This window comes from Myxine glutinosa, chromosome 6 (assembly GCF_964187855.1).
Source record: "Myxine glutinosa chromosome 6, kmMyxGlut1.1, whole genome shotgun sequence".
In the NCBI taxonomy this organism is placed as follows: Eukaryota; Metazoa; Chordata; class Myxini; order Myxiniformes; family Myxinidae; genus Myxine; species Myxine glutinosa.
The window spans coordinates 120,767,699-120,897,900 of record NC_136266.1 but is presented as its reverse complement, the minus strand read 5'-3'; the positions used below and the strand labels follow the sequence as shown (position 1 = coordinate 120,897,900).

At 46.2% G+C, this 130,202-nt stretch overlaps 1 protein-coding gene and 1 long non-coding RNA gene across 2 annotated transcripts; one reads left to right on the top strand and one right to left on the bottom strand.

Annotated features, from left to right (window-relative positions):
• Nucleotides 1-11,394: 11,394 nt before the first annotated feature.
• On the bottom strand, nt 11,395-61,843 carry LOC137418839 (tumor necrosis factor receptor superfamily member 16-like). Its single transcript, XM_078780416.1, has 4 exons — nt 61,251-61,843; nt 53,630-53,765; nt 43,140-43,496; nt 11,395-12,193 (listed from the first exon to the last, which is right to left on the bottom strand). Exons 1-4 carry the CDS (start codon nt 61,308-61,310, stop codon nt 11,889-11,891), a joined length of 858 nt encoding a protein of 285 aa, XP_078636542.1. The 5' UTR covers nt 61,311-61,843; the 3' UTR covers nt 11,395-11,888.
• LOC144892648 (uncharacterized) lies at nt 36,332-37,207 on the top strand. Its single transcript, XR_013623853.1, has 2 exons — nt 36,332-36,741; nt 36,906-37,207. It is a non-coding gene; the product is annotated as an uncharacterized LOC144892648 (long non-coding RNA).
• Nucleotides 61,844-130,202: the final 68,359 nt, after the last annotated feature.

The following is a 130,202-nucleotide window of genomic DNA, read 5'->3' as shown; positions in this document are numbered from 1 at the left end:
GGGACAAAGCTGACTCACACGGGGATTGATGGCTAGGAAAGGCAAGGTAGCGATGGCTCCAGGTGCACCTGGGCTCGGGGCAGGATCAACACGGTTCGGTCCAGAGATGCGGGGAGGTTGCACAGCGCTCGAAGTGGCGTCTTTTCGTCTCAAGCTGGGGGCGCATCTTACGTCACGTCCGCTACGTGGCCGCGTATATCCGGCGGGGAGTGACACGCCCTTGGCTCGCTAGCGCCGCCCCAGATGGAATCGGTCCGCCCTTCTGATTGGGTGCGGGGGGTTACCAGGCTCCGCCCTTGAGGAGGAGCTGACAGCCAGCCCCTCCGTGGTAACCCCGTGGAGCGCGTGGTCAATGGCGCTAATCGAGCCGGTGTGAGGACGCATCCTCCCCCGCGCCGCCGCCATCTCCTCTGTTGTTGTTGTAATTGTTGGGGAAGAAGATGGAAGGAGGTATGGGAAAGGTCCTAAACTCACTACTGATGCCATATAATCACATTCTGGTGCAACGAAGAGTCATAATTAATGGAGACGAGGCCTTAACTGACATAGACTAAGAATAACTAGGAAGATGTCCGAAAGTTGTCTACGTGTGGTGCGGTGGACCTGGGCACGACATTTAATGGGGGAATAAGGGGAAGGTCGGCTCTACTGATTGTTATTTACATGCAATGGGACTAGGGAATGGGGGATTGGGGAAAGTTGGGGAGTATTGGAGAAAATAGGGGAATATTTACAAGCGGATATGGAGGCCAAATTCCATATTCGCAACATTGCACCCTTCTCTACCCTCGGGGCGTCCCGACCCGATAAATTTTTACCTAGTTTAGTGTGGCACTCAGATGTAGTCCCTCTACTATTAACTCTACCCTGAGTGCGACAGTTTTACAGATGTTCACAAATGAGTAAATATGTCCCCCTGCGACGTTGCACCCTTCTCCTCACAGAAACACACCCACAGGATAACCGAATTGCGGAAAGAATTCGCAAACTAAACATACAGCCGGTAGGGAGCATTATTTACAACTACGCTGCTATTTACACTACGATCCAGGACCTGTCTTTGGAGGAACACATGCAGATGTTATGCATAGAGAGAGCGCGCTTGCTAGCATCGATACACCAACCCACGAGTGCTCTGTGGCCGACGGCCTTTAATAACGTGCAGAGCACCCTTCCCCTGCATCAAAAGCACCACCCCACCACCAATCGGTGCAGTCACCATTGTTCATTGGAATAAAAATAAATTCGACAACCCCTAACCCTGCAGGTGTCTCTTGCTCTTCTTGTGGTGCACTTGGTGTTAACTAAAAGTGGTTCACCTGTATGGCATAGGTGCCACGTTGACCCATAGGTCCTTCCCCGGGTGGTGCTTGGCCGCAAACGAACTGCGGTCCATTGTGGGTGGCCACAAACATTGCGGTCCATATGGTGTATCGATCCCGGCAGCAAACAGCGAAAGTGCAGGCCCACAACTGCGCAGCCAGCACCTCTCTCTCCTCTCTCTCTACCCCAAAGCCAGATCCTCGGAGGTGGGAGACAAAAGAAGCAGACAAGTGAGTAAGGTGGTAAGGGCGCTAAAGTGCACGCAATGTAAGGTGATGCACACTGGGGGCACATGGGAACCAGGTGAGACAGGTACGTTCCTATCGTACGCCCCCCCCCCCCCCCCACCAGGTAACCTACATGGCCCCTCCCTTACCCCTTACTGTATCCACAAAACACAACACTACCCATAAACATCCACTTTACAAATCAACAAACATCCCTACTGTCTTCCCCGTTCCTCCCATATACCAAATTCGTCTTCTCTCCCTCCTAACCAATCAAATTTGCCATTTTCAACTCTCATCAAAATTTGCCATTTTCAACTGAACATCAAAATTTGCCATCACCAATTCATCATCAGTCCCTCCTAGGGAGGGAGAGATGGAATCACCCCAATGTCTCATCCACGTCGTGATGCGTCTCACAAATCCTCACAACAATTCTTACTTCCTGCAACACAAAACAAAGAAAACACAGGTGTGGAGTCATCATCATCACCACAGGTAAGTGGCTGCGTATGGTGCGACAGGTTCATCAATCCTAACTATTTCCTAAATGACTTTAACAACTTTACACTACCCGGGGTCTTTCTCCGGCCAAACCATTGGCCCTCTTACACTATTGGGTTCTAAAAACCAATTCCCATTGGCCAAACTGTGGTGCTCTTCAATTTGGGGTCTCACTCCCCCGATTCATCTCCCGGTGCCCTCGCACAATTTCTGGGCTGCGGCGTGTACCTCTCCCAGTGGGTCTACCCACCTGCACACCTCCACCACTGCAGTTGCCTCCGAGCTTACCTGCTCCTTACCCTAACCTAACTACCAGGGGAAGGCCCTCTGGCACTCTCCCCACTCGGTGCCCTCTCTGGCACTGGGCTACCCGGGTCCATCCTCCGGATCCTCGGGCCCCATCCACAACTCTACCGGCTCCCAGAGCCCACCTGCGGCCTCACCTGGCCGACATCCTCACAGTGGTGGAGTGCCCAACCAACTACACGCACTAACAGGCTACACGCCCAGCCATTTCCACAACACTAATGCACCCATTCACAACACCATTCTGCAACCGCACCACAAGTGCCAATATCCAACCACAATTTACCTGTACCCTCTACCTAACACTTACACTACCCGCCCCGGGTACTCGTGAAAGGGGGTCCACTCTTCCCCCATCCACACCTTCGCACCATGCACACCACTCCGTACCACTTACTCCAACTCTCTCCACACACCTGTACTTGCACACCTGTGCTCTCACACTTGGTGCCACCTGCACCCTTCTCTCCCCAAGCGCATTCGCGCTGATCCACACACTCACTACTCATACACTGCTCCACACACCTGTCCAATTGCACACCTGTGCAATCACACCTGTTCCATCCTCACACACACGGCATCATCTCAGCTAACTACTCCCTTCTGAAACTTGCGCTTCCCAGTCGTCCCTTTAAACTATTGCGCTCCCACGTCATTATCATCCACACTAATCTACCTGCGTCCCCACTACAGGTATCAGTCACTAACTAACCTTAACGTTACCTAAGGTCATCTTCTCTAGATCCCTACACACAATATCCTAACCCACCCGGGCTAGTTTTCACTGCCATACACCCCATAAGCTATTGCTCCTTTGCCCCCCTCCTGTGAGGGATGGTGGATTTGCCATCCCACCACATCGGGGGTCTCTCACTACCAATTTTGCACATCAAATTTCAACAAATTAAAAATTTGCCAATCACTGCCCATCATCTGCCAATCACTACTGCCAATCCCTTGCCAATCATCAAATTTTGTTTTTCTCTAATTTTTGGGTCCAAAACACTAACCTCATCACCCAGTCGACTCACTAATACCTCTCGGTGCGCCAATTCCTGTCCAAAGCCCGGCTTCGTAAAGCCAAGCAATGGATGCTGGTTGTTTGGTACCAGCGGCTGGATACGTCCGGCACTCGGTGCAGGGAAGGAGGTTTACCCGGCCCGAGATCCCACGCCCCTTCTCGGCACGGAGCCATCCAATGTCCCGATCTCGACCTGCCGGAATGCCTCAACAAAAAGTGGTCGCCATGACGACTCTTTCTATCGGGCTGCCTGCTCCGCTTATTGGAGCACGGACGCGGCCGTTCAAAGCGAGGCCCAGCGTGGGTCGCGAACGGCGGTCCTTTCGAACCCGCCGTGGCTCGGATCCCCGCTGGTTCTCGCGGCACGCGAAACCCGGCACGCACCGAGGGCCCGCTTCGGCTAAAAGTCGACCTAACCTTTAACCTGTGTAACGTCGATGCTTCACCTGGACGCTTACACCCCGCAGCCCGTTCCTTGCTCACACATCCAGCCGTTTCCATGCTCCTCGTACCGTTCCTTACACACCCAGGCACACCCATTCCACTCACAGCCTTGGTCACACACCCGACCACCGAACACTTTGGCACACATTCGTTGGTAGCACACCTCACCAAAACACCTCTTCGCGCCCCCTCCTCGGTCACCTCCTCTGTGACAATCACAGGTGTGCTCTCATTCGCACACCCAACCACGTGCCTCACCACCAACTCCAGCGTGCATTCCCACTCACGCTCTACCATTCCAGGTGTGCATCCTTCCATCCCAGGTGTACATCCTCGCTCACCTGTCACAACTAACTCACGCTCCATGTCACTCTCACTACTTTCACCACCATTCTTGACAGCGCACTCACCCTTACTCTTGACAGCACACTCTTTCCCCATGCACCTGTCCGTCACACACCTTTCTCACGCACACTCTCCCGTTACACCCTCTGTAACACTCACCACATGTGGACACTCTTCCTTACTTCTGACAGCGCACTCTTTCCTCGTGCACCTGTCCGTCACACACCTTTCTCGCGCACACTCCTGCGCACACTCTCCCGTCACACCCTCTGCAACACTCACCACACCGCGCTTCCACGTGCTCCCTCGCACACACGCTACGACCGACTCACTCTCGCCAGCACACTCACTCCTTGGCACGCACTTTTTCCTCACACACCCCAGAGTCGGACTTTCTTGCACACCTCCTTTTTCGCACACCAGACCTGTCGCACACTTCACCCACGGCCTCTCACGAACACCCGGGTCTATCTCGACCCCCAAGCTCCTTAAATCCCCTGGCGCATCATACGCACGACCATATTGGTCACCACTTACACCGGGTCCTCTTCCTCTTCGCTTCTCCTCCATCACCTGCGAATCCCTCATTCGGTTAATGAGCACATCATCACGATCCAAACACAGACTTTGGACCAATTCTTTTATCTCCTCTTTTATCTCTTTCTTATCCCCTCTCCGTCGCTTCTTAATTTCGCTCATCCCTTCTTCCACTTCTTCTAATTTGTGCTTCACCTCTTTTATTCCCCGGTACGTCTCCTCAAGCTCGTCCTCCAAGGCTACCTTGACCGTTTCCATGTGCGTCCTCACCTGCCGGTCCTTCGTCTCCATTACCTCTACCACCTCGTCCAACCTCGTTGTCAGTCCCTCACGTACGATCTGACATTCCCTCTTCGTCGCTATCAAGTCGTCTTTTAGTTCTTTCTGTGTCACTTTTAACCCTCCTAATACCGCAGTGTTCCTTTGAACCTGCTCCGTTAGTTCTTTTTGTCCCTCCGTCAGCTGTTCCACCTCCTGCGTCAGGACCTCTATGCCCCCCTGTAACTTTACAGTCCCCTTTCTCACCTCCTTCTCCATGTGCTCCTTACAGTGCCTCACCTCCTCGCGCACTCCTCCGACCTCCTCACTCACTCCTCTTCTGATCTCCTCTCCCATCACTTGCATCTCCTGCCCAGATGCCACCCTCATCTGCTCCATTTCCTCCCTGTGAGCATCCAGTTTGGTTTCTACCCCCATTCTGACCCCCTCTATCTGCTGCCCCATTTGGTTAACTTCCCTTTCCGCTTGGTCCCTCATGTCCCTCAATTTGCCTTCCATACTGTTTTCTAACCCCTCTAACCCATTTTTCACTCCCTCTATTTGATTCTCCTGGGCAGCCATTCTATTTTCTACCCCCTCTAACCCATGTCTCACCTCTTTTATCCCATTGTCTAACCCCTCAAAATTTTTGTCTAACTTCTCAAAATTATTGTCTAACTTCTCACCAGTACCCTTCGCTGCGTCCCTCATTACCCCCAGTTGGCCCTCCAATCGCTCACTCCGAGCCCTCATTCGGTTCGTTATTTCTTCAATTTGGTTTCCCAATCGCTCACCCAATCGCTCAATTTGGCTCCCCATACTCATCTGTACAGCTGCCTGTAGCTGCGCAATGAGGGCCTGTATGTCAATCGGCTGCATGTTAAAGCCCGTTGATACAGCGGGCTCGGCTACCGCGCGCTCTTGCGAGGCGCCATTTTGCGTGCCTGCTACCCTCGCTGTTTCGCTCTCCTCATGTCCCTCATGTCCCTCAATTTGGTCCTGGACCGACCCTGCTTCACTCTCCGCTACCGGACCCCAGCCGTCTTGATCCGCCATAGCGCGACTTGCAAAATTCGAGTTTCGTAAAACAAATCCAAATTTTTTTTTTTTTTTTTTTTGTTATAATTTCGGCGAGCGCAGTAACCGCGGGACCGCGCTCCGGCTCGATTTTGTCGAGCGCAGTACGCGCTCCGAACCGATTTTCCCTCCCAAAATTTGGGCCTAACTAATTTAGTCCCGGGTCCGAATCTCACTCCTCGACACCAATTGTTACCGTACTAACACAATTGGTGTCCAAAATTTGGGCTAAATAAATTTAGTCCCAGGTTCGAATCCAACTCCTGACAACCAATTGTTACAGACACGACTTTGATGTTAAGGTGGGCCGAGCGGAATGGCCGTCGTGTCCGCACAAATTACCCGACTATACTCGACGTTGACGAAGTCGCGTTACGCTGGCTCAATAAGAAAAAGAAGACACCCGGCTGGGTTATAAAATGACGACACCAGGGATACGGTTCTCAAGACCTCCGGAGGAGATTATATTCGTTACGGAAGGTCAGATTACAGGGACGAGAGGTACAACATAGAAAGACAAGCACTTAGACACAATCTTATATTATTCCCAACAGACGACAGATAAACGGGACAAAGCTGACTCACACGGGGATTGATGGCTAGGAAAGGCAAGGTAGCGATGGCTCCAGGTGCACCTGGGCTCGGGGCAGGATCAACACGGTTCGGTCCAGAGATGCGGGGAGGTTGCACAGCGCTCGAAGTGGCGTCTTTTCGTCTCAAGCTGGGGGCGCATCTTACGTCACGTCCGCTACGTGGCCGCGTATATCCGGCGGGGAGTGACACGCCCTCGGCTCGCTAGCGCCGCCCCAGATGGAATCGGTCCGCCCTTCTGATTGGGTGCGGGGGGTTACCAGGCTCCGCCCTTGAGGAGGAGCTGACAGCCAGCCCCTCCGTGGTAACCCCGTGGAGCGCGTGGTCAATGGCGCTAATCGAGCCGGTGTGAGGACGCATCCTCCCCCGCGCCGCCGCCATCTCCTCTGTTGTTGTTGTAATTGTTGGGGAAGAAGATGGAAGGAGGTATGGGAAAGGTCCTAAACTCACTACTGATGCCATATAATCACATTCTGGTGCAACGAAGAGTCATAATTAATGGAGACGAGGCCTTAACTGACATAGACTAAGAATAACTAGGAAGATGTCCGAAAGTTGTCTACGTGTGGTGCGGTGGACCTGGGCACGACATTTAATGGGGGAATAAGGGGAAGGTCGGCTCTACTGATTGTTATTTACATGCAATGGGACTAGGGAATGGGGGATTGGGGAAAGTTGGGGAGTATTGGAGAAAATAGGGGAATATTTACAAGCGGATATGGAGGCCAAATTCCATATTCGCAACAATATATATATGGTTCAGCCCCTTTTTGCTACAATCTGTAGTGTTGTACAAACATGGCTGTGACCTGTTGGGGATGGGACATTTTTCCCTGCATTTTAGGGCACATGAGTTTCACTTGCCTATTGCCATGATAAACAAACAATAGTGCATACTCCCCCAAAATGAGTTCAACACAATCATGTGCATCACACCGAGAAAGATTCTGCAAGAAATCCTGCTCTAACCACATGTGCGGCTTTTCTTTGTAGAGATTGGAAAAAAAATACTTTGCAGAATAAATTGAGAACGATAAAATGGTATTTTGCTCAAGGACATACTTTGATAAAGTAAGGTCCCCAAAAGTATAATGGAGTTTTTTTAACAGAATAAGATAAAATTTGGTTGAAATACAAGGGTGTCCACAAATTACCATTCTGAAATTCAAACCATAATGAAAGCAAGACCGAAAGCCTCACAGCGGCATAGCCGGACTTGTAAAATATTATAAACCACAAACACGTATGATTAACTTTTCAAACAGTCGCTAATGCTGTTTATAACATTAAACAAAGAAAATTTCTTAAATTGGAGGAATCCCGACATCCATGAGGTATGTTTTACTTTCAGAACTGAGGGAAGATTTACTGTAACCTATGTACCCCACAGTGGTTGGGTTAATAACATGATATCAAAAAACTGAGGCGCTTCCTTACTTCTGCGGTTGTTAGTCCGTACACCGCTTATCATTGATTCATGAACCATACACCGCTTCAATCCATTAACTTTGTATTCACGACATTGGGATTAAAGTTTTATGGTCATATTTACTATATTATTATTATTACTATTACGAAAACGATACTACTGAAACGATACACTACTGACTACTGTATTAAGAAACCTGGGCTAAAATTGTCCGAAACGGTCCGAAGGTGAGGCATGAAGCCCAAGGCCTATACGTACCGTACCGTATTGTTGCAAGAGCCGTAACGTCTATGCTTTCGATATTTGATGGTCATTTTAAGAATCGGTTTGTTTGTGTTTCACACTGAATGAAAAATGTAAAGGTAGAGCATGGTGATTGTGATATATCACAGGTTCGACGATATGTTCGCCCTGAACAAAATTGGAATCAAAATGCCGGAGTGTGGAGACTGGATAGTCAGCCGCCATACCGCCATCATGACATCAGACGTAATCACATCACCCTGTCATGTGACCAGATCCTCAGCTGATTAGTATACATTTGAGGGGACATACATACAGACGGACAAACAAACACTGTTCGAGATGGCTTTGCATTATAGGCTACGCCGTAAAAGATAATGAAATGGGATACAACGACTTGGTTTGCCGGATGTGATCAGTTTCTCATCGTTTTATAGACTTTTCCGGTTTCCAGGCGTCCCCTGTAACAAGTGACGTCATATTTAATGCAAATGGCGTCCGCACAAGAAAAAGGGCAGTGTTGCCTGGGTTATAAAAACCGAATCAGCTACACAAACAGGTTCAACAAAGCTTCAGGATGACCTATGGAACGCAGTCACAGTCGAGTAAAACAATTCGTGAGTGACACAAAAGGTTTATGATGACTGGTAGCATCCTGCAGAGGAATGGGGGAGAGGGGATGGCAAGTTGCCAAGCACAAGTGGTGAGGATGTTGAACCTGTTCGTGAGTCCTTCTAGCACAGCCCTCACAAATCCAGTCGGATACAGATGATTATCTTGACAAATCTAGATGATAAACTTGGAGAAATATACGATTACACACAACAAACTGAATCGTTGTAACCAAATTCATGATCTTTTTAATTACCATTTTAATTTTGAAGTTGTAACCCTGTATCGAGTGTATCGGTAAGAGCTCATCCACTAGACTCAAACTGGAAAGTGGAAGGAAGGGGAGAGAGGATAAATCACACGTCACTCATTGGAATGCCCATAGTTTGACAGACAATGTTATCTAAATCCTCAGTCATTGTTCAGACAAAAAAAAAAAAAAAAAACTTTAAATTTTTTTTACTTTGCAGTTGATTCTTCCTTTCTGTTCCAAGAAAGGTTAAAATGTTTTGGTGTGAGGTGTAGATTTCAGGTACTTTGAAGAATGGCCAGTGAAACCCAGGGGCATTAATTAAGCTTGTTTTACCAATCAATCAACACTCAGTCAACTATTAACAACATTAAAAAAAACAAGTCATTCATTTGTCACAACATGATGCAGACATGCCAAGGAGCAGGACAGGTAAACTGAGGACGTTATTTTGTTGAACCATTTTGCCAAACCAAGATCGTTAACATAGTGAATAGGAAACCACCAAAAAGGATGCCGACCAATCCTTCGGACAACATCAGAATCTGACTGGAGCTCTGCTCATTATATATTAATAGAAGCAAAGGAGGATGGAGCAAGTGATGGCAGCACAGACAGCCTGATAGGACAAAGACAAGACACATATTGATTGGCCGCTCGGAAACACTCACACAAAGAAGTGAAAAGGTGAATCGAGAAATATGGAAAATGGTGAATTTCAGGAAACAGAACCACTGTGAAAATGTCAATAAAGATTGCTACTTCTGCTGCTATTGTTAATGGACAGTATTTTTTCATACCTTTCATTGCTTATTAATCTAAAAACCACAGGATTCCTGTCCACACCTTTATCGAAGTCTGGTCAAATCGCTCGACTGTCTTAAACCGGCAAAACCTCGTCTGTGCAATTCTCTTTGGTGAAGCGTTCAGCCTTGGGCAAGACAGGTTCGTGTCTTGTTTCTGTGACGAAATCTACTTTTGTTTGTGACATTGTTAGTTTTGGCCAAGGCCATTTGTTGCAAAACACTCGTGAAGTAGATGTTATTAAATACCTAAGATTCTCTTCTTGCCGGTGCAGCACCTGCCAGCTGGAATTGCATCATTTCCAGCAGCATGGCTGTGCCACTGAAGCAATCGACAATGCCTCCCATAGAGCAGGGAATTTGGAATTTGGTCATGATACCAGCACGGTTTTGAAAGATCATTGCATATTTTACATTAGCCGTTAAAAGCAAGTCGGTAGGACAATGGATGAAAAGAACAGGATGTCATTGAGGTATGTTAACTGACGGGGGAAGCAGGGAGAAGCTGAAATTTCAGGATACAACCTTTCGTTGGAGGAATCAAAAAGAGGGTTCGCCCTCTTTAGCTCCCACAAAGGGTTAATGCCCAAAATATCAGCTTCCCGCGGAAGTGAGCATACTTAAATAAACGTCGCATTGATTTCATTCATCGTACTACTTGTCTGCCGACGCAGACACTGGTCTTTACCAACAAGACTAGTTCCTCATTCTTTCAGATAGGCCACTCAACTCAATGTCCCTCTGAAGAGTGACATACTCATGTCATGTCAGTTTATAGTTAGGGCAGGAAGTAAACCCAGAATGGATAGCTCAAAGTGAAGTTTGCAACCTCCAAGCTATCCCATCACCTCCCACCACCCACTCCCGTCCTCCCCCCACACCAAGGCTGGAGCACGACTTACATGCAATTTTACAGAAGTAACAGTGATTTTTTGTGCCGAGACAAACAAGTTTATGTAATAACGATTTTCAGGCCCTTGACAATGGATTCGGACATTCAAAATTAGGGCTTCAGACCTTTTAATACCCCAGTGAAACTACGACTGAAATTTATAATAAATAAATAAAGCTTCTCTTTAACCATCATCAAATTAAAAAATTTCCTTTCTGACTTATTCCGATATGATTTTTAAAAACTTGCTCCAAAGATATTGAACCCGACACTGATTTTCTAATTATTTAGAAGGGACTATACACAACTTCATGTAATGCGATGTTCATGTAATGCAACTTCATGTAAGACGCAACTTCATGCAACTTATAGATCATCATGCAACATCAACTTCATGCAACAATGCAACTTCATGTAATACGATGTAAGCTGAAGAAGATGCTTTGTTCTGAAGATACACAACTTCAAGGATTTTATTAAATTTACAAAAGTCCTCAACAAATTGAGCAGCGTTGTGTTTTATACTGTACTTGATCATTACGTTTCTTTCTCTGTATCAAAGCTCAATAAAGAACGCTTTCCTCGATTTAAAATTTGGATTGTGATAGCAACTGAATTTGCAAATGAGCCTTGTGAGAACTTTGTGGGCATTTTGCCTTTTATCTGACGGAGTGCCTTTATTACATCGGGATGGGGAACAAATAAGAATGTTAAAGTGAAAAACAGAAAATGAATGAAGAATAATAAAAGAAAGGAAGAAAGAAGAATTATTAAGTGTGGGAGGAATAGGGAGAGAATGGAAATAAACTTGGGAATTGATAGCTCAGTAAAAGGAAAGGAAGGAGCAGGTGTGGATCGTTTGGATCCCTCCTTTCCCAAATATCCCTCTTCCCCTTCCAATAAGATTTCCCTTTTCTCCACTTTGAACTGAACTCTCCCTTTTTCCAATATACATTCTACCACAACCTCCCGTCCCCTCTTAATAACAGACACATGGTGTGGCCGGCCCACTGTCTAGTGTAATGCTTACCTTTTGAATACGATGTAAGCTACCAATCCAAGAACGACAGCCACCATGATGGAGCAGTATACGGGGATGATGTCGCGAGAGCTTTGGATTACATCTGGCGCATGGGTGGTTACGTTGGTACTATTGGTCACATAAATCATCGTGGATGTTGTTGCTTCAGGTACTGGTGGCATACTCTTTGGTTGCTCTGAAATGACATCTGAAAAAGGGAAGTCTGTTTCCTCCTCAATATCTGGATTGTCAGGATAGTCCATATGAATAAGTTCATCATCGGTGCTTCTGTGACTGAATCCCTCGGTTTCTGTGAAGATAGAAAAATTAAAGAGCAATTAAAAAAGATATACATTGAGCAGTAAAAAGTAAAATAGGCCATATGCATAATTTATAAGGAGGAATTAGCAAAATCTGGTTCTTCCATCCATTCTCGTCCTTCGCACTGTGCACGACTACTGGCTCTTCTGGCTCTTCAGCACTGCATAGGCTACTCATAAGCTGTTGTACAGTAAGTAGCGGAATCATAAAAATGGATATCTTCCTAAATTAGACAGAATCAATTAATGAAAGGCCAAGATGATCAAGCACACCCACATAATAATTATATATTCCCCCATTTCCACTTCCCAGTACATAGTACATAGGTACAGCATATGCCCCATCAGGTTATAATATATTATAAATTACTTTCAGAAAGTTGTTAAGAAAAATTATTGCTCTTTCTATTTGAATCAGTAAGAGAAGATATTTACCATGCTTTCACCAATCTTACAACTTCAAAAAGATTCTGACAAATAAATGTGAATATATTAATCAAACCTGAACCTGACCGATATTTAGAAGGTGTGGCAGGATGCCCATGGCAGAAGAGGTGTGGGCAGATGCCAACAAACATTCCAAACCCTCCCATCCCCACTGTATAACCTCAATCCTGGTATATGTTCCGCAACGTGAACTACCAGAAGGCTCTACAGCTATCGGTATGGCAGACAATTTCAAATCTCGGTGGTGGACCAGATGGTATAGCAGACAATTTCAAATCTCGGTGGTGGACCAGGTGGTATAGCAGACAATTTCAAATTTCGGTGGTGGACCAGATGGTATAGCAGACAATTTCAAATCTCGGTGGTGGACCAGGTGGTATAGCAGACAATTTCAAATTTCGGTGGTGGACCAGATGGTATAGCAGACAATTTCAAATCTCGGTGGTGGACCAGATGGTATAGCAGACAATTTCAAATCTCGATGGTGTAACTGATGGTATAGCGATTTCAAATCTCAGTGGTGGACCTGACGGTATAGTAGACAACTTAAAATCTCGGTGGTGCACTTGACAGTACAGCAGACAATTTCAAAAAACAGACTCAGTGGTGTGATGGATAGATTGTTCGCTCTGAGTCTGAGGGGTTGGAGGTTCAAACCCTGGCTGAGTCACACCAAAGACTTTAAAAATGGTACATGCTGCTTCCTTGTTTGGCACTCAGGATTTTAAAAAGGACAGAGCACAGACAAATAACAATAGGTTGCAAACACTAGCACAGACTTTGATGGGCCTAATGGCCTCTACCTGCATTAAAGTTCCTTGTAAAATAATTGGAATTTTTTCAGAATCATTGGAATCTCCCGCGATGACGCTATCTCCGAGGGCCTTTCACTTACTCACCGCAGGCAGGTTGGTGGTCTTTCCGTCTTCTACCGACTCCTCTCCGGCCTTGCTCCCCCAGCTCTCTCTGGGCTCTGTCCCCCAAATATTCCTACAGGTCGCACAAGATCTGCCTGCAACCCTATTATGGTTAAACTGCCAAAATCAAGGCTATCTGCTAACCTTCACTCCTTCATTCCTCTTTTCTCCCACCTCTGGAACAAACTCCCTCACTCTCTTCAATCCCACTCCTCCCTCCAGGTCTTTAAAACGGCTGTTCACCACCATCTCTTTTCTTCCCCAATCCAAAACCTTGATCTTTTCTACCCCCGCTAATTTCACCCCAAATCCACTTTTTTGAGGTGCCGACTTCTTTCCTGGAAGTCCTCGGTGTCCTTGCGTTTTATGCCTACCCTGCCTCCCCCCAGGCCCTCTCCCTCCCACACATCTCCCGATGTCCCTGCTCTCAAATGTTGTCTTTGTGTGCATCCTCCCCTTCTCTCCCCATATTGTCGACCGCTCCCCTTTTGATATACTTTGTTTGCTTGTTTGTTTGATTTGTTTGTTTGATAAATGTTAGCTCTTTCACGAGCCTCGACTCTGTATACAAAAAAAGAAAAGAAAAAAAAGAGGTTAAGAAATGAAAGGGGTTCAGTGGACGGAACAAAAGCACGATGTATGATATACACATATACAGGGGGCATCTTGCCTCACAATCTCACTCTATAAAATAGACTGTACCATTCTATTGACATCGGTAATTGAAATACAAAGAATCTACCTTTCTGGTTGCAACATTTTGCACAACATTAGTCCCAGATTCACTTGGCAAACGCAAAAGTTAAACTTCGACAAACATTAGCGTCTCCAATGTTTGCTTACCTGCAGATTTGGCAAACATGGTGGAAACCTTTTGCTACGTTCCATTGCCATTAATAGCGATGCCATAAGCAGTGATGGGCACTTGCATGGTAAGCTTGCAAAAGCCTTCAGGCCACAAACTATTCCTCTAACTTTCATTCTAATTAATAGTAATAAATAAGCTGGTAGAGCAAACCACAGGGATTTTGCAAGTCAGTAAATACAATGAGGGGGTTTTTTTTCGTATACAAAGTCGAGGCTCGTGGAAGAACAAGAACACAGAATGGATTAGGAAAAAAACCAGAAGAAAATGAACAGCAGAAAGAGAGGAGGGACACCAACAGCAGGGCAGAGGGACAAAATAGATGGACACGAACAAACAAGGGATGCGGATATGAATGAGAGGTAGGGGACGCTGTCGGGATGGATACAGAAGCAAACTCTCAGGAAGGGAAAACTGGAAATTTGCAAGGGGGGCTTTGGGAGTGAGGTGTTAACGAGGGGGGGCATAGGGGGAAAAGAGGTTGGGGACAGGAATACCTGGAGGTAAGAATGAGATTATAGAGAATATGAAAGTTGGTTCTACAGGTGGGAGAAAACAAGAGTAACGAAGGAGTTGAGGTGAGCAGTGATTCTGGATTTTGGGAGTTTCACCGGAAGGAGGTTCATGGTGGATTGCGTGCGCCCTACACATATCTGGGGCAGGGTGGGGGGCAAAGCTTGGAAAAGGCAGAGGGTATACAAGACGAGAAAGGAGGTGGTAGAAGACAGAGAGGCCACTGACCTATCTGGTGATGGCAAAGTGATGGTACGCTTGCGTCGCTCACAAGGTGGTTTGATATAAGGAAGGAAGCAAAGTGTCGCTCATAAAAGAAAATTAAAGAATTACAACACTTGGTTCATGTTTTCTTGACATTGTTTTTGCATAGGTCACATAAAAGTACATTTCCTCTCTTGGGATGCAGAAATGGATATTATCTCTTGTAAATCTGAGAAGTGTTCTTGCATTTCCAAATGTAGTGCTAACTACTAACAGTTGTTCACACAAGGCAAAGCACGTGTTGTGTCCGTGGGAGATGTGTGCTGCGAGGGAGGCAGTGCAGGCAGGCCATAGTTGAGTAACTAGTTTAACTCGTCAGACTAAATGAGTTCAAATTCAGTTCAAACAATGCCACGAGCACCGATCGGGATGCTTCTAACAACAGCTCCACGTCCGAATGTTACGGGGAAAGAAATTTACGAGTCAAACTTAAGATGGAATTAGTGAACCCTGGGAGGTGTATTGGAATTCACAAAACAGCACATCTCAGCTATAATCTGTCTGTTCAATAAGCTTAGGGATTCATTAATAATAGCCTTATGCCTATTCCAGAGACTCCTCAGGGAAAGAAATCTGCACCAAGTGAGCCTTGTGAGGTCTTTGTTTTAGGCAAAGGCTGCTCCCATTTGGTTTTACACAAAACCATTTGGAAACAATTGCTAAGCCACAGTTATTCTACAGTGTCAATATCCTCTTGCATGTGCAGCCATTTTAATGCTTGAAGAAACACTTCTTTGAAGCATGGGGAGCCGACAAGGAATGGGTAGTAGTGGGCCTCAAGTCTGCATACAAGGCCAGTTCTTTACTACAATACAATACAATACAATACATCCGAAAAATTTTGTGCAATGGCTGTAGCACCTTGTAGCACTGATAGGCCGTAGAGTTTGCCTTTCAAAATATTTGCTATTCAACATCGCCGTGGTAACAGCTGCCCAAGCGTTACAAAACAATCTTTGAAGAGCATGCCAAATTGCTTTGGCTGGATTTTCAAATGCATCTCAAAAGCTTCAAACCTTTCTTCTGCATTTGTTTCTCAAGGTTTGAGTGGCCTTCTAGTCCCATAGCTAAGCGGTAACCTTTATTCAACTAAACTTGCAGTGGGGTTGTAGTGAAGCATATACCCAAGCGGGCCTCAAATCTGCACCGTGGCATCAAAGGGCGCACTGGTAGAAAGATGCAATTCCCAATCAGCTGCAAGTTGTTTTTCTTGTTGTATGAAAGGCCCTTTACTTAAACCAAAACCCCAATAAATAAGTGTTGTGGATATCTGACTTTTGCCTTTTCATATGCCATTATCTTAGAAGTTATTGAGCCACTGAGATTTGGCAGGAAGGTCTGTAACTCTTTATGAGACTAAACTATGTAAACAAGAAAAAGCTGTTCCAGTACCATCTGTTTCTATTGAAAATGTGATTTTCTAGTTGCTGATCATTGGTTAAAAAAAAAATCATAGCATTTTTTTAAACAGGGGAAAACATGTTTGGTTTGCAAACCAAACTGAGGTCCACTGTTGACCATCAACAAGGATTGCCTGTTAGTCCAAATCATAAAATCTAATGCTGAAGAATGCTTTCTTGGTGTGCAATGAAACCTGCATGATGAGGTCTACACCTTTGCCTAAAACAGCAAATCACACAACAAGCCGGAGGATGGAAAGCAAACGCCCACCAACATCCCCAATCACACAACAAGCCGGAGGACAACTTGGACATACACTCCACCCCCTGTAACACTCCGTATATAATGCTTGGACATACACGCCTGACATCGCGTCAGCTTTTGATTGCTTCAATTTACCCATCCCAATTTGGGAATACAGGCCGGTGTCGTATGGATTATTTTCAAAATGGGCGCTTCAAATGACGCTTGAAGCAGTTGGGCCATGCCGCTCTCCTCTGGTCAGTTTTACCTTTACTATCCATATTTTCCTAACAACTGGATATTTTGGGAAAACATGCATACTCACACCATCTATGGTTTTATTGCTGCAACCGGCTATCGAGCCGGCATTCTGAGTACTTTTTCAGAGTTCGGAGCATATGTCGGACGCCCGTAAACACAAATCCTACAGCAAAAGTATCCTCAAGATGACGTGGCAGGTCACATGATACATGACGGAATCAAAGCTGCTGCTGCTTTTACACTGGGCATAAATCCCATGGCAATATGTGATTGGTTCATTTACATGGAATCCAATCAGGTGACATCAACCGATTCAGGCCTTGTTTTCAGGTGTTATTGTTTAAGAGGTAAATTGGCTGTTTTGACAAAAGCACTCTTGAAGTAGTAATTTTTGGTTTGGATTTACGAATTTATTCTGAAATAGCTTATGAGAACTATGAGTATTTAATAGTTCATTTTGCCCTCCCAAGCTTGCAATTGCCTTGAGCGCATGAAGAGTAAACCACAGGTCATGTGCAAATCAGATGAGGCAGACAACCTCCCTCAAAGGTGATTAGTAAGCTAGCTGAGTTTTACCTACACTCCAATATACAAGGTGCACGGTGGAGCCTCAAGGCCTGGCTCTACGGAATATCCACGAGGCATATACTGGCAAAGTGTATGTGGCAGACAGCAACTGAGGGCTTCTGGAAAGGCTAACCTGAGAGACTGTTACAGGCAAGATGCTGCAGCCCACTCCGTCACTTCCAAGTGGAGGTGGTTCGGACCGCATGGCATGTCACCATCTTTCTGCAGTGCATGTGCTGTATCTTACTATAATTCACCAAATGTCCGTCTGTCCGTTCGAACGGTACTGCAAAAACGGCTGAACCGATCGCAACGATATTTTGGGTGGGTATTCCTGGGACCCCTTGGAGTAAAATAGGCTATATTGTTTTTCCAATTTTTTCCCAATTTTCCAATTTTTCCAAACACGGTGGAATAATATTTACCGATATGAACAGTGATGTGGCTTTTATTGAAATTCTACAAATACTGTTTAGATTTTGATGAGAATTATGAACCTACCGCGAATGTGGAAGTGGACAGATTACGCAATGCACAGGTTTGATAATATCCCAATACAACCGTCATTCAATCGTAATGTTTAATCGTTAAACGTTAATCGTTTTGTTAAAGTATAAATTGTGGCGGGCCACGTGAAAAGGGGAAAAGGGAGCTTATGGGTGTTCCTTGGGTAAACTGACTTTTCATCGTTTTCTGACCACCCGTAAGCCCCCGTATTACGTGGCGTGCCACAATTGATGATTGGAATTGAGTGAATACAATTACGATTTTGAATTCGTAATTGTATTCACCCAACCGTACGGAACTTCACATCAGGATTTAAATATTTGTTTATGTCACGAATGTTGTTAAAAGTTTATTTTTTATATTAATGTCATTTAATTTGTGATTGGAGTTATGCTGTTTGGAATGAAAAAAGAGATATCGAGTTCAAGTGAATGACGGAATGCCGTGACGGTTTCTACTTTCTAAACGTGAATTCGCAGATCGCCATATGCAGATTCGCCATTGACTGGGTATGGAACACACGTACCTGTTTGTTTGCAAACGGGTACGTTTTTCGTGGAAGTCCTTCACGAACTTGCTGTCCATGTCTGACGTGCGACTGAAGGTGCTACAGGAATGTGGAATTTATTGGTTTCATGCTTTAGCATTTGCCGTTTCTGCATTGTCTGTTTGCTGCTGGCCTCCCACCCGTGCATAGCACGGGTACCTCACTAGTACTACAAAATGCCTTGCCAGTACACAAGAAACAATCGTACCACTATACCAGCAAGGCATTTTGCATTGAGGAACACGTTTACTGCAGGAAGGTGGTGCCGCACCTCTGCCTGGAAAAGAAGCACTTGGCTGAAGCTTCTTATCTGACTCTTCTTCTTCTTCTTATAGCGTCTTCTTGGCTGGGCACCACAGAGTCCTGACACAAACGCCATTGACCACATCTGGGAACGTATATCAGGAACTGTGGAAAGGCCATCCTCTGCCAAGCAATATGCAAGAATGAATGAATGAATGATCGTTTTAAGGCCATTTTCCCCGCTAGAGCAGGGGTTAGCCTTGCGGGCCCCATGACAATCATGGTTCCCTGTTTGAGGCAATGTTTTTATGGCCGGATGCCCTTCCTGACGCCAACCCTTAGTCGCCTCTTACGATGCGCAGGGATACGGTGTACCTATTCTAAACCGGGGTACACACCGGGATCATTCATCCCAGCAAGCTGGTACTCAATTTGCCGACCTCGGAAGGATGACAGGCTGAGTCAACCCTCCTGGCGTTAATTTAGCGATCGACCAAGCAATATGCAAGAGACGCAACAAAATTCACTCCACATTTGGCAAAGTGAATTATTTCCTGAAAGTCCCTGTGGTGTCCATCTTGTTTATCCATGTACCCCACCCCAGTCCTCCCCCTTCCACATATCTCCCACTGTCCCTGTTCTCTACTTTTGTTGTGCTTCCCTCTCTCTCCCCCTCTTGTCTCCTGCTCCCTTTATTGTATGTTTTATGTGTTCGCTCTTACACGAGCCTTGACTTAGTATACAAAAAAAACATTGTTTTTTTTTCCACTGTACACAAATTAAATGTTTCCTCAATATTCTTCTTCTTCAAGCCCACAAGTAATCCTAACTTATGTGGTCAGCCGAGGAGTAACGATTACGGCGCAAGTCTATCTGAAACCAGCTGGCCATGCCGGATGTTAAACTGTGGCAGGAATTTGCAATTTGTTCAGGGTGATGGCGATAACATGCCTACCAAAGACACCGTGGGATTTTTAACGTCCACCAACATCCCCAGTCCATCGACCTAACCTCCTTTGTATAGACGGCGCACACATTGATGGCTCGCCAGGGCTGCGTGTGAAACACAAGTTGAGTTTATATCCAGGTCAGAATTCAAACCCATGCGAGACAGGTCAAAGGTAAATATACACACCTCTAACCTATCATACCAGCCACTCAAATGTTTCCTCCATAACTCACAATAAATAGAACATTTGGTACTCAGGTTATTTTATAACACAATTGTAACTTTTATGGGACTTAACTGTATTTTGTATTTATCTTACTATAATTCACCAAATGTCCGTCCGTCCGTTCGAAGGTACGGCAAAAACGGCTGAATCGATCGCAACAATATTTTGGATGGGTATTCCTTGGACCCCTGGGAGTAAAATAGGCTATATTGTTTTTCCAATTTTTCCAATTTTCCAGTTTTTCCAAACGATGGAATAATATTTACCGATATGAACAGTGATGTGGCTTTTGTTGAAATATATTCGTATCAGGAGAGAGTAGATCGACTCCTGACGAACTCTTCCTATATAAACGTGCGGCTCCGAAGTAACATGGCAGCGTGTGCGAAGCGACTGAGAAACACGTGTAGCGGCCGCTTCCGTGTTACAGATTCGGCGCGCACTCTTCACACAGAAACGTGCGACTGAGAAAGAAGACGTGTAGCGGCCGCTTCCGTTTTGCAGAATTCAATCTTTTTTCAAAATGGGCGCCATGTACTGTTTAGATTTTGATGATTTGCGTGTGATATGATTCAACGGATGTTTATATGAATCGTTTACACATTTGGACAAGAACATTTTGGACAAGAACACACAAGAACATTTGGTACTCAGGTTATTTTATAACACAATTGTAACTTTTATGGGACTTAACTGTATTTTGTATTTATCTTACTATAATTCACCAAATGTCCGTCCGTCCGTTCGAAGGTGCGGCAAAAACGGCTGAACCGATCACAACAATATTTTGGGTGGGTATTCCTTGGACCCCTGGGAGTAATATAGGCTATATTGTTTTTCCAATTTTTCCAATTTTCCAGTTTTTCCAAACACGATGGAATAATATTTACCGATATGAACAGTGATGTGGCTTTTGTTGAAATTTATTCGTACCAGGAGAGAGTAGATTGACTCCTGACGAACTCTTCCTATATAAACGTGCGGCTCCGAAGTAACATGGCAGCATGTGCAAAGCGACTGAGAAACACGTGTAGCGGCCGCTTCCGTTTTGCAGAATTCAATCTTTTTTCAAAATGGGCGCCATGTACTGTTTAGATTTTGATGATTTGCGTATGATATGATTCAACGGATGTTTATATGAATCGTTTAAAATAAAAAAAGCCTTCTGATATTTTGCCTTTTCATTTGGGCTTCCCAATTGAAGCCCCGCCCTTAGGGCAGGTACCATTGCTTGCAATTGTAATCAAAACTGTGAATAAGTGTATTTTATTGGCAAACCAAACTTCTCTAAAAATCCTTCTTTTTTAAAAAATATATTTTTGATTTTTTTTTTTTAATAAAAAACGAAAGGCCTTATATATATATATATATATATATATATATATATATATATATATATATATATATATATATATATATATATATATATATACACATATATATATATATATATATATATATACACACACATATATATATTGTTATGAATTTGGTAATGCAACATCTAGAGCTAGGTAGATCTGAATAGGTAGGTATTCGGCTGTCGTGACAGGGACTCTACATGTAATAAGTTCTTGATGTTTAGGCGTTTGTCGGGGTAAGATGTATGATTGTGGATCTACCTGGAGGTCCGAGTGTTAAATAGGGAGGGATTAAAGGTAACGCCCCTGTGAGTATCACCTAGTAATCAAACCTTTGTCCTTTATGGCACTGCAAACCACATAAACATTAGTTAGGTCCTTAGCGCAACATTAAATAATCCCCTTTCCCTGACAAGGACTTCGTATTAAATTGACAGGAAACCAGGCCAAAAACACCGCCACAAGTGGCCGCCACCGTGTACACCTCCAAAGGCCTACAAACCTGGCCGGCACGTGTTATGCCAGGACCGCAGGGTCGCGTAACGGGGGAGATGTCAGGAGTCGCGGGAGGCTTTGATTGGCTGAGGAGTGCGCAATGTGACGTCATCGGCCACCAATATAGGCGACGGTCGGACGCCATTTCAAGACACGGACACACACGGCGAGGAGCGATCAAGTCAAGAGTTGAGTCCCAAGTCACACGGAGCTAGTTCGCCAGTTGAGTTGAGTTGAGTTCGTGGCAGGCACTGGGAGACGCAGGCAGGCACCAGAGAGTTGAGCGGTGGTGGAGAGTTGGAGAGGACACGCCATTCCAGTCGCAGTTCGAGTGCAGTTCGGGTTGTAGGGAGTCGCAGGAGACACACGAGAGCACACCCAGTTGGCACTGAGCAGTTCGTTGGCACTTGGCTGCCAGCACTCCCGCGTCGAGTCGAGTGGAGTTGAAAGGAGTCCTTCCTGTCCCTGGTCAAGTGGAGCCGCTGGCCTGCGTCGGACGCGTGGTGCTTGGAGCGAGGGGCCTCGTGGTGTGCGATCGGGCCGGAAGGAGCGGTGCTGGACACCAACAATACAAGACGACAAAGACAGATAAGCCCGATCTCCGCGTATATTTTGAACGACGGGACGTGTTATTTTCGTGATTAATCTCCCTCGTTTGTGTTTGCTGTCAGTCGTGTGGGGACGTCCCGATTTAGGTTTATTAGAATTATTAGATTTACCGGCGGGCTTTTTCACTGGCTTTACTTTTCCTAATAAACCCTTATATTACTTTTTGTACATAATATCTGAACGCAGTTTTCCTGGGTGTTTAATTTTAATAGATAAGGTTGCGGAGCCTTCGCTGCGCCCCGCCATTCCGCGCGTTGGTGTTGAACTTGAGTCCGCCATTGAGTGTTCGCCTCGGGAGTTAAAGTCTCGCAAATCGGTCATCCGTAACTGTGGTGTTAATCACGGTTACGCGACAAGTGGTGTCAGGCGTGGGATTTGAACCCGTCGGACAACTTTTTTTGTCCGCGGCGAGACATCGACACGGTCGGGCGTACATTGCGTCCGACGTTCGAACGCAAAATTTGTATAGGCGAGGCGGAGAAATTTAATAATCAATTGGGCATACGGAGCGCGATATCGCGTCTTCGTCAAATTTAAATTGTGTTTTTGGTATTAAAATAAATACGCGCGCGGGAAACAACCTTCCGAAAGGCGGATGTCGGAGGTCGACGAAATGGAGGTGCGCAGCGAGGCCTCCGTCAGCGTCGGGAGTGAGCCGGAAATGGGGGATAAGGAGGATAGCGTTGGAACTTTCCCCGCCGTGGGGACGGCCCCGATAGATCTCCAGACCATAGTAAATTTAATAAAAGACATGAGGGCTCAGAGTGAGCGATTGGGGAACCGGATGGATGCTCAGGGTGAGCGATTGGAGGAACAAGTGGGAGAAATGAAAAGTGGGTTGGAAAATAAAATTGAAGGGATGGAAAATAAAATGGAGTCCCAGGGGAAGGAATGGAGGAATGAAATAAAGGAAAGGAATGAACAATTGGAAGGAAAAATTGGGGAAATGGCACAGCAGCTGGGGGAACGAATTGATGGCATAGAAGGGAGAGTGCAAAACCAAATTACGGACAGACTGGGGAAATTTGAGGGTAAAGTAGAAACTCAAATGGGGGCTCAGGAGCCGGGAATGGCAAAATTGGGAATTGCACAGGGAATGGCAATTGAAGTAAATGGGGAGACCGCAGGTCCACAGGTGGATGGGGAATGTCCACAGGTGGATGGGGAATGTCCACAGGTGGATAGGGAATGTGTACAGGTAGAGGGGGAATGCCTGCAGGTAAACGTGGAGAGTCCACAGGTGAGCGGGGAAGGAAATTTGGAATGTGAGAGTTGTAATGGGGAATGTTTCCCACATTCTGGCCTGGTTGTTTATCGGGACCGTGTGGATGTCACAACACCCCAACCGGGGGATGAATTTGGAATTGTGCAGCACCAGGGCGGTGGTGCGGAGCAAGAGGGGGTAGAGTTTTTGGGGGTCCATGCGATAGAGCCGGACCGGGTATTTATTGGGGATATTGATCAAAGCCTGGCGGGGCCAGGAATGATTTCTAATGATGATGATGAGGATGATTTGATCCAGCGGCTGGAGACCTGTGACAGTCCCATGGAGGTAGAGCTTGTTCAGGCCCAAAGGAGTCTGGGGGAAGAGGTGAGTTGGTCCGAGGAGGTGGTTGGAATGACCGAGGGGACGCTCACTGTACACTGCTATTTGGAAACAGAGGCTCCAAAATTGGACAACCAGTTGGGGGAGTGTGTTGGCTCCGGGCTGGATTTGGATCTTGGAGGATCGGGAGATAGAGCTTCTGGAGATTTGGTCCCTGTAGGGAATTTGGATCAACTGCAGGGAGGGGCAGAACAACCGGTGGTAGAGGTTGTTCCCTGCAGCTGCGGTTTGGCAGTGGGAATGAAAATTTGTAAAATAAAATGTAAAATAAAATTACAATGGGAAATTGATTTGGAGCAGCCATGGTTGGGATTGGTCCCCGGGCTGCGGGATTTGGACATGGAGAGGTCATGGGTGATGGCCTCGGGCAAAAGCTGCCCCTTTCAAAATTTGGGTATGCCAGCCAGCTGGGGGGCTGTGATGGCGAGATTTGGACGTGGGGTCCAGCCTTGGGTGTCGAGGTACGACCTGGGTCCCACGGGGGGTCTGGTGGAGTGTGGCGTCCCTTGTCCGTCGGGGCGCCGTCCGAGCTGGTGGCTCGGGCCGGCAGGGTCACCGGACCCTGGTGGGGGTTAAGACCTCCAGGGAGGTCCGAGGTGGTTTCTCAAGCCTGGGATGGCAAATATTGAGGACCACTGGGGGGAGGTGTTGTGGGTCGCGCTTTGGTGGTGGCACCGCAGATGGCCAGCTTGGGCCTGATGTAGTGATCACCCGGGCATGCGACCTGACACCCTCTCCCTGAGACTTTGGGACAACTGGCATGTGATGACCTGCCATGCCGTGTTGGTCGATGGACGCGGGTCAAACCGAATGGACAGGGATGGAGATAGCCTGCCGGACAACCATTGGGGCATCTGTGGAACGTGATGGTGTGAGTGACCTTCCACAGATGCTCCGTTGTGATTTATGGACTCTCGGGTTGGGAAGAGAGCCATGGGGATGTGAATCGGGAGATGTGTAACGAGCCGAGCATATGGGCCATGCTCGGCTGGCATGTGTATGGCAAAGCATCCTTCTTTGGTGAGGTGAGTGAAATGTGACAAATGGTTGGCATGGGTAATCTGTGGGTTAGATGCAAATTTAAGGGTGGATTGTGAAATGCCATGGTGGACACTGTATAGTGACGCCATTATTGATCCAGGTGTGTAGACCAAAGTGTTGGAGGCTGTGATGAAATTAATAGGGTAGCAAGACACAGCTTTCAACTGGTTGCGGGGGCAACTGTGCTGATATTTGGGACGCGGGATGATGGGGATGTAGTTGTGTAGCCTGAGGGTCAACGTGGTGCTGTGCGTGTCCGAGGTGTGTGGACCATGTCTTCTGGGTGGGTCCCCTGGTGGAGCATGGCTGTTGACTGGACCTTGGTGTGGTCAAGTGTGGGTGAGCACTGGGGGGCTGCAGTTCTGTAGTCGGACTGGGGGATGATGGGGAGGTGCAGGGGACGTGGCTGTAGGGATGCCACGCACTGCGACCGTGCCCCCCAGGGCCGAGTGTGTTTTGGGGTCTTGTGGGTGGGGAAGGTGTGTGTGTCCGCAGGTACAGAGCAAGCTCTGAGGAGCGATGCCTGCGGGCCCCCCTCTGCGGCAATTACCCCTGGCAGCCGGTGGTAACTGGAAATTGGAGCTCGTCGGTGGAGGGTCTGGTTGGGCGCCGCGGGGTGAGGAAGTCCCCCGGTGACCCGTGTTGCTGCGCGAAAGCAGGAGGCAAAGGAGCCTGGTGTGTGTGGAGACCCTCACCGGCGAGGTAACGGCGGAAAGGGGCTGTTGGGCTGTCATGGGGCCAAGAGGTAAAGGGGGGGGGGGCAATGAACTTGTAAGTCGGTTGACTTGTTTTTGGGACTGCGGGCACCACAGCCTGATGCGCCCCCACCATCTTTTTGTGCGGTACCTCCCCGCTGCCTAGTTGAGGAATGCACACACACGTGAATGACATCAATGCCATGGTCCTGCAGGGGGGTGTATTGAAGAAGAACCTTATTGATTTTTGAAATGCCTTGATGACCTATGGAATGAGAATGAGTGGTTAAGGGGTCTGTGTTGCATGAATGTGGGCGAAATCCACCGAGCCGTGTCACTCACCTGTAACATCTGGACAGGGCCCGTGGAAATTTAGTGGGATGCATTGGGGATGGCCCCGCAGGTAAGGTTGTGTCTTGTGGCATCCACCGGGGGACGCGGTCTGTAGACCGGGGTATGTACAAAGGTTAGAGTTTTGAGTTTTGGAAAGATGGTTAAGTTTTGTGGTTAAGTTAGTGTTGTGTGTTGTTGTTTCCTCCCTCCACAGGAACAACGAAGAAGATGTACATACTTGCATGATGGTTAAGGGGTTCAGCATGTTAAGGAAGTGTAGGTAGGTAGTCCGACTCACTTCCCACAGCCCTTCCTGATTTATTTCATAGGTTAATTAAGTGTGTGACAGTAAGTGTTAAGGCTGGAATGGTAGCCCTGCGGTGAACCTTGCAGGAGCTACGGTTCCAGGGGGGGGGCTGTGTTATGAATTTGGTAATGCAACATCTAGAGCTAGGTAGATCTGAATAGGTAGGTATTCGGCTGTCGTGACAGGGACTCTACATGTAATAAGTTCTTGATGTTTAGGCGTTTGTCGGGGTAAGATGTATGATTGTGGATCTACCTGGAGGTCCGAGTGTTAAATAGGGAGGGATTAAAGGTAACGCCCCTGTGAGTATCACCTAGTAATCAAACCTTTGTCCTTTATGGCACTGCAAACCACATAAACATTAGTTAGGTCCTTAGCGCAACATTAAATAATCCCCTTTCCCTGACAAGGACTTCGTATTAAATTGACAGGAAACCAGGCCAAAAACACCGCCACAAGTGGCCGCCACCGTGTACACCTCCAAAGGCCTACAAACCTGGCCGGCACGTGTTATGCCAGGACCGCAGGGTCGCGTAACGGGGGAGATGTCAGGAGTCGCGGGAGGCTTTGATTGGCTGAGGAGTGCGCAATGTGACGTCATCGGCCACCAATATAGGCGACGGTCGGACGCCATTTCAAGACACGGACACACACGGCGAGGAGCGATCAAGTCAAGAGTTGAGTCCCAAGTCACACGGAGCTAGTTCGCCAGTTGAGTTGAGTTGAGTTCGTGGCAGGCACTGGGAGACGCAGGCAGGCACCAGAGAGTTGAGCGGTGGTGGAGAGTTGGAGAGGACACGCCATTCCAGTCGCAGTTCGAGTGCAGTTCGGGTTGTAGGGAGTCGCAGGAGACACACGAGAGCACACCCAGTTGGCACTGAGCAGTTCGTTGGCACTTGGCTGCCAGCACTCCCGCGTCGAGTCGAGTGGAGTTGAAAGGAGTCCTTCCTGTCCCTGGTCAAGTGGAGCCGCTGGCCTGCGTCGGACGCGTGGTGCTTGGAGCGAGGGGCCTCGTGGTGTGCGATCGGGCCGGAAGGAGCGGTGCTGGACACCAACAATACAAGACGACAAAGACAGATAAGCCCGATCTCCGCGTATATTTTGAACGACGGGACGTGTTATTTTCGTGATTAATCTCCCTCGTTTGTGTTTGCTGTCAGTCGTGTGGGGACGTCCCGATTTAGGTTTATTAGAATTATTAGATTTACCGGCGGGCTTTTTCACTGGCTTTACTTTTCCTAATAAACCCTTATATTACTTTTTGTACATAATATCTGAACGCAGTTTTCCTGGGTGTTTAATTTTAATAGATAAGGTTGCGGAGCCTTCGCTGCGCCCCGCCATTCCGCGCGTTGGTGTTGAACTTGAGTCCGCCATTGAGTGTTCGCCTCGGGAGTTAAAGTCTCGCAAATCGGTCATCCGTGTTACCCTACGGTGTTCACCAAGGGTAGGCACGCGACAATATATATATATATATATATATATATATATACATATATATATATATCCTTTTTTAATTAATTTTTTGATGAGCATAATAATTTAAAGAGAATCAGAAGTATTTTTTCTGAAAACTTTTTTCCCTGGTCAAAAACCTCGGATGTACGAGTTGCCTCTTATAAATAGAGCTGTTATTATCCCAATCATCTTTTCAAACTCAACCACTCGGTTTGAAAGACTTGCAGGTAGAAGTCACGTTAAGCGAGCCCTGCAGTGGAATATCGGCTTCAATGTGCAAGCAATTCTACGCAGCCTTCCTGGGTTGTAGCCGTTCTTAAGGTTGGGCTAATTGGCTGCACCACGTCTTCCCGCAGGCGGTGCTGGCCTGATCAAAGTAGTCAAAACATGGCTGGCAAACACAGCAGAACATCGCTCAAGTTCATAAGGCCAGTGCAGTATTGTATAGCTTGGCTGGAATGGTGTGTGCTTGTTGCGTAATTTAAGTGATCCGCCTCTTGAGGATTCGTGTAGATTGGCCTACTTTGCTTTTGTGGTCAAGAGCGGTTTCAACGAGTGTCACAGTGGTATAGGCAGGTCATTTTAACAACTTTGCTAAATGGTTCATCATGTGGTCCAGCAAATTGCAGTGCTTTACATTAATATTGTTCCTGATCTGATCTGTGTGGTAAAACGGAAGATACAGGTGGTGGACAAAAAATGGAAACACCAATGTAAAGTCACGTAATAGGGCGTTGGCCACCACGTGCGGGCAGTACGGCCTGTATGCTCCATGGCATAGAGTACACCAGCATCTGGAATTCTGCAGGGGGGATGTGGCACCATTCTTCCACGAGAAAGTCAATCAACTCACACCTGCTTGATGGAGATGGAAAACTCTGTCTCAGGCGTCGTTCCAGAATATCCCATAAATGCTCAATTGGGTTCAGATCTGGTGACTGAGAAGGCCATCATGACATATGGATAACATCAGTGTCATGCTCATCAAACCATTGGGCGAACCCACGTGCTCTGTGGATGGGGGCATTGTGGGGTATTTGTGGATGGGCTCCTGCAGCTATGCTTGCCATAATTATAGGCAACCAGGCCTGTGCAGCATTTTTATACATGCTCCTATGCATGCTGGGATGTTATTATTTTGTTATCAGAAACATTTTGTTTACTGCTAACTACCCAGTGTTAATTTTAGTAATACGCACACTTATTCACAAAAAAAAGATTGTTTCATTTTCCCAGGGATCAAACGTTACATCATTTGTTTTATTTTGGGGTCGGGGGGGGAGGGGGTTTCTCTATCTTTCACTGTCATACCGAACTGCTCCTGGACTCTGTGTGTTTTGCACCTGAGAAGGTGGAAAAGGCTCTTTCAATCCTTGACCATGACTCTGCCGAGAAAGATTTGCTCGACTCTTCCTGTTGGCAGATTCGCAATGGTCTTGTGTTCTGAGATTGCAATTCACGCTAAATTAACCCAGTGGACAGGAAGATCTTTTTGTCCCATACCCACCAAGCGGTGTGATGGTTGTTGTAGACAGCGTGAATATATAATTATTAATATTAATATTAATATTATATATATATATATATAAATATATTGATCCGTTAATATATTGTTGTGGATATGAGAATGTTTTTTTATTTTGTTGTTGTGGTAAAATGTTGTTGTAAAAGGTTGTAAAATATCACCCCTCCTCCCTCCGTTTGTGGTTGTATAAAGGTCAAAGGGCGTTTCCGTAGTTAGTCCATAAAACATACATGCAGGACACGATATATCCTTTCTTTTGACAGTTATATCCTTATTATGTGTATTAGCGTAAGGCTGTGTCTTCCATTAATTGAAATACTCCATTGCACCAGTGAAAGAGATAGATTCCCTTCCATTCCCCCCTTTCCGTCAATTGCAATTCGAAGTGCCTTCCGCATTTTGGTCGGTTTTTCCCTCCAATAACCGCCATTGACCACGAGGCTCGAGTCGGGGAAGGAAGGCGTGTCTCCACCTCGTCATAGAGGGGAGGAGTGAGCCCGCCCCACTCGACCAACCATGAGCCAGGGGTTCGGCTAGAGAGGGCGGAGGAAGAGCGATCGGGGAGGGTCGCAAAGGTTGAGGGGCGGGGGCCTATATAACCCAAGGCAGGGCGTGTCCAAAAAAGGAGATGCGTTTTTACAGAGGAGAGCACTGAGCAGAAGACAGAAAGGCCTGGAGTTGGACTTTGAGTTGGTCTGAGTTGGTTGGGAGTCGGTCGTCAAGTGCAGAGTGGTGAAGAGTCAGTCAGTAGAGGTGGTGGTCAAGTGGTTGCGTTGGTTGCGGTGAGGAGTCGGTGGTAAAGAGTGAGGGACCAAGAAAGAGAGAGAAAGAGTCCTGAAGCAAGAGAGGAAGTTGTTGGACTGGGTGGGACTAAGGAAGGAGAGAGAACCCGTCACACCAATCCCCCAAGCTCCGCGTTGGCTCCACCAAGCTCCGCGTTGGCTCCACCAAGCGTTCAGCTCCACCAAGCTCCGCGTTGGCTCCACCAAGCTCCGCGTTGGCTCCACCAAGCTCCGCGTTGGCTCCACCAAGCGTTCACCTCCAGCCATCCACCTCCTGCAATTCCCCGTGTGAGTCGTCTTTTGTTTGTTCTGTCCTGGGTTAATTAAGTCTGTATAAGCTAGTATTTTCCCTGTGTCACCTGCGTCTTATGTGCTTGTAAATAAACGTGACTGCTTTCTTTTTGCTTGTGTGTAAATAGTCAATAAATTCAGTCGTATTTCCAAACCTTTCTTTGCCTTCGTTTTCCTCTTTGCATTGCGTCGTTTTCGTCTTTTCCCTCATTGAGCAGCTAGGGTGCGATACGGCCAAAGTCTGGGTGAATCGGGTGAGTTTTGTTAGGTCGCGGTTTTAAACCACCGCTCGGTCTATAACATCCTAACCGCGATCTATAACAATTGGTGTCAGGAGTGGGATTCGGGGCCCGAACCAAATTTTTAAAACATCTAGAAAAAAAAATTTTGGTCAAAATTACGAGCTGCCGAAATTTGTTTTTTTTAAAGCAAAACCCGAATTCTGAAATCGCGCCATGGCTGTTCAAGGCGACGGGATGCCGGTGGGAGAGATAGACGGGGTAGAATCGACCCAGGACTTAGGAAAAAAAATGGTGGAGGAGAGTAAAGAAGGTGTGGTTGAGGGTGTATCAGGTGCACAAAATGGTGGCCTCGCGCACGTGGTTGAGGGGGCAGCTGCGGCCGCACCCTTTGTACTACCAACGGTGGTCCAAATGCAAGGCTTCATGGCGCAATTCGCCGAGATGCTGAGAATAAACGGGGAGAAATTGAGTAAGGAAATGGAGGCTCACAGTGAGCAAATTGAAGCAACAATAAACGGAATGAGGGCCGATAGGGAGGAAAGGGAGCAGAGGGACAGAGACCGCAAGTTGGGCGAAAGGGTCCCAGGGGTGCACAAGGAGGTAACGCGAGGCGAGAAGCGCCGGTTGGACGAAGCGGAGGAAAGCACGGGTACAATGACGGGGGTAGAGATCGCGACACGGGGTTTGGAAAAGCCGGCGACCGATGAGGTAGAGGGAATTTTATTAAAGCCAACGGTCGCCGAGGTTAATAAAGAAAAAGCAGTAGCGGGAATTAAAATTGAAGAGATGACGGAGGTAACCCGGGAATTGCAGGGAGAAATGGAATATGTACAAAGTCCCTGCTCACATCACGATGCTGTGCTTAACCCGAATGGAAGTTTGCAGGTTCGCGTGGAGAAAAGGATCCCCCAGGTGAGTCGTGCTGTATATTGTGCGGGTAGATTTTGTAAGAGGATGTTTAGCGACAAAAGAATTTTCGCGCGCTTGGGATCGAGGAAGCATCCGGGCGTTGGTGAAGGGTCCCGAGTGAGTGGAAATGGCACGCGTGGGAGGAAAAAGTGTGCGTCGGCGAGTGGGTGTGTTATAAAGTGTGGGAGTGAAACCGAGTGCGAGCGAGAATGCACGTCGGTGTGTACGGGGTGTGACACAGGGAGTGAGAGCAATGCGGAGTGCACGCCCATGGTGAGTGTTACGGAGGACGTAACGGATGAGAGGTGTGGACCGAAGTGTGCGCAAGAGGTGTGGTGTGTAACAGAGAGAGCGTTGGTGGAATGTACGGACGGCGTTGGAACGCCAGGTTTTGTGAGGGTGAAAGGGGTAGCGTATGCTTGTAAGCATGCAAGTGAAGCATCGATGGTAACCGGTTTAGTGGTTAGAGCGACGGATAGCCGATGCGAGCACTCGGTGCGAGGGGTGCTTGGTTGGGTGCGAGGCCCGGCGCCGATCGAAGCTGCGTCGTTTCTCTTCGAAGCGTCGTTGCCGATTCGGGCTTGGCCCCGCCCCGCACGGTCGAGTCCGGGCTTTGTCGGGCGAGGCGACCGGTCCGGTTCAAGGGCGAGTGGGAGGAGGCGGAACGGTGCCCCCTCGTGGGGACGGGATTCCGACCGGGGGAGATTGAGCCATCGGGCCCGGGACCGCAAGGTGCCGCGCCGAGATGGTGCGTGGAATCTCGGTCCAACCAAACCACCTCCCTTGAACCGAAAGCCGGACGGATTCAACCTGCAGGCGACCAAACCACCCGAATTCATTGCTCGGCTTTGCGAAACCGAGTTTAATGATGTCATGGCGCACCGAGAGGATGTAATAAGTAGACGGACGATGATGGTAGTGATTTGATACGAAATTTATAATAGTGGGTAGAATTGGCAGTAAATGGAAAATTTTTGAATTGGTTGGAATTTGGACGAGCAAAATTGATAGAGAGACCCCCGATGTGGTGGGATGGCAAATCCACCATCCCTCACAGGTGGGGGCAAATGCGCAATAGTTTATGGGGTGGCTATGACAACCGAGCCAGGGAGGGCTTGGATAATGATAGGGATCTAGCGAAGATGACATTAGGTGACGGTAAGGTTAGATAGTGACTGATACCTGTAGTGGGGACGCAGGTAGATTAGTGTGGATTATAATGACGTGGGAGCGCAATAGTTTAAAGGGACGACTGGGAAGCTCAAGTTTCAGAGGGGAGTAGTTAGCTGAGATGATGCCGTGTGTGTGAGGATTGAACAGGTGAGAATGGAACAGGTGTGATTGCACAGGTGTGCAACTGGACAGGTGGATGGAGCAGTGTATGAGTGAGTAGTGGTGATTGTGTTGTGTTGACCAACTGGTCCAGGAAGAGGAGGAGGGTGCAGGTGGCACCAGGTAGGATTGCACAGGTGTGCAACGACAGGTGAATGAAAGACAGGTGTATGGAATAAATGGTATGGAGTAGTGGAATGGATGGTCGTGGAGTGAGAATGGTGGAAATTGTGGAGTGGAGTGGATGGTGCAAAGGTGTGAATGGGGGAAGAGTGGACCCCCATCACGGATACCCGGGGCGGGTAGTGTAAGTGTTAGGTAGAGGGTACAGGTAAATTGTGGTTGGATATTGGCATCTGTGGTGCGGGTGACAGAATGGTATGTGGATGGGTGCGTTGGTGTTGTGGAAATGGCTGGGCGTGTAGCCTGTTAGTGTGTGTAGTTGGTTGGGCGCTCCACCACTGTGAGGATGTCGGCCAGGTGAGGCCGCAGGTGGGCTCTGGGAGCCGGTAGTAGTTGTTGTGGATGGGGCCCGAGGATCGGGAGGACGGACCCGGGTAGCCCAGTGCCAGAGGGCACCGAGTGGGGTGACAGAGCCAGGAGGGGCCTGCCCCAGTTAGATAGGTTAGGGTGAGGAGCTAGGTAAGCTCGGGTGGCAACTGCAGTGGTGGAGGTGTGCAGGTGGGTAGACCCACTGGGAGAGGTACACGCCACAGCCCAGAAATTGTGCGAGGGCACCGGGAGATGAATCGGGGGAGTGAGACCCCAAATTGAAAAGCACCACAGTTTGGCCAATGGGAATTGGTTTTTAGAACCCATAGTGTAAGAGGGCCAATGGTTTGGCCGGAGAAAGACCCCGGGTAGTGTAAAGTGTGTTAAAGTCATTTAGAAAATAGTTAGGATGAAGGATCTCCTCGCACCATCTGCATCCACTCACCTGGGGTGACAGGTACTCCACACCATGCCATGTTTAATTATTTTTACTGTGCAAATGTTTGGAATGTGAGACGCATCATGACGTGGGTGTGACATTGTGCGTAATTCCATCTCTTCCTCCTTATGAGGATTGATGATGAATTGATGATGGCAAATTTTTGAAGTAGAGGGATTGTGGTGACGAATTTGGTATAGGGGAAATATGGGGAAGACGTGACAGTAGTGACGAATTGGTAATGTGTAGGTTTTGTACATATGGGGTAAGGGCAAGGGTGGGCTAGGTAACAGGGGGGTGACGTACGGTAGGGACGAGCTTTCTCACTTCGCCCTCCGTACGCATTTCGCCTTGCATTGCCTTTTTGACGTGTACCCTTGTGACCTTACCCCTCGCTCAATTGTCTTTCTTTTGTCTCCCACATGACCTGTGCGCCGTTGGGCGCCGAGGGGAGCGTGCGTGGGTCGGCCATTGTGCGCCCGAAATTCCCAGCACCAGCTGTCTGCATCGATGCACCACATTATGGACCACATGCCTGTGGCCGAGCACCACTTATGGACCCCATGGGTTGGGGCATGGCCCCTCTGCTGGAACCGGCCATGAGGGCCCGAAATCTTGCTGGCGGACCTTGGCCACAGGGCACCGATGCCCCCCAGGTGAACCACACTAGTCGGCCCTGTGGGCCATAAATAAAATAAATAAGAAGGACACATTGGGCACACTTTATTGCAAATAGGCCGCCAGTAAGCAAAGCAAAAGAGAATGACAACATCTGGAAGACAAATAATAATAACCAGCAGAGGGAGCCGAAGAGCAAGAGATCACCTGCAGGGTTAGGGGTTGTTGGTTTATTTTTATGGAACACTGATGAACTATGGTGACTGCACCGATTGGTGCTTGGGTGTGTATTGGTGCGTTATTGGGTGCGTTCATGGTGCGTCGATGCAGAGCAGACTGTCTCCCCCCCAGAAAGAACAATTACAGGTCCTGGGTTAGTTTTGTAAATAAAATTAGCGTCAGTGTAAATAATGCTTCCCACCGTCAGTGTATAGTTTGAAGACCATTCCGCAATTCGGTTAACTGTGGGCGTAAGTCTGTTAGGCAGGGTGCAATGGAGCAGCGGGACACATTTATTTATGTTTTAAAACTGTCGCACTCAGGGTCAGGTTAAAAGTAGAGGGAACCACACCTACGTGCCACACTAAGGTAAAAGTAATAGGCCCGGGACGTGCCTAAGGGGAGGAGGGTGCAGTGTTGTGGATATGAGAATGTTTTTTTATTTTGTTGTTGTGGTAAAATGTTGTTGTAAAAGGTTGTAAAATATCACCCCTCCTCCCTCCGTTTGTGGTTGTATAAAGGTCAAAGGGCGTTTCCGTAGTTAGTCCATAAAACATACATGCAGGACACGATATATCCTTTCTTTTGACAGTTATATCCTTATTATGTGTATTAGCGTAAGGCTGTGTCTTCCATTAATTGAAATACTCCATTGCACCAGTGAAAGAGATAGATTCCCTTCCATTCCCCCCTTTCCGTCAATTGCAATTCGAAGTGCCTTCCGCATTTTGGTCGGTTTTTCCCTCCAATAACCGCCATTGACCACGAGGCTCGAGTCGGGGAAGGAAGGCGTGTCTCCACCTCGTCATAGAGGGGAGGAGTGAGCCCGCCCCACTCGACCAACCATGAGCCAGGGGTTCGGCTAGAGAGGGCGGAGGAAGAGCGATCGGGGAGGGTCGCAAAGGTTGAGGGGCGGGGGCCTATATAACCCAAGGCAGGGCGTGTCCAAAAAAGGAGATGCGTTTTTACAGAGGAGAGCACTGAGCAGAAGACAGAAAGGCCTGGAGTTGGACTTTGAGTTGGTCTGAGTTGGTTGGGAGTCGGTCGTCAAGTGCAGAGTGGTGAAGAGTCAGTCAGTAGAGGTGGTGGTCAAGTGGTTGCGTTGGTTGCGGTGAGGAGTCGGTGGTAAAGAGTGAGGGACCAAGAAAGAGAGAGAAAGAGTCCTGAAGCAAGAGAGGAAGTTGTTGGACTGGGTGGGACTAAGGAAGGAGAGAGAACCCGTCACACCAATCCCCCAAGCTCCGCGTTGGCTCCACCAAGCTCCGCGTTGGCTCCACCAAGCGTTCAGCTCCACCAAGCTCCGCGTTGGCTCCACCAAGCTCCGCGTTGGCTCCACCAAGCGTTCACCTCCAGCCATCCACCTCCTGCAATTCCCCGTGTGAGTCGTCTTTTGTTTGTTCTGTCCTGGGTTAATTAAGTCTGTATAAGGCAAGATAAAAAAAATGAGTTGGTGATCGTCCCCGCCCGACCCTACGAAACACACCCGACCCGAAACTTTTTTTATTTTTTATTTTGAAAAAAATCATTCAAAAACGATCTTTTCAGTCAAATTTGGCGCCGTTCTGCACCGCATGCGCAGTGCGTGCTGCGCAGAGCGTCGCAAGTGCCTCAGGCAACTTCACCCATTTTACGTTAGCCATTCATGGCGGCTATTGTGTGAGATTTTTCCCGCTGAAATCTGTATCGATTCGTGATAGAATCGGCTTGAAATGCCTATTGTGATCGCATCAATAGCCCGTGAGGGCTCTTCCAAGACGGTGAAGGACTGGTTTGCGTGCAATATCGAGTTGGATGTTACAATCTCGGACTTCTATGCAGAGTTCTCAGACGGCAAGTATGATGGGGATAGGGAGCCATTGCCTGACGATACACGCGGTACTTTTGTCAAAGTATTCGCCGGCCCCAGTAAAACTGACATGACGAAAGTTTCACCAGCTTGCAAAGTTTCTGATGTGACAAAGACTCTTGGCTCATTTCTCAAATTTGTGTTGGCTGCAGACACGGCCACGGATCACAGGATGGAACCCGATAGTCGACCAACTGTTTTTAGTGTCCTCATGAATGCTGCCCGTGATGATGCTTTTTGTACTTGGGTGCCAAGGTGCCAAGGGCATGGTGTTTATCTGTTTTTCCGATGTCATGGTGTATATACATGTACAGGTGTCTTGCCCTTTCACTACCAAGCTCAGCTAGGACATTCAACATCATCCAAAATCACACAAACACTGTGTTTCATAGAGATTTGGGCAATGTCTGTAAATCTGTGAGATGAATGAAGAAATTAAATCATTTTGAGGAGAAAGGAGTCTTTATTTCATATTTTTCCATGTCAACAAAACTCAATGGAAAGTAGGAAAAAAAAATAAAAAATAAAAATAAAAACCTCCCTCCCTACCCGAACTTTTGAGAAAAAAGGACGATCACCAACTCATTTTTTTTATCTTGCCTAAGCTAGTATTTTCCCTGTGTCACCTGCGTCTTATGTGCTTGTAAATAAACGTGACTGCTTTCTTTTTGCTTGTGTGTAAATAGTCAATAAATTCAGTCGTATTTCCAAACCTTTCTTTGCCTTCGTTTTCCTCTTTGCATTGCGTCGTTTTCGTCTTTTCCCTCATTGAGCAGCTAGGGTGCGATACGGCAAAAGTCTGGGTGAATCGGGTGAGTTTTGTTAGGTCGCGGTTTTAAACCACCGCTCGGTCTATAACATCCTAACCGCGATCTATAACAATATAATGATCTGTTCATCAACAGTAAATTTGTCAAAGATATATCCATTGCTCAAAATGGACATTTGTAGTTAAAAGATTAAAACTGCTGTGTTTCACCAACGACCAATTCGAATTGATGCTCAAAATAAGTGCTGTGTATTTCAGAGATCCATGGCTCACGGGTTTGTACGTGTCACATGTTGGACAATGATAATATTATGATAAATCAATGTATTTTTTACATTCATTACAAGGGATGTCAAGAAACAATCGACAAATAAGCACAGCATCCGGCATATGAAGTACGTGCTTAAATTGAGAAAAAAACAGGCAGGACATGCCGGCTGTTACTAAACACAAAATGTCGTCACAAATTAATACTTTCAGGTTTGAGTTCATACAATTGAACTGCCGTGCAAAGGATTCGTGATTGATTGGTTCTAAATTGAGAAAAACTGCATGCAACGACCGAGCCAAAGCCATTTTTGTGTCACAAGCAAGAGATAGTAATAAAACTGTCATCGTTAAGAGGTTGAGAGTCGTTCCTTACAAGCCGATGATACTCTGCACATCTCGTTGGGCCAGATGGCGAGTTATACCGCGGAAGGGCTGTCAATGGATGCCGTTATGCAAGATGGAAGCAAATGAAGAAACACTTATACCATAAATCCCCGAGGTTTCGCTGCAATCCGTTTTCAATGAGTTATGCAATTTTATTACCAAGAAATAAGCTTAGTTATGCTGAGTGGCCGACAGAGAGCTGGCCTTTTCATTATAAAGGAGGAGACTACGTGTGGATCTCAGAGATGTTTCAGATAAAGGTAGGAATGGATATAGCATCGATTGGGGGGAGGGATGGGGGCGTTCTACCTGACTGAAGTGCAACTGGACCAGGAGCCAGTTTTGAGAAGTGGAAATAAGCAACACAGGCATATTTTAAACACAGAATGTTCTTCCAAGAAGGGTGGTAGAGGTAGGCACAGTGGAGAAAAAAAAAAAAAACTAAATTAAAAGAAAGCTGTATACATACCTGGAAACAATTGGTGTCGATATGGATATAAAGATAGAACTGGAAGGTGCACTAAGAGCAAGCTATATGAAAGGTTGTATTCACATGCTTCCTGGAGACAATATAAGTGCTCTGTGAGATGGCATGGGAGAGATGGACTTTGGTCGATTTAACCCAGCATTATTTATTTCCTTGTTTTGTCATTTTAAGTATTGGAATGCAGCCTGTTTTGTCAAATTAATTTGATTGTGGAAGTGAATCAGAGAGAAGCGGTTAAATTTGATGGTATCAAAAAGAAATATGATGAGTTTTTCCGATTTACAATGTAGGTAATTTTGCGATTAAAAGTCGACAACTTCTTCTTCACATTTAGCCGTGACGTCACACTCGGAAGTCCACCGCCATATCGATACTGTCTATGGGTTACATTGTGGTCAGATTTTTTTTGATTTTTTTTTTTGTATACTGAATCGAGGCTCGTGAAAGAGCTAACATTTATTTCACAAACAAATCAACCAGACAAACAAAATATACAAAAGGAGCGAGCGGAAGACAAGATGGGGAGAGAAGGGGAAGCACACAACCACAACATTTGAGAGCAGGGAGAAGTGTGGGAGGGAGAGGGCTTGGGGGCAGGAGGCGTGGGAAGGGGAGGGGGGGGGGGGGGGGAGAGGTATAAAACACAAAGGGACCGAAATTAGCAGGGGTAGAAAAGATCAAGGTTTTGGATGGGGGAGGATAAGAGATGGTGGTGAACAGCTGTTTTAAAGACCTGGAGGGTGGAGTGGGATTGAAGAGAGTGAGGGAGTTTGTTCCAGAGGCGGGAGAAAAGAGGCATGAAGGAGTGAAGGTGAGCAGAAACTCTTGATTTTGGCAGTTTAACCATAAGAGGGTTGCAAGCAGATCTTGTGCGACCTGTAGGAATATTTGGGGGACAGAGCCCAGAGAGGGCTGGGGGGGCAAGGCCAGAGAGGAGTCAGTAGAAGACGGAAAGACCACCAACCTGCCTGCGGTGAGTGAGTGAAAGGCCCTTGGAGTTAGCTTCATCGCGGGAGATTCCAATGATTCTGAACGCTTTGGTTTCAACAGCGTGAAGACGGGCTAGGTGTGAGGCAGGAGCACCAGACCAGAGGGGAGAGCAGTACTCCATAGAGCTGCGGATGAAAGCCTTGTATGTGGTGAGGAGCTCAGGTGTGCCAAGGAAGGACTTCGCACGACGGAGGATGCCCAGTCGGCGACTGGCTTTGGAGGCCAGATTTGAAATGTGGTTTTCCCAGGAAAGATCATGGCAAATAGTGAGACCCAAAAGCTTGAGTGATAGAACTTCTTGGAGAGGATTATTCAGAAAGTGGATGGGAGGGTTTTCCAGTCGGTCTTTTCGGAGAGACATCGTAAGAGTGTGAGATTTATCAGGATTGAAAGACATGTTCCATTTGTTTGCCCAGTCTGTGATTTTGTCCAGGTCTGCAAAGAGTGAGGAGGCTGCAGACTGCCGATCTGAGGGATGAGGAATGGAGCGACAGTGAGTAGAGTCGTCAGCAAAGAGATAGAGAGGATTTTCAAGAGAGTCAGAGAGATCATTGATGAAGACCAGAAAAAGCACAGGGCCCAGAACACTACCTTGGGGAACTCCAGCCTGAACAGGAAGAGGAGATGAGAGAAACCCATTCAGGGCCACACGTTGACTACGACCAGAGAGGAAGTCCGCCAGCCATGCGTGGAGATTTCCATGGATACCAAAGGAGGAGAGTTTGGTGAGCAGAGCAGGGTGCCAGACCGTATCGAAGGCACGTGAAATGTCAAGGGAGACACCTCTAATTTCCTGTTTGGCATTGAGGACCTCCATCCATTGTTGAGAAAGCAGAAGCAGCATGTCCAGAGTAGAGTGACCAGGTCTGAAACCAAATTGATGATCAGAGATCAAGCCATTGGAGAAGAGGAAAGATTTCATATCTGAAGCAATGATGGATTCCATGACTTTGCTGATAATTGGGAGAAGGCTGATTGGTCTGTAGTTGCTGGGATCTGTTTTTGCACCTTTTTTGTGCAAAGCGGTGATGTTGGCTGATTTCCAAGCAGATGGCAGATGACCTTGAGCAAAAGAGAGGGTGAAGAGAACAGAAAGAGGGAGTGAAAGAGCGGAAGCACATGATTTTAGGACCCGTGGGCTGATGCCGTCAGGACCAGTTGCAGAATCAGAGTCGAGGGTTGACAGAAACTTTTCCACCTTGTCAGGAGGAAAGGACACAGAGTCCAGGAGCAGCTGGGTACGACTGGGTACGGTGGGTACAGAGAGGGATGGGTTTGGGACACAAGATTTAGAGGCAAACACAGAGTTGAGGCATTCAGCTTTTTCACGTGTGGAGTCAGCCGTTAAGCCGTTTGAGGTGAGGGAGGGGATGGAGGGAGAACAAACACCAGAAACAGATTTGACCAGACGCCACCAGGATTTGGAAGAGGGAGACAGATAAGAGAGTTCGGTCTTGAGAACGGTGAGATATTGTTTCCTGGCTCTCCTGAGGGTGGACACACACTTGTTTCGGGCTTTGTGAAAGGAAATGAGATTTCCTTCCGTTGGATTTGCTTTCCAGGAGACGAAAGCAAGTTGTTTCAGGGCAACAGCCTCACCACAAGATTCCGTGTACCATGGATGGGAGGAAGGATATGACAACTGAAGACGAGATGGGATAAATCTGTGCATGAGAGAGAGCAATTTACTTTGAAAGAATTCCCAGGATGAGTTGATGTCAGAGGCGGTAGAGATGGGAGACCAGTCCAGATGATTGATGGCTGCTTGAAGGCCGTGCCAGTTGGCCTGAGTGAAATGCCAGACTCGTCGACGCTGAGGAGGCTCTCTGAGAATGGTCAGAGAGATGTCCACTTTGACAAGCACATGATCAGATGAGCCGATTGGAGCAGAAGAAGAGCAGCAGACATTTTCAGGGAAGTTTGTCATAACCAAATCCAGAAGAGAAGATGCTCCGTTGACTGAGATCCGGATCGGGAAACAGATTGAACTCAAACGGCGAATAATTTTCGAATTTCTACAAATATGCCGGGCTGATGCATCATATGTATATTTAGAGGAGTAGGCTATTGTGTGCCAGTATTTTTGCAAAATTAGTTACTTATCGTTAGCTGGATATTAACATTGTGTACAGTCAGTCGATTTGGCTGGGGTATGGAAATGGCACTGGCAGAATGGGCCAAGTGGCCTTTACATGTGCCGGAATTACCTATTCTATTGGACAGATATAATTGACTATAATTGAGGCAATCTTTCTTTTATTGACATTTCCAGATGATTAGGCTTTGCTGTTTTTTTCTTCTTCTTCTTCTTCTTCTTCTTTCGACAGATTGTGGTTTTTATTACAAAAATTATCAAAATAAAAGAGGTCATAAGGGTAATGGACAAACATTTTATAACAAGGGAACAGGTAGACACATGAAATAAAAAAGATAAAGTTCGCAAAAAGTAGAAATGGCGGTGGTTGGATGTCGGAGTGTGTGATGAAAGTGAGCCACCATCACGTAGAATTGGAAGGAAGGCTGGGTTTGAATCGACCCTCAAATGTGATTCTATAAGGAGGATTCATGAGATGCAAATGAGACAAATAAATTGTGGTGAGCACTGAGCAGTAAGCTGGGACTTGCAAGGAGGTTGACATGGAGTTTGTAGACATCAAAAATCGGGCTGGCTAGAGCTTGGAAGGCACAGATGGCTAAGAGGACAGAAGGTTGAAGGCCATATGAAGTCTTAAAATACAATTTGGAGGTTTTATTGCCACTACTGCCAAGTTGATTTATGTCAGCTTGTGGTGACCTTTGACCTAAAATTGAAGGGAAAAATTGTTCATCGAAGTGTACCGATGTGCTTTGTTCTTAAAAGTAAAAGTTGGCATGGGGATGGATGATGGAGACATCCAGACCCTCTGGATCCCTTTCATCGATAAAGCAAAAAAACATTTTAAGACCATTTCCACTTTTTCAGGGGATTGGTCGAATGATGGCATGTATCCAAAACATCAGTGTTGTACTCGTATTTTACTCATACAAAAGACCTTGTACTCGTAAAAAATACGTCAGACCTTGTACTCGTACAAACCCAAACATTCCACATCTTTCCACGAAGCACCAAATCTCTAATTTCAGATCCTATTTGTTTTGCTTAGTTTCAATAGGATCACAAGTTGCAATTCCAGGGCAACAAAACTTTAGAAATTCATTGATGAACAAAGTTTTAATTGTTAATCTGTAACAGAAACAGATGATGATTTTTTTTTTCGAGGCCTCACTCTCCTCTCCTCCCGAGAAAATGTATATATTGTGTTAAGATGCTTCATGTTCCTTATTGGGAATGTTTTTTGCTCTACCTGATGTGGTGATTCTACTTAGAAATTTGCATAGGTTTACACACCATCTATCGAAGCTGCATACCTTATATGCTTTGCCATTCGTAGTTTATGGAGAACTATGACCAAAATATACGGGAAAATTGAAAAAGCAGGAACTGACCGGCACACACTGTATCCAAATGAGGCTTGCACTCGTGGACGAGCTTTTGGTCATTGGAACAAGTAGAGCAGGGCATGCAAGGATCCTGGTTATTGCTGTACTCAGAGTAGAAATCAGGTCGGCAAGGGGAGCACTCCGTGTCTGAAAATGAAGAGCAACGGTAACGAGCACCGTAACCTGGCTCACACTCTTTGCACAGCTGGCAGGTACCGTCAGTTGACAAGAAAAGATTCATGCTGCACTCGCACTCTGTGTCCTCTATGTGTGTGCATGGCCCTCGTACACGCATGTCCAGGGGGCACTGTCTGCATGACCGACATGGTGCCGTGTGGCTGTCCTCAGGGGAAAACGAAATGCCTTGGTTCGGAAGGGAAGAAGGATAGGGCAGAAAAAGAGTATTCATAATCAAAAATCGAGTAAAACATTAAACCGAAGAAATTCCAAAGTAAGCTATCTCGTATATTATGGTAAATATATCAGCGAAGAACCCATCCATATGGACGGTGAATTCTCCCACAATTACAGACGGGACATACATATATATAATATATAATATTATATATATATATATATATATATATATATATCTGTAAGAAATAGTAGAAACTCCAAAGTACGAGCAGGGCGTCTCATTTGTATTGAATATATAATCGTTAGATTAAATAAGACGCGGACGTAGCTTCAGGACGTCGATCTTTAATTGTCGACAAGCTTTCGACCAACAAAGGTCTTCTTCTGAGTCTACAAAAACAGCAGGCATGTATATCAGTCAAGTAGTATTGTAACTTGCCTATTGTAACTGCCTAATTGTAACTTGCCTGTAACTATTGTAACAGGAAGTGACCGTAACGCAAACGGTCACTTCCGTTGAACTTGGGGCTGGTGAGTGAACTTTGGCGTGGCTCTTCCTTCTGTATGCATTTTCTACACACATCACACATCTCACACACATATCACCATACATACTTGACTGATATACATGCCTGCTGTTTTTGTAGACTCAGAAGAAGACCTTTGTTGGTCGAAAGCTTGTCAACAATTAAAGATCGACGTCCTGAAGCTACGTCCGCGTCTTATTTAATCTAACGATTATATATATATATATATATATATATATATATATATATATATATATATATATATATTATATATATATATATTATATATATACTCGTGTATATATACTCGAATATATATTCAATATTACAGACCCCACTATATTACACAATATTACAGACAGACAAAAATAAAAAATAAAAATCACTCATAGAGCGACACTTGGCAAAACAGAACAAAGTAGAATGGCACCCAGTTGAGCATCCTTTTGACCTCAAAATAATTGGTGGTTGAATTCAGTGACCAGATATGCAAATCGTCTTCAAATTTTAAGTTAATCAGATGAAAATTAACAATTTTCAAATTTGGCCTATGTTGAACTTGTGACCTATGTTGACCTCAAATTTAATTGGTGGTTGAATTCAGTTAGCTGATATAAAAATCCTATTCAAATTTCAAGTCAATCGGATGAAAATTAAGGATTTTAGAAATTTGAAAAATGTGGTCGACTTTTTGACCTTTTTAACTCAAAAATAAATAGGATTCTGTCAGACCACCAACTCTACCATTTGGTAAAGTTTCGTGAAGATCGGTTTAAAATTGTGACTTGTAGGCAAGTATAAGTGAGAGGACAGACAAACACACAAACACACAAACCGGAGTGATCAACATACTTGTCCAAAAAAAAAAAATTGCCAAATAATACACAAACACACGACAAACAAGACACTTCTTGATGTTTAGTAGGATTATCCATAACTTTCCCTATATTAGCACTCCTTATTGCTGCCCCAGCTACATTTTAAATGCCCATTCATTTTTTTTCAGGGCCTAGGGCTCATGGAGGAACAGTTAAACATGTAGAAGGACATTGGACAATACTGGAATTGGCTTCAGATAAACACAGCCGGCAATCTTGGGGGAAGTGACTTAACTTCCCATTGTACTCTTGGTTCTTGAGACGCCATCTCGTAATGTTCATTTCTCTCTGCATCCAGTAATATACTAAATACCAGAATCAAGAATCAAGTATCCAGTAAAATCAAGAATCCAGTGAAAGTAAAAGTAGATTTTAAAGTCACCGTACTTTGTTAAAAGTTTGGTGAAAATATTCCCTGAAATTACGATGATTGGTGAAAACAAAATTTCGGTCATCACATGCACGTGTGCAACTTCGAAGAAAGTTTTTTTTGTTACGGTGAGAAATCATCGAAATACAGATGAGATTGCTAAAAGTCATCAGAAACATGCAAACAGAAAAAACCCTAGTGTGTTTATGTCAATGTACATACTGCCATGTCTGCGTACCTCCTTCGTATGTAGGTGAGCATACATGGACATTGTAACAAAGATTGATTTAGGTTAAAGTGCCGCATCTCATGGATCCAGTTTCCACATCATCTTCATTTTCATCAATAAGGCCATTTATAATTTCATTATTCCCTGTGTTTGTGTTATCCTGATGGTAAAATACACCACCCAGGGGTGCCTGGAGGATTTTAGGTGCAGAGACTTGAGGAAAATTGCGTTTTCCCCAATGCAAGCTCACAAATGCTAAATTTTCGATTGATAACATAAAATGGAATTTAGGTTTTCTTGGGAAATGAAAAAAAAAGAAAAAAAGAAGTGTGCCGTTGTCAAAAATCGAGCAGCGATCTCCCAAACCGAGCAGTCACTCCATAACCACAATGACTGATTCTGGTGTTAGACAAATATTGCTTGAAGATTGGGCAAACTTATCTTTGGAGAAAAGGAAATTGGATTATTTCACAAGAATTGTGTAATCAATATCCTGCACAATGCATAGACATCCTCGCATGATTGTATATAGAATCAACACTGTCATGATGTTTGCATTGCAATTTATATTTCCACAAAACAAGGTCCATGGTATAGGATAGAGGCAACATGTTACCTAACCAAACTCAAAAGAGATTGCATGGGGGACTAAGGGTCACATGATGGAGGTTGGAGTGACTTCATTTGTCCCCTTCACCAAGGTCCTCCGCCTTGGACAAATGGCTATTGTGGTGCTTCGTGGGGGCATCCCTACCAGGTTAACAAAAGATTATGAACCACAAACAAGTTTGATTACCTTTTGAAACAGTCGCTACTGTTGTTTAACACTAAACTGAAAGGGAGGAAATCCGACGATCTTGAGGCATTATATGCTTACCACGGCCTCCACAGACTAACGGACCAAACCAAATTGACGTGCTAGACCTCCAGGTAGGCCATACTGATATTTAGGCAATCAAGGTCTTTAGCAAGTGTGACTTGCTATATTGCCTCTGACACCATTACGGCCCAATTGTGACTTTTATTCGATGCACAACCCTATTACTAATGGTTTGAAAAAAAATTATCCAGCTTGACACTCCAAGTCCACCTCAATAATGAACAAACAGTGTTCTATGATCCTAATAAAGTGCGAGAGGTTGGTGCATGTTTGAACCCATAGGAAGCAGATGTGCTAGTTTCAAAAAACGTCTTTTTAAAAGTCTTATTTCCGTGCAGCTCATGTCTGCAATGTCACTACAAAAAGCATTAAAGCATTCCGACTGCAGTAAAAATCATTTTCATCAGCTGCATCAATAAGGCCATGCATTATTTACAGACTGGGAATGCCGTGGGAAATCGGGCCGAGCTTATGCTGCTTGTGAAATTATGAGAAGGACTTCTGCGGAGCTGATTCTTCAACTCTGAAGCACTGAACTCGGTTTTAATTGGAGATATGCATGAAAGAGTGCATCCTTGCGCCGCATGAACATCATCTCATAAGAGAAGTTAAAATCTCAAAAAATAAAAATAAAAGGTTTCAACATTTCCATTGTGATAACTTTTCTATTGTTTTCTACAAACTCCAACAATACATTCACCAAACCTTATTGAGCCATGTCTGCCTTTCAGATGTTTTAACAGGCAGTTTGATTGTTTAACAGGCAGTTAGGGTGACCGAAAGTGTCCCCTGGGAACACATCCCCCCTATTTTAACATTACGCCTATGGGAGCATCTCGTCTGCTTAAAATCGCACTTTCAAAGATTTGATTAATAACATACATGACATTAAGTGGAACGTTGCTCTAATGTTTTAAATTAACTAGTGCACCATTTATTTCAGAAAATACCACACTTTGCAAAAAAAAAAAACTTCATTTAGGTCGTAGTTCAATGTCTTAAACATTTGATAAGTTGATTCTGAGTACAAATCGAGGCTAAAATGTTAACTCAGGCCAAAATGAGGTAGGGAGGTTAGACATTGCCATTGAACAATGATAGATGTTGTAACTCGTAAAAAGCTACAAGGAAAGTACAAAACATTGTGTATGTGATATGGAAATGGAAAAAGATGATAACGATGATTACAAGTTGTTTCGGGATGAAAAAAAAAAATTTAATGTGAAGAAATTTTTTTTACTTGGATTAATTGTGCAAAAATAAATAAATAAATAAATAAAAACTCCATATAAAAAGAAGGCTCACAATGCATTTTTGTTATCTTTTTGTTTTAATCGATGTATGCCTATTAGTAAGGGCATTTTATGAGATATTTCACAAATCTGTTAACTAAATTGTTACCAAAAAATTTCTTCACCAATATGTTTGTAAAGGTGTGTAATAACATGTGTTAAAATGTTGAAGTTCAACTCCCGTGGGAAACCCAGAAAAAAAGCTGTTGAATTCGGGTACCGAAAAATTATTTTCGAGAATTTTTATTTTTTTTAATCGGCCCTTAAGTAACTTATGAGGGGTCAAATAAGGGTTTTTCATGATTCTGAGTTGATTGTTAACATTTATATTTTCACTTTTACATTTACACACAAAGTAGCTTTTATTTCACATACATATATAATACTCGAGAGTTATTTCTCATTCACAATGTCAGAAGTTTCAACAGTCATTGTCTATGTCTTCTTCAGACTCAACAACATCATGACTGCAGTTTCTGCATGTAATGCCATTACAGACTCCACAGGCCGAGATGCACGTGACCCCATTCTTCTTGCAGCTGCATCGCCGGTTGCTGCAATCTCCATGACAATTACAGCTCGTGAACTGCAATAGCTCCTCAGGAGCCGTGGGGTCCAGTGTTGGAACTGGCTCATACCCATGCACACCTATTGTCCATCCATAGTCACTGGGGTTCAGAGACATGCTCTGTAGAAGGATCCAGTCCCGGGTCTGCAGGTAGGCACGGAGTGAATGTTGTGCAGCTGCACCCTCTGTTGGAGGTAGAGTCTCTGGTTTGATCACTCCTGCCGCTGCCTTCCTTGAGAACATGTTGTACCGAATTTCACCCAATGTAGTATCTCGTCCATGGTAAATGTACTTGAAAATCGCAGTACCAGCCTGAATCACTGTTTCCTTGGTGGCTTCTGTGTAAAGGAAGATGTCGATGTACTCAGCCGCGTCCACTTTCAGAGTGGTGAAGATGGTGTTGAGGTCATTAGGGTCTCCTTCAATAACTGGGAGGAACTCGATCTGTGTGCTCTGCTTTGCATCATCAGCATGGATTCTCTTCATCCAGCCATTCCAGTTGGAGTGTGGGAACTCAGGATTGTTGGCTTTGATCACCCACCCCGCTGCCCAGAGTGTGTCACCTGGAGTGAGGAGTGGCTGATCATGAGCCAGGGAGGAGGAAAGCTCAGCGAGGGGGAGAAACATGATCGCGTTCGTTCCTATCTGTTTCCTGTTCGTAAATGGAATAATCTTTACTTCAGTTCCTCTCAGGATCTTAGCTTTGTCGAGTGCCTTCAACTTCACCCGGGGGAAAGCTGCTGTTGTCTGTGGATCTGGCAAAGGTGGTGCCGGAGAGGTGACTTCGATCCAACCCATTGAGTGAAAGGGAGTGTTTCCATGAATAGAGACAATGTTTAAATCTATATTGTCTCCAACAAACTGAGTGACTGCATTGTTTGTTTCCCCAACCTCCATAAAGACCACCTGATCATTACTTGACAATTCACTTTCACTGGCTGGCACTTTGGCTGTCATCACTGATTGATCCTCAAGCGCAGCATCAACCGCAACATTAACCGCAACCTCATCATTGATCTGTTCATCGGTTTCCTCCACAATGGTGTCAAGAGTGCCAGAAGTATCTGGAACATCATCTCCACTCCTACTATTAAGGAAGCAGTATTTGTAGTTTTGTGTCTCCGTGTAAGACTCAGTGTATCCCAGCCGGTGGAACTTGTTGAGCATCCATTTTGACCCAAATCTATGATCAAGTTGTATGGCAAGCCCCATTTGGTGTGGCAATACTCCAGACCGAGGTCGACAGGCCTTAATAAAATTCTGCCCCCAAACGGCAACTCTTTCGTCTGTCTTGACAATCGGTCTCAAGAACATCTGAAGGCTTGCAGGAACAAGTGTCAGCTGACTATCGATGTCAGTCATACTGTGTGTGGTGGGGTATGACTTTGGACCTAACCTAAATCAATCAAGGCAATATCATTGGATATGAACTTGAGTGCCGTCTTTATGATCTGAGCCTTCTCATCTCCATGGTCAAGATTAGCATGATGCACTCGCAGAATATTGTCGGTGCCATCTTTGAGACAGAGTACATCTGCCCTTCTTTCCTGTGTTGTGAAATACAAGGTGTCTTCGTATTTCTCTAGAAGTTTTATCTTTAGCCAATGCTTTGAATAAGAAAGGCTCTTCTCTGGTGACTGATCAAACTCCTGCAGCTTTTCATGGACTTGGTCCATGTTCATTACCCCATGCTCTAATTCTGAGTCTAACCATTCGCAGAATTCAATAAAAACTGCCTCTCACTCCTCATCAATACTCCTCTGTCCTCTCTTCCTTTTTCCTTCCTCATCAGTCTTGGACAAACTGTCACCTCTCGCAAACATAAGTTTGCATCGCAAATGGTACAGTGTTTCTTCTGCTACCAAGTCGTTGATCCCTTCCAGGCGTCCAGTGACTTCAGTGCCCCAGTCATCCCCGCGACTCCGTGCTGTCTTCAGCAAGCTTGCCTTCAGTGTATCTGCAGTCAAATTATCTGGCACTCTGTATTTCTTTCTAGCTTGTGCTGGATTATTTTTGTAGAGCTGGGCTGGTTGGTTGCAAAGAATGCATACATCCTTATACAGGAGGTCAACTGACTGTGATCTTCTAGAACTGCAGCCAGTTGATGAACTGAACTCACAAGTAGTGCGTCTTCTCTTCAACTTTGATGACTCTTTCTCTGCCTTTGATGCTTGAGCTGACTTCTTGGTGGTTGCAACAAAGTTGTTGTACAGATCATTTTTACACTTCTGGTGGTACCTGTTTTCCTTCCTTTTGAGCCTCCTTCATACGTTCCACAACAGTAACATTTTCGACAGTTTCTGCTTGTTTCAATAAAGTTGAGTATCCCTTTGGAGTTGCCTGTATGAGCCTTTCAGCTGGTGTATCCGAGCGTGCACAGATGAAGCAATTGAGCACAGGTGGAGTAACGTCTTCATCCATATTGCTAGACTCCATGTCCTGCAAAGTAGAAAATGAGATATATTTAGAAATTATTTTTCCACAAAGGAGTGTCTGTGGTGAAATATAAATGTTAACAATCAACTCAGAATCATGAAAAACCCTTATTTGACCCCTCATAAGTTACTTAAGGGCCGATTAAAAAAAATAAAAATTCTCGAAAATAATTTTTCGCTACCCGAATTCAACAGCTTTTTTTCTGGGTTTCCCACGGGAGTTGACCTTCAACATTTTAACACATGTTATTACACACCTTTACAAACATATTGGTGAAGAAATTTTTTGGTAACAATTTAGTTAACAGATTTTCATATGTTTCCCTTACTATATAAGGAAAATATATCATCTAAGCTAGAAAATGTTTCTAGTCCCATTATTGCTTCGTCAGAAATGGCAACAACAGAAATGGTTATTACTAGTTTGAATCTTTGCAAAGTAATACCACAATTTATAAAGAGAATTCAGGAAAACCAAACAAAAAATCGTTTGTATAAAGTGCTCTCGGTAAAGGAATTTTTTCCAAAACAAACGAAATCTTTCCACTCTTCAACGTGTGCTCTGTTCAACAAACAGTCGGATACTTCAGAGCCATCGGTAAACAGCTTGGAGAAAATTGCTTTGGCAAAATATTTCTTACTAAGTATAATATCGCCATTCTCGTGGATGAGATTTAGTACAATCATTTCCAGGGTCGCCTTTAAATCTCCACAGCCAGGTTGGTCAGTGGCGACAGCAGAATCATTGTGTGAAATCCATTAAATTTTTCATTCCCTGGAAGCTCCAATTCTACTCAGGAATTTTGTAACCTCGGGAGCTGAGGTCGCAGGTCGGTCAGCCTGACCGGCCTAATGGGTGGGAGGATGGTTCCAGGCACACTCCTCCGAGTATTTTTGCTCTTCATATCTCCTACCATTCATAACTCTCAGCAAAACTCTTTACTCTCGTGTGTTGAACACATTATTTGGGGCTGAAATTTGGTTTCTCTGGTACACCCATGCTCCAAAAAAAAAGAAACACCATTTCGTGGATATTTATACAAAATGGTTCTGCCTTTTGATAGCAGGCGGAGCTGCCAATGAAGAAGTGCTCAAGGCAAGCCTGTTACAAGTCACAGAATGGGAGGAAATATTGGAATCCTTTACAAGTAACTTAGCCTTTTAATGGCATTTCGTAGAAGTGAATTTTTTTTTGTATACAAAGTCGATGCTCATGTAATAGCTAAAACATAAACAGAAACACACATGAAACATAATAAAGGAAGCGGGAGACAGAGGAGGAGAGAGAGAGGGAAGCACAACAACAATAGAGAACAGGGACATTGGGAGATCTGTGGAAGGGAGAGGGCTGGGGTGGGATATACGGGATAAACAATATGGACGGGATAAACAATATGGACGGGATAAACAACGACTTTCAGGAAAGAAAACGTAATTTAAAACAGAACCATAATAAAATACGCAATTTGGTGTCTGTCCGTTTGATGATTTTTGACCACAATGCATTCGGTCGTTACTTATGCAATCTCACCTAAACTTGACAGGAGGACTAAGAGTTACACGATAAAGGTTGTAGCAAATAAATTTGCCCCCCCATCCCAAAGGTGTTTTCCCCACCAATGGAGTTTTCCCTGCCAATGTGGTTGCGTGTTGAGGTGTATATCCATGTCAAGATAGCTTTATCGTGGCATCGCTCGATAGACTTGCCAATGTTCTTGAGGCCCGACCCTAGAACTACTGCAATCTATGTATCTCAGAGAAGAAAGTTCCTTTCCTGCCACTCCCGAAATAGACAGCTGCACTCGTACATCAAATCACCGATATCGTTTGTTTTATTGGTGTCCCTATACAGAAATACTCACGACATTCACCAACAACTGAACCACCTTTGGAGGCCATTTTTCCCCGCAGAGCAGGGGTTGGCCTTTTTCAGGCAATTGGTCCCCTTTTTGAAGCAATGTTTTATGGCCGGATGCTCTTCCTGCCGCCAACCCTGTTGGTCGCCTTTTGCGACACACAGGGAATTACCAGTGAGCTGGTACTCAATTTGCCACCCTCAGAAGGATGACAGACTGAGTCAACCCCCCTGGCATTAATTCATCGATCGACCGGGATTCAAACCCAGGATACTAGGATCCCAAGCCAGCACACTGACCACTAAGCCAACACCATGCTAACACTCACCAACAACAAACGACACAAAAACTATAATGGCAACACAAGGAAGTTTGCTGTACTAGAAATCCATGAAAAAAAAATAAAGCAAGACTACGCAGAGAAGAAAATAAAATATTTTAGAATAAATCTATTTCTATAATAATGAAACAATTGTGAGATCAGGTGTGTGTTGGCAGAAAGTTTGCTAAATCGGCTGTACAGCTACTTATCCATAGACACATTATTTCATCGTTGGTGAACAATGATAAATGGAGGAAGAAGATAAAAAGCAGAGGAATGAAAAGAAAATAATCCAAGTAGCAAAAACTGTACATGTGCAAACGATATGTTTAAAATTTTAACGCGACAATAAAAAACACTTTCATTCACAAACATTTCATACATAACTACGTTATTAACACTAATTTCAACGTAAACAGGAAAAATGAATGAGAAAAAGAAAGGAAGGAAAGGAAGGATGAACCAGAAAGGACAAACCAAGAAAAGGAAAAATAAATTTTAATGAAAATTATTTGGAATGCAAGGTCAAAGATCACAAATATATATATATATATACATCTATATATATATATATATATATATATATATATATATATATATATATATATATATATATCCTTCAGCTAGTGTCTTTGAGCACCGTGAGTATTTCAATTTCTGATCGATCATTAAAAGTCAGCAGTGAAAGATTACAAAGACTTAAAAGATGGAATCCTTTTACCTCGACATCAACTTCACCAACATTATTTGTAAACACAGGGATCGGCATGCCCGGGACTTACTGTCGGGACACGGGGCACATACAGTGTTGTTGGCATGATTGCAAAGCTCGACCACGCCGTAACCTGGAGGGCATTGCTGGCAGCACGTGCCATCGTCCGTGAGCTGTTTGCTTCGGCAGCCGAAGGTCTGTGCCACCTGCGAGAGAGACGGTGAGAACGTTGAGATAAGCGACTCAGGTAGAGCACCTTGGATATCGGTCGACATTCTCATTCTCGTAACAAAAGATGGACTTTGGATAAATGCTCTGCTGTTTTAACATGTGGTTTGAGGATTAGGATACAAAATACAACATTGATGTAGGAATAGCTTAGTATCTTGGCGTGGGTTTCTTGGCCTAGATCGGCACTCATCGAGTTTGACTCGAACCTCTGCATTTCAGATTATATGACCCGGAATTGAGTTTTCAGCAACTCGCCATTATAGATTACATTATCGCTCACGCTTTGTGAAGCTCCGTCTCAACATCTGCTTCCAGCTCATGGGGTTGCAACGTGCGTGCTAACGGTTGCCATCTGCGCTGCATTGCCGCATATAACAGGGAGCGAGGCAAAAGAGAACAAGAGCTCGAGAGTTCGATGACCAGGCGGTCGATGGAAGTTACTCAAGACTGACTTTTCCTTCTTTGATCTGCATGATGGCGAAAATAGGTCTTGTCAGCGTGGAATAGCTTATTGCAATGATTTCCTTTGAAGGCTGGTAAATGTAAGGGGGGGGGGGGGGTGGACTGCTTTTAAGGTTAGCTTTTAAAATCATCTACATGGATTGTTGTTCGCAGTTTCATGTGGAGACTTGAAAGTCGTTTTAATTTTCGAAGCTCATTCAAATCCTTAAGCAATCTGTTAAAAAATGCAATGGAAACAAAAAGGATTATTGGGGTGTGTTCCATAAAACATCTGAATTTATGAGTCACCAAAAGTTAGGTACACTTAATCAATTTGCTGGATTCATTTCAGCATCTCTGTGACTGAAGTTAAGCAAGTAAGAGTGTGATATGAGATTCCAACAAACACTATAAAGTGGTGGGAGCAGCACAAGTGTGAAAGGCCGATTGAATTCGAAGAAAAGTCAAGAGGATTATGATCGGGCCCGGAGATTGATCAATAGGTGTGAGTGTCACAGTACATAGATAAATGAACAGCGGCTGCAGTAACATTGAGGTATTGATACGATAAAGCAAGGAGAGAAAAAGGGAGCAAAAGAGAGAAAGAGGAACTAATAGAAAGAACTACAGCGGCATTCAGTAGAGCGCATACCTCCACCAGGCTGAACAGGTTACGTTTTGTATCCCTGTGATAACCCGGATCTTTATCCAGACCTGAGCCAAAATCGAATTGGCTTGTTCTTGTCGCCTAATCTCATCATCAACTAAGTTTCATCATAATCCGCCCACAAATTGTTGAAATACTGCATCATGCTGTACCGTGAAAAACCAACATTCACGGATTCGCAATTCGCGGGTTTTCATATTATACTGTCCCGACATTCGCAGCCCCTGTGCTCCAGCTACTCAAGGATTTTGCATGCATAAACCATCCCCACCCACCCATGGACCCCAACATTGTTGGTGTGTTCTGTTCAAGGAAAAGCCTGACGACAGAAGCTATCGCAAACCCTCCACATGGTGCAGAGAGGAAGGAGAGGGCAGGAGGTGAGGAGAAAATTAATTATAGATGGGTTATGATGTGGATAGGTTTGGATTCTTGCATTGTTATTGTACACTACTCCCTCCATAATCTATCTCCAGGTGTTGCATGACGTCATTTGCAGACGAGGGGGCCCAGCGAGGATGTGCGCCGAAAGGGAGTACTCAGTTTTCACTCCGGTTGATTGTTAGTCCGGGCAATATTTCAGCCATCCTTTGAGCTAGGAAGCTGAAATTTGGGCACAATAGTAAACACGGGGTTTGGCAAAAATGGATATTCTTTAATTTTTTTTGATTAATTGATTAATTAATTACTTAATTATGGTCGATTTATTAACTCCCTATTTATTTTCTTTCTCATTTGGGCAATATCTCAGGCACCTTTTGAGCTAGGAAGCTGATATTTGGACATGACAATGACCAAGTGATTTGGATGTAAAGGGTATTTTGATTTATTGATTAGCCAATTACTCAGTGAATTATTAAATTTTTTGATTAATAATTAAATTAATTAATTTTCAAAAGGTTACAGATTCGGATGAAACAGTGGCAGTTTAGGTGGTGAAACAGCATGTGTATATGTATATACAGTCACGTGAAAAAGTAAGTACACCCCATGTAAAGTTTTGACTTTTTCAACATATTTCAACATACAGCAATTTGATCTTCATTTCAACAATATTGATAGATAACGGTGATATAATATAACAAATATCATGAAACATTTACATTTTGTAGTCCATTGTATAATTTAAATAAACATAAATGCAAATTTCGCATGTGGAAAAAGTAAGTACACCCCTACATTTATCACTACTTCAAATACCTAAAATTAGAATCAGGTGCACCAGCTCAGATGCAAATGATTAGAACATCGTCAGAGAGGATCTTGGAGGAACCTGTCTTATTTAAACCTCAGACATTTCGTTTGGTTTGCTCTTTGTTGTTGAAGTGTGCAGCATCACCATGCCGAGATCAAAAGAGCTCTCTGAGGCCTTCCGAAAGAAAGTTATAGATGCCTACGAGTCTGGGAAGGGATTTTAAAAGATCTCCAAACAATTTGAAATCAATCATTCGACTGTCCGGAAGATCATCTACAAGTGGATAAGATCCCAAACAACTGCCAACTTGTTCAGGCCAGGCCGCCCCAGCAAGTTCAGCCCGAGAGTAGACCGCAATATGCTGAAAGAAGTCTCTAAAACCCCAGAATGTCATCACGGGACCTACATGTACTGTAGCTCTTGCCACTGTTGATGTCAAAGTGCACGAGTCTACCAATAGAAAGAGGCTGCACAAATTTGATCTACATGAGAGGTGTGCCAGGAGGAAACCTTTGCTGTCCAGAAAGAACATCAGGGCAAGACTAAAGTTTGCCAATGAACACCGAGGCAAAGACCAGCACTTCTGGAACAATGTGCTCTGGACAGATGAGTCAAAGGTAGAGCTATTTGGCCACAGTACCAGAAGACATGTTTGGCGAAAACCAAAGACAGCATTTGACCACAAGAACCTGATACCAACTGTAAAGCATGGTGGTGGAAATATTATGGTTTGGGGCAGCTTTGCTGCATCAGGGCCTGGGCAGCTCACCAACATAGAATCCACTAAGAATTCTTCATTGTACCAGAGGGTGCTTGAGGATAATGTGAGGCCATCTGTCGGAAAGTTGAAGCTCAACTGAAGGTGGACCTTGCAACATGACAATGACCCTAAACATACCAGTAAATCCACCAAGGAATGGCTGAAAAGAAATACATGGAGGGTTCTGGAATGGCCAAGTCAAAGCCCGGATCTAAATCCCATCGAGATGTTGTGGGGGGATTTGAAATGAGCTGTGCATGCAAGAAACCCCTCAAACATCGCACAGCTGAAAGAATTCTGCATGGAGGAGTGGGCAAAAATTTCTCCCAGTTGTTGTCAGAGACTGGTAGACAGTTATAAGAAATGCCTACTTGAGGTTGTTTCTGCCAAAGGGGGCAATACCGCCTATTAGAGCCAAGGGTGTACTTACTTTTTCCACATGCGAAATTTGCATTTATGTTTATTTAAATTATACAATGGACTACAAAATGTAAATGTTTCATGACATTTTAAATATTATATCACCTTTATCTATCAATATTGTTGAAATGACGATCAAATAGCTGTATGTTGATATATGTTGAAAAAGTCAAAATTTACATTGGGTGTACTTACTTTTTCATGTGACCGTATATATTGTATATACTACATATATACACTGTCTTAAAGTTAACACTCACTGCTGCCTTTGCACATTTTACAATGCGACTCACATCTGGAGAAAGAGCTGTTACAAGAGTAACCTAACATACACAATCACATGGGCCAAGCTATTCTTAATACAATCCAACTGTGGACCTCCTCCCTCCCCCTCCCACATAACAATATAACAATTAAAATGGAACTTCTGGCTTTGTTGTAACAGAACTGCCCACTAATAAAAGCAGTATCAACCGTTACTCTAAACACAGTATTTGTCAGCCTGCATAGGCTGGAGGAGCATCTCTTTTTTTTCAATGATGCCAGCCTGACCACTTGGGATCAATCGACGAATACACATTTCTGACTCACCGGTCTTCATCAACATTGACTGGATTTCCATCAAGTTTCTAGTTTAAGTTCTGTGTCTTTCACAGACCGAAATAAAAGCCGGAAGTCCCATTTTAACTTTAATATCTTATTTCCTGGTCAAAGGTTAAAGTCCACAAAACCATGATGCTGAAATAGGGCGGATGCAAGACCAGCACCCCCTATTGGTCAGGATTCTTGCATCAAGTGCCGTTGCCATGTCATTTCACGGTCACCATGAAAATCTGTTCATTCATTTGCAGGCAGCACGTAGCTGCGGGTTTACATCAGTTCTTGCAGGAGCGCCGAAATGCTCCTGATGGTGTTCCACGTACATAGGTTAGAACATAAATTTGTAATATGGTTCAGGGTGCTGGCGATAGCTCGTCTACTCCTCACGATGGACATGGGATGTTTAATGTCCACAAATAATGCTAGAAGACGGCACGCTCAGTTTACCGCCCATCCGAGGGATGGCACACACATTGATAGAGCCTGTGAAACACCGAGATGACAACTTGTAGTTGGGTCGGGATTCAAATCCAGGTTAGACAGCTAACAGGTGAGTGTGCATACCTCAAGGCTATCCTGCCAGTCCTAACTGGTCATACATAACACAAGATATGTATAACAAGTCTCTGTGAATGTATTACTTTAATTGTATCGGTACCTAAAGAAGTAGAGCATCGCAACACTCAAATACAGGAAATGCAACTGTCGTGTTTTTATCCAACAACTTTGGTGGTTTCCTACTTTTGATCTCAAACTTCGTGTTGAGATTATATTGACAGGTCCAGGGAGGCTCTTGATGTCTCCTGGCAGTTTCAAAGAACTGACTTTACTTAGGGGATCGAATATTGAATCGATAGTCTCCACCCACAAAGTCCATTGCAGGTCAGTAAAAGTACCTTTTCAAGTATTGAGTGGTGACCAAACTTTTCCGACCGACTCAGTCCCTGTTCGAAATACCAAGTCAAAATTGAGTACGTGTTCCAAAACCAACCCTCCAACACCCACCCCCAAAAATGTGATGATGTATTCACACAGGAAATTTTCTGTAGAATTTTCACCAAATAAAAAGACATATAGAGAAGAATGCAATTGAGTGGAATTTCACCTTCGCCTGACACCTGGCCAAATCATTTTTCCAGAAGTCAGTCAATCCAGATATTGCGTTGGTGTTTATTTCCTCCGAAAGTGCTTCTTTGCGCCACAATAGGTGGTGGGTGAGCCGTGCCCCGCTCAAGCCGTCACCCGCCCACCGTGGTTGCCGTGACACGCAGGTCCACGGGCGTGGTGAGCCGAACGGTGTGGGCGGGTCGTGGTGCGAACCTCTTCCCACCGGCAAAACAGACGGATCACAACAAAACAACGGAGAGTTCACTCCGGACCACGTCGAGGCGGAAAACCGGGCGAGCGGGTTCACCGGGACGATGATGTGCGCCGAAAAGGTGCCCTCTCGCAGGACGGGTCTATCAGAATTATTTACTTACAGAATTGTACTCAATGAGTGGCCAAGATCAGTGTGGACCCCCTAGTCGGAGAGAGTTCACCTGTACACCGGTGCGACTCATTTTTGAGCCTTAAGATCGCGCATTTTTATCTTTACCTCCGCCACCAAAGGTGGATGGAGGTTATGTTTTCACCCCTGTTTGTTTGTCTGTTTGTGAACAAAATATCTCAAAAGGTTGTGGACGGAATCGGACGGAATTCGGCAGAGAGGTAGCATATGTTACAAGGACGAAATTATTAGATTTTGGTGAAGATCCGGATTCGGATCCGGCTACTAGAATGTTTTAAGTGATTCTTCACCATTTTGAGATAGGGACAAAAACGATACAAAGCAGGATATCTCAAAACGTTATTGACGGATTTGGGCGAAACCTGGTGAACCGGTTGTGTGTCTCACAAGGACAAATAGATTCAATTTTGGTGAAGATCTGAATATGGATTCGGACATGAGATTTATTTAATTTTTAAAGTGATTCTTCACCATTGAGTGATATGGCCAACCAGGTGGAGGTATGCTCTCTACCGAGTGCTGTTCTAGTTTTTGTTGTTGCTGTTCAAGTATTTCGATTTGAAATCAGGAGTTTTGAAAGACCACGTGCTTGGTTTTTATAGATCGTATACCAACCTGTCGCCAAAAAGCGGCGGGTTCGATCACCTTTTTATCGACCGAGCAGCCGAGTACCGGTAAAGCATCTTATTGGTGATGAGAACGCGCGTTGCTAAGCAATGGACGAGCATTAAGTGGAGAAAGATAAGGACGGAGAGGACAAGAAAGGACGTTGTCGCCACCGAACTCGGAAACAAGTCGCTCAGAGCGATTATGATCAAACATCGAGCCATTCGTTCCCATTACGCTGATCGACACGAGTCTCCGACAGGGAAAGACACACGGGAGATGAAAATAGACATGGGCTCAGGCTGAGGACACGACAGCTGCTGTACATAGACATGGACACATCGGCTGCTGTACATAGACGTGGACAAATCAGCTGATATACAAAGACGCGGACGCGTCGGCTGTTGTACATAGACGCGGACACATCGGCTGTTGTACATAGACGCGGACACGACGGCTGCTGTACATAGACGCAGACACGACGGGTCAACGGCTGCTGTACATAGACATGGACACATCGGCTGCTGTACATAGACGTGGACAAATCAGCTGCTATACATAGACGTGGACACATCGGCTGTTGTACATAGACATGCACACATCGGCTGCTGTACATAGACGTGGACACTCTGGCTGCTGCCAATAGACGCAGACACTCCGGCTGCTGCCAAAAGACGCGGCCACTCCGGCTGCTGTACATAGACGCGGACACTCCGGCTGCTGTCAATAGACGCGGACACTCAGGCTGCTGTACATAGACATGGACACTCCGGCTGCTGCCAAAAGACGCGGACACTCCGGCTGCTGTCAATAGACGCGGACACTCCGGCTGCTGTCAATAGACGCGGACACTCCGGCTGCTGTCAATAAACGCGGACACTCCAGCTGCTGTACATAGACGCAAACACTCCAGCTGCTGTCAATAGACGCGGACACTCCGGCTGCTGTACATAGACATGGACACTCCGGCTGCTGTCAATAGACGCGGACACTCCGGCTGCTGTACATAGACATGGACACTCCGGCTGCTGTACATAGACATGGACACTCCGGCTGCTGTCAATAGACGCGGACACTGCGGCTGTTGTACATAGACGCAGACACATTGGCTGTTGTACATAGACATGGACATTCCGACTGCTGCCAATAGACGCGGACACTCCGGCTGCTGTACATAGACGCGTGTTCAATCACCTTTTTATCGACCGAGCATGTCTATGTACAGCGCATAAGATGACGAGTGCGCGCCAGGTAGACTTACCGTAAGGCACAGCACAATGGGAAGCACGCGCCACATCCTCAGGTAGATTGAAGAAAGCATCAGAGGGTAACGGGGTCTTGTTGAGGAAGAACAACGACCAAAGTTTCTTTTTGACGTCTCGAGTCGGCTGAGCGCGCGCTCCTTGTGGGCACCACGTGCGTCTGTCTGCTGGGTCGCTCGCGCTCCTTGTGGGCACCACGTGCGTCTGTCTGCTGGGTCGCGCGCGCTCCTGTGGGCACCACGTGCGTCTGTCTGCTGGGTCGCACGCGCTCCTGTGGGCACCACGTGCACCTGTCTGCTCGGTCGCGCTCCTGTGGGCACCACGTGCACCTGTCTGCTCGGTCGCGCGCGCTCCTGTGGGCACCAAGTGCGTCTGTCTGCTCGGTCACGCGCGCTCCTGTGGGCACCACGTGCACCTGTCTGCTGGGTCGCACGCGCTCTTGTGGGCACCACGTGCGTCTGTCTGCTCGGTCGCGTACGCTCCTGTGGGCACCACGTGCGTCTGTCTGCTCGGTCGCGCGCGCTCCTGTGGGCACCACGTGCGTCTGTCTGCTCGGTCGCGCGCGCTCCTGTGGGCACCACGTGCGTCTGTGCGTCGCTCCACCCACGCGCCACGCAACGCTCGTCTCGCGCATTTTGTTCGAACGGCCGCTTCTTCCCATTGGCTCGACCGGTCCGCTCGCCCCGCCCCCTACCGCCTTGCCGGTTTTCCCGCCCCATCGCTGCTTCGGGCTGCGAGCTCGAGTAGGAATTGCGCTTTGAAGTGGGGACTATCGGATGGAAGGACGATGTAATCGCCGGGAATACAAACCGAAGGCGAGGCCGGTAATAACGTGCCGCCTCTCATTCCATCAGTCTCTGATTTTCACTTCGCTCGCATTTTCCTTTCGACCTTCGTTCACCGTACTTTGATTCATTCTAATTTGCAATTGCTGCTCTTCCTTCCTGCGAAAAGCAAACAACAAACTTTATATTCGTTTGACCATTTCCCAGGGACGTTCATTTTGTTTGACCTACGAATACAAACTACGAGCACCGAGCGTTCAGAAAGTTATCCGAACGAGATTTTTTTTTTTTTTTTTTTTTTGTTGTTGTTGTATACAAGATCGAGGCTCGTGAAAGAGCTAATAATCTAGATAGTCCAAGAAACACCTTTTTTTTTCGATTTCATAGTAAAGTATAAGCAAATTAGATGAGTCAAATAATAACTTTCGATTACTAAATATTTATACTTCTACAAGGAATCCCAAAAAGAGTTACACCGTTTAAAACGCTTGCCAGGTTTCCCACCGACGATTTCCATTTCATATTTACCTTCATTCCCCCAGATAGCCATTGAAGGTGTAACTTATTTCGGGAAATCCTGAACATGCCTCATTCTGGACTCGCACGTGCAACACAAAGTCCTTCACAAATTAGATATTGTGCTCCAGGTCGTGGCAGGGGATGATTTGTTGTTAAAATGGAGGCAAAGTGTACCGAATCAGGTTTTAAACCGATCCCATGCTCAAAGGATGCACATTGCACATGAACCCAGATTTACCGGAAATAACATGCTAAACGAGTACAGCAGTGCTTTTTATAATGGAGCACTCATTAGCCATTAATGTTTAAAAAAAACACATGTTGTTATCAGGACTTCTTCTTCTTCTTTGTGGGCCGCACTGATTCCCTCCCTGTGGGATCGGACTGGGAGATTCTGGCCTAAGGCTTTCTGGAACTGGCAGACCTAACTGTTTGATTGTGGCAGGAATTTGTAGTTTGTTTAGGATGTAGTCAGGTTCACTATGTTTTTTCGTTCAAAATTTTGGTAGATTAGCAAAACTATACATTTTTGGAATATTCAGAGCATGAGGAATCCAAAAATTAATGTTTACATTTGCGTAGACACCTGCATGGCCGCCATTTTGGATTTTGAAAATGGCCGCCATAAAATACATATTTTGCGCGATCTCGGCTTCTAGTCAACCTAGAGACTTAATTAAATATGCTAATCCTATGTTTTCTGGGTCAAGGAATCCAATAAAGGCCTCAAAATAGTGCTCTGGATTATAGAAAAGCAACAAACAAAGGTAATTGAAAACCATTGTCTTTATATTTGTGATATAACTGTATTACATAATACATGATATTGCAAGTCCTTTGAAGTTATAGGTTGTTATAGGAAGTTATAGGTAGTATCAGATTGAACTATAAGTCCTATACACAGGATCTACGAGGTCTATACCGTTCAGGAATATGCTTTTACAGATCTTCATCACTGTCCTGAGTGTCATTTTCGCAAAGGTGTCTACGCAAATGTAAACATTAATTTTTGGATTCCTCATCTCTGAATATTCCAAAAATGTATAGTTTTGCTAATCTACCAAAATTTTGAACGAAATTATATTTGTTAACATAGTGAACCTGACTAATGCCTGCGATAACTCACCTACTCTTCATGAGACAGGAATTTTACCAGGGTCGGGGTTTATAGCGGGGTCAACATTCGAACGCAGGCTATAGGCAGCTCAAAGGCAAGTGGGCATGATATAGCTCTAAGCCATCCTGTCATCTCTATTCCACTGTCACATGAAAATAAATTACAGGGAATTTATGAATTGATTAATTGTTTTAAATTAGAAAAAGGGAAGTTAAGGGGAAAAAAATTCAATGCATGTTAAAATTTCAACTAAGTTCAACTAAATTAACTAATTTTTCAATTTTTAACTATAATTTTAAAAGTTTTAATCAAACTAAATTAAATTAACAACTAAGTTTCTAAGTTTCGAAATAAATTTCAACTGATGAATATTTGGTACACGTATCGGGAGTACATACGACATAGCGATTGTGAACACGATTATCGATCACGATTCACGATCATCACGATCATAGTGTATCGATCACGATTTGAAACAAGATGTAATAATATTTACCGATATGAACAGTGATGTGGCTTTTATTGAAATTCTAAAGATACTGTTTAGATTTTGATGATTTGCGTGTGATATGATTCAACGGATGTTTATATGAATCGTTTAAAATAAAAAAACCTTCAATTTCTGATATTTTGCCTTTTCATTTGGGCCTCCAAATTGAAGCCCCGCCCATAGGGCGGGTACCGTTGCTGGTAAGTTAAAATGCAATTTCAAAACATACGTATGTTTTATATGGTACTAACAGGGGTTCCCGGCATTGCCCGGTCTATTTTTTGTATGGGCCTAAAACACTTCCCTGCACCCGCGATAGAGTGATTAAAATAGAAAAAATCCCCAAATATTGAACCTTTTTTCAGAATTTTTTAAAATGCGTTTCTTTTTTTTTTAAAGAAGAAATTTTGCACCTAAAACACTCCCCAGCATTCACTGATGAACCTCTGAAAGTTTGACCAAGATCCGTTCAGCCATCTCAGAAAAATGGCGACACAGACAGACAGACAGACAAACGGCTCGCTTATAGTTTAGATTATGCAGTAACTCTTCTTTCTGTATTTATTTTGTACATTATGAGTTATGACCCATCAATCCAAAATATATTTGTATGTAAACTGATAAACTCCACTTTCTGTTGTTCGGCGTCAATGTTCGTTGTTCTGTTTGAAATGAAACATAATCGTGTTGACCAAATTTTAGTCTTATTTTGCAATCAAATCAATATAAATATACTGAAAGTACATCTATGGAAGTTTCAAGATTATTTTTCACTCTTCGATATATGTCCGCACATAATATTTTAAAAATATATTTGGTTAAAAAGGTACTTCATACGTTAGTTGTAGTGTGGGAAAGCCACAGAACTGCCGACTGCAATTAAAGAAGGTATCAGCTGCTGCCGCACTGTTGGATGCAGGTGTAGAAATGACACCCCACCCCTCCATGGACATGTTTCTGGCTCATTTGGCATAATCTTTGTTAAGAGGAGTCTTTTAATCGAAAAAGGTAGAAACTAGAACGGCACTCAGTCGAGAGCATACCTCCGCGTGGTTAGCCATGTCACTCGATGGTGAAGAATCACTTAAAAATTATACTAGCCGGATCCGGATCCGCATCTTCAACGAAATTGAATCTATTTGTCCTGGTCAGACAACAAACCGGTCCACCAAGTTTCCTACAAATCCGTCCACAACTTTTTGAGATATCCTGCTCTGTATCGTTTTTGGCCCAATCTCCCAATGGTGAAGAATCACTTAAAACATTTTAGTAGCCGGATCAGAATCCGGATCTTCACCAAAATCTAATCATTTCGTCCTTGTCACATACGCTAAATATCTGCCAAATTCCCTCAGAATCCGTCCACACTTTTTGAGTTATTTTGTGCACAAACGCACAGACAGACAGACAAATGGGGGTGAAAACATGACCTCCATCCACCTTTGGTGACGGAGGTAAGTAGAACGGCACTTGGTAGACAGCATAAATCTGCCAGGCGGAACAGTTTAAGTTTTGTATTGCACTGATAGGCCGGATCTGGATGTGGACCTGAACTAAAATCGGCTTGTTCTTGTCACCTACCCAACTCATCCACCTAGTTTTACCATAATCCGTCCACAACTTTTTAAAATATCATGCTATATATCGTTTTGACCCTATCACTTAATGGTGATCAGAATCACTTGGAAGATTAAAATTCTAGTATCTGGATCCAGATTCGAATCTTCACCAAAACCAAATCGATTCTTCCTCGTCACATACCCAACCTGTCCACAAAGTTTCATCCAAAACCGTCCACAACGTTTTAAGATATCCTGCTCACAAACACACAAACAACAAACAAACAGACAGGGGTGAAAACATAACCTCCATTCACTTTGGGTGGCAAAGGTAATAAAATCAAACATTATAACTAAGGTTGTGTACGACGGCCCAAAGACCAAAGTACACGGTTAAACAAAGTTTTTCAAACGAATACACATGTGCTTTGGCCCTAAGGCCAAGGTCAATGTTCAAACAAGAACATGTACAATGTACATCAAAGACCACAAGGCCAGAACGTATGGTCATGCATACAATAATTGGGTACCACAGGCATCAATTCATCCACTATAAACAATTCCCATCAATTATATTCATAATTCATATTCATATAATATATATAATATATTCATATAATATATAATAATAATAATATAATATATACATATAATATAATATCATATTATATAATATAATAATAATAATAATAATATTATAATATAATAATAACATATAATATAATATAATAATACAATAATAATAATAATAAATCAATAATCAATTATAATTAATATAATAATAATAATATTATAATAATCAAAATCAATATAAGAATATAATCAATAATATATCATATAATAATAATATATATATATATATATATTTATATAAAACACAGTGTGTGTGTGTGTGTGTGTGTGTGTGTGTGTGTGTGTGTGTGTGTAATGTTACCGATAGACTCCTAAACGGAGAGGCTTACGTGCTTGATATTTGGCATAGACATGGCCATCGAGCCTGGGACGAACATGGCCGAACTCAAAATATTTGACGATCCATATTTTTTATTCATATTTACCTCAGCGCATTTCAGCGCACGGAATCAACGGAATCAGAGCAGGTGGGCGCTGATTCGCTCAGAGCGATCACGTGATGACGCTATGACGCTATGACGCTACGAAAAAAAAAATCGCTATGACGCTATGAACGATATGAAACGCTATGACGCTATGAAAAAAAAAATCGCTATGACGCTATGAAACGCTATGAACGATATGACGCTATGAACGTTATGAACGTTATGACGCTATGAAAATAAAAATCGCTATGACGCTATGACGCTATGAACGCTATGAAAAAAAAAATCGCTATGACGCTATGACGCTATGAACGATATGAACGCTATGACGCTATGAACGTTATGACGCTATGACGCTATGAAAATAAAAATCGCTATGACGCTATGAAACGCTATGAAACGCTATGACGCTATGAACGCTATGACGCTATGAAAAAAAAAATCGCTATGACGCTATGAACGATATGAACGCTATGACGCTATGAACGTTATGACTATGACGCTATGAAAATAAAAATCGCTATGACGCTATGAAATGCTATGACAAAAAAATCGCTCGCTTTACCAAGGGGCTCGCTCTCCCCCCGTTCCCCTCCCCTCCCCTTCCCCCTCCCCCTCCCCCTCCCCTCCCCCCCCCCTTCCCCCTCCCCCTCCCCTCCCCCCCCCCTTCCCCCTCCCCCTCCCCTCCCCCGCCCGGCAATGCCGGGTACTTCTGCTAGTATATATATAATATAATCAATATATTTATATAATAATTATCTAATCAATAATAATAATGTAATTATTAAATAATAATTATAGTAATTATATTATTATATAAAATTATATAAAAATATAAAATATATATAAAATATATAAAAATATAAAATTATATTATTATATATTATAATTACTATAAATAAAATTATATTATTTATAGTAATTATATTCATGTATAATTATAATTACACATAATGTTGTTGTATTTTCGGCAAGTATCATCAGATGGAGTGGATCTCCAAAAGAGTTGAATTGGCAAGTGGTACCACGTGGTGGTATCTGTTGAATGATGAATAGTACCTCTTCCCTGGAATGGCGACCGTGAACCACCGTGAACCCACGTGTCACACCGGCATTCGCTGAAGGCTAGCAGGATAGCATACAGGTGTGTTCACTTACCTCCGGGCTGTCTCGTCTGGTTTTGACTCTCCGCCCGGCTATAAACTATTATTCTGGTGTTTGACGTGTTGTGTGAGTGTGAGGCATCAACATGTGTGCCGTCCCCCCATGAACGTTAAATTGGGAGTCTCATCTGCCAGCATACACGCCTGTGGTGCCCTTCGCGAAGAATAGACGAGATATCGGTCTGCACCCTGAACAGACTACAAGTTCCTGCTCTAACATACATGGCCACAGTATCAGCAACACAGCTGCGCTCCCAGGAAATGATGCAACTCGCAGCCATGTGCTGCACTTAGAATGAAAAAGAGAAAGAACTTGCCACAAGGTTTCTCAACCATAGAGGGCGCCTGCCACGTATTGACTCTATTAGACATTCACTGCACCGTTTAAGAGGATTTTATAGCTGGGAAATAAGATATTACATTTTAAAGAAGTGTTTATGGCTTTTTAGCTACAGTCTGTGAAAAACATAGAACACCATCTGCCCCTCTGCAATAAGGAGTGTGAACTGTCCTATTAATGGATGTTTATTAATTAATTTAATTACTGTCCTATTAATTAACAATGGATGCCTAAACATGGTAATAACATGACAAACACGCCCTATTAATCATGACCCTTGCAGCAAGTGCTTGTGTGGCATTATGATTCATGGGATCACCATTCCAGTCAAGTACTATCTGACATCAAGTGCCTTCAAAAAAGTATTCACACCCCTAGACTTTTTCACATTTTGTTGTGTTACAGCCTGTTTTTAAAATAGATTAATTTGAGATTTTTGTCACCACATGATATCAAAGTGGATTTTTTAAACAATTTTTAAAAAAGTAATTGCAAATGAAATACAGAAATATCAAATTTACATAAATATTCAACCCCCTGAGACAATACTTCATAGAAGCGCCTTTGGCGGTGATTACAGCTTCAAGTCTTCTTGGGTATGTCTGTATCAGCTTTGCGCTTCTGTGTTTGGGGAGTTTCACTCATTCCTCCTTGCAAATTTGCTCAAGCTCTGTCAAGTTGGTTGGGGAGCGTCGGTGAACAGCAGTCCTCAAGTCTTTCCACAGATTCTCAATGGAATTCAAGTCTGGAATTTGGCTGGGCCACTCAAGGATTTTTACCTTTTTTGTTCTGAAGCCATTCCAATGTTGCTTTGGCATCATGCTTGGGGATATTATCTTGTTGGAATGTAAATATTCACTGCAGTCTAAGGTCTTTTGTGCTCTGAAGCAGGTGCTCCTCAAGGATTTGCCTGTATTTGGCTCCATTCATTGTTCTTTCTATCCTTCCAAGTCTCTCAGTCCCTGCCACTGAAAAGCATTCCCATAGCATTATGCTGCCACCACAATGCTTCATGGTAGTGGGGGGTGTTAGATGGGTGATGAACTGTAGGCATAGCACTTTGCATTCAGGCCAAAGAGGTGAATTCGTCTCATCAGACCACAGAATATTTTGCCTCATGCTCTCAGAGTCTTTCTCATGCCTTTTCGCAAACTCTAGGTGTGCTGTCATGTGCCTTTTTCTCATGGGTGGCTTCCGTCTGGCTACTCTCCCATAAAGCCTATACTCTTGAAGTGCTGCAGAGACTGCTGTACTTCCGGCATGTTCTCCCATCTCAACCAAGGAACTCTTTAGTTCTGTCAGAGTGGTCATTGTGTTCTTGTTCACCTCCCTGACCAAGGTCCTTCTTGCCCGGTTGCTCAATTTGGTCAGATAGCCAGTCTGGGTAGTTCCATATTCTTTCCATTTCCTAATGATGGAGCTCACTGTGTTCTTGGGAACATCCAACACTCTATAAATTGTTATACACGCTTCCCCAGATCTATTCCTCCTCGCAATTCTATGTCGGAGTTCTACGGACAGTTCCTTGGACTTAATGGTGGAGTTTCTGCTCTGTCATGTTTTGTCAACTGTGGGACCTTATATAGAAAGGGGTGTTTCCTTTCTAAATCATGTCGATTCAATTGAATTGGCCACAGGTGAACTCTAATCAAGTTGTAGAGACATCTCAAGGATGATCAAGGGAAATTGGATGCACCTGAGCTCAAAGTGTGTCATAGCAAAGGGGTTGAATACTTATTGACTTCTGACATTTCAACTTTTCGTTTTTAATTATTTTGTATAGGTTTCGGGAAAAAATCCACTTTGGCATTATGGGGGTATTATTTGTATATAATTGACAAAAAAATCTTACTTTAATCCATTTTAAATACAGGCTGTTACACAACAAAATGTGAAAAGTCTGTGTGTGAATACTTTCTGAAGGCACAGTGCATATTGTATATACTAGCGTGACTCGGCGCGCTCCGTGCGCCTCACCACACGTCGTTTCAGAGGGATAGGCATCTTTGACCATTTTGATGTCTTTTTGGTCTTCATGGTGTTTTGGGTTTTCAGAGCCATTTAGGTCTTCAGGGTCTTTTGGATCATCTGGCCATTTAAGGGTATTTTGGATCTTTAGGGTGTTTTGGGTCTTTCAGATATTTTGGGTCTTCAGTGTCTTCAGGGGCGTTTGGGTCTTAAGGGTCTTTTGTTTCCTCTGGGTCTTTAAGGGTATTTGGGGTATTTTGCTTCTTCGGGAGATTTAAGGGTTTTTTGGGGGTCAAAAGGGTCTTTAAGGGTCTTTGGGATCTTCAGGGTGTTTTGGGTATTTTGGGGTCTTCAGGGTGTTTTGGGTCTTCAGGGTGTTTTGTTTCTTTGGGGTGTTTTGGGTCTTCGGAGTGTTTTGGGTCTTTGGGGTATTTTGGGTCTTCAGGGTCTTTGGGGCCATTTGGGCCTCGGAGTCTTTTGAATCCTCTGGGCCTTTGGGGTGTTTTGGGTCTTCAGGGTCTTTTGGGTCTGCAGGGTATTTTGGGTCTGTGGGGTCTTTTGGGTCTTCAGGACCATTTGGGTCTTTGGGGGTCTTGGTGGTCTGAAGGGTCTTGGGGGAATTAAAGGGTCGTCAAAGGTCTGAGGGGTCTCAGCAGTCTTAACGCAATTAAGAGGGTTAAATAAGAGGGTGGTAATTTTATTTGAAGAAGAAGACGTTTTCGTCACATATAACCATACATACATACATACATACATACATACATACATACATACATACATACATAGCGAACCATATACGTTTGCTCTATTATAATAAGATATATTATGTGCCATCATTATGTGCCATACACTATGCTGAGCATTGGTGCTGCAGAAGTAGTTACGAGGCTTCAATCCTGGTCAGGTTGCCATCCTGGTCACTCCACCACAGGAAGTCAGGGCAGGAGGTTGGAATTTGGTCATGGTGCTGGCGATAGCTCACCTACTCTTCGTGAAGGACACCAAGATGGGAGGGGGGGGGGCTTATTGATCATTCCATGCCGCCGGCCATTGAAATAAGAGGAGATGCACCTTGTCCGGCAAAGTGCGACACAGGAGGCCTCTCGCAGGTTTGGCGCAGCCAGCACCACCAAGGAGAGAAATCAGAACTCCTCCGATTCCTGGAGGCAATTCAATCCACATCTGCCTTTTTCAAACACCAATCTTTCAGCGGCTCCGGGTCCTCCAGGCGTTATCAGGTTTGCAGAATCAGGCGTTTGAAGGCTTTTCTCAACTCAATGAGTCATGTTGCCACATTCTGTAACAAATGTTTCCACGTGCCCCCTGTCCCCCACCCCTCACCCCCCCCCCCCAATGATGTGATGTTAACTGCCATGTGTGCCAATAAGCACCTTACACCCCTCAAGGTCTTGGGTTTGCTTTAAAAGAAACATGTAAAGGACATATAACAGAGGACAATATTAAAAAGCTTAACAAGGGATAATCGGTTAAAGACACATTACAGAATGGAGGGCTCACAATTGAATCTATCTCAATATACTTTGATAAGTAATAATCCTTCTACACAAATACCATGCACCTTATGCACCTTATGCTGAACATTTCATAATGAAGTACAATATAAAGGTCCATGGATGGCTGTACGCACACACAGACGCATGGATGGCTGTACGCACACACAGACGCATGGATGGCTGTACACACACAAAGACGCATGGATGGTTGTATGCACACACAGACGCATGGATGGCTGTACGCACACACAGACGCATGGATGGCTGTACGCACACAGACGCATGGATGGCTGTACGCACACACAGACGCATGGATGGCTGTACGCACATACAGACGCATGGATGGCTGTACGCACACACAGACGCATGGATGGCTGTACGCACACACGGACGCATGGATGGCTGTACGCACACACGGATGCATGGATGGCTGTACGAACACACGGACGCATGGAAGGCTGTACGCACACACGGATGCATGGATGGCTGTATGCACACACAGACACATGGATGGCTGTATGCACACACAGATGCATGGATGGCTGTATGCACACACAGACGCATGGATGGCTGTACACACACACGGATGCATGGATGGCTGTATGCACACACAGAAACATGGATATCTGTATGCACACACAGATGCATGGATGGCTGTATGCACATACAGACGCATGGATGGTTGTACGCACACACGGATGCATGGATGGCTGTATGCACACACGGATGCATGGATGGCTGTACGCACACACGGATGCATGGATGGCTGTATGCACACACAGACACATGGATGGCTGTATGCACACACAGATGCATGGATGGCTGTACGCACACACGGATGCATGGATGGCTGTATGCACACACGGATGCATCGATGGCTGTACGCACACACGGATGCATGGATGGCTGTATGCACACACAGACGCATGGATGGCTGTATGCACACACAGATGCATGGATGGCTGTACGCACACACAGACGCATGGATGGCTGTACGCACACACGGACGCATGGATAGCTGTATGCACACACAGACGCATGGATGGCTGTATGCACACACAGATGTATGGATGGCTGTACGCACACACAGACGCATGGATGGCTGTACGCACACACAGACGCAAGGATGGCTGTATGCACACACAGACGCATGGATGGCTGTACGCACACATGGATGCATGAATGGCTGTACGCACATACAGACGCATGGATGGCTGTACGCACACACAGACGCATGGATGGCTGTACGCACACACGGATGCATGGATGGCTGTATGCACACACGGACACATGGATGGCTGTACGCACACACGGATGCATGGATGGCTGTACGCACACACAGACACATGGATGGCTGTATGCACACACAGATGCATGGATGGCTGTAAGCACACACGGATGCATGGATGGCTGTATGCACACACGGATGCATGGATGGCTGTATGCACACACGGATGCATGGATGGCTGTATGCACACACAGACACATGGATGGCTGTATGCACACACAGATGCATGGATGGCTGTACGCACACACAGATGCATGGATGGCTGTACGCACACACGGACGCATGGATAGCTGTATGCACACACAGACGCATGGATGGCTGTACGCACACACAGATGTATGGATGGCTGTACGCACACACAGACGCATGGATGGCTGTATGCACACACAGACGCATGGATGGCTGTACGCACACACAGACGCATGGATGGCTGTACGCACACACGGACGCATGGATGGCTGTACGCACACACGGACGCATGGATGGCTGTACGCACACACGTATGCATGGATGGCTGTATGCACACACGGACGCATGGATGGCTGTACGCACACACGGATGCATGGATGGCTGTACGCACACACAGACACATGGATGGCTGTATGCACACACAGATGCATGGATGGCTGTACGCACATACAGACGCATGGATGGTTGTATGCACACACAGACGCATGGATGGCTGTACGCACACACAGACGCATGGATGGCTGTACGCACACACAGACGCATGGATGGCTGTACGCACACACGCACCCATGGACGCACGGTCACACTCACGCAGGCACACCATGAGCGAGCTCCATTTATATATTAGATTAACAATACTATGTTACCCCCTTTAACGCCAACCACATCCCACAACATTATGTGTATGCATGTATGTATGTTTGTATATGTATGTGAAATAAATATATGAAGCGTGATACACACACACACAAACACACACACAGCGTAGGACGTAGGTGGATACTTTGAGACTTGGTGGTCTCCGTTCCATCTCCTGAAACGCACCCACATGTGGAGATAGCAGCCAACAATAACTTACACATACACACATACACACATGAACGTGCACACACATGCACACACACACACACACACACACACACACACACACACACACACACACACACACGAAGGTGGATACTTTGACATTTGGGAGTGCTCCGTTCCACCTTCTGACACCCTATATGGAGATAACGACCAACGGCACACACAGAGAGAGAGACACATACATATTGTAACGGTTTTGAGAAGGGTAACGGTTTTGAGAAGGGTAACGGTTTTGAGAAGTGTAACAATTTTGGAGAAAGTGTAACGAATGTGAAAAGTATGGTTTTGTTGTGTGTAACACCCTCGTAATGTAAATAATGGTCGCAGCCGTCCTCCTAGTTAATTCCATGAAACTTACACACAGGCCACGATATATCTTTTTAAATAGTTTATTTCCTTATTCCATGTAGGCTAAATATGTGTTTCCCACTAGATTGACTCTGCATTGTATCAAACGAAATAAGCGTAGGCCCCTTTCAATTTCCCCAATCATCTCCGCTCTCCAAAGTTCCTTTCAAAAGCGGTGCGAGTGGTGTTAAATCCCGCAAGCCGCCATTGCCCATGTGCTCATCTCGGAGAAGAGGGGGGTAGGAGCCGCCAACTCACAGGCGTGGCACGTCGTCATGATCAAAGGAGGAATCGGACAGCCCGAACAGCCAACCAGCACCGCGGTTAGCGACCCGGTAGGCGTGCCCTCGCAGCCGGCGGCTTGATTCCGCCCCGAGTAATAAAAGCGACTGGAAGGGACTGCTTCGGGAGATGAGAGAAGAGATGACATGAGAGGTGAGCTGTGAGCTGTGAGCTGTGAGATGAGAGACGCTCCAAACCAAAAAGGAGAGATACTTGGAGAGGAGAGAGACGCGCTGAGAGGAGGGAGACGGCTCCACCAGAAGGAGAGGAGCAGGTGTGACCGAGCCAGCGCGTGACGTCTACAGCATCAGCAGCGTCGACGCGACCGAGGGTTTTCCCGCCAAAAACGCGAAGAATTGGGAGCTGCTACCTCCAGCCCTGCCGGTTGCAGGGACCTGACCCTGCCTCCCTCTCCAGCAACCCACCTCCGCCATTCCAGCCTGCAATTTCCCCCGTGTAAGTGTGAACGTCGTCTGTCTTGAATGTTGTCCTGGGGTTAAGTAAATTGAATCGTATAAGTTAACGATTCATTGTGTGACTGCTTCTTCCATCCATTGCTTGTGTGTGTATAATAAATCTGTTCTTCCTCCGTACTCTGTCTTCTTCTCTTTTCCTTCTCTTTCGGTCGCTTTAGAGGTTTCCCGATTGAATATCTGTGGTGCGATCTGGTCAACGTCGGGTGGAATCGGGCCAATTGGGGATCCTGTAACGGTCGCGGTTGGACCATCCGCTCGGCCCATCATAACATCTAAACCGCGATCAGTAACAATTGGTAGTCAGGAGTTGGGATTCGAACCTGGGACTAAATTTATTTAGCCCAAATTTTGGACACCAATTGTACTATTGGCCGTAACAATTGGTGTCTGGGAGTGAGATACGGACCCGAAGCGCGCTTAACGCGCTCAAAATTACAAGCTGCCGAAATTTGTTTTTTTTAAAGAAAAACCCGAATTTTGAGATCGCGCCATGGACAATCAAGGCGATCGGATGTCGGTGGGGGAGATAGACGGGTTAGGGGTAACCCAGGACTTAGGGGAAGAAAGGGAGGAGGAGAGCAATGGCAATGTGGTTGAGGGAGTATCAGGCGCACAAAATGGCGCCCTCGCGCACGAGGTTACGGGCGCGCAAAATGGCGCCTCGCACATGGCCACGACCGTAGCAGCGCCGCTGGTGGATTCGAACCTTTTTTCCTGCAAATGAGGGCCCTTATGGGACAAATGGGAGACCAAATTGGAGGTTTGAAAAACAGTATAGAGGCTCAGAGTGAGCAAATGGGGGTAATGAGGGCTGAAAGTGAGCGATTGGGTGAGCGATTGGAGGGCCAAATGGGGGTAATGAGGGACGAAGCGAGGGGTACCGGTGAGGGGTTAGACAAGAAATTTGGGAAGTTAGACAATAATTTTGAGGAGTTAGACAAGAAATTTGGGAAGTTAGACAATAATTTTGAGGGGTTAGACAACGGGATAAAAGAGGTGAAAAATGGGTTAATGGGGTTAGAAAATAGGATGGAGGACAAATTGCGGGAAATAGGGGAACAATCTGCCAGGGAAATTAAACGAATGGGGAACCAGATAGAGGAGGTGCAAATCGGGTTAGAAAGTAAACTGGATGCTCAGAGGGATGAATTGGGACAGATGAGGGTGGCATCTACAAAAGGGATGGAGGAGATACGACGAGGTGTAAGTGAGGAGGTTTCGGGGCTACGCGAGGAGGTAAAGCAAGGTGAGAAGCGTATGGAGAAAGAGGTGAGGAATAATACGGCTAGGTTACAGGGGGGAATAGAGGGTCTGACGGAGGAGGTGGAACAGCTGACAGAGGGACAAACGGAGTTAGTGGAGCAGGTTCAAAGGAACACTGCAGTACTCGGAGGGTTAAAGGCGACACAAAAAGAAATTAAAAATGACTTGATAGCGACACAGAGGCAATGTCAGATGGTACGTGAGGAACTGACAATGAGGGTGGACGAGGTGACAGAGATAATGGAGACAAAGGACCGGCAGGTGAGGATGCACATAGAGACGGTCACGGTAGCCTTAGAGGACGAACTTGAGGAGACGCACCGGGAAATAAAAGAGGTGAAGCAAAAATTAGAGGAAGTGGAAGAGGGGGTGAGTGAAATTAAGAAGAGACGGAGGGAAACTAAGAGGGAGATAAAGGAGGAAGTCATGGAATATGTACAAGATCGGTGCTCAACTCATAATGTGATGGTCGGTCGGTGGTCGGTGGTCGGTGCTCACTAACCAAATAAAGAGTTTGCAGGTGGCAAAAGAGGTGGGGAGACGAGGTGCCAAGGTGAGTGGCGAAATATTCGGCAATGTACATGATGTGAGGAAAGCTTCAGTCGGCTTGGGGATTGGTTTGGATCCGGGTGTTCGTGAAAGGCCGTTGGTGAAGTGTGCGACAGGTCTGGTGTGCGAAAAAAGAGGTGTGCAAGAATGTCCGACCATGGGGTGTGTGAGGAAAAAGTGCGCGCCGACCAGTGAGTGTGCTATCGAGAGTGAGTCGGTCGTAGCGCGTGTGAGAGGGAGCACATGGAAGCGCGGTGTGGTAAGTGTTACGGAGGAAGTAACGAAAGAGTGTGCGCAAGAGGATGCGCGAGAAAGGTGTGTAACGGACAGGTGCATGAGGAAAGAGTGCGGTCGAGAGTAAGGTGAGTGCGCTGTCAAGAATGGAGGTGGAAGTAGTGAGAGTGACACGGAGCGTGAGTTGGTTGTGAGAGGTGAGCAAGGATGTACACCTGGAATGGAAGGATGCACACCTGGAATGGTAGAGCGTGTGTGGGAATGCACACTTGAGTTGGTCGTGAGGCACGTGGTTGGGTGTGCGAGTGAAAGCACACCTGTGATTGTCACAGAGGAGGTGACCGAGGAAGGGGCGCGAAGAGGTGTGTTGGTGAGGTGTGCGAGCGACGAATGTGTGCCAAGGTGTTCGGTGGTCAGGTGTGTGACCAAGTCTGTGAGTGGAATGAGTGTACCGAGGTGTGTAAGGGAAGGTACGAGGAGCATGGGAACAGCTGGATGTATGAGCAAGAAAGGGGTAGCGTATGCGCGTAAGCATGCAGGTGAGGCATCGACGGTAACCGGGTTAGCGGTTAGAGCGACTTTTAGCCGAATCGGGCCCTCGGTGCGTACCGGGCTTCGCGTGCCGTGAGAACCAGCGGGGATCCGAGCCACGGCGGGTTCGAAAGGACCGCCGTACGTGATCCACGCTGGGCCGCATTTCGAACGGCCGCGTCCGTGCTCCGCTAGGCGGAACGGGCAGCCCGATAGGAAGGGTCGTCATGGCGACCACTTTTTGTTGAGACGTGCCGGCAGGTCGAGATCGGGACATTGGATGGCTCCACGCCGAGGTGGTGCGTGGGATCTCGGCCCGGGTAAGTCCCCGTCCCTGCCCCGAATGCGGGACGTATCCAGCCGCCGGCACCAAAGAACCCGCGTTCACTGCTCGGCTGTACGAAGCCGAGCTTTAGAAGGAAATTGGCGCACCGAGAGGATCTAATAAGTAGACGGGTGATGAGGATAGTGTTTTGGCCCCAAAATTAGAAAAAAGCAAAATTTGATGATGGTACGGTGATTAGCAGTAAATGACAAATTTTTGATTTGTTGGATTTGGACGAGCAAAATTGATAGTGGGACCTCCCCGATGTGGTGGGATGGGCAATCCACCATCCCTCACGGCGAGGGGGGGCAAAGGAGCACTAGTTATGGGGTTGATGGCAGTGAAAACTAGCCCGGGTGGGTTAGGATATTGTGTGTAGGGATCTAGCGAAGATGACATTAGGTAACGGTAAGGTTTAGTTAGTGACAATGACACCTGTAGTGGGGACGCAGGTAGAGTAGAGTGGATGATAATGACGTGGTATGTGCTTAGTTTAAAGGGAAGACGGGGAGCACTAAGTTAGCAGGGTAACAGGTAGATGAGATGATGCCGTGTGTGTGAGGATTGAACAGGTGTGATTGCACAGGTGTGCAACTGAACAGGTGTGTGGAGCAGTGTATGAGTGAGTGAAGGTGATTGTGTATTGTGTTGACCAAATGGTCCAGGAAGAGGAGGAGGGTGCAGGTGGCACCAGGTGATTGCACAGGTGTGCAACGACAGGTGAATGGAGGACAGGTGTATGGAATAAATGGTATGGAGTATAGGAATGGATGGTCGTGGAGTGAGTATGGTGGAAATTGTGGAGTGGAGTGGATGGTGCGAAGGTGTGAATGGGGGAAGAGTGGACCCCCATCACGGATACCCGGGGCGGGTAGTGTAAGTGTTAGGTAGAGGGTACAGGTAAATTGTGGTTGGATATTGGCATCTGTGGTGCGGGTGGAAGAATGGTATTTGGATGGGTGCATTAGTGTTGTGGAAATAGCTGGGCGTGTAGCCTGTTAGTGTGTGTAGTTGGTTTGGGCACTCCACCACTGTGAGGATGTCGGCCAGGTGAGGCCGCAGGTGGGCTCTGGGAGCCGGTAGTTGTTGTGGATGGGGCCCGAGGATCCGGAGGACGGACCCGGGTAGCCCAGTGCCAGAGGGCACCGAGTGGGGTGACAGAGCCAGGAGGGGCTTTCCCCAGTTAGTTAGGTTAGGGTGAGGAGCTAGGTAAGCTCGGGTGGCAACTGCAGTGGTGGAGGTGTGCAGGTGGGTAGACCTGCTGGGAGAGCTACACGTCGCAGCCCAGAAATAGTGCGAGGGCACCGGGAGATGAATCGGGGGAGTGAGACCCCAAATTGAGAAGCACCACAGTTTGGTCAATGGGAATTGGTTTTTAGAACCCATAGTGTAAGTTGGCCAATGGATTGGCAGGGAGAGACCCCGGGTAGTGTAAAGTGTGTTAATGTCATTTAGAAAGTAGTTAGGATGAAGTCTCCTCGCACCATCTGCATCCACTCACCTGAGGTGACAGGTACTCCACACCATGCCATGTTTTGATTATTTTTTATGATGCAAATGTTTGGATTGTGAGACGCATCATGACGTGGGTGTGACATTGTGCTTTGATGTTCCATCTCTTCCTCCTTATGAGGATTGATGATGAATTTGGTGATGGCAAATTTTGAAGTAGAGGGATTGTGGAGACGAATTTGGTATAGGGGAAATAAGGGGAAGACGTGACAGTAGCGACGGATTTGTAAAGGTGTAAATTGTTGTAAATATGGGGTAAGGGCAAGGGTAGTGTAGGTGACAGGGGGAGTGACGTACGGTAGGGACGAGTTTTTCTCACTTCGCTCTCCGTACGCACTTCACCCTGCATTGCCTTTATTGACGTGTACCCTTGTGACCTTACCCCTCGCTCATTTGCCTTCCCCCCTTTTGTCTCCCACTTGAGGACCTGTGCGCCATTGGGTGCCGAGGGGAGCGTGCGTGAGGTGGCCATTGTGCGCACGAGATTCCCAGAACCAGCATGCATTGCGTTGATGTACCACTTTATGGACCGCTGTTCTGCGGCCAAGTACCACTTGATGGACCCCAGGTTCTGGGGCAGGGCACCTCTGTTGGAGACCGGCCATAGTGGCCAGGGAATCTTGCTTGCGGACCTCGGTAAGGTGGCACCTATGCCAAACAGGTGGACCACCCTTAGTTGGCCCCTGAGGCCCTAAATAAAAACGAACACAAGTTGTGCTTTTTATTATTTCCAACTAGGCCGCATGAAGCCAGAAGACGTCGGGAAGAACATCGGCCCAGCAGAGAAAGAGAAGACCACCACCAGTTGTTTTGTTGTGTTTATTATGAACCGTGGTGACTGTGCACCGAGTGGTGCTTTTGGTGCTTTGTGGTGCTTTTGGTGCTTTTGGGTGCTTTGGTGGTATTGGTACTGGTGCATCGATGCAATGCGTGCTGTCTCCTCCCTCCCAACAGGAATTTCTTTTTCTTGTTCCCTAAAAGAAAAAAAAAAAAAAAAACACAGGTCCTGGGTTGCGTTGTAAATAAGAAATAACGTCACTGTAAATAATGCTCCCCACCGTAAATGTATAGTTTGAGAACAATTCCGTAATTCGGTTAGCTGTGGGCTTGAGTCTGTTAGACAGGGTGCAATGCAATAGGGGGACATACTTATTTGTGTTTTAAGATTGTCACACTCAGGGTCAGGTTAATTGTAGAGGGAATTACACCTACGTGTCACACTAAGTTAAAGTTTTGTAGGCCCGAGGACGGGCCTGAAGAAAGGAGGGTGCAGTGTAACGGTTTTGAGAAGGGTAACGGTTTTGAGAAGGGTAACGGTTTTGAGAAGTGTAACAATTTTGGAGAAAGTGTAACGAATGTGAAAAGTATGGTTTTGTTGTGTGCAACACCCTCGTAATGTAAATAATGGTCGCAGCCGTCCTCCTAGTTAATTCCATGAAACTTACACACAGGCCACGATATATCTTTTTAAATAGTTTATTTCCTTATTCCATGTAGGCTAAATATGTGTTTCCCACTAGATTGACTCTGCATTGTATCAAACGAAATAAGCGTAGGCCCCTTTCAATTTCCCCAATCATCTCCGCTCTCCAAAGTTCCTTTCAAAAGCGGTGCGAGTGGTGTTCAATCCTGCAAGCCGCCATTGCCCATGTGCTCATCTCGGAGAAGAGGGGGGTAGGAGCCGCCAACTCACAGGCGTGGCACGTCGTCATGATCAAAGGAGGAATCGGACAGCCCTAACAGCCAACCAGCACCGCGGTTAGCGACCCGGTAGGCGTGCCCTCGCAGCCGGCGGCTTGATTCCACCCCGAGTAATAAAAGCGACTGGAAGGGACTGCTTCGGGAGATGAGAGAAGAGATGACATGAGAGGTGAGCTGTGAGCTGTGAGCTGTGAGATGAGAGACGCTCCAAACCAAAAAGGAGAGATACTTGGAGAGGAGAGAGACGCGCTGAGAGGAGGGAGACGGCTCCACCAGAAGGAGAGGAGCAGGTGTGACCGAGCCAGCGCGTGACGTCTACAGCATCAGCAGCGTCGACGCGACCGAGGGTTTTCCCGCCAAAAACACGAAGAATTGGGAGCTGCTACCTCCAGCCCTGCCGGTTGCAGGGACCTGACCCTGCCTCCCTCTCCAGCAACCCACCTCCGCCATTCCAGCCTGCAATTTCCCCCGTGTAAGTGTGAACGTCGTCTGTCTTGAATGTTGTCCTGGGGTTAAGTAAATTGAATAGTATAAGTTAACGATTCACTGTGTGACTGCTTCTTCCATCCATTGCTTGTGTGTGTATAATAAATCTGTTCTTCCTCCGTACTCTGTCTTCTTCTCTTTTCCTTCTCTTTCGGTCGCTTTAGAGGTTTCCCGATTGAATATCTGTGGTGCGATCTGGTCAACGTCGGGTGGAATCGGGCCAATTGGGGATCCTGTAACGGTCGCGGTTGGACCATCCGCTCGGCCCATCATAACATCTAAACCGCGATCCGTAACAATATATTACTCGGTGCAGCTAGAAATTTGAAGTCTTGTTCTTGTTGAAATATAAAGTTTTGAGTCAAATAGCAATTTCCTAAACTTCTTTTCAGGCAAACCAAGATTATTTTTTTTAGTACAACAACAGGATTTATTTTTTATTGGAATTGAAATGTATCAGGCACCGGTAATCCCCATTGGGTAATCCCCATTGGGTAATCCCCATTGGGTCTCCTGCAATATGACCTGGTAGATTCTTCTTACCTGTTTGATGACGCTGATCTGATGAAAAAGCCCACCAAGAGTGACCTCTGCCATGAACTTGAGAAAAGTTTGAATGATGGGGAAAACAAGTCATTTGCCTCAATTAGTGGGAGGGAGGCACGAGGTGGGAGGGAGGGAGGCACGAAGTGGGAGGGAGGGAGGCAAGATGGCTCCTTGGTTGATGTAATGGCATGGTTGCGACGGATGAAGCTACCTTCTGCAGGAACATTTGCTGACCTGTGCAGCAAATTTGTTGAGATGGTACAACGTATGTGTCCAAATGCTGAGCGGATCGACTACATATTTTATACTTACGTGCAAGGATCTGTTAAAGACAGTGAAAGAGTCAGGAGATGCTGGTGTGCTCCAATTGATATAAGTCATCTGAGTGAAGAGACAAAGTTACCTGTTTGTATGGATGCTTTCGGGGCGTCATCGGATAATAAAGTAGAGGTACAGAAGCTTCTAAAACCATTTATCCTGAAGAACATCGAGGCTGGTACAGATATTATAGTCAATGGAACAGGCATTGAAGGCGAGACAGTTATTGAGCCCTGCACGGGTAGTTTCACAGCAATTCTCCAGTTCCATTGCCTAATTTGGACATTGACATAGAGGAGGCTGATGTTGGACTTCTTCCACATGCTATGCATGCTGTGGGTTCTGGAGCAACCAGACTGGTTGTCCTTTCAAATGACACTGACATTCTTGTGCTCGTATTACACTTCTGGAGAATTCTAAAATCACATGGATTACAGGAAATTTGGATGAGAGCTGGAGTAGGTGACACTAATAGGTACATCCCAGTCCACACACTTGGCAACAGACTAGGAGCAAATCTGTGTAAAATTCTCCCAGCAGTTCATCAACTGACTGATTGTGATGGCACCAGCAAGTTCGGAACCAAACTAGCCGGCTGAAAGTAAATCCAGCAAAATACCTGAAGGATTTTGGGAATGACCCAGACAACATTGACTTTGGCATGGTGGAAGAGCATCTGGTTCAGGTCTACAAACCAGGAGGGTCATTCAAAACCATGGACGATCTACGATATAATCTCTACCACCACAGCAAGAAGACCATCATCAATTTACCTCCAACAAGCCGAGCAACAAGGGGACACATTCTCAGGGCTTTCTATGGAACCTTCCTTCAACTTCATTGTCTGAATGGTCGACAAATTGATGCAAGGAACTTTGGTTTGTATTATGAAGACGTTCTTATGAAAGCATGCAAGAATCAAAAGATCCTTCCTGACGATTTCCCCACTACCTGCAAATGTGCGTCCTGTGCAACAAAGCGCTGTCCTTTCCGACAAAGCGGTGACCCGTGTTCTTCATACTGCAGTTGCCAGATTTATCAAAAGTGCAAAAATCCTTTTGTATGAGATGGACTAATAATTGTAAGACGTACCCGACATAATGCTTCCATGTCTGCACTGAGAATGGAATTGGAAGGCCTTGTCAGTAGTTTATAACACAAATTCTAATTAAAAACTGAACTGATAAGGTGAAAACGATATTTTTACCAACTACTCAGTGTCGGGGTCTTCAACAGTTTTGAAATGCAAAAAAAACATGATTGCATTCAGCTGACCTATAACTGAGCGCGACGAGTGATTGCAAAGTCTCATATCACAGCAAATCTGCAAACCTCTTCACATGTTGATGTTTTAATATGCCTTAAATGGTGGCCTAAACCAAACCGATTGGTTTGGTTTAGGCCATATATGCAACCCCGCTTTACATGTTTTAAGGTGTTTAAGTCTTTATGTTTAAGTGTCGTCATTTTTGCATATTTGAGATTTTTGTCCAAATTTCAAACAGCCCCCAAAGGGGCAATTTGTAAGATTTTACTGAAATTCTTTTTTTTTTTAAACTTTGCTGATATGTGCCCTTCTCAAAATGATTAAAAAAACGTTTCTATCTGAATTATAATTTTTCCAAACCGGGTCATTAGTTCTCAAGGTCGTGAATTTTGGGCACCCCCTCCTGACGTCGAATTTTGGGCACCCCCTCCTTTTTTTTTTTGTTTTTTGTTTTTGTATACAAGATCGAGGCTCGTGAAAGAGCGAACATTAATCACACAGAAAGACAAATAGACACATAAAACAAATAACATCGGGAGCGGTAGACAAGATGGGGAGAGAAGGGACCGAGAGACATGGAGACATCGAGAGAACTGTGGGAGGGAGAGGGCTTTGGGGGGGAGGCATGGGAAGGGGGGGGGGTGGGAGAGGTATAAAACATATGGACACTGCCAGGACTTCCAGGAAAGAAGTTGGAATTTCAAACAAGGTGGATCTGGGGTGAATTAGTGGGGGTAGAAAAGATCAAGGTTTTGGATGGGGGAAGATAAGAGATGGTGGTGAACAGCTGTTTTAAAGACCTGGAGGGAGGAGTGTGATTGAAGTGAGTGTGGGAGTTTGTTCCAGAGGCGGGAGAAAAGAGGAATGAAAGAGTGAAGGTGAGCAGAGAGCCGAGATTTCGGCAGTTTAACCATCAGAGGGTGGCTGGCAGATCTTGTGCGACCTGTAGGAATATTTGGGGGACAGAGCACAGAGAGAGCTGGGGGAGCAAGGCCGGAGAGGAGTCGGTAGAAGACAGAAAGACCACCTACCTGCCTGCGGTGAGTGAGTGAAAGGCCCTCAGAGACAGCTTCATCGCGGGAGATTCCAATGATTCTGAAAGCTTTGGATTCAACAGCGTGAAGCCGAGCCAGGTGTGAGGCAGGAGCACCAGCCCATAGGGGAGAACAGTATTCCATTGAGCTGCGGACGCTCCTGACGTCATAGTTTGACCTCTGGTGACCTCAATAATCGACCAATCAGATTCATTCATATTGCATCTTGTAGCTGGCATTACAAGCTTCATTTTGAGGTACAACTTGCTCTGCTATGCTGATTATCTGTGGCTCCAGGTCATAATTAATTTTCCCGACCCCTAATTTTCAGGGCCTTTTTGACTTTTCGGATTTTACACAAAACGACGAATTTCTCACTTATTGCCGAGTTTCAGACAGTCTACCCTCGCTAATATGATGTCCCACATGGTCCTCTCACCAAATTAGGTGGGTAACCTAGGGGCCCTTTTTTGCACACACAACCCCCTCAGCCCCTGAATCACACTCCCTTTCAAGCTGTCTGCATCACACTTATATTCGAAGTCTCATAGAGGAATGTCACCAACTGCACAACCGCTCTTTGTTGTAGCTGCGTGCCAGTTACTCTTTCCACTGTCTTGTAATTGGCCGATCAGGTTTTTTTTTTTGGTTTTTTTTGGGATACAAGATCGAGGCTCGTGGAAGAGCTAACATGAATCACAAAAAAGACAAACTGACACATAAAACATATGATAAAGGGAGCGGGAGACAAGATGGAGAGCAGCGACATCGGGAGATCTGTGGGAGGGACGGGGCTTGGGGGGAGGAGGCACGGGAAGGGGGGGGGGGGAGGGAGAGGTATAAAACACATGAACACTGCTCGGACTTCCAGGAAAGAAGTTGGACACTTCAAAAAAGTCGATCTGGGGTGAATTAACGGGGGTAGAAAAGATCAAGCTTTTGGATGGGGGAAGATAGAGATGGTGGTGGAAGCAGCAACTTGAAACCATTCCATAGAAGGCCAGATTCTCAAGTGAAGTCTTAATCCTGTAGTAGGCTCCATATTTAATCTTTTTGTGTATCAGGGAAGTTGAATGGTGCTCTAGTTCCATGGTTACACTGGTGGAAAATGCCTCCGGAGCTGACGATTTATTGGCACCACCAAATGGGACACTGTCCTTCACCGAGTCGGGCAGTGAATGTTGCCTCGTTGTCTTCATAGACGGCATTGACAATGGCTCTGTTGTGGCTGTCTGAACAAGCCCTGCATGCTGAATCGCTATGCCACTGGTGATGTGCGTTTACCGCTTGCCGCATAACGTTTCCTCCCCAAAGTCATTGTTGTCCCAGACGAGAGCCCAGAATGTTCCTTTCTGCAGACACTATGGGAGTGTATCATGTCTGCCTCTTTGTACCTATTATTGAGCCAGCGTAGCGTGAAGCTCTCATAAGGATGTGTGAGATGCTGTAACCAAATCATTCATTCATCCTGTAAACTGTGCTGAGCTGCTCATGTCTCACTGGCATTGATAACCACATTGGGCCGAGGCATCCTCCTTACCTGTTCCTTTTGGTTGCCAGATGAACCACACAATGTCACAATATATTTAAATTCGCCAACTTTCTGTACATTCCCTACTTTTGCAAATGCATCCCCTTTTGGGTGATCCGATGAACCAATACTGACCTTCAATACTGAAGACCCAAAACACCCCGAAGTCCCAAAACACCCCGAAGACTCAAAAGACCCAAAAGACCCTGAACACCCAAAATACCCTGAAGACCCAATATACCCCGTAGACCCAAAACACCCTGAAGACCCAAAACACCCCGAATAACCATAACACCCTGAAGACCCAAAACACTCCGAAGACCCAAAACACCCCAAAGACCCAAAAGACCCCAAAGACCCAAAACACCCCGAAGACCCAAAACACCCCGAAGACCCAAAAGACCCCAAAGACCCAAAACACCCCAAAGACCCAAAAGACCCCAAAGACCCAAAAGACCCCGAACACCCAAAATACCCTGAAGACCCAATATACCCCAAAGACCCAAAACACCCTGAAGACCCAATATATCCCAAAGACCCAAAACACCCCGAAGACCCAAAAGACCCCAAACACCCAAAATACCCTGAAGACCAAATATATCCCAAAGACCCAAAACACCCTGAAGACCCAAAACACCCCGAATAACCATAAAACCCCGAAGACCCAGAAGACTCCGAAGACCCAAATCTCGAACAAGCTGTAAATTGTCACCCTGGTGTTTCACAGGCGTATGTTGGATGAAATGAGCACTATCTCTTGCTTTAAGTCTTGTGCGGATGTCTAGCAATCCCTCCATGTGCTGCCTGAATGCCCATGTGTCGGCTTCTGTGTGTCTCGCCTCGTCGCCCGCTTGATGGAGGGTGTTCTACTGCAGGATACTTCGTCCCTGTCGGTTGTATCTGTGTGTATACCCATGGCGTCTCAGAAACGACTGCTGACTCGTTCAGGATGGTGATTTCATCTATGAGTGCTTTGTTCATGTAAACAATCTCATTCTCATCCTGCCTATTTGGATTTAGAATGCACAAATGAGAATATTTTCTCTCTTAATAGAAACACCCCATGCAACTTTACATCCTTTGATATTAAATAAGGCAATTCTCTGTATGTGTACATATACAGTGCCATCAGAAAGTATTCACACCCCTTGACCTTTTTCACATTTTGTTGTGTTACAGCCTGAATTTAAAATGGATTACATTGAGAATTTTTTGTCACTGATCTACACAAAATACCCCATAATGTCATAGTGAAATTTTTAAAATATCTTCGCGCTGTCGCCAGAGTCATTATGTTTTCGTGTTGTCCGTCCGTCCGTCCGTCCGTCCATCCATCCGTGATAGCTTTTCATTACCGTGATAACTTGAGAACGGCTGAAGGGATTTTAGTCAAACTTGGTGCAGGTATGTATAATGAGGTAAAGATGAACCGATTATATTTTATGTTACGAGATAAAAGGCCAAAGGTCAGAGGTCATGCTAGGTAAAAACCCTGTTACCACGATAACTTGTGAACAAGCGATGGAATTTTGAACAAACTGCGTATAAGTATATATTATGAAAAGATGAACTGATTTGATTATAGCATCAAGAGATCAAAGGTCAGAGGTCATGTCAGGTAAAAATGTGCTAATTTGAGAACAGTTGAAGGGATTTAAATCAAACTTGGTACAGGTATTATAATGATGTAAACATGATCTGATTAGATTTTGGGGTCAAGAGGTCAAAGGTCAGAGGTCATGTTAAGCAAAAAATATGTTTCCGCACCAAATTGTCAACCAGTAATGGGATTTTGAACAAACTTGGTACACGTATATATGATGCAAAGATGAATTGATTGGATTATAGCATCAAGAGGTCAGAGGTCATGTCAGGTAAAAATGTAATAATTTGAGAACAGTTGAAGGGATTTAAATCAAACTTGGTACAAGTATTATAATGATGTAAACATGAACTGATTAGATTTTGGGGTCAAGAGGTCAAAGGTTAGAGGTCATGTTAAGCAAAAAATATGTTTTCGCACCAAATTGTCAACCAGTGATGGGATTTTGAACAAACTTGGTATATGTATATATGACGCAAAGATGAACTGTTTGGATTATGCCATCAAGAGGTCAAAGATCAGAGGTCATGTCAGGTAAAAATGTGATAACTTTAGAACAGCTTAAGGGATTTAAATCAAACTTGGTACAGGTATGTATAATGATGTCATAATGTGGGTGGAGGCATATTGGTCGACGTCCTGACGTTAAAGTGTCGTTCTAGTTAATGTATTGATCTTCATTCTCTTGCAATTGATTCCTCCTCTATACGCCCACACATCATTTCTGTCGTTTTGTTTAGTGCAGTAACATTTTTCATTCGAAATTACCTGCTATACTCTCAGCCAGACAGTCCTCTAATGTAGACGTTCGAGATACTGAACAGGTAACCACAACCGAGGTGATAACCTCACCCACAACATGGGTGAGGGCATCTCCCTCTCCCCCACCTATTTCTTAAAGCAATATGCTCCAGCTTACTCTACTTGGCACTTGTAATTGTTGGCACAAAACTACCTTGCTATTTGGCGATCCAAACCTGAACTTTGTCAAAGTCTTCCTGCAGTCAGGCAGGTGCTGCTTTGTTTTCCTAGGTGGTCAGAATGGTACCGAACACAGATAATCGGAGAGCAGCCCCAATTCTAACCTTGAGATGGAACCTGGGAATTACTGAAGCGAATTAAAATGGTTGGGTAAAGGAAATTGTCCGAACTAACACTTGTAGCCCTGGTTTGGCACGGATGGTAATTTCTCTGTTTTCAGCGAAACAACTCTAGGTTGGACTTTCAATGCTCTATTTTCCACTGTAACTGGACAATCCTTCTTGATCAGCCAAACAATAATGAAATAAACTTTATTACTAACTTTAAATGTTATCTCTTCAACTTCTCACGAAAATTGTTCAAATTGCATGGATAACGTACTCTTACGTTGACACGAGCGCAGTGATTGATCAAAACCATGTTATGTAATTTGCTCTGCTGACATTTTTCAAAAATGCCCAACCGTTCTCTGCCATTGGGAACGGAAGAACATCTCGTTTTTTCATTTCTGTTCCTCACACTTCTTTCTTTCTTTCTTTCTTTCTTTCTCTCTCTCTCTCTCTCTCTCTCTCTCTCTCTCTCTCTCTCTCTCTCTCTCTCTCTCTCTCTCTCTCACACACACACACACACACACACACACACACACACACACACACACACACACACACACACACACACACACACACACACACACACACACACACACACACACACACACACACACACACACACACACACACACACACACACACACACACACACACACGTTTTTTTTATTTTTGTTTCTCACAATTCTATCTCTTATGATTTTCAATTCCTATTTCTCTTTTTCAATTCTTATTACTCCCGCCAGGGAGTAATGCATTCACTCATGTCCGTGTGTGTGTGTGTGTGTGTGTGTGTGTGTGTGTGTGTGTGTGTGTGTGTGTGTGTGTGTGTGTGTGTGTGTGTGTGTGTGTGTGTGTGTGTTTGTGTGTTTTCGTGTGTTTGTGAACAAGATATCTGGAAAAGTTCTGAACGGATTTGGATGAAAGTTGGTGGGATGATTGCCCTTAGGATAAGGAAGAATTGATTAGTTTTTGGTGAAGCTCAGGATATTATTCCCGATCCAGGATTTTTTTGAAGGATTTTTTTTACCATGGAAGATGGGGCTCATTTTTTTTTTACATTATCTTCTATATATTCTATATTTAACATTGTGATATGAAAATAGTTTTCACATTTGTTGTAAATGCAGTTTAAACTCGTGGTTATGCATTAGAGCGGTGTATATTTTTTAGCAGCGTCGTCTTCAATGTTCATTTTTTTTCTTTCTAATAAAGACATATTCTGTCATTTTAAAACCACCAAAGTGTGTATTAGGTTTCCCCGTTTCATAAAATGTATCGCTTGATACATATAATGCTTTAAAACAGTTTTTTGTTTGTTTGTTTGTTTTTACCTCAGAAGAGATATCAACATTTAGCTCAGCGAATGTCATTTGCGGTGTCAGTATTTGATGAATTTATAAAGACTTAGTTCCAGATTTGTCAATGGCTGAGGTATATTAACAAACGAATAAAACAGATTTGGCAAAATTCCCAACTTTTTTTTAAACGATCGCATATTCACCCAGGGTTGTGCGAGGCTGAAGAAGAAGAAACCTCGCATGGGCTTCCCAGACCAAATAAAGAATTCTGGTTCTGGCTCTGCGATTTTCAGGTTTATTACTCCCGCCAGGGAGTAACGCATTCGATCGTGTCCGTCCGTGTGTGTGTGTGTTCGTATGTTCGTGTGCTTGTGAACAAGATATCTGGAAAAGTTCTGAACGGATATGGATGAAAGTTGGTGGGATGATTGCCCTTGGGATAAGGAAGAATTGATTAGTTTTTGGTGAAGCTCAGGATATTATTCCGGATCCAGGAATTTTGTTTGGAAATTTTTTTGGGAAAGATTTTTTCTGTTTTACTGCATTAAAGCTTTTATTCTAATTCTTAAATGATGTTTTTCTCCTCTAATTCCGAGATATATCAAAATAAATTCTCTGACAGTTAGGGCTTACTTTCTTTTTCATTGATTGTTTTGGGGAGAGGGGATGTTAAACAAAACGTATTATTCCAACTTGACCCACGGCGGGAGTATGCGCTCTACTGAGTGGCGTTCTAGTTTAAAAATGCATTTAATTAATTGTCCAGTATTGGTTGTTCCTAAACTTAAATATAAACAATTTAAAGGATTGCTGTAAATTATGTTAATTTAACAACATCCCATATTCAACTTTATTTAAATTGTAAACCTCAAACATAGTTCCTCTGCTTGATGTAGGGTGTTTACACACACACACACACACACACACACACACACACACACACACACACACACACACACACACACACACACACACACACACACACACACACACACACACACACACACACACACGAAAACACACACACACACACACACACACACACACACACACACACACGTTTTTTTATTTTTGTTTCTCACAATTCTATCTCTTATGATTTTCAATTCCTATTTCTCTTTTTCAATTCTTATTACTCCCGCCAGGGAGTAATGCATTCACTCATGTCCGTGTGTGTGTGTGTGTGTGTGTGTGTGTGTGTGTGTGTGTGTGTGTGTGTGTGTGTGTTTGTGTGTTTTCGTGTGTTTGTGAACAAGATATCTGGAAAAGTTCTGAACGGATTTGGATGAAAGTTGGTGGGATGATTGCCCTTAGGATAAGGAAGAATTGATTAGTTTTTGGTGAAGCTCAGGATATTATTCCCGATCCAGGATTTTTTTGAAGGATTTTTTTTACCATGGAAGATGGGGCTCATTTTTTTTTTACATTATCTTCTATATATTCTATATTTAACATTGTGATATGAAAATAGTTTTCACATTTGTTGTAAATGCAGTTTAAACTCGTGGTTATGCATTAGAGCGGTGTATATTTTTTAGCAGCGTCGTCTTCAATGTTCATTTTTTTTCTTTCTAATAAAGACATATTCTGTCATTTTAAAACCACCAAAGTGTGTATTAGGTTTCCCCGTTTCATAAAATGTATCGCTTGATACATATAATGCTTTAAAACAGCTTTTTGTTTGTTTGTTTGTTTTTACCTCAGAAGAGATATCAACATTTAGCTCAGCGAATGTCATTCGCGGTGTCAGTATTTGATGAATTTATAAAGACTTAGTTCCAGATTTGTCAATGGCTGAGGTATATTAACAAACGAATAAAACAGATTTGGCAAAATTCCCAACTTTTTTTTAAACGATCGCATATTCACCCAGGGTTGTGCGAGGCTGAAGAAGAAGAAACCTCGCATGGGCTTCCCAGACCAAATAAAGAATTCTGGTTCTGGCTCTGCGATTTTCAGGTTTATTACTCCCGCCAGGGAGTAACGCATTCGATCGTGTCCGTCCGTGTGTGTGTGTGTTCGTATGTTCGTGTGCTTGTGAACAAGATATCTGGAAAAGTTCTGAACGGATATGGATGAAAGTTGGTGGGATGATTGCCCTTGGGATAAGGAAGAATTGATTAGTTTTTGGTGAAGCTCAGGATATTATTCCGGATCCAGGAATTTTGTTTGGAAATTTTTTTGGGAAAGATTTTTTCTGTTTTACTGCATTAAAGCTTTTATTCTAATTCTTAAATGATGTTTTTCTCCTCTAATTCCGAGATATATCAAAATAAATTCTCTGACAGTTAGGGCTTACTTTCTTTTTCATTGATTGTTTTGGGGAGAGGGGATGTTAAACAAAACGTATTATTCCAACTTGACCCACGGCGGGAGTATGCGCTCTACTGAGTGGCGTTCTAGTTTAAAAATGCATTTAATTAATTGTCCAGTATTGGTTGTTCCTAAACTTAAATATAAACAATTTAAAGGATTGCTGTAAATTATGTTAATTTAACAACATCCCATATTCAACTTTATTTAAATTGTAAACCTCAAACATAGTTCCTCTGCTTGATGTAGGGTGTTTACACACACACACACACACACACACACACACACACACACACACACACACACACACACACACACACACACACACACACACACACACACACACACACACACACACACACACACACACACACACACACACACACACACACACACACACACACACACACACACACACACACACACACGAGATTCATGGAGGAGGTAAACAACAAAGGAAACAACAAAGGACGACCAAAAGAGAAAGGAGGGATAACACAAAAATAAGCAACAGCTCGGAGAGGATCAGAATGCGAAGTTAGCGTGTGTCGAGAGATCATAGATGTGCTTGGGTGATGTATGAGGTAGTGATAGGCAGTGCTTTTGAAAGACTGAAGTGAGAAGGACAAAATGGACACAGGGAGACAATTTCACAACCGAGAAAATAAGGAGAGGAATGAATGCAGGTGGGCAAATGGTCTGGACTTGGGGAGGGTGAGTAGGCGTGGGTTTCTAATGGAACATGTGCGATCTGGGGTGGTTCGGGAAGGGCAGGAGGAGCAAAGTCAGATGTACTTTGTCACACAGCCAGATCGTTTTGGCCCTTTAACTCGATGGTGAAGAATCACTTAAAATTCTCTGATCTGGATCCAGATTCGAATATTCACCAAAATCGAATCAATTCTTCCATGTCACACACCCTACCTATCCACCAAGTTTCATCCGAATCTGTCCATAACTTTTTGAGATAACGTGATAAATATCACTTTTTTGTCCTATCTCGATCTCAATGGTGAAGAATCACTTTAAAAATTATCGGATCCATATCCGAATCCGGATCTTCACCAAAATCTAATCATTTCATCCATGACACATACCCAAACTCTCCACCAAGTATTGCCCGAATCCGTCCACAACTTTATGACATATCTTATTCACAACAGACAAAGAAACAAGAAATATGTTGTGCATAGCATGATACTTGCAAAATCCCTAAAATAAGTTGTTGATCTTTGGCCTATGTTGACCTTTTAGCCCATGTTGACCTCAATAATAATTGGTGGTTGAATTTAGTGACCTGTCATGCAAATCCTCTTCAAATTTCAAGTCAATTGGATGAAAATTGACAATGTTAGAAGTTCGACCTCAAGATGACCTTTTTGACCTTTTGACCTCAAATATAGTTGGTTTCCCAATTTAGTGACTCGATGTGCAAATACTGTTAAACTTTTAAGTCAATTGGATGAAAAGTGACGATTTTAGAAATTCGACCTCAAGATGACCTTTGACCTTCACCATAATCAATATGCATCTCAGTTGTGACGACGTCAACAACTTGGTAAAGTTTCATGATGATCTGTTTAGAATTGTGACCTGTAGGCAAGCGACAAACAAACGATTTTGCAAGTAACAAACAGACACTGGTCCGTGTTGACCTTTGGCCTATGCTGACCGTTTGGCCTATGTTGACCTCAAAAATAATTGGTGGCTGAATTTATTGACTTGTCATGCAAATCCTCTTCATTCAAATTTCAAGTAAATTGGATGAAAATTGACAATGTTAGAAATTTCTTCTTTGATGACCTTTTTGACCTTTTTTTTTTTTTTTTTTTGTATACTCAATCGAGGCTCGTGAAAGAGCTGACATTTACTTCACAAACAAATCAACCAAACAAACAAAATATATAAAAAGAGGGAGCGGAAGACAAGAGAATGGGAAGCATGCAAACACTTGAGAGCACACAACATTTAAGAGCAGGGAGATGTGTGGGAGGGAGAGGGCTTGGGGGGAGGAGGCGTGGGAAGGGGGGGGGGGGGGGAGGCGTGGGAAGGGGGGGGGGGGTGGGAGAAGTATAAAACACAAGGACACCAAGGACTTCCAGGACAGAAGTTGGTATTTCAAAAAGTGAATTGGGGTGAAATTATCGGGGATAGAAAAGATCAAGGTTTTGGATGGGGGAAGATAAGAGATGGTGGTGAACAGCTGTTTTAAAGACCTGGAGGGTGGAGGGATTGAAGAGAGTGAGGGAGTTTGTTCTAGAGGCGGGAGAAAAGAGGAATGAAGGAGTGAAGGTGAGCAGAGAGTCTTGATTTTGGCACTTTAACCATAAGAGGGTTGCAGGCAGATCTTGTGCGACCTGTAGGAATATTTGCGGGACAGAGCCCAGAGCGAGCTGGGGGGGGCAAGGCCAGAGAGGAGTCGGTAGAAGACGGAAAGACCACCAACCTGCCTGCGGTGAGTGAGTGAGAGGCCCTTGGAGTTAGCTTCATCGCGCGAGAATCCAATGATTCTGAATGCTTTGCTTTCAACAGCGTGAAGACGAGCTAGGTGTGAGGCAGGAGCACCAGCCCAGAGGGGAGAGCAGTATTCCATTGAGCTGCGGATGAAAGCCTTGTACGTGGTGAGGAGCTCAGGTGTGCCAAGGAAGGACTTCGCACGACGGAGGATGCCCAGTCGGCGACTGGCTTTGGAGGCCAGATTTGAAATGTGGTTTTCCCAGGAAAGATCATGGCAGCAGATAGTGAGACCCAAAAGTTTGAGTGACAGAACTTCTTGGAGAGGATTATTCAGAAAGTAGATGGGAGGGTTGTCCAGTCGGTCTTTTCGGAGAGCCATCGTAAGAGTGTGAGATTTGTCAGGATTGAAAGACATGTTCCACTTGTTTGCCCAGTTTGTTATTTTTTCCAGGTCTGCAGAGAGTGAGGAGGCTGCAGACTGCCGATCTGAGGGATGAAGAATGGAGCGACAGAGAGTAGAGTCATCAGCAAAGAGATAGAGAGGATTTTCAAGAGAGTCGGAGAGATCATTGATGAAGACCAGAAAAAGCACAGGGCCCAGAACACTGCCTTGGGGAACTCCAGCCTGAACAGGAAGAGGAGATGAGAGAAACCCATTCAGGGCCACACGTTGACTACGACTAGAGAGGAAGTCCGCCAGCCATGCGTGGAGATTTCCATGGATACCAACAGAGGAGAGTTTGGTGAGCAGAGCGGGGTGCCAGACCGTATCGAAGGCACGTGATATGTCAAGGGGGGGGGGGGGGGCAGCTCTAATTTCCTGTTTGGCATTGAGGACCTCCATCCATTGCTGAGAAAGCAGTAGCAGCATGTCCAGAGTAGAGTGACCAGGTCTGAAACCAAATTGATGATCAGAGATCAAGCCATTGGAGAAGAGGAAAGATTTCATATCTGAAGCAATGATGGATTCCATGACTTTACTGATAATTGAGAGAAGGCTGATTGGTCTGTAGTTGCTGGGATCTATTTTTGCACCTTTTTTGTGCAAAGCGGTGATGTTGGCAGATTTCCAAGCAGATGGCAGATGACCTTGAGCAAAAGAGAGTGTGAAGAGAACAGAGAGAGGGAGTGAAAGAGCGGAAGAACAAGATTTTAGGACCCGTGGGCTGATGCCGTCAGGTCCAGTTGCAGAATCAGAGTCGAGGGTTGACAGAAACTTTTCCACCTTGTCAGGAGGAAAGGACACAGAGTCCAGGAGCAGCTGGGTATGACTGGGTACGGTGGGTACAGAGAGGGATGGGTTTGGGACACAAGATTTAGAGGCAAACACAGAGTTGAGGCATTCAGCTTTTTCACGCGCGGAGTCAGCCGTGTGGCCGTTTGAGGTGAGGGAGGGGATGGAGGGGGTACAAACACCAGAAACAGATTTGACCAGACGCCACCAGGATTTGGAAGAGGGAGACAGATAAGAGAGTTCTGTCCTGAGAACGGAGAGATATTGTTTCCTGGCTCTCCTGAGGGTGGACACACACTTGTTTCGGGCTTTGTGAAAGGAAAAGAGATTTCCTTCCGTTGGATTTGCTTTCCAGGAGACGAAAGCAAGTTGTTTCTGGGCAATAGCCTCACCACAAGATTCCGTGTACCATGGACGGGAGGAAGGGTATGACAACTGAAGACGAGATGGGATAAATCTGTGCATGAGAGAGAGTAGTTTACTTTGGAAGAATTCCCAGGATGAGTTGATGTCAGAGGCGCTAGAGATGGGAGACCAGTCCAGATGATTGATGGCTGCTTGAAGACCATGCCAGTTGGCCTGAGTGAAATGCCAGACTCGTCGACGCTGAGGAGGCTCTCTGAGAATGGTCAGAGAGATGTCCACTTTAACAAGCACATGATCAGATGAGCCGATTGGAGCAGAAGAAGAGCAGCAGACATTTTCAGGGAAGTTAGTCATAACCAAGTCCAGAAGAGAAGATGCTCCGTTGATTGAGATCCGGGTCGGGAAATTGACAGATTGAGTCAGTCCCAGTGAGTCGCAGAAGTCCTTTGCTGAGGAGCCATGGCTGGTGAGAGGGGTACCCACACCCAGCCAACTGGCATGGTGACAATTGAAATCACCACATATGAGGAAGAGAGAGTTGGGATGGGTAGATAGAAGTTGGTCCATGTTATCAGACAGCGAGATGTAGATTGAGTCATCACTGTTTGGTGGACGGTACAACACACATATGAACAAAAGGTGGGAGCAAAGGGGAAGCCGTAGCCAAAGGTATTCCTGGGGGTGAGGTGGAGAGAGGGCAGTGCAGGGCGAGTGAGGAAGAGAGTTTTTTATAAAGATAGCAACCCCCCCTCCAGTACGAGGCTCAGGTCTATCATACCGGAGGAGGGAGTAACCTGGGAGAGATACCAAGGAATCAGAGACATCATGAAGGAGGAAAGTTTCTGTTAAGCAGATCACGTCTGGTTTGTCAGAAGCAACCTGTATGGAGAGATCAGTCACGTTTGAGCGAAGGCCCCGGATGTTTGAGGTCCATACTGTTAAAGAAGAGGAAGGGAGAGCATCGGATACAGAACAGGGGGGTGGGAGTGGTAGGGTATGATGTGGAAGAGGAGGAAGAGGTAGGGAGAGCTGTTGAAGGTGTGTCAGAGATTTCAGAACAGCTTGGAGAAAGGGAGGAATGGGGCGGACAAAAGGTTTGATGGTGATTGGGTGAGGCGCAGTGAGGTGTTGTTTGAGGAGGGGGAAGAGTGAGGCAGAAGGTTGAGGGAGATGAAGGTGAGAGTTGGAAGGGGGAAGAAGCGGGGAGGACGCTTTGAGGAGGAGGGGTGAGGGGAGTCTAGGATGGGAGGAGTGAGGGAGGGTCTCAGAGGGTAGGGGTGTGGGGGGAGTTTAGGAGGGAAGGGGCAAGGGGGGAGATCTGAAAGGGATGGGTGATGGGGAAGATTTGGAGGGGAGGGGCAAGGGGGAAGATTTGAAAGGGATGGGTGATGGGGAAGATTTGGAGGGGAGGGGCAAGGAGGAAGATTTGAAAGGGATGGGTGATGGGGAAGATTTGGAGGGGAGGGGTGAGATTGGATTTTGAAAAATGTACGATTAATGGGAAACGAACATTTCTTGCAAAATGAGTTTCTTGAGACATTCGAGTCAAAAATACGTTTGAGGACGCTGAAGGATGGGTGGAGTTCTGGAGAGTTTAGGGAATGAATGAAAGAGGCACTGTAGCTGTAAGAGATGGAATTTTTTTTTGGAATGAATAGATTTGGTGAGCAAGTCGAAAGCATCCTTTTATAGAACAAGAAGAAAAAGGTGTTATAGTATATGACAGAATACCATTGTTCAGGGGACAGATGAAACATTTTTTAATGACGTGAACACGTGATCACGAACAGCGTGGTCAAAGAACGAACGAACAAATAAGAACGAAACGGATAAGAACAGAGAAGGGAATATTTATTTTTTTATTTTTTATTTTTTTGAGTTGGGATGAAAACAGAGACAGAGACCGAACGTGAAACGTGAAAAATAGAGACCGAAAGGAATTGCGAGCGCAATCGAAGAAACCGCTGAGACAGAAACAAAGCCTCAAGCCAAGGGCAGACACGGTAGCGTCCTACTACTAGTCCTACGCTTGGCGTCAGAATATGCGACACGAACTGTACCGACGATTCTGTACACAGGTATTCTGTACACAGGTATTCTGTACACAGGTACACACACAGGTATTCTGTACACAGGTATGAAAAACCAACACCAAGAATACTATTAGAGACACACCAATAGTTACATACACACCGAAAGAAAGATAAAGTCTCGACCTGTGGTAAAGCCGGTATTACGACAAAAACACAATTGTGAAAAGTTACTTATTAACTTCGAAAGCGTGCGCGCATGCACAGCTTTGAAGAGACGTGACGTCACGTGACTTCCCGAGACGAGAAGAGACGTGAAGAGACTTTGAAGAGATTTAAAACGTTAGACAAGTGGTCGATGTTCGGGGAAGTTAGGGGGAGAAGAGAAAATCTAAGAAATAAGCAATACAGCGAAGGAAAGAACTTAAATTCACAAAACACCTATGAACACCTATGGGCCGAGATAAACTAGGCCGCGCACGCGGTGGGACAGAAAAGGATTCAATTATACAAAAGTTTGCAGGAATTGCGAATCAACAGCAACTGGAAAACACCCTGCAACACATGCACAATAAAAAACGGGTAGAAATTGACGAATACACGAATGGAAAAAATTCTTTAACTTTTGCTGCCGTCCAGAGGTCGAACACGCTTCCTTGCTCCAGGGACCGGAAACGGAAGTGAGAAGTGAAACCAACTATTTTTGACCTCAAAAATAGTTGGTTTCCCAATTTAGGGACTCGATATGCAAATACTGTTGAACTTTTAAGTCAATCGGATGAAAAGTGACGATTTTAGAAATTAGACCTGAAGATGACCTTTGACCTTTGACCATAATCAATAGGCATCTCAGTTGTGACTCCCTCTACAACTTGGTAAAGTTTCATGATGATCGGTTTAGAATTGTCATCTGGATTCGATTCCCACCCAGCTTGGTATTTCAAGGTATTCAGGAGATTAGATCACGTGACATGAAATCATATCACTGTTGTGTACACTTCATGTAGGTAGTTTGACAAAACTTTCGCGATTACCCTTGTATATGATGTGTACAGGGGAAGAAGATGAAGTGAAGTGAGGCCTATCTTGCTGCCAGGTATGCGTAAGTAATAAATAGATGTTTGCATGTATGCGTAAGTAATAAATAGATGTTTGCATGTATGCGTAAGTAATAAATAGATGTTTCCTTATGTCTATCAGTTTGTATCGCCTACATGTCCTTAAAAGATCAGGTTGCATTGGTAACATACGTGGATATAATCAACCCCAGTTATTACTATATAAGGCTACTGTATGTTATCTTGTATCAAAGTCGCTGAGCTCGACAGGAGCTCGACAGGCCTGTCATTCATTGTGCTGCCATTTGCAACGTTCACTCCGACCAAAGTGCTCATGAGTTTTGATCCGGACCTTAAAGTGTTCACGGGTTTTGTTTCGGACCCTAGTGCTCGCGGATTTTGATCAATAAGTGTGCTGCTGAGTTGTAAGGGTCAAAAGGTGGCGCTGTTTCCATGAAGCTTCCCAGCAATCATTGCTATATGAACAGGCCCACAGACATGTTGGGTCTACTTCTTTTTTTTTTTGTGAATAGGTTGAGGTCCAGGGTTAGGTCATTGATCTCTATACTAACTGGATTCCAGATCACAGCAGACAATTTGAAGTCAATTTGCACCATCTTGGATCCCCCAGTTACAGGGATAGTTAACCTGGGGGTAATTAGATCCCTGCGCATGGAGGTAACTGGTCATTTTTTGGGGGTGGCGCAGGGTTAGGAATCGTCAAAGACGATGATGTCAAGGCAAATATTAAAATTATATATTGTCGCCCAAAATAGGTCCACGTCGACCTCACTGACCTGCCGATGGGACGGGGATTGGGACTGGGGATCAAATGATAAATATGAGGCAGGAGTACAGAAGGACATACATTCGTTTCGTTCTTTCTCCGACTCCTACCTTTCTCAATTATAATTTTATCATGAATGGTCTAACTTCTATAATAAAGGAAGGTGGCTTTTTCCATTTGAGATAGCACACCTTTAGATAGCAATACAAATACGAGGGTACGAGGAACAGAATGCATCCATATACATGAACAAAAGAGTCGTGTACGTTTCAAGACAGACAATTAACGGACAAGAAAGCGACACGCCAGTGAGGGAGTACGGAGAAAGTGGAAACACCCTCCCAAAAATACGCTGGAGCCAACATCTCCGATAGCTGACGAGCACAAACTCGAGTCACCGTCACAAAGCTCTCGCCGCAGCCTTGAGGCTTCATACCTGTGTACCCGGTGTCTAACCCCTTATTGCAAACAACTCCAAATAAATAGCCGAGTGTCGAATGAGAAACGGTTATAATTCATCAATTTGAGACATGGAGTTAGAGGTGATCCTAAAGCCGAAGTGTGTTTTCCTTTTCATCCTGTCTCTTCTGTCATGTTCTCGTTTTTGTGCACAAAATGTTGGCTCGTGAAACACTTATCGTTTCAGGTTTCATTTCGAATGTTTTGTGACCCAGAGACCATTCCGCCTTTCCGATGAACCACATGCAGGGATGACACCTCATCCGTTTTAGAGTCGCTTTCAGTCAATCATCATCATACTAAAATACGCCATTTCGTGTCTGTCTGTCTGTCTGTCTGTCTGATGAATTTTTGACGCCAATACATTCAGTCGTTACATATCCAATCTCAACCAAACTTGACAGGATGACGAATGTTACATCGTGAAGGTTGTAGCGCATTCATTTGCCCCCCTCCCAAAGAGGGTTTCTCCCCCGAGTGGGTTTTCCCCGTCATTGCCGTCAATGGGAGGCGTGTTGAGGTGTATGGCCATATTAAGTTAACTTTATCGTGGCTTTCCAAAGAAGAAGATTTATCGTGGCGTTTTTCCAAAGACGCTTTAACAAAATTAATGATAATCGCATATTGTTAATGTTATTACAAAACAATATTAATACTAATAATGTCCCACTTCCCCAAAGCGTTTTTCCTGGAGTGACAACGTGTAAATAGCTTATAGTTATATTAATGGCGTTTCCGTGGGAGCAATAGGAAGTAAAAATATTATAAACCACAAGCACGTATGCTTAGCTTTTTAAACAGTTGCTAATGCTCTCTATAACACTAAATTAAGAAATTTGGAGGAATCCCGACATCCGTGAAGTAAGGTTTACTTACAGAACTGAGCAAAGATCTACTGTACTCTATATAACCCACAAATGTTGGGTTAATAACATGGCCCTTTCTGCCGCTACCGTGGCATTTTTCATAGCGAACTTTTCAATATCTCTCCTGCTGTTTGATACAAAACTGAAAGGGAGATGCTCGGGTTGTGCTCCTTTACCAAGCAGCTAGCTAGCGCTTGACAAGCCAGCCGTTCCTTAACGGTTTTGAATGGAGTGCTTGCTCGAATGCTTAAACCACTTGGCGATCTCTCCACAAGAAACTTGCTAAATGAACACACCCAATGTTCTTGAGACCCGACCTTAGATCGACTGTAATCTACATACCCCAAAGAGGAATGACCCTTTTTCCGCTCCCGTCATGAGCGGGTGTACTAGTTTTAGAAATATACTCTTTCGAACTTGTATACAAATAAACCTTTTTCTACTTGACAGACCTGAACAGACCTTTTCAGACCTGAACACAGGTCATTGTGTTCTAGTACCCTGAGGACAAACTTACCATATTAACATTACTGATAATATTACATTCCTGCTCTAATATACAGTGGTGAGAAAAGGTTTGTGAACTCTTTTGGATTTTCTTTATTTCTGCATAAATTTGACCTAAAATGTGATCAGATCTTCATCTAAGCCCCAATAATAGATAAAGAAAGCCTGGTTAAACAAATAACACCACTAAAAAATCTCCTTTTTCGTTTATTTATTGAGCAGAATTATCCAACATTCAATTTCTTTATCGGAAAAAGTCTGTGAACCTCCAGGTTAATCAGCTCAATTAAGGGGGAAATTAGTCAGGTGTTCAAATCAATGGGATAACAATCAGGAGTGAGTTTGGGTTGCCCTGCCCTATATGGAAAACATAAACTTTATTCGTCACCATCAGAGTCTGGTCTTCACCACACAAGTTTGGAAAGTGTTGTTACCCGTTCAAAAGAGAATTCTGAGGACTCTGAAAAAGAGTTGTCGATGCTCATCGGTCTGGAAAGGGTTACAAAACCATTTCTAAAGATGTTTGGCTCCACCAATCCACTGTCAGGCAGACAGTGTACAAATGGAGAAAATTCAACACCATTGCTACTCTTTCCAGGAGCAGTCGTCCAATGAAAATCATTCCAAGAGCAAGGAGTACAATAATCCGGAGGTCACAAAAAACCCCATCATAACGTCTACGGATCTGCAGGCCTCTCTTGCATTACCTAATGTCAGTATTCATGAGTCCACCATCAGGAAATCACTGAACAAGAATGGTGTACATGGGAGGATAACAAGATGGAAACCACCGCTCTCCAAGAGGAGCATTTCCGCCCAACTCAAGTTTGCCAAAGACCACCTGGATGATCCAGAAGGCCATTGGAAGAATGTTCTGAAGACAGATGAGTCGAAAGTGGATATTTTTGGCTTAAATAAGAAACATTATGTTTTGCAAAAAACAAATGCTGCATTCCAACATAAGAACCTCAACCGAGAAGCATGGTGGTGGGAGTATCATGGTTTGGGGCTGCTTTGCTGCCTCAGGACCCAGATGGCTTGCCATCATTGACGGAACTATGAATTCTTTGTACTGAATTGAACTGATCTCGCGAGATCTCGCGAGATCTCGGAGACGGCGGCAGGGATTTTCGAAGCTCCACACGGTCTCCACGTTTTTCGAAGTTAAGTCTGTTCACAATTGTATTTTGTCGAAACTGTATTTATCTTTCGGTGTGTGAAGTTATTGTGTGCAACTTTGGTTGTTTCTCGGTGTTTCTCTTTCATAAATTGATCGTCTGTTTGCCGTGTCGCGAGCAAGGCCTTTGCCGCGTTGGAACGATTTGAAATCGAAGTTAAGTGATTGTTCCCATTTGTATTTTCGTTAAAACTGTATTTATTTATGGTGTTGTACGTATATTGTGTCCCGACGAAGATTTTTCGGTGCAAATCTTTCATACCTGTATTGAAAATCGTGTTAATTCGTGTCGTGTCTTGAGGCCTTGTACAGTGTGCACTGTACAACCTTGAGGCTTTGTTTTTCTCTCAGCGGTCCGTCGTTTGTGATCCAATAACTTTCGTTCTCTGTATTCCCAGTCTATTCACCTATAGCCTACTTCCTTGTGTAAATCTCAACTCAAAAAAAAAAAAAAAAAAAAAAAAACATTTCCTTCTCTGTTCTCATTCGTTTATTCATTCTTATTCGTTCGTTCGTTCTTCGACCACGTGTTTCTCCCCCATTTCCCCAGATAGTTTTTTCACTTATTAACCTTCAATGTTTACACTTTCCCCTCAAGTTATGTATTCCGTCATATTTTATAACACCTTTTTCTTCTTCTTCTTTAAAAGGCTGCTTTCGACTTGCTCACCAAATCAATTCATCCCAAAAAAAATATCCATCTCCTATAGTGCCTTTTTTCTACATTCCCTAAACTCTCCTGCACTCCATCCTCCATCCAGCGTCCTTAAACGTATTTTTAACTCGAAGGTCACAAGAAACTCATTTTGCAATAAATGTTCGTTTCCCATAAATCGTACACTTTCAAAAATCCAATCTCACCCCTCCCCTCCAAATCTTCCCCATAACCCCTCCCCTCCAAATCTTCCCCATCACCCCTCCCCTCCAAATCTTCCCCATCACCCATCCCTTTCAAATCTCCCCCCTTGCCCCCTCCCTCCTAAACTACCCCCTCACCCCTCCCCGCCAAGACGCCCCCTCGCCCCTCCCCTCCTAGACTCCTGCCTCACCCCTCCCCTCCAAATCTCCCCCATATCCCATCCCTTTCAAATCCCTCCCCTTGTCCCTTCCCTCCCAAACTCCCCCCTCAACCCTCCCCTTCAAATCTCCCCACCCTCATTGCTTCTCAATTTCCCCCCTCTCACTCCCCCTCCTCAAAGCGTCCTCCCCGCTTCTTCCCCCTTCAAACTCTCACCTCCATCTCCCCCAACCTTCTGCCTCGCTCTTCCCCCTCCTCAAATAACACCTCATTGTGGCTCACCCAATCACCATCAAACCTTTTGTCCGCCCCATCCTTCCCTTTCTCCGAGCTATTCTGAAATCTCTGACACACCTTCAACAGCTCTCCCTACCTCTTCCACCTCTTCCACATCTTACCCTACCCCTCCTCCCCCCGGTTCTGTATCTGATGCTCCCCCTTCCTCTTCATTAACGGTATGGACCTCAAACATCCGGGGCCTTCGTTCAAACTTAACTGATCTCTCCATGCAGGTTGCTTCTGTCAAACCAGACGTGATCTGCTTAACAGAAACTTTCCTCCTTTATGATGTCTCTGATTCCATAGTATCTCTCCCGGGCTACTCCCTCCTCCGGTATGATAGACCTGAGCCTCGTCCTGGAGGCGGGGTTGCTATCTTTATCAAAACCTCTCTTCCTCACTCGCCCTGCACTGCACTCTCTCCACCTCACCCCCAGGAATACCTCTGGCTACGGCTTCCCCTTCGCTCCCACCTCTTGTTCATATGTGTGTTGTACCGTCCACCAAACAGTGATGACTCCATCTACATCTGGCTGTCTGATGATATGGACCAACTTCTATCTACTCATCCCAACTCTCTCTTCCTCATATGTGGTGATTTCAACTGTCATCATGCCAGTTGGCTGGGTGTGGGTACCTCTCTCACCAGCCATGGCTCCTCAGCAAAGGACTTCTGCGACTCACTGGGACTGACTCAATCTGTCAATTTCCCGACCCGGATCTCAGTCAACGGAACATCTTCTCTTCTGGACTTGGTTATGACTAACTTCCCTGAAAATGTCTGTTGCTCTTCTTCTGCTCCGATCGGATCATCTGATCATGTCCTTGTTAAAGTGGACATCTCTCTGACCATCCTCAGGGAGCCTGCTCAGCGTCGACGAGTCTGGCATTTCACTCAGGCCAACTGGAACGGTCTTCAAGCAGCCATCAATCATCTGGACTAGTCTCCCATCTCTACCACCTCTGACATCAACTCATCCTGGGAATTCTTCCAAAGTAAATTGCTCTCTCTCATGCACAGATTTATCCCATCTCGTCTTCAGTTGTCATACCCTTCCTCCCGTCCATGGTACACAGAATCTTGTGGTGAGGCTGTTGCCCAGAAACAACTTGCCTTCGTCTCCTGGAAAGCAAATCCAACGGAAGGAAATCTCATTTCCTTTCACAAAGCCCGAAACAAGTGTGTGTCCACCCTCAGGAGAGCCAGGAAACAATATCTCTCCGTTCTCAAGACCGAACTCTCTTATCTGTCTCCCTATTCCAAATTCTGGTGGCGTCTGGTCAAATCCGTTTCTGGTGTTTGTTCCCCCTCCATCCCCTCCTTTACCTCAAACGGCTACACAGCTGATTCCGCACGTGAAAAAGCTGAATGCCTCAACTCTGTGTTTGCCTCTAAATCTTGTGTCCCAAACCCATCCCTCTCTGTACCCACCATACCCAGTCGTACCCTGCTGCTCCTGGACTCCGTGTCCTTTCCTCCTGACAAGGTGGAAAAGTTTCTGTCAACCCTCGACTCTGATTCTGCAACTGGACCCGACGGCATCAGCCCACGGGTCCTAAAATCCTGCTCTGCTGCTCTATCTCACCCTCTCTCTGTTCTCTTCACCCTCTCTTTTGCTCAAGGTCAACTGCCATCTGCTTGGAAATCAGCCAACATCACCGCTTTGCACAAAAAAGGTGCAAAGACAGATCCTAGCAACTACAGACCAATCAGCCTTCTCCCAATTATCAGCAAAGTCATGGAATCCATCATTGCTTCGGATATGAAATCTTTCCTCTTCTCCAATGGCTTGATCTCTGATCATCAATTTGGTTTCAGACCAGGTCACTCTACTCTGGACATGCTGCTTCTGCTGTCTCAACAATGGATGGAGGTCCTCAATGCCAAACAGGAAATTAGAGCTGTCTCCCTCGACATATCACGTGCCTTCGACACGGTCTGGCACCCCGCTCTGCTCACCAAACTCTCCTCCTTTGGTATCCATGGAAATCTCCACGCATGGCTGGCGGACTTCCTCTCCAGTCGTCGTCAACGTGTGGCCCTGAGTGGGTTTCTCTCATCTCCTCTTCCTGTTCAGGCTGGAGTTACCCAAGGCAGTGTTCTGGGCCCCATGCTTTTTCTGGTCTTCATCAATGATCTCTCTGACTCTCTCGAAAATCCTCTCTATCTCTTTGCTGATGACTCCACTCTCTGCCGCTCCATTCCTCTTCCCTCAGATCGGCAGTCTGCTGCCTCCTCACTCTCTGAAGACCTGGACAAAATCACAGACTGGTCAAACAAGTGGAACATGTCTTTCAATCCTGACAAATCTCACACTCTTACTATGTCTCTCCGAAAAGATCGACTGGACAACCCTCCCATCTACTTTCTCAACAATCCTCTCCAAGAAGTTCTGTCGCTCAAGATTTTGGGTCTCACTATCTGCCATGATCTTTCTTGGGAAAACCACATTTCCAAGCTGGCCTCCAAAGCCAGTCGCCGACTGGGCATCCTCCGTCGTGCGAAGTCCTTCCTCGGCACACCTGAGCTCCTCACCACATACAAGGCTTTCATCCGCAGCTCAATGGAATACTGTTCTCCCCTATGGGCCGGTGCTCCTGCCTCACACCTAGCTCGGCTTCACGCTGTTGAAACCAAAGCTTTCAGAATTATTGGAATCTCCCGCGATGAAGCTATCTCTGAGGGCCTTTCACTCACTCACCGCAGGCAGGTAGGTGGTCTTTCTGTCTTCTACCGACTCCTCTCCGGCCTTGCACCCCCAGCTCTCTCTGTGCTCTGTCCCCCAAATATTCCTTCAGGTCGCACAAGATCTGCCAGCAACCCTCTGATGGTTAAACTGCCGAAATCTCGGCTCTCTGCTCACCTTCACTCTTTCATCCCTCTTTTCTCCCGCCTCTGGAACAAACTCCCTCACTCCCTTCAATCCCACTCCTCCCTCCAGGTCTTTAAAACAGCTGTTCACCACCATCTCTTATCTTCCCCCATCCAAAACCTTGAGCTTTTCTACCCCCGCTAATTCACCCCAGATCCACCTTGTTTGAAATTCCAACTTCTTTCCTGGAAGTCCTGGCAGTGTCCATATGTTTTATACCTCTCCCACCGCCCCCTTCCCATGCCCCCCCCCCCCCAAAGCCCTCGCCCTCTCTCAGATCTCTCGATGTCTCCATGTCTCTCGGTCCCTGCTCTCAAATGTTGTGTTTGTGTCCTTCCCCCTCTCGCCCCATCTTGTCTACCGCTCCCGATGTTATATGTTTTATGTGTCGGTTTGTCTTTCTGTGTGATTAATGTTCGCTCTTTCACGAGCCTCGATCTTGCATACAAAAAAAAAAAAAAAAAAAAAATATATATATATATATTAAAAAAAATAATTCTGGATTGTACCGAAGGAGCTGCGCTCCAACGCGAGTCGAAAGAATTGACGCGACCAAAGACAGAATTCGTTCGAGTTGCTTTATTGAAACAAAACAGCTCAGGTATTCTCACAAAAGCCCGTTTATCGGGCAGCAATATATATACACATTTATGTCGGGAAGTTTGCCCGGCAAAAGCTATACCGGGCATGCCCGGGTGTCAAGGGCGAGCCTTGGAAAGGCGAGTCTGGACCTGCCCGGGCGTGTTTGGCTGCGGCCTGGCAAGTCGAGGCTGGGCGTGCCCGGGCGCTCTGGACGAGCACTGGAAAGGCGAGAGCGGGCATGCCCGGACGCTCTGGGCGAGCCCTGGAAAGGCGATAGCGGGCATGCCCGGACGCTCTGGGCGAACCCTGGAAAGGCGATAGCGGGCATGCCCGGACGCTCTGGGCGAGCCCTGGAAAGGCGATAGCGGGCATGCCCGGACGCTCTGGGCGAGCCCGGGAAAGACGAGACCGGGCGTGCCCGGGAGGTCCGGGCGTGCCCGGGAACAGTGAGTCCGGGCATGCCCGGGAGAGGCGCGTCTGGCCGTGTTCTGGCCGGTGCAATGCGATTGTGTGCATCCAGCGGTAACCGCTACACACGCCCCTCCAGAATCGACCTGCACCGGCAGGGTCAATTTAAGGGGGGTCCGGATGACCCGGCCGAAGCGACCCCTGGAGGGTCGTGGGGAGGGGTCCGACATGGTGGTGGGTGGTCGAGCGGGGGGAACTGTGGACGGGGGGCGGCCTCGCCGCGGAGGAAGGGCCAACCGTGGTGGTCGGTCGACGTCCATGTGCGCCGGTTTGAGGCAGTCCACAGAGATCCGGTCCGACCGGCCGCCAACGTCGACGACAAAGGACTTGTCGCCCCGTCGCAGGACCCGGAAGGGCCCGTCGTACGGCGGCCGGAGTGGCCCCCGGTGCGCGTCATGACGCACAAAGACGTACTCCGCTGTGCGAAGCGCTGGGGGGACGTAGGACTGGGGGCCACCGTGGCGGGACGTTGGCACGGGGGCAAATCGGCGGGCGGCCTCCTGGAGGTCCGAGCGCTGGTGTGCGGCGGACCAGGGACTGGTAGCGTCGGGCACGAACTCGCCCGGGACGCGGAGCGGCTGGCCGTAGACGAGCTCGGCGGCGGACGCCCGGAGGTCCTCCTTGGGGGCCGTGCGGAGGCCCAAAAGGACCCACGGCAACCGGTCAGTCCAACCGTCGTCCTGAAGGCCGGCCATGAGTGCGGCCTTCATGGAGCGGTGAAACCGCTCGCACAACCCGTTGGCTTGGGGGTGGTAGGCCGTGGTGCGGTGCAGCATGACCCCCAACGAGCGGGCGACCGCGCCCCAAAGTTCGGACGTGAACTGTGGGCCGCGGTCGGACGAGATGTCCGCCGGTGCGCCGAAGCGCGCGACCCAGGTGGCGATGAACACCTGCGCCACGTCGGCGGTGGTGGTGGAGGTGAGGGGCACGGCCTCCGGCCACCTGGTGGTCCTGTCCACCATGGTGAGCAGGTGGGTGAACCCCCGCGATGGGGGCAGGGGACCCACTAGGTCCACATGGACGTGGTCGAAACGCCGTGCAGGCACGGTGAAAGGTGCCAGCGGGGCCTGGGTGTGGGGTGGACCTTGGCCCGCTGGCAGGCCGTGCAGGCATTGGCCCAGTCACGGACGTTCCGTCGAAGGCCGTGCCAGACGAAACGTGCCGACACCAGCTTCTGAGAAGCTTTCCGGCCCGGGTGAGAAAGGCCGTGGATGGAGGCGAAGATGCGGCGCTGCCAGGAAACGGGCACGATGGGGCGAGGCTGGCCCTGGGAGACGTCGCAGAGCAGGACGGTGCCCGCGAAGAGGGTGTCGGCCAGGCGGAGGCCCGTGTCCGCCGGCCGGAGGGCCTGCACCGAGTTGTCGGTGATCTGGTCGGCCGTCATGAGCGCGAAGTCCACGCCGAGGTGGACCGCGTTCGCGCTGGCCCGAGAAAGACAGTCGGCCACAGCGTTGTCTTTGCCGGCGACGTGCCGGATGTCCGTGGTGAATTCCGACACGGCGGAGAGGTGGCGCTGCTGGCGGGCCGACCACGGCTCCGTGACTTTGGCCATTGCGTAGACCAACGGCTTGTGGTCGACGAAAGCCGTGAACGGGCGGCCCTCCAGGAGGTGTCGGAAATGGCGAACGGCCAGGAATAGACCGAGCAGCTCGCGGTCGAACGTGCTGTATTTTAACTCGTTCGGGCCGGAGCTGCCGGCTGAAAAAAGCGAGTGGCTGCCAAACCCCGTCCACCCATTGTTCATGGACGGCGCCCACCGCATAGTTGGAGGCGTCCGTAGTGAGGGCGATGGGCGCGTTGAGCACCGGGTGAGCCAGCAGCGTTGCGTCGGCGAGGGCCCGTTTTGCGCTCGCGAAGGCCGCGTCCATGGCCGCGGACCAAACGATGTCATGCTTGGCCGGCTTGCCCCGGAGGGCCTCGTAAAGGGGCCGCATGAGCTGAGCAGTGCGGGGCACGAATCGGTGATAAAAATTCACCATGCCGAGGAACTCTTGGAGGGCCTTGATGGAACGGGGACGCGGGAACGTGGTGATGGCCTCGACCTTGGTCGGCAGCGGCACGGCCCCGGTCTTGGTGATGCGGTGGCCCAAAAAGTCAACGGTCGTCATGCCGAAGTGGCATTTGGCCGGGTTGACAATTAAGCCGTGCTCGCTGAGGCGACCGAACAGTGTTCGGAGGTGGAGGAGGTGCTCGGCGCGGGACGTGCTGGCGACGAGGATGTCGTCCAGATAGACGAAAAGAAATGGCAGGTCGCGCAGCACGCCGTCCATTAAGCGCTGGAACGCCTGGGCCGCGTTCTTGAGGCCAAACGGCATCCTCAAAAATTCGAACAGGCCGAACGGCGTGATGACGGCCGTCTTCGGGACGTCGGCCGCCCGGACAGGTACCTGGTGGTATCCCCGTATCAGGTCAATTTTGGAAAATATGACCCGTCCCGCCAAACGGGCGGAAAAGTCCTGGATGTGCGGGATCGGGTACCTGTCGGGGGTGGTAGCGTCGTTGAGGCGGCGGTAGTCGCCACACGGGCGCCATCCGCCCCCCGGCTTTGGCACGATGTGCAGTGGTGAGGCCCACGCGCTATTGGAGCGCCGCACGATGCCGAGGTGCTCCAACGCGTCGAACTCCGCCTTTGCCACGGCGAGCTTGGCCGGGTCGAGGCGGCGGGCCCTGGCATAGACCGGCGGGCCCGTAGTGGGTATGTGGTGCTCGATCCCATGCCGCACTGCGACGGCCGAAAACGTCGGCCGTGTGAGGGCCGGGAATTCCGCGAGCAGGCGAGCGAACTCGTTCGCCGTCGGGAGGGCGCACGCCAGTTCGGTCGGCGTGGAGCTGCTCATCGTGCACGCCAGGGAGCTGAAGGTCTCGGCGTTGACAAGGCGACGACGTTTGACGTCGACCAGCAGCCCGTGCGCGCAGAGGAAGTCGGCGCCCAGCAAAGCCATGGGGACGCAGGCGGTCACAAAGGTCCACTGAAAGCGCTGGCTGCCGAAGCAGAGGGTGACGTTGCGCGGGCCGAAAGTGCGTATGGCCGAGCCATTAGCAGCGACCAAAGAGGGGCCGCAAACGGCGTCCCGCCTGTCCTGCTCGGAGGCGGGTATGACGCTCAGTTGGGCGCCGGTGTCACAAAGGAAACGCCGCCCGGACGCTTTGTCCCGAATAAAAAGCAAGTTGCCCTAGTGGCCGGCGCTCATGGCTGGGAATGAACGCCGGCCCGGCCGTTTCCCGACTTGCCGAAAGTGCACGGGGGTCGGCACGTCCGAGCCTTGTGTCCGAACCTGGCGTGGTAATAACACCACGCCTGGTCAGGTGGAGGCCCCGGCCGTCGTGTCGGAAGCGGTCGGTGCGGTGTGGCGGCCGCCAGTTTCACCGGCAGTTCGGCCTCCAACCGCGCAGGGCGCTCGGGCGTCGTGGGCGTCGCCTCGGACGGCGGCAGGCTCCAGGTAGCCGCGCTGATGTGTTGGCCCGCCGAGGGGATCTTATCGGCTTCCCTGGCGAGGGCGCGGGGATCGGTGATCGACGTGCCAGCCAGGGTGAGGCGTACCGGGTGAGGCAGCTGGCGAAGGAACAACTCGCGGAACAGAAAATCCGGAGAGTGCTCACCGAGCAACGAGAGCATATAGTCCATGCGCTCGGACGGGCGCGTGTCGCCGAGCTCGGGCAGGTCGAGCAGGCGCCGTGCGCGTGCCGCCGGTGAGAGGGTGAAAGCGTCGAGGAGGAGCATCTTCAGCGCGTCATGCTTGTCGGCAGCCGGCGGGTGCTCGAGGAGGCTCAGGGCGCGGGCCGCGGTGGCGGAACTGAGCGCTGCCACGACGTGGTGGAAGCGGGTGTCGTCCACGGTGATGCCTCGCAGGGCGAACTGGGAGTCCGCCTGGGCGAACCAAACAGCCGCGTGAGCCTCCCAGAAGGTAGGCAGTTTAAGAGTCACTGCCGTGTCCATGTCGGTAGGTCACCGGTGAAGGAGCTCCGCTCCAACGCGAGTCGAAAGAATTGACGCGACCAAAGACGGAATTCGTCCGAGTTGCTTTATTGAAACAAAACAGCTCAGGTATTCTCACAAAAGCCCGTTTATCGGGCAGCAATATATATACACATTTATGTCGGGAAGTTTGCCCGGCAAAAGCTATACCTGGCATGCCCGGGTGTCAAGGGCGAGCCTTGGAAAGGCGAGTCTGGACCTGCCCGGGCGTGTTTGGCTGCGGCCTGGCAAGTCGAGGCTGGGCGTGCCCGGGCGCTCTGGACGAGCACTGGAAAGACGAGACCGGGCGTGCCCGGGAGGTCCGGGCGTGCCCGGGAACAGTGAGTCCGGGCATGCCCGGGAGAGGCGCGTCTGGCCGTGTTCTGGCCGGTGCAATGCGATTGTGTGCATCCAGCGGTAACCGCTACACACGCCCCTCCAGAATCGACCTGCACCGGCAGGGTCAATTTAAGGGGGGTCCGGATGACCCGGCCGAAGCGACCCCTGGAGGGTCGTGGGGAGGGGTCCGACATGGTGGTGGGTGGTCGAGCGGGGGGAACTGTGGACGGGGGGCGGCCTCGCCGCGGAGGAAGGGCCAACCGTGGTGGTCGGTCGACGTCCATGTGCGCCGGTTTGAGGCAGTCCACAGAGATCCGGTCCGACCGGCCGCCAACGTCGACGACAAAGGACTTGTCGCCCCGTCGCAGGACCCGGAAGGGCCCGTCGTACGGCGGCCGGAGTGCCCCCGGTGCGCGTCATGACGCACAAAGACGTACTCCGCTGTGCGAAGCGCTGGGGGGACGTAGGACTGGGGGCCACCGTGGCGGGACGTTGGCACGGGGGCAAATCGGCGGGCGGCCTCCTGGAGGTCCGAGCGCTGGTGTGCGGCGGACCAGGGACTGGTAGCGTCGGGCACGAACTCGCCCGGGACGCGGAGCGGCTGGCCGTAGACGAGCTCGGCGGCGGACGCCCGGAGGTCCTCCTTGGGGGCCGTGCGGAGGCCCAAAAGGACCCACGGCAACCGGTCGGTCCAACCGTCGTCCTGAGGGCCGGCCATGAGTGCGGCCTTCATGGAGCGGTGAAACCGCTCGCACAACCCGTTGGCTTGGGGGTGGTAGGCCGTGGTGCGGTGCAGCATGACCCCCAACGAGCGGGCGACCGCGCCCCAAAGTTCGGACGTGAACTGTGGGCCGCGGTCGGACGAGATGTCCGCCGGTGCGCCGAAGCGCGCGACCCAGGTGGCGATGAACGCCTGCGCCACGTCGGCGGTGGTGGTGGAGGTGAGGGGCACGGCCTCCGGCCACCTGGTGGTCCTGTCCACCATGGTGAGCAGGTGGGTGAACCCCCGCGATGGGGGCAGGGGACCCACTAGGTCCACATGGACGTGGTCGAAACGCCGTGCAGGCACGGTGAAAGGTGCCAGCGGGGCCTGGGTGTGGTGGTGGACCTTGGCCCGCTGGCAGGCCGTGCAGGCATTGGCCCAGTCGCGGACGTTCCGTCGAAGGCCGTGCCAGACGAAACGTGCCGACACCAGCTTCTGAGAAGCTTTCCGGCCCGGGTGAGAAAGGCCGTGGATGGAGGCGAAGATGCGGCGCTGCCAGGAAACGGGCACGATGGGGCGAGGCTGGCCCTGGGAGACGTCGCAGAGCAGGACGGTGCCCGCGAAGAGGGTGTCGGCCAGGCGGAGGCCCGTGTCCGCCGGCCGGAGGGCCTGCACCGAGTTGTCGGTGATCTGGTCGGCCGTCATGAGCGCGAAGTCCACGCCGAGGTGGACCGCGTTCGCGCTGGCCCGAGAAAGACAGTCGGCCACAGCGTTGTCTTTGCCGGCGACGTGCCGGATGTCCGTGGTGAATTCCGACACGGCGGAGAGGTGGCGCTGCTGGCGGGCCGACCACGGCTCCGTGACTTTGGCCATTGCGTAGAGCAACGGCTTGTGGTCGACGAAAGCCGTGAACGGGCGGCCCTCCAGGAGGTGTCGGAAATGGCGAACGGCCAGGAATAGACCGAGCAGCTCGCGGTCGAACGTGCTGTATTTTAACTCGTTCGGGCCGGAGCTGCCGGCTGAAAAAAGCGAGTGGCTGCCAAACCCCGTCCACCCATTGTTCATGGACGGCGCCCACCGCATAGTTGGAGGCGTCCGTAGTGAGGGCGATGGGCGCGTTGAGCACCGGGTGAGCCAGCAGCGTTGCGTCGGCGAGGGCCCGTTTTGCGCTCGCGAAGGCCGCGTCCATGGCCGCGGACCAAACGATGTCATGCTTGGCCGGCTTGCCCCGGAGGGCCTCGTAAAGGGGCCGCATGAGCTGAGCAGTGCGGGGCACGAATCGGTGATAAAAATTCACCATGCCGAGGAACTCTTGGAGGGCCTTGATGGAACGGGGACGCGGGAACGTGGTGATGGCCTCGACCTTGGTCGGCAGCGGCACGGCCCCGGTCTTGGTGATGCGGTGGCCCAAAAAGTCAACGGTCGTCATGCCGAAGTGGCATTTGGCCGGGTTGACAATTAAGCCGTGCTCGCTGAGGCGACCGAACAGTGTTCGGAGGTGGAGGAGGTGCTCGGCGCGGGACGTGCTGGCGACGAGGATGTCGTCCAGATAGACGAAAAGAAATGGCAGGTCGCGCAGCACGCCGTCCATTAAGCGCTGGAACGCCTGGGCCGCGTTCTTGAGGCCAAACGGCATCCTCAAAAATTCGAACAGGCCGAACGGCGTGATGACGGCCGTCTTCGGGACGTCGGCCGCCCGGACAGGTACCTGGTGGTATCCCCGTATCAGGTCAATTTTGGAAAATATGACCCGTCCCGCCAAACGGGCGGAAAAGTCCTGGATGTGCGGGATCGGGTACCTGTCGGGGGTGGTAGCGTCGTTGAGGCGGCGGTAGTCGCCACACGGGCGCCATCCGCCCCCCGGCTTTGGCACGATGTGCAGTGGTGAGGCCCACGCGCTATTGGAGCGCCGCACGATGCCGAGGTGCTCCAACGCGTCGAACTCCGCCTTTGCCACGGCGAGCTTGGCCGGGTCGAGGCGGCGGGCCCTGGCATAGACCGGCGGGCCCGTAGTGGGTATGTGGTGCTCGATCCCATGCCGCACTGCGACGGCCGAAAACGTCGGCCGTGTGAGGGCCGGGAATTCCGCGAGCAGGCGAGCGAACTCGTTCGCCGTCGGGAGGGCGCACGCCAGTTCGGTCGGCATGGAGCTGCTCATCGTGCACGCCAGGGAGCTGAAGGTCTCGGCGTTGACAAGGCGACGACGTTTGACGTCGACCAGCAGCCCGTGCGCGCAGAGGAAGTCGGCGCCCAGCAAAGCCATGGGGACGCAGGCGGTCACAAAGGTCCACTGAAAGCGCTGGCTGCCGAAGCAGAGGGTGACGTTGCGCGGGCCGAAAGTGCGTATGGCCGAGCCATTAGCAGCGACCAAAGAGGGGCCGCAAACGGCGTCCCGCCTGTCCTGCTCGGAGGCGGGTATGACGCTCAGTTGGGCGCCGGTGTCACAAAGGAAACGCCGCCCGGACGCTTTGTCCCGAATAAAAAGCAAGTTGCCCGAGTGGCCGGCGCTCATGGCTGGGAATGAACGCCGGCCCGGCCGTTTCCCGACTTGCCGAAAGTGCACGGGGGTCGGCACGTCCGAGCCTTGTGTCCGAACCTGGCGTGGTAATAACACCACGCCTGGTCAGGTGGAGGCCCCGGCCGTCGTGTCGGAAGCGGTCGGTGCGGTGTGGCGGCCGCCAGTTTCACCGGCAGTTCGGCCTCCAACCGCGCAGGGCGCTCGGGCGTCGTGGGCGTCGCCTCGGACGGCGGCAGGCTCCAGGTAGCCGCGCTGATGTGTTGGCCCGCCGAGGAGATCTTATCGGCTTCCCTGGCGAGGGCGCGGGGATCGGTGATCGACGTGCCAGCCAGGGTGAGGCGTACCGGGTGAGGCAGCTGGCGAAGGAACAACTCGCGGAACAGAAAATCCGGAGAGTGCTCACCGAGCAACGAGAGCATATAGTCCATGCGCTCGGACGGGCGCGTGTCGCCGAGCTCGGGCAGGTCGAGCAGGCGCCGTGCGCGTGCCGCCGGTGAGAGGGCGAAAGCGTCGAGGAGGAGCATCTTCAGCGCGTCATGCTTGTCGGCAGCCGGCGGGTGCTCGAGGAGGCTCAGGGCGCGGGCCGCGGTGGCGGAACTGAGCGCTGCCACGACGTGGTGGAAGCGGGTGTCGTCCACGGTGATGCCTCGCAGGGCGAACTGGGAGTCCGCCTGGGCGAACCAAACAGCCGCGTGAGCCTCCCAGAAGGTAGGCAGTTTAAGAGTCACTGCCGTGTCCATGTCGGTAGGTCACCGGTGAAGGAGCTGCGCTCCAACGCGAGTCGAAAGAATTGACGCGACCAAAGACGGAATTCGTCCGAGTTGCTTTATTGAAACAAAACAGCTCAGGTATTCTCACAAAAGCCCGTTTATCGGGCAGCAATATATATACACATTTATGTCGGGAAGTTTGCCCGGCAAAAGCTATACCTGGCATGCCCGGGTGTCAAGGGCGAGCCTTGGAAAGGCGAGTCTGGACCTGCCCGGGCGTGTTTGGCTGCGGCCTGGCAAGTCGAGGCTGGGCGTGCCCGGGCGCTCTGGACGAGCACTGGAAAGGCGAGAGCGGGCATGCCCGGACACTCTGGGCGAGCCCTGGAAAGGCGATAGCGGGCATGCCCGGACGCTCTGGGCGAGCCCTGGAAAGGCGATAGCGGGCATGCCCGGACGCTCTGGGCGAGCCCTGGAAAGGCGATAGCGGGCATGCCCGGACGCTCTGGGCGAGCCCTGGAAAGGCGAGAGCGGGCATGCCCGGGAAAGACGAGACCGGGCGTGCCCGGGAGGTTCGGGCGTGCCCGGGAACAGTGAGTCCGGGCATGCCCGGGAGAGGCGCGTCTGGCCGTGTTCTGGCCGGTGCAAGGCGATTGTGTGCATCCAGCGGTAACCGCTACAGTACCAGCAAATTATGCAGGGGATTCTCAGGGCATCCGTCAGTGAGCTGAAGCTTAACAGAAAGTGTGTCATGCAGCAAGACAACGATCCTAAACACACAAGTAAATGTACAACAGAATGGCAGAAGAGATTTTGCATTTTGATTCAAAGTCCAGACCTTGACCCAATTGAAATGTTGTGGCAGAACGCCAGGACCTGAAGCGAGCAGTTCATACAAGAAATCCCACAAAAATCTCTGAGTTGAAACAGTTCTGTAAGGAGGAATGGGACAAAATTCCTCCAAGCCGATGTGCAGGACAGATCAGGAGTTGCAGGAAACGTTTGGTTGATGTTATTGCTGCTCAAGGTGGTGCCACCAGTTACTGAATGTGAAGGTTCACATACTTTTTCTGACAAAGAAATTGAATGTGGATCATTTTGCTGAATAAATAAATGAAAAAGGAGATTTTTTGTGTACTATTTGCTTAATCAGGTTTTCTTTATCTATTATTGGGACTTAGATGAAGATCTGATCACATTTTAGGTCAAATTTAGGCAGAAATACAGAAAATTCTAAAGGGTTCACAAACTTTTTCTCACCACTGAATGGGGCACTGCATCAGAGACACAATCCCACCTCACAAATGACGAGGCCATCACAACAAATGAATGCCAAAGTAATGATGGATTTATTTTAGAGTTAGGCCATGGAGGTAAAGATTGTGTCCTAAAGTGGATGTGCAATCCAAACGTTCAATGAATAAAGTGAGTCCGAGACACCCAAACGTAAACCCGAAGGTTCTACCCCACTTGTCTGAATGAATGGCATGCCACAGCTTGAAATGGAAAACGCAGAGCATGATGGGTAAATGCCAAATGTTGAACTGTGAACTTTGATCTGTGTCTTTATGCACTTTGGGGAGTGCATGGTCTTTGACAGAAACAAAGGCTTTTTTTAAGACGTACCTTTACAGCTGCAAATACACGAGTCGTTTATCCTATCGAGTCTAAGGAGTCGATCCTATCCTTTTAGGAACTGATATTCTGATTGAATTCCTAATTATTTACAAAAAATTCCAAAATAGAGGTTAGAATAAAAGTAGGTTCTCTTTAAGAGACCTTTGAAGTTGCAGGCAAGCAGATTGCTTTCTCAAGATGGAAGGCTCGACCCAAATAAGAGGAATGTTTGGTCACTTCGTAAGGCTCGGAACAAGCGAAGGAAGCCAGAAAACATCATCTTGCAAATCTCAAGGCTGAACTCTCCAAAGGGTACCCTTCCTTCAAGACATGTTGGTACATTGACAACCCCTTCTCTGGTGTACATGCTCCCCCTCCATTCCTCCAAATTATCAAAGGGAATCACCGCAGACTCTGCTCGAGATAAGGCAGAATGTCTCAACTTGGAATTTCCTAAATGTAACAACAACAACAACAACTGTGAAAGACGCACACACACACATGACATCTATTTCATAGATAAAGCTGGTCCTCCCAACAACTAGAATCATTAGTTTAACTGTAACGATTATTCCAAGTGCATCGGGTTTCAATTTAAAGGGTTTTATAAGTTACACTCACTTTAAAACACCAATACTTTATTACTCCCGTACTGGTTTCACCAGAAGAGATTATAGGTTTGCTCTCCGTCTGTCCGTCCGTCCATCCATCCCACCTGTGGTTTTGCACAATTTTTTCCCAAACCCTTTAACATATTCAACTGAAACTTGATACATGTCTTTATTATGACAAGTTACAGAACAATTTCCCACAAAGTTATGCCCTTTTTCGACTGAGAAAATATCACATCGGAAGGGGGCATGTATTGCAAAGCAAAGCAAATTTAGAGTAAGCTCCTGTTTTAGTAGGAAACTTCTAAATAGTTGTGTGTCTAAAGTAAGAACTTCAGTCATTTGCAAGTGATTGATTGATTTTCTGAGTGTCCATATCATCAGTTGGGTTCCATTCCTCATTGCGATTTCGACCATTTTTTAGCAACATTCTCTCCAAACAATTTTTTGTCCATAAACTATGCGTCCAGGACTGCAATTGCGCGCACTCGAGCCATATGGTGCGCACTTTTAATGTTTCAGGGGCAGACATTAAATGTTCATTTGAATCTGTTAGTAACAGTGTTTGATCATAAACATTATCTTCCAGGTTTAGGGAGGAAAAAATAAAATTATGGCAAGATATGCAAAAATAATATTTAATAGTATGGCTCAATGAAGCAAACTTTCCAAAACCATTATCACATTGCAATGTAAGTTTCATGTAATTGCGGCAATTTTCTTGACAAAAACTCACTTTGTGACACAAATTAGAGCTCGGAATTCCTTCGAGTGAGAGGAAATTACCGAATGCTTGAGGTCGCTGCTTTTATAAGCAATCGAAAGAAAAGAAAGCGACGGCAACATGAAAACTGTATTTTCTCAAGTACATTTGAGACACGTATAAAAGTGTAATGCATGGGTAGACTTTCAACTCCATGAAATGGAGACAGGCTTTTAAATGCGTATACCAAATGATATTAGAGTAGTTAAAACTTGGATCGAAGCATTCCTGGAAAATCTGTGCAGCGACCCGACGGATAGCTTCCAGATCACGGAAATTACATTACCGAAGATGAAAATGCCACACAACCGTAACACCCTCGCATAATCGATGCTTCGTTAAATGTTTGGTGTGTTCCTATCTAAAGATAACTCTACCCAACATGCAGCCTCACCATATGCATTAATAACACGTCTATAAAAGCCAAAAGTCTGTTGTCATGTCATGGAGAAGGTCAGAGTTTTTTTTTTTTAGTATAGTAAGTCGAGGCTCGTGTAAGAGCAAACACATATGTCATGTAATAGAGGGAGCAGGAGACAATGGGGAGAGAGAGAGAGAGGGAAGCACAATAACAGTAGAGAATGGGAACATCAGGAGATCTGTGGAAAGGAGAGGGCTGGGGTGGGGTATATGGGATAAACAAGATGGACACTACAGGGGATTTCAAGAAAGAAAACAGGGAATTTGAAGGATGTGATGTGAGTGAGTGAAAGGCCCGCGGAGTTAGCTTCATCGCGGGAGATTCCAATGATTCTGAAAGCTTTGGTTTCAACAGCGTGAAGCCGAGCTAGGTGTGAGGCAGGAGCACCGGCCCAGAGGGGAGAGCCGTATTCCATTGAGCTGCGGATGAAAGCCTTGTATGAGGTGAGAAGCTCGGTAGTGCCAAGGAAGGACTTCGCACGACGGAGGATGCCCAGTCGGCGACTGGCTTTGGAGGCCAGCTTGGAAATATGACTTTCCGAGGAAAAATCTTGTTGGTTTTGTGAACTGGTTCTGGTTCCATATTTTGCCTCCACCGTGAAATTAAAAAAACCCGTAATGACACCTTTGGCAATGTGTTCGTGCACACTTAAAACTTTTATTTGGTTATTCGGATGGTCTACCCGAATTGTGTCTTCTATAAAGCTACCACTCCACAGGCAATAGAGGTAAGATAAACTTAAGGTATTTAGAGTAATGTGAGACTCCAAGTCCTGTCGGAAAAGGTGGAGCAATATGCTCTGCTCTATCTAATCTCCTCAATCCCAGTAATATGGTTGTTTAGTATTCTAAATGTGCACACCAGAGGGTTATTGGCTGAGCATGGTAGGCAATTTCAGATGATAGTGTATTTTGAAAGATTGGTAATTGTTTTCCTGGAACAAGGTGGTGTTAACGTAAGATGCAACCAGGTACCTATTGCACATGCCAATGGAGAGGAAATACAACAAAAATAACAAAACAATAATGAAATAAATAAAGCTGGCAGGCTTCATTCATTTATTAATATCATATGCAGCCAGTGGCCGCTGGTTGCGTCATTGCTGGGAGTGCGGCTGTACCTCTGACGATGATTCGTCCTGCCAGGAAAACACCAGGATGACAGTTTACAGCTAGGCCGGGATCCAAACCGAGTTTGGACGGTTCAGAAGTGAGTGTGCAAACCTCTAAGCCATCCTGCCAGCCCCAGTTGACAGGTGCTCTGGCCTGTTCGCGATACTATGTTAACAACCAGAGAGGGCAGGGTTAGCTCGGCAACAAAATTCACTTTTACATGCAATGCCAGAAAAAGACAAATGTAGTGACTGGCAAATCATAAAAATCATAGTGACCGGGCAAGGTATATCATAAAAAACGTGACAGTAGTTTATTAAATCACATACTCTTTTTCCACTTTACCGCCATCTGTTCTCAGAATGCTTATGTAAGCCAGAGATTTCTGTCCTGGGAATTTAAACTGGATGTGCATATAATCTTCCACTCCTAACTGACCCCGCAACACATTATGATTGCAAGAAATACAATCCGTTGAGACCCTTCACAGCTGAAATATGCTTGAAATATTTGCGATTTAGCGATTTATCATGCGATCCGTTCAGTCACCTGCTGTGAACCCATTCATTACCCTTCATATTAGGCCTGGATGTTTGTAAGATGAGATGCAAGAAAGAGTGATAAATGTTGCTCAAAGCACGTTTCTTCTTTTAAACCAGGAGCAAGTTAGTTCATCAATGGCTCCAACGTGCAATATGTTTCTGGTTTGTTGCTCTCCCTATATGAGCATGACGTCACATATTCCTGTCCTTGTAACATCTGATGACATCTGTAGGGATGACGAACCTGACGAGTTGCATTGAGACAACTTATGTGTGAGAGAAGATCATATTCAGTTTTTAAAAGATCACAAAACCTATATTCCGTTCAGGAATAAATATCCGACGTGCCCCAGATTCCTGCTCATGGGATTTTCATTGATGCCCATGATTTTAGCTTCCGAACCGATCACAAATGTGACACGAGATGCGGAGGGTCCAGTCCGCAAGAGCAGACTCGTGCTCTGTTTCTTGGCTGGAAGACTTTGTAATACCTGCGAAGATATAAAGGAAGGACTTTGCCAAGCAAAATACACCTTGTCAGCATATGAATTGGGGAGACCAGCTTTTAAATGTGTTTTGCTCAAGAAAATTAATATCAGATGCTGGGATCAAGGAGTTAGAGAGACAGCAATTCCTTCAGTGGTTGATGTCAGAAGGTGGTAATTTTTTCCTGATGGTTCATCTGGAAGGATATAATAAGTATATGGTGATGGTAGGGGTGGTGGTGCTGAAGCAAGCTCATGCTCTTGACAGGGCATCAGGACATCACGACAAGTGGAGAATGCTTCTGTGGCTTAATAATAATTAAGCTAAATAAAAAATAAATGAACAAAATTAAGCAACAACATTTTTGAGGCTTCTGTTGGTTTCATTATATGCTAATTTAAAACGTATTCATATTTTGGTTGATCATGTTGATCTGCACATTCCATAAACAAACAGGATGTCAGTGGAGTCCAAAGTTAAGTTGTTGTGCAAAAAACAACATGGCTGTCTGAAGTAAGAATGCAAATTGTTAACGACACCAGTGTACATGAAATTTAGCAAAGAGCAGACAAAATACACATGGATAAACTAGATCAGCAATAGCTAGTTAGTGGCAGATAAACAAAGGGTCCAGGTGAGCTCAAACCATATCGATAACAAGAAAGAGCAATCAGAGATTGCAGACCCTCGCCAGGACGTGTTTGTGAGGTGTATTTTATGGTGTGTTTTTGTACATTCTTTCATTATTTTGTACAACCCCACTTTCATCAGACACATGTGACACATTATGTCCTCTTTATAAAACTGAATTCAGTATTGTATTTTAAATATACATATATATATATATTTTAATGAGGCTGTCTTCGGGGTCTTTTGAGTCCCCGGGGTCTTTTGCATCCTCTGAGCCTTTTGGGTCCTCGGGGTCTTTTGGGTCATTGGGGTGTTTTGAGTCTTCTGAGTCCTCAGGGTATTTTGGGTCCTTTGGTTCTTCATGGTATTTAAGGATCTTTAGGTATGTTGGGGTCTTATTGGTTGGGCTAAGGGGTCTTGAGGGGTCTTAAAGGTTCTTCAAAGGTCCAATGGGTCTCTCAGCAGTCCAAAGTGTCGAAAGGTACAGTACATTCTGATAGTACATAATTAATAGACGTATGTGATTAATAGACAGGATACCACTGACTTCAAACAGTACATAATTTATATGTTGAAAACTCACATGGCTGGAAAAGATAATATAGCAGAGTTTATTCTTCTTCAAACAATAACAACTTCTGGCTGCCAGACCGTAAGACCAATCATATTGAAATTTTAAACATGTGTTCCACTTTACGACAACTACATTACTTTGAAGTTTCACATCTATCAATGAAGTGGTTCAAGAGATATCATTTAAAAAAGATTTTCGTTCAATCCAACCATGTGACATATGAATTATTCAAGGGCAGCATGTTATGTATACACAAGGCATGGGGAATATATGTGTGAAGTTTATGTTCGATTTGTTCAGCCGTTCTAGAGGAGTGGCTTTTTAAAGTTTTATTCTTCAAAAAATTATCGCTGCCAAACCATGTGACCTATGATGTCATTGTCGCGGAACTTTTTGGGTATGCCATCATGCATGTAATGTTTTGCCTCGATCTGTTTAGCTGTTTCGGAGAAAAAGGTTTTTTGGTGGTTTTAAGGCTTTTCTGTTAAAACAAAAATGGCGGCCAAACCAGGTGACCCATGGCGTCATTTTTTTTTTCTCCACCAATTTATCCCTAGATGATACTCAAGACATTTTATCTTCATCGGATCAAGTTTTGTGCTTGTCAAATTATGACATCATAATGGATGCAACTATGACATCATTAACATATGTTATTCCCCATGGAGAGTTCTTTACAATGAGCCATGTCTCAATTTTTTCTACGCAGCGCTTTCGAAGATATAAAGGTGCAAAGTTTTTTGGTTTTTCCAAGATGGTGCCCGGACCAGATAACGTATGTCATCATTATCATTTTTTAAATTCTAAAGGTGGAGGTGCACCCATGGTGAATATTTCCTGTCAATCGGACCAACGGTTGCAGAGAAAAGCATTTTTATTTTATGCGGACAAACAGACAAACAAACAGACAAACTAACGGACTCAAATGCAATACCCTCTCCTCTGGCGAGGGTAATAATAAATGACTGTGTGTGTGTGTGTGTGTGTGTGTGTGTGTGTGTGTGTGTGTGTGTGTGTGTGTGTGTGTGTGTGTGTGTGTGTGTGTGTGTGTCCTCCATAACTCCAAAACCATTAAACTTGTGACCTGAAACTTTGCATGCATATTAAGGGAATTCCAAGAGAGTGCATGATTGAAAACTGTGTGTTTGCGTAAATTTAAACACCACTTTTGAAGATAATTAATCTGGTGCTCATGAAAAAACAAAAACAGGCTTACCCTCGGTCAGCCTGCTTTCCCCTTGCAGGGATCTGAAGCCGCCATTTTGTTTCGGCCTGCTCAACAATCCCTTGACTTGGAACCACGATGTACCCTCATGGACTAATTCAAATATATAACCAAAATCTGCCTTTGGATTTGAGAATCGGATGTGGACTAACTAAGGGTCAAAATCTGGAGTGAAATCTGAAAATTTAAAGGAATTAACAATTCTTATAACGAAGCATATTTACGTATTTACTATAAGCAAGCAAGGCTGTAATCCTTCTTTCTCCATATTTAGAAAAGAAAATGTGAAATTACCAAAGCTTTAAACTGAACTTTTTCTACTGTTCAGACAATTATATTGAGTGAAGAAAAGATGAAGGAATGTGCCAAAAGTGTAACTTAATTGAGTGCAATGAAAATAATTAACCAGCAGGATTGCTGCGGAGGTTCCCATGACGATGGCTGGTTTCTCCATGGAGGAAATCATCCGGAGCTAGGGAGGCAAAAATAAATAAAGTCAAGATCAAATTAAAATAATGACAGGGGGATTAAGAGTAAAGGAAGGGACAAGTGAACTACAAAGTCAAGAGAGAATTAGAAAATATTGTAATGATATTTTAATTTACTTTTTGACAAATTCCACTCAATATTTGAGGTGTTGCTCTCCCCTCCCCTTCCTTGCTTGCCCCCTTTCTCCTCTATCTCTCCTTGTCCTGCTCCCAACCCTCCCCTCTTCACACCCCCTCTCTCCCGGTGTGTATAGCGATGTGTGGTGAAAACCACATGAGTACATGCATCCATCATAAAGTGTGTCAACGTTGCAGGTTGCTGGTGGTGGTGTGATGGTGTGGGGTGTATTTTCATGGCACACATTGGGCCCTTGATAAAAGCGGAGCAACGTTTGAATGCCACAGGATATCTGAACATCATTGCCAATCAGGTGCATCCCTTCATGGCCGCAGTGTATCCATCTGCAAATGCATTTCTTCAGCAGGATAATGCCCCATGCCACAAGGGTAGGATTGTCCAGGAATGTTTCCACGAACATGACTTACTGCAGTGGCACACCCATTCAACAGATCTCAATCCAATTGAGCATCTGTGGGATGAGATGGAACGAGCTATTTGGAGTAGAGATCCACGAACAGCCACTAAAGGGTAGTGTAGTAGTATCATATATGGTTCTAAATATATTAACAACCAAGGTTGTTAATTTGGAACATTCTGTATACTTGAAAACTGAAGAACACAAATCGCCTTACTTGAACAGAATGTCATGACGTCATGACAACCAATCAAATTTGCTGCTTGTACACCTTGCCCATGTCCTTGTTTCTGAAGTGCAGGATAAGTTGTTATACGAACTCTGTAGTTTACTCTGTGGACAAGATGCATCAACAAGAATGAAGACCAAGTCTGAGGTAGAAATATCTAATGTATTATGGGGAGTGAAAGAGTCCTTCCTTTTTATGCCTCTGCCCCCGAAGGTGGCCAGAGGCATTATATTTTCTGGTTGTCCGTCCGTCCATCCATGTCTGTCCGTCCATCCATCCGTACGGGCTAAACCTCGTTTTTCTCAGCAACCACATGTCCAATTAGACGAATCTTTCAGGGTAGGAGTGACACCCATGCAGAATGTTTTTATGATAATTGTGACGTCATCGGTCACGTGGTATGGCAGCCATCTTGGATTAAACGCAAATAATTAAAAATATATTTATAGGAAACCACTGAATGGAAAAAATTGAAACTTGGTACATTGTCAAGAACTCCCAAAGGGGAACAAAAGTATGATAATGATGACATCATCGGTGAAGTTATCACCTTATCTATCGTTATCTATTGTTATCACCTCATCAAATGAATGCTTGAGGAAGCTCAGAGGTTTTCAGCAAATAAGACGCCGCTACACTTTTTCACTCCGTTCCGCATCATTGTCACATTACACCTTGATTCATTCACCACGATTCGCTTGCGATTTTGCTACCGAGCTTCAACATTGCAAATGCCGTTACAGATTTAGTTATTTGATCTTTTGAAAACTACCTTCCTATTCGGATTTTAGGAGATGTGCGAAAGTTTCCGCAGCTTAAGAAATCTGCTTCTTTTTTTTTGTCATTTCTATTTAAATGCGAATTCTCAGATTATTCACAACAATCTTCAATTTTGAAAACATCATTTCCTTGAGAAGTAAACTGGGCTGTCTCACATCCATGACAAAGTTGAGTTAAGGTGTCACAAACTGATATTTCTGATCAAGTAAAGCTTTGGTGTTGATGGCAATTTCCACCAAAATGTTTGATATTTGTTGATCGTGGGAAGTGAATTGATTTTAAATGAGAAACTGAACTTCGGACACATTTGTATCATGGGTATAGTGTTGTTGGTGGAGCCGCTTTTCGACGCAAGGGCTTATGTTTGTGAAAAGTGAAATGGACTGAAGAGCTGTTTCCTTCTCTTTGCAAATAACAAATACAATTGTGAGAATTGGTAACAAAGTAAAACATATTAATTACACACAGTTATTATAGATTTTAAATCCCACATTGTTATATACATTTTCCGTTGATCTAAAATCATGGAAGAGGTTGTGGGTAAATCACATGCCAGAAAAATACATTAGTATACAATGGAATACCTCAACATATGCATTACAAGAACATTGGTAAATCATGGACAAGTAGAGCAGCAATCGGTAGAGCGCATACCTCCGCCAGGCTGAACACGAACAGTTTACGTTTTCTATCCCAATGATAGGCCAGATCTCGATTCGGACATGAACCAAAATCTAATCGCCTTGTTATTGTCACCTAACCAACTCCTCCACCTAGTTTTGTCATAACGCGTCCATAACTTTTTGAGATATCCTGCTATATATCGTTTTTGGTCCGGTCACTCATCGGTGAAGAATCACTGAAAAATTCTCAGATCTACACCTGGATCCGGCTCTTCACCAAAATCGAATCATTTCGTCCTTGTCACATGCACAACCTCTCCACCAATTTTCGGCTAAATCCGTCCACAAGTTTTTGTGATATCCTAGCTGTTCTCAAACAGACAAACAGACAGGGGTGAAAACATAACCTCCATCCATCTTCGATGGCGCAGGCAAATATATATTATACATCTGATTGAACCTGGGTGTTCCCAGCATCATAAACCATTGTGCAATGTTATGGATGCCAAGAAAATAACACTTATGACATATTGAAACACACTAGATATTTTGACACACCCTCTCACTCCCCACATATGCTCCATAATGTTTGCGCCAGAATCTTAGACATCAAACTCAACATCGATTTCAAACCCTATCTTCTCAATGTCTACGGAACTCCGAGGGCCTTTCACTCACTCACCGCAGGCAGGTTGGTGGTCTTTCTGTCTTTTACCGACTCCTCTCCGGCCTAGCTCTCCCAGCTCTCTCTGGGCTCTGTCCCCCTAATATTCCTACAGGTCGCACAAGATCTGCCAGCAACCCTCTTCTGCTGAAATTACCAAAATCAAGACTCTCTGCTCACCTTCACTCCTTCATTCCTCTTTACTCCCGCCTCTGGAACAAACTCCCTCACTCTCTTCAATCCCACTCCTCCCTCAAGGTCTTTAAAAGAGATGTTCACCACCATCCAAAACCATGATCTCTTCTACCCCCGTTAATTCACCCCAGACGCACTTTTTTTTTGAAATACCGACTTCTTTCCTGGAAGTTCTAGCAGTGTCCATGTGTTTGATACCTCTCCCCCCCCCCCCTCCCTTCCCATGCCTCCACCCCCCAAGCCCTCTCCCTCCCACAGATCTTCCGATGTCCCTGTTCTCTGCTGTCATACTTGTGTGCTTCCCTCTCTCTCCCCATCTTGTCTCCCGCTCCCTTTATTGTATGTTTTGTTTGTCCGATTGTTTTTTTTGTGATTGATGTTAGCTCTTACACGAGCCTCGATCTTGTATACAAAAAAAAAAAGAAAAAAAAAAAGTGGCATACCAGCTAAAAATGTTTTCATCGAATTCCTTATCCTAAAAATCTGAAATTGCATGCACATGATCTATGACCCATTTGTTTTGAAATATTAAATTTATGACATCATCGGTCGCATGGTTTGGCAGCCATAATGGATTAAACCTAAAACCTTTAAAAAAAAATCTTCTCCCAAACCACCAAATCGATTGACTCAAAACTTTACAAGTGTCTTTGACGAGGCATGGCGATTAAAAGATGATCACAAAAACATCATGGGTCACATGGTGTGGCAGCCATATTGGATTGAAGGAAAATATTAAATAACTATATCTCTGAAACCACCTACCCTATTGATGCGATATTTTGCAAATATCATCTAACACCACTGGTGCAAATCGTTTGAAAATGATGATGTTGTAGGTCACGTGGTTGTGCATCCATATTGGATAGAAAAACGAACCTTATCTGATCAACACTAAACTTCACAAACGTGATCCCCTACCTATATACAGTTACGTGAAAAAGTAAGTACACCCCATGGAAAGTTTTGACTTTCAACATATTTCAACATACTGCTATTTGATCTTCATTTCAACAATATTGATAGATAAAGGTGATATAATATAACAAATATCATGTAACATTTGCATTTTGTAGTCCATTGTATAATTTAAATCAACATAAATGCAAATTCCGCATGTGGAAAAAGTAAGTACACCCCTACATTTATCACTACTTCAAATACCTAAAATTAGAATCAGGTGCATCAGCTCAGGTGCAAATGATTAGAACATCGTTAGAGAGGATCTTGGAGGACCCTGTCTTATTTAAACCTCAGACATTTAGTTTGGTTTGCCCTTTGTTGTTGACGTGTGCGGTGTCACCATGCCTAGATCAAAAGAGCTCTCTGAGACCTTCAGAAAGAAGGTTATAGATGTCTACGAGTCTGGGAAGGGATTTGAAAAGATCTCCAAACAATTTGAAATCAATCATTCGACTGTCCGGAAGATCATCTACAAGTGGAGACGATTCCAAACAACTGCCAACTTGTTCAGGCCAGGCCGCCCCAGCAAGTTCAGCCCGAGAGC

Bases quoted from the DNA above. Each gene is read 5' to 3' on its own strand.
- LOC137418839 (XM_078780416.1), bottom strand. From the start codon at position 61,310: ATGCTTTCTTCAATCTACCTGAGGATGTGGCGCGTGCTTCCCATTGTG. The intron at 53,766-61,250 runs GTAAGTCTACCT...TCTCTCTCGCAG, and splicing joins CCATTGTGCTGTGCCTTACG to GTGGCACAGACCTTCGGCTG. The intron at 43,497-53,629 runs GTAAGTCCCGGG...TTCCGAACCAAG, and splicing joins ATGTGCCCCGTGTCCCGACA to GCATTTCGTTTTCCCCTGAG.